The sequence below is a fragment of the Anomaloglossus baeobatrachus genome, chromosome 4 (assembly GCF_048569485.1).
Source record: "Anomaloglossus baeobatrachus isolate aAnoBae1 chromosome 4, aAnoBae1.hap1, whole genome shotgun sequence".
In the NCBI taxonomy this organism is placed as follows: domain Eukaryota; kingdom Metazoa; phylum Chordata; class Amphibia; order Anura; family Aromobatidae; genus Anomaloglossus; species Anomaloglossus baeobatrachus.
In genome coordinates this window covers 672325901-672470079 of record NC_134356.1, presented here as the reverse complement: position 1 = coordinate 672470079, position 144179 = coordinate 672325901, and the positions used below count along the sequence as shown (strand labels likewise).

Here is a 144179-nt window from a genome sequence, read left to right as displayed (position 1 = left end):
CGTTCCCGCTGGGGTGACCTGGACCAGGACTGGGGTAAAAGTGTGCTGCCCGTTTCTTAGGGGCAGCATCAAGGTGTAGGTTGCTTGAGTGGGGGAGCGGAGGAACATGGACCCGTCCGTTGTTAATAAAAATGTTTTACACCGTTGGTAACGTTTAAGAGAAAAGCCTCCCGTAAGGGAAGAATTAAAAGTATGCTTATGTTATATGTTTTTCCCCTGTTAATTTATATTTTTCAGAAATAAAACCGGTGATGGACGGGCAGCCCACGGACGGTCTGCATTTCACCAAGGGGGAATGTGACACCCTGGACTAGCCAGGTAGTCACAAACACAACATCTCACACACCCCCTCCCCTGGTTAGGCAACAACAGTCAAACAAAATCCTTGTTGCCGTTCTCCAAGCTTGATGTCCACACCAGGTGGGGCGGAGCCAGGTGGTTGGCCCCGCCCACCGAGGAGTTCACAGGCCTAGAGGCGGGAAAAGTAGGGAGTTGAAGTTTGGAGTCGAAAGTGACAGGAGGGAAACTGTTGATGTGTGGGTAGGAGCCCAGGCACGTACAGCAAGGTAGGCAGACAGTGGTGGCCGTCTGCAGGAGTGGTGCAGGTCAGCGGAACCGTAGGACCGGGGACGGGCGGTGGACCGCCGGTACCGAGCCAGGGAGCAGATCTGTACCAAGCACAAAGGCAGGGCCATCAGACCCTGACCAGGCTAGAAGCCGCTGAAAAAGGTCAAATCCGATAGTGACCAGGTCCCCAGGGGTTCACTCACACCCAAGACCCGACAGAAGGCAACCGTCCACACAGTGAAAATAAAAAGCCACCGCCAGAGGCTAGAGATCCAAGGGCCAGTGCCTGCGGGCAAAACGGGCTCCCTCGGTACATACACGCCGGGGAGCGCACTACCAGTGGGAAACCATCGGAGTCAATACATTCACAGCGGTGCAGGGAAAGACAGCCACCATCAACCTGTCCGGGGAGAGCAAAGACACTGCAGCCGGCTGCGGGACCCGTCCATCCAGCCGTTTGGTTTACCAGAGACTCTGTGAATCTGTGCCTGAGTGAGCACAACAGTGCCATCCGGCACCGCGCCGCGCTGCCCCCACAACCCTGCGCCCCGGCCTTCCTGCCTCCCCGTCCACTGCCGGGCCCCGGGATCACTGACCCCTACCCACGGAGGCGTTAACACCTAGCTGCTCCCCGCCATCGCTCCCGGGAGACCCGTCACCAGCAGCGGTGGTGCCCACCATCACCACGACCCATGGGTGGCGTCACGAACTATCTCCCCAAAAACCACCCAACACCCCTTTTCACTCGGGGTGAGGAGCGCTGCTCGAGTCCCCGGGTCCGGCCCACCGCTCGGGCCACCGAGCAGCAGCAGCCCCTGACCCGAGCGTAGCGAGCGCGGACCCTCCGCCCGCGACACTAGGCGGAAGGGCCCACCGACCACCACACTGGACTGACCTCCAAAGAGATCTGGGTTCAACGGCGCCCATCACAGCAGGTGACCGGTACTTCCCGGGCGAGTGGCATAACAGTGAGTAAAGGCACCTGGAACCGCAGAGATTGTGTGAGCCTATAATTGCCGACGACGCCACCCCGCGCCTCGGCACCAACAACCAAGTACTACTCCCCTTATCATCCTCCCCGGGGCCCGCACCACCTGTGGGGAGAGAAACCATCTTTGCTGCTACTACCATCTGCCCCGGAAGACAGCAACAGCAGCGGTTGCTAATCCCTGGCCGCGTACCACAGGTGGTGTCACAACAACAACCCCCATCATTACCTCCTTACCCTATTAATTCTGGACACCTCAGGGCATGAAACCAGGCAGGCCACCACAACATCCCAGACCTCAACACCGGCCTTTTGACGAGTAACAGATATGAGAACAGACCTGAAACCCCTGGGTGCTACAATAGTGGCACTGGGGATGCTGCAGGCCCATATGGCATACACATACTAGCCCTGGGGGTCTGTGGGGAACACACATACTGGCTGTGGGGGCATATGCGGCAGACAGTGTGGCGCCCCTGACCTGGTCAGGCACCACTGAGTACTGCACCCACGCTGGGTGAGTGCAAACAGGTAATCCCAAAGGCTGAATAGGGTGTGAACACACAGACACAGTGGCTAGGTCTCACACATACCATTGAAGGGACCCCTGGGCAGACACAGGAGGAGGCGTATCCTCCAACTCCATTCATGGGTGCGGTAGAGAAGCTGGTTGCTAGGTTGCAGAGGCAGGCACAGAGGGGAGGCAGTAGTGAGCCGAGTCTGAAGTGGAGAGCGCAGTGTGCAGTCGCAGAAGGAGGACGTGCGTGGAGCCACTAGTCAGACACTGTACGTGTAGTGGCTGTCGGCGGGGAAGAACAGCTATCAAGTAGTCAGCCTGAAAGACACCTCAGGAAGAAGCGGGGTGATTGAGTACGGGGACTTTTGAGGAGACCAGGCCCGCACGGGGAAACAGGTCCCTAGAGCAGAACTCCATTTATTTGACCTGCTAAACCTGCTGGTGAGGGTGCTGGATGTACCTCACCGAACCAACACAGAGTCTGCAGCATCAGCAGCAATGAGGGGGCCCATAAGTGAGATAGGGCAAGAAGCTATTTCTTTACTTGGTCCACGCTGCCAGCAAACGGGTCAGAAAGGGGAGAAAAGGTAGTTGCGACTTTCCTGGGTAATTCCCGCAGTACTTCAAGTCAGGGGTCATCTGAAACAAGAAGGGCTAGGAAGGAAAGTTGACAGTCACCCCTGGATCAGCCTGAAGGATACCGGGTTCCCCCTGCAGTCTATCTCAGTATCGCCCAGGTTACCTCACAGAACCAGCTGAATGTGAGTAAAAACCCTGAAAGACATTTCTGGACTGTTTGTGAGTTCTTCTGCGACCTGTGGTACTACGCACATACACCTGAGGCCCTGGGGCCAGCCTCACTCTCGGGAGGCCAACCCATCTAACTGCAAATACCATCAGCCACAGACGCTCGCTAAACTGCAGTGGCGGTCACCCCCTGACCGCAAAACCAAGAGTGGCATCACGATTCCTATTAAAGTTAACCTGACATACCTGTTGCCAGAAGATTTCCAGCACATGAAGACCCTGCGGCGTCCCTGGAGGTGGAGAGAAGTCCATGAAGTCTCAGAGGCGACTCCTGCAGGTGAGGGGTTTCACAGCAGCAGCACTGTAGGATGTTGGGGGCCGGCAGCCTTTCCTATTCCTCTGTGGGACAGGACCGCATTGCCTGCTAACTCCACCTACAGTTGAACTCTGGTCTGCGCGCGAGCGCTTGGCTGGTTTAAAGTGCCAGCATACAGCAAAGTAAGGCTCCGGCCAGAGCACTGTCTGCGGTCTCTGGAAAACTGCCCGGGAGCCACAGGAAAGCTAATGATGACCTGCTCTTGTTGACTGCGAGTGGGCCCCCGGCGGTTGAGGGCCCTGGCAAATGCCCAGGTGCGTCCGATGCTGACTTCAGCCCTGAGCTTATCATACGCCACAGGTAGGAAAGTGGAACAAATTTTATGCTAAGCCATCTCCCTAACCTCAATCAGCATTATTTATGTGCCCCCCCTGAAATATTGCTCCAATTGAAGCCCAATAATCATTGCTTTTTGTCCCATCGATAAAATATAAAAAATGAAAATAATTAAAAAAAGAACAATATTTTGCATTATCAATTATTTAAAGTTCAATGTATCAAGATAAATGATTATTTACTTAATAAAGTGAAGTGTGACGCCCCTGGACTAGTCAGGTCGTCACAGGGTACTGCACAATCTTTCTCTCCCAGTGCAGGTTTCAACCCCCCATGGTTCTAGGTCCCCATCTTGCATCTTGGTAGATGCCTCCAAAAGCATCTACAAATCCTAGTTACACCTCGCACCACACCTGTCAGGCACACCGGTGGGCTGCTAAGCTGGAATAAGGCCGCCCACCTAGGAGTCAGGCAGGGAGGTGGAAGGTGACAAGTCAGTCGGCTCCAGGGGAGCAAAGTGAGAGGAAGTTGTAGCCCTCGAGCTGTGAGGATCTTGGAGGAAGCTGGGAGTTGGAGCTCCCAGGGGAGAAACAGACTAGGTCGCAGACGGTGGTCTGGACCCGGAGGATACGGAGACCTAGTCACGGGAAATTGAGGCTGGGTGCTTGGCTAGTCTTGAAGGATGGCCAGCAGCCGCAGTTGAATAGCCGGGCTGGGACCAAAGTTACGTCGGGGTACATGGACCCTAGGTCGGGGAGAAGCTTCAAGCAACCCGGCAATTAACCTGCGGATAACAGGGCCTATATGGACTGTTCCCAAAAAGCTCAGAGATCGTGGGCACTAACGCAACGAGGGGGATAGGGCTTTCCAAGCAAAGCAGCCCACTGAAATCCCAAGCATGAGCTCCTGAGAGCAAGCTCCTCTGCTACTCCTGATAGGGAGCGGGTCCCAGAAAGCTTGGACACTCAAAAATTACTGTGCCCGGAGGCAGGCCACAGACCACCAGGCAGTGCTGCAGGGGACGGGACCTGGACGAGCTCCCGAAGAGGGCAGCAGCACCCAGAGACTTGGTTTACTACGTTGTCAGCGTCTGCTTTCTTGCTGAGTGAGTACCTGATTAACCCTTGCAACCAGCGAACCTGCGCTTCCCCCTGGACCTTTCCCTACCCATGGAGGGTAACGTTATCTAGCTGCCCCACTCCATCACCCCGAGTACTCCCAACGACAGTGGAGGTACTCCCTATCACCGCACACCACGGGTGGAGTCACAAACTATATATCTCCCCTGTAAATACCCCTCTTCTTCATTTGGGGGTGACCCGTAGCCCCTGGGTCCGGAGACCCTCGAGCCATAAGCAGTGACATCCGGATCCGAGCGCTTTGACCGCTGTTGGGGAGATACAGAAGACCTTAAAGGGAAAGAAAATGAAAAGTCAGAATTGTCGTTATGTGGTCTCTGCACATCGCCCCTCACAAGATTCCAATGTTAAGCGATCAAAATTTACAATGTGCCCGCAAAAACAATCAGCTCGCCAACAAAAAAGCCCTCGGAAAGTGCCATTGATGGAAACATACAAAAGATACAGAACTTTGAAAAAAAGAGGAAAAAACGAATGAGCAAAACTGAAAATTGTCTGCGTCCTTAAGGGGTTACATTTCCTAGGGCCTTTTTGGGTGTGACTATGTACACTGGAGAGTAATCTCTGCTGGTGACACATATCTGAAGTCCGGGTGTCAGTTATTTATGGCCCGGTAATAATCACCTCACTTGACACTGGTGAAATGTGAATATTGATTAGTCATAAATATCTAGGACATGTGACCGATTGTGATATAACGTCATGGCCGGAAGTGTTGGCACTGTTGAAAATATTCCAGAAGATGACGTATTTCTCCCAGAAAACCATTGCCATTGCACAGATGTTGTTACACACGTTTATTTTCTTTTTCTGTACTGGAACAAAACAACAACCACAACAACAACAATAACAAAAAGGCAAATTGGACATACGTAATTTCACGCAAAACTCCAAAAATGGTCTGGACACAATTGTTGTCCCCTCCACTTAATATTTGGTTACCTACCTTTGGAATACATACCTGCAATCAGTCGCCTCCTATAGCTATCACAAGCTTCTTCCTCCTCTCACCTGGAATCTTTGACTCTTCTATATAAACTGCTCCAGGTCTCTCATATTTGAAGGTGTCTTGTCTTCTTGTCTTGTCTTCTCTTTTTGTCTTGTCTTCTCGTCTTCTCTTGTCTTCTCTTCTCCCAGCAGCAATTTTCTGATCTCTCCACAGGTGTCAATTGGATTTAGATCCGGACTCATTGCTGCCACTTCAGAACTCTCCAGCACTTTGTTTCCATCCATTTCTATGGCTTCTTGAAGTGTTTGGAGTCATTGTCCTGCTGGAAGATCCATGATCTAGGACGCAAACCCAGCATTCTGACACTGGGCACCATATTGTGACCCAAAATCCTTTAGAAAATCTTCAGTTTTCATGAAATTTTGCACACAGTCAAGATCCCCAGTCATCGCTGTTCTCTGGTGGTGATCTCTAGATGCAGCCGTTGCTGCTGTCTTTCCCAATAGGGGGCGTCGGTGTCCGTCCTCGCCTCCCTTACAGGTACTGGTTGCAAATGGACTCCTGCGGCCCCGGCGGCCACTGGGATGTCGCGCAGCGGTGGAGCTGGCACCTCCTCAGGCTCCGCCTCCGCTGTGGTGGGTACAGAAACCAGCTGGTCCGCAGCTGGGATTGCAGAGTCCGGGTGCTCGGTACCGAGGTAAGGGTCCGGTGATGCAGCCGGGTCTGATTGGGCCGGTGCTGGGACTAGTTGCGTCGTGGCCTGGTCTGATCTGGACGGTGGTGAGGCTAGAGGTGTTGCAGCCTGCGCTCTGTAGACTGGGACTGGAGGTTCTGCTGCCGGTGTTGGAGGTAGCGGCTCGGCATCCGCCAAGGGCAAGGGTGGCGGTGGCTGGGTGCTTGCGATGGCCGGGGGAAGACCGGATCCCGCAGCCGGGTAGGCCGGGTGAATCGGGACTGGGTAGCTGTTTACCCTCTCCACACACGGGACCTCCATCTCACGGACCCGCACCGCCATAGCCAGACTCCTCATCTCTTCCCTCCAATGGTCCAGGATGTAGAGGAACTGTGTCCGCATCCTCCTGCAGATGTGACGCCCTGGACCAACCAGGTAGTCACAGATAGGGCCCCGCATAACACCAGTCCCCTCACTAGGTAACACCAGCTAACCACATTAAACCCTCGTCACCTCCCTCAGGGCTGGATGGACACACCAGGGGGAGGAGCCAGGTGGTTGGACATGCCCACAGAGGAGTTCAGAGAGCCTGAGGCAGGAAAAACAGTGAGAGAGTGTGTTGCTAGTTGGAGTCTAGTCTAAGAGTCTAGTTGAGAGGAGGTCAGGCCTGTGTGTCAGGTCTGCAACTGTCTGACAGGTGCCACTATAGGAGCCCTGATACCTCTGGCTAGGAGGCATACAGAGGCCTCTGTCTGCAGGAGCCGGGAAGACGGCTCGGTGGAACCGTGGTGGACTGGGACAGGGTAGTGGCCTGCCGGTACCGACCCGAGAACCGACTCGGAAACCGGAGCACAAGAGGGGGTACTCAGACCCTGAAACGAGGTCTAGAAACTACTGGACTGAGTTAATTAACTGATTGCGGCCTGGACTTGAGGTCCTTCCCCACCCAAAGTCCCTCATAGAAGACAACAGCCCAACGAGGGGGATAAGCAGCCACCGCCACGGCTCAGAGATCCCACGGGCCAGCGTCTGCGGGCAAACGGGCTCTACCGACATTCACAAGCCGGGGAGCGGACTCCTGACGCTGCAAGCGCAGGTAGTCCAACATCTCAAGCAGGTGCAGGAGAAAGGCAGAGACCACCAACCGAGTGGGGGAACCTGACTGCAGCCGGCTGCGGGCACCGACCACCATCATTTTGGTTTACCAGAGACTCGAGTGTTTCATTCTAATAGTGAGTACACCAGTGCCCTCCGGCCGCCCATCTCCCTGCACCGCCAAAACACCCCCAACGGGTCCTGGGGTCACCATCCCTGCCCACGGAGGGGTTAACAACTTGCTGCGTACCATCTCCCCCGGGTGCCCCGTAACTGCAGCGGTGGTGTCCACCTTCACCACATCCCGTGGGTGGCGTCACGAACTCAAAACACAGCTCCGGCCGTACACCTACCTCCCCATACTATAAATCCCCCTTTTTCAGTTGGAGTGACCGCAGGACCCCCGGGTCCGGAGACCCTCGAGCCACCAACAGAAGGTCCGGATCCGAGCGGCTCGGCTGCCGCCGAGCACGGGACGGTACACAGAGCTACTCGGTCTCTTGTTCAATCCAGGTCGCAGTCCCAGGAGCAGCGCGCTCCGGTGATCAGTCCCTTGCTGCCGCCATCTTGCCTCTGCGGTGTCCAGGAACTTTATGGGCAGAATCCTGGCGTCTCTGCTCCACTTCCGCTACTACATCCCGTCACGCCCCCTTGGTTTTCGGCAGCCAGCTCTCTAGCTTCCGGCTACGCTCTCTGGACGAGGCGCGGAGCTCCAGTTTCATGCTCTTTTGGTTAGGAAGATGGCGTTTTTGGCGCCAAAGATGGCGGAAAATGTTGGGAATGGAATCTTTACACTGACGCTTGGATTTTCAAGGTGCACATCACCCAGGTCAGTAGGCCCAGTCCGAATCCTGTTCGTGACGCCAAGATTTTGAAGTGTGCCGCCCCTGCAGCGGTCGAACCGTTCGGATCCGGGGTCTGCTGTGGCTCGAGGGTCTCCGGACCCGGGGGCTTATGGCCACTTCAAATGAAAAGGGGGTATTTACAGGAGAGGAGAGTTTGTGGCGCCACTCGTGGTTCGCGGTAAGGGGAGTACCACCGCTGCCGATGGGAGTACCCCGGGGGGAGATACAGTGGGGCAGCCAGATGACATTCCCTCCACGGGCAGGGGAAGGCCCCGAGACTCTGGATGGTGGAGGTGTAAGGGAGCTTGGTGCAGGTTGCAAGCAGAGGAGGACAGCATACTCACTCAGGCAGTGTTGGTAGTGATGTGACCACAAAGTAGACTCTGACACAAAGGTAAACCAAGTCTCTGGGTGCTGCTGCCACTTCAGGGGAGTTTATTCGGGAGTCCGCTCCCTTTGGTTTTGCTGGTGATCTATACCTCGCCTCCATGCTCTGTATTTTAGATGTTCTGAGTGACCCCTATGCTTGAGCTGTCGGGGGTCACGCTCCCCACTGTTAAGTAGGGAAGCTGTGGTCTCGATGGCTGACACTTGGGATTTCAGTGGGCAGCATAAATTGGAAAGCCTTATCCCCCTCGTTGTGTTGATGCCTTCGATCTCTGAGCTCTTGGGGAATGTTCATAAAGAGACTGTCCTCCACAGGTTAATTATCAGGTTGCGTTAAGCTACTCCCTGATCTAGGGTCCAGTACCCAGCCATGCTCGGTACCGGTTCGGTTACTAGGTACTCCAGTGCCGACCGTTCCCCTAAACTAAGTCTGGCACCCTTCTCCAGTACCCTGTCACCGGGTCTCTGACTCCTTTGGTCCCAAACCACCGCCTGCAACCTAGCTAACATCTCCCAGGGAACTCCAACTCCCCCTAGCGCCTCATCCTCTGAGGACTACCACTCAACTAACTCTGCCCCTCCCACCAGTCTGTCTGACCCCTAGGTGGATGGCCCTGTTCCAGCTAGACCACCCCCTGGTGTGCCTGACAGGGTGTGGTGTGAGGTGTAACTAGAAAATGCATACTGAAGGAGCAATACCAAAATTTAGGATCCCAGAACCATGAGGGGTCAAGTCCTGCACCAAACAAGAAAGACGTGCAGTACCCTGTGACACCCTGACTAGTCCAGGGGCATCACACTAGAGAGGGGAGAGGACCCTGCCCTTGTAGGCTTAACCTACAGGGTAATGTGTAGTCCCCGGATCCGGCCCACCGCTCGAGCCACCGAGCAGCAGCAGCGCCGGACCCGAGCGCGGTGAGCGCAGCTCCCTCCCCGCCCGCGACATTATCCACTTCTGACAGCTTTTGCCCCCAAACAATCCTGTTGTCTCACGGCTTTTAAAGAAAACTTCAGTGATCCAGCAGCAACTTGCTCTCTTACTGTCCTCTCTGCCACAGCTATGACGCTGCTGTGGCGCCCCAGGACCTGGTCGCCACAACAGCATTGCCCTCCCAAAGGGTTAATGCTAAGCCTGGAGGTAATTGGGAGGTCCATTGGCCAGCAAGTTTAACATCCAATGCAGTCCTCCCTCCGGCCAGCAGGGGGAGCTCTGAACCTGGGTTAGGGTTAGCATCCCTTAAGTCTGATCTGAGGGAGGAAGTAGTAGTCAGTCGGTAGAGAGCAGTAGAAGTGAACAGACGCAGAGTGAGCTGTCCTGTGAATCTGGGGCCTAGAGCTAGAGTAGCTTGGCCCAGAGAAGCAGGAGTAGCTGAGAGGCAGCGGAGAGACTCGGACATCGGAGTCTGTGGCCACCAGGGCTTAAACATACCCCCTGGTAGCCGAATCCGAAGGGCAAGAGAGCTGCAAGCATCTGGCCCATAAACAGCCCGAAGGCACAGCTGCAGCATCAAGGCCCGGTGTGGACTCCAGCAGAGAAACACCAGAGAGAGGGCCTGCGCAGCCTACTACAGAGGGAAAGGGACGTACCATCAGTCCCAGCAGCAAAGAGGGCCATTGCTGGATTCAGAGAAGCAGGGTCCTAACATCACAAGAAAAGTACAGGAGTAGGCCTCATACTCAGCTGGTCAGAAAGATCACCCCAAGTACCTCCAGGCCGACCGGATCCCCATCACCACCTGTAACGGTCTCCCAGGACTGGACTGTTTCCCAAAGTAAAAGAGGAAAAGGTAAAGAGACTGTTGTTTGTGCCTGGTTCTTTCATTGCCTGTCGGCCCTGCACCGTGTTAGCCACACAACCCCATAGACTTCCACGAGCACTAACAGTCTCCCCGGGGCTCCGCTCCACCTGTGGGGAGCAGTACCACCATTGCTGCTATAACATCACCCCGGAGGCCTCACACAGCAGCGGCGGCTTAATAGCCGCAGACCACAGGTGGCGTCACGAACACAAACTGTATTTATCAAGCCACATATTCTACTGACACCCACCAGGGCCACGGAGCCGGGCCCAGCCACCACTGACTACCACCGGACTAGTCCGGCCCGGCACCGGGTGTCCCACAGCCCTGGGGTGGGCGAGTTAACTTGGCGTCACAAACAGGATTTCGTGCCCGGTCCCACCGGGTACTGTGCGCCTGCAGAAACTGTGCATAAAAGACTGTGTTACTGTTTGCAAACTGCCGCCGCCATTAGCCCCGCTGAGCGCAGGAAGAAGGGAAGGGAGCGCGCCATCCGAGCAGAGCGCTGTTAACCCCGCGCGACCCACAAGGGAATTTGAAAAGTGAACGGAGCCTGGTAAGGTTCACTAAGGGGGAGGAAGATGTCCGACTCGGAGGGAGGGCAGGTGGCTGCCATAGCCCGAGACGCCGCAGCACCAGCCGACGCAATCCCCGTCGCCGTCGCCCCAGCCCCCGCTGTAGCGCCGGTAATGCCGATCACAATGCCGTACATCCCGGGAGCGGAGTGGCTGCCGCAGTACTCCGGGGAGTCCCATACCTTGAGCGACTTCAGAGAAAGTCTGCACAGCTTGTTCCGGGTGTATCCTCTGACTGAGAGCCAGAAGGTGGGCATATTAATGGGGCAGCTAGCCGGCGCAGCCCAGCGTGAAGTGAAGTCCTGGCCTGATACAGATAAAGGGACAGCAACCCAGATACTGGCCAAGCTAAAGAGTACTTTTGACACCCGCACCGCAGCAGAAATAAAGATGAGATTCTTTGGGTGCAAACAACGGGCCACAGACAGCATAAGGGACTATGCCTTAAACTTGCAGGAGGCCCTGAAAGCAGTTAAGCAGGTGGACCCAGAGAGTGTACGTGAAGAAGACAAACTCCAAACTGAGCAGTTCATAGAAGGGCTCCTGTCAGATGCCCACAAGACCCAGCTGCGTATCATGGTCCTGCAGAACCCTGCTCTGGACTTTGCAAAGTTTAAGGACCAGGCCATCCGGGTACTGAGAGAATCTAGACCGAATGACCCAGTACCCCTTCGGCCTCTTGCTATCACGTACCCCGGGGTGGTGCCTGCAACACGAGCCGCTGCAGGGGCCGAGGCGCAGTCCCTGGAAAAGGATCCCACTGCAGAGCTCAGACAGCAGGTTCGGGAGCTGACCAAGACTGTAGCTGCCCTTGCCAAGACCGTGCAGTCTCTACAAGTGACCCCATCACCTGCAAGAATCGAGTTGGCCTCCAGCCCAGATGACGTCCCATGGATGCGACAGAGGAGGATTCCGCCGACCCGAGGCAGAGACACAGACCGGTATGATTCAGCGGGACAACCGATCTGCCGCAGCTGCAGCCAGGCGGGCCACATTGCACGACACTCTCCTTTAAATGGGCCGAGCCTGGGGCCAGGAGCCGACCCCCAGGTGTAAGGAAGCCCGGCTCAACCCCCAGCCGTAGCAAGTATGTGGGAGGACGACCGGTCCTTCCTATTGTGCTGGATGGGATCCCTTTGAATGCCCTCCTGGATACGGGGTCCCAGGTAACAACCATCCCCTATAAACTGTACAAAAGATATTGGGCTGATTCAGACATTGACCATGGCCCAGATGATGATTTAACAATTGTGGCCAGTAATGGTCAGCCCTTACCTCAAATTGGGTACAAAGAAGTAACCATTAAAGTGGGGCGGGTAGAATTGCCATGTCAGGGGATGATAATTGTAGATATTGATCGCAAAGAATCTGACCCACTGCTAACCATTGGTACAAATGTGATAGAAAATTGTATTGCCGAAGTGATAATTTTGTTGCAACAGGCGTCTGAAACTGCCAGCTCCGGGCAGCAGCGTGCCCTACAGAGGGAGATCAGAGCCCTGATGAGGAGGCAGCAGGTAGAGCTGGCCGGAGGAGAAATTGGCAGTGTGAGGGTAAGTGACCCCCTCCCCATTGCAATACCCCCAAGAAGTGAAATGTTGATATGGTGCGGGCAGCAATAGGCCTCAAGGGTCAGGACTACCATGCCTTGGTAGAACCGGTGTATTCAGACAGTAGGCCTGGAGTCCTGATAGCCAGAGGGGTAGCAGACGTCCGCAAGGGGAGAGTGCCCGTCCGTGTCCTGAATTGTGGGGAGGAGGAAGCCAAATTGCCCCGGTACGCCACTGTAGCAAAATTGTACACTGTCAGCAACAATACCATCAAAGCAGTGGAACCCTTGATCCCGTCCGACCAGGCGGGAGACAATGGCTCCAAGGGGCAGCTGGAAGACTGATGCCAAAAATTACATGTGGGCACCGACTCCACCCCCTCACACCAAAAGCATGGGGTTTACCGGGTGGTACAGGAGTACGAGCGGGTCTTCAGCAAACACCCCTTAGATTTTGGGCAGGTGAAAGGGGTTAAACATCAAATCCCCACGGGTGATCATCATCCCATTAAAGAGAGATACCGCCCTGTACCCCCCGCACAGTATCAGCGTGCCAAGGAAATGTTACGGGAAATGAAGGAGGCTGGGGTTATCAGAGATAGTTAGATAGATAGATAGATTGGTCGGTGGTTGACCTCCACCTTGCTATGCACCCCAATTTGGGATGTATTCCATCTGTCTGGATTTTGGCGGTTGGTGACTGTTCACATTAAGTCATCAGGCTTTGTCCACAGGCTATTTACTTCATGCAGCATTTGCTTGGACCTGTCCCGCCCACAGCCATGACTTAGTCATGGGTACGGGATTGAGGTAGACCAGGTGAGTGCTGCTAAGAGCAGTTCTACTATTCATATGTGAGGCCGTATGGCACATTTTATAAAATTATTTTAGTGTAGGACTGCTTCAAATGAGATTTGCCGTGACGTGGTGAAGCAGCTCAAGAAATTGCAATTTTTTGCCAAAAATCTCAAAACATTTTTTATAATAAGTACAGTTTGGAATGTTTAGTGCTGTAGTGCACATTTGGTGCTGGCTTTTTGTTTTTTTTTCATTGAATTGGTCGGTGGTTGACCTCCACCTTGCTATGCACCCCAATTTGGGATGTATTCCATCTGTCTGGATTTTGGCGGTTGGTGACTGTTCACATTAAGTCATCAGGCTTTGTCCACAGGCTATTTACTTCATGCAGCATTTGCTTGGACCTGTCCCGCCCACAGCCATGACTTAGTCATGGGTACGGGATTGAGGTAGACCAGGTGAGTGCTGCTAAGAGCAGTTCTACTATTCATATGTGAGGCCGTATGGCACATTTTATAAAAATATTTTAGTGTAGGACTGCTTCAAATGAGATTTGCCGTGACGTGGCGAAGCAGCTCAAGAAATTGCAATTTTTTGCCAAAAATCTCAAAACATTTTTTATAATAAGTACAGTTTGGAATGTTTAGTGCTGTAGTGCACATTTGGTGCTGGCTTTTTGTTTTTTTTTTTCATTGAATTGGTCGGTGGTTGACCTCCACCTTGCTATGCACCCCAATTTGGGATGTATTCCATCTGTCTGGATTTTGGCGGTTGGTGACTGTTCACATTAAGTCATCAGGCTTTGTCCACAGGCTATTTACTTCATGCAGCATTTGCTTGGACCTGTCCCGCCCACAGCCATGACTTAGTCATGGGTACGGGATTGAGGTAGACCAGGTGAGTGCTGCTAAGAGCAGTTCTACTATTCATATGTGAGGCCGTATGGCACATTTTATAAAAATATTTTAGTGTAGGACTGCTTCAAATGAGATTTGCCGTGACGTGGCGAAGCAGCTCAAGAAATTGCAATTTTTTGCCAAAAATCTCAAAACATTTTTTATAATAAGTACAGTTTGGAATGTTTAGTGCTGTAGTGCACATTTGGTGCTGGCTTTTTGTTTTTTTTTTTTTTTCATTGAATTGGTCGGTGGTTGACCTCCACCTTGCTATGCACCCCAATTTGGGATGTATTCCATCTGTCTGGATTTTGGCGGTTGGTGACTGTTCACATTAAGTCATCAGGCTTTGTCCACAGGCTATTTACTTCATGCAGCATTTGCTTGGACCTGTCCCGCCCACAGCCATGACTCAGTCATGGGTACGGGATTGAGGTAGACCAGGTGAGTGCTGCTAAAAGCAGTTCTACTATTCATATGTGAGGCCGTATGGCACATTTTATAAAAATATTTTAGTGTAGGACTGCTTCAAATGAGATTTGCCGTGACGTGGCGAAGCAGCTCAAGAAATTGCAATTTTTTGCCAAAAATCTCAAAACATTTTTTATAATAAGTACAGTTTGGAATGTTTAGTGCTGTAGTGCACATTTGGTGCTGGCTTTTTTTTTTTTTTTTTTTTTTTTATCAGAGATAGTTGTAGCCCCTGGGCAGCTCCACTAGTGCTCGTAAAGAAAAAAGATGGTACAATGAGAATGTGCGTAGATTACAGACAAATTAACCGCATTACACATAAAGATGATTATCCACTACCCAGAATAGAAGAGTCACTAACAGCCTTAAAGTCAGCTAACTATTTCTCCACCTTGGATCTCACCAGTGGGTATTGGCAGGTTCCCGTGGCAGAGGCGGACAGGGAGAAGACTGCATTCACGACACCAATGGGCCTCTGTGAGTTCAACTGTATGCCATTCGGGCTCTGCAACGCCCAGGGACATTCCAAAGGTTGATGGAGTGCTGCTTGGGCCACCACAACTTTGAAACCGTGCTGTTGTACCTGGATGACGTCATAGTCTACTCCAAGACTTATGAAGACCACCTGAGGCACTTAGCAGAAGTGTTTGAGTCCTTGTCGAAATATGGTCTGAAGATAAAGCCGTCCAAATGTCACCTCTTGAAGCCAAAGGTACAGTACCTGGGTCATGTGGTCAGCGCAGAAGGTGTGGCACCTGATCCGGAGAAAGTCACCGTAATCAAGGATTGGCCAAGACCCACCACGGTAAAGGAGGTGCGGCAGTTCCTTGGGCTGGTGGGCTATTACCGAAGGTTCATTGATGGTTTCACCAAGATAGCAGCGCCCCTTCAAGATCTCCTGGTGGGCCAGCCAAAGCAGGCTAAGAAGCAGAGCCCTCCATTTGAATGGAGCAGCCAACTAGAAACATCCTTTGTCCGGCTGAAAGGGGCTCTCACGGGAGAAGAAATTCTGGCCTACCCTGACTACAGCCAGCCGTTTGTACTGTATACAGACGCCAGCAACGTGGGACTGGGAGCAGTTCTGTCCCAGGTGCAGGGAGGCAGAGAGAGGGTGATAGCGTACGCCAGTAGGAAGCTTCGGCCCACAGAAAGGAATCCAGAAAACTACAGTTCCTTCAAGCTGGAGTTCCTCGCTATTGTTTGGGCAGTGACTGAACGCTTCAAGCACTATCTGGCATCGGCCAAGTTCACCATCTTCACGGACAACAATCCGTTGACACATCTGGCAACAGCCAAGTTAGGTGCGTTGGAACAGCGATGGATGGCCCGGCTGTCTAACTTTGACTTTACCATCAAGTATCGGGCTGGCAAGAAGAATAACAATGCTGATGCGCTGTCCAGAATGCCTCACTTACCCGAGTCTGGAGAAGACCTAGATGAACTCGAAGAGATAGAGTTACCGGCTTTCCATCACCAAGGTGTTTCCCAGTGTGAGCATGCTGTAGGAGTGAAGCGCTCGAGCCAGCACGAGGTCTCGGTCAACCCATTACTCCACCATAATTGGGAAGAGACACAGAACGGTGACCCGGCCGTGCGATTGGTCAAAGAAAAGCTAGCACAAGCTGAGACTCATCTTGGCCCAGATGCTCCAGAAGAAGCCCAGCAGTTGTGGAAGGAGAGGGGATGACTGTTCACATACCAAGGCAAGCTCTGCAAGAGATATGTCAACTGGCGAACGAATGAACTCGTCTGGCAGATAGTGGTCCCGCAGAGGGATGCTCCAATGGTCCTAGCAGCTTATCATGATAATGCAGGACACTTCGGGTGGAAGAAGTTGGAGACCCTACTCCGTGATCGGTTCTACTGGGTGCACATGAGAAAGACAGTCGAGAAGTGGTGCCGAGACTGTGGTCCGTGTAACCTGAGGCGGAAAGATGATGCCAGCCAGAGGTCTCCCCTACAGCCAATTGTCACGAAGCAGCCCCTGGAGTTGGTGGCCCTGGACCACGTGAAGTTAACACCAAGCCGGTCAGGCTATGTGTACGCCCTCACCATTGTGGACCATTACTCTCGTTTCCTGGTAGTAGTGCCCGTGAAGGACCAGACAGCCAGAACAGCAGCGAGAGCATTTCAGGCCTACTTTTGTCGACCTCACGATTACCCTGAAAGGGTACTGACTGATCAGGGTCCTGCATTCGAGGCAGAAGTGTTCCAAGAGTTCTGTAACATGTACGGTTGTAAGAAAATCAGAACCACACCGTACCACCCCCAAACCAATGGATTGTGCGAGAAGATGAACCATGTGGTTATTGATATGCTCAAGACTCTACCTTTGGAAGAAAGAAACCAATGGCCAGAAAAGTTACCAGATCTGGTAGACCTGTACAACCATATCCCGGTAAATTCGACCAACTGCAGCCCTGCTTACCTGATGCGAGCCAGACCTGGCAAGTTACCTGTAGACTTTGAGATGGGGACTGTGTCACCTGAGGCGGTTCAGGAAATAGAGGATTGGGATACAGAGCGGCAGCAGCGGTACCGTAATGTCCAGGAATGCGTAGAGAGGAGCCTGTCTCAAGCAAGAACGAGACAAGAGCAGCATTACAATCAAACAGCCCCAGCAACTCCCTTACCACCTGGAGAACAAGTCCTCAAGAAGAAGCGGAGGACGCATAAATTGGATGATCAGTGGGAGAACGAGCCCTACACCATTATCCCCTCCAACTTTGACAATAGTAAGGTATGCCTCATAAGCAAGGATGAAGGCAAGACCTATCAAGCAGTTTCTCGGGACCGCCTGAAAGCGTGCCCTGAACGGTGCAGAACCCAAAAAGAAGTAGAAAAAGTACAAGAAAGTCCCCAAAGTCAAGAAAAAGAGGAAGAGATGATCCAAACAATCCTTGGAAAATTCCCCAAAACTTGGACCCGAATAAACAATGCCATAGTGGTACCAGTCTTGACGTTCCCGCAGTTGGTCGAGCCAGAAACAGAAGAGGTTCCAGATCCACCTAAAGAACCGTCTGCTCCAACACGAGGTGACATGCCAGCAGTGGAACAGAAGGTTCAACCCCCTGCCAGTGGTGAACCTGCCGTACCCTTGGCGAATCTGAGATCCCGTAGGCAACCGACATGTATCCCTGTCAGGGTTAGGCCTACCAATCACACGGGGTGGGGCAGACACCCTAAGTAGTCAGGGACAAACCCCAGAGCTACGCCGGTCCCAACGTAGCACTCGGGGACAGCCCCCTCCAAGGTATAGAACATAGAAAGTAAAATACCTAACAGAATGTAAATAGTTATGTGAAATGTCTGTAATGTTGTGTATAAAATGCTTTTTTGTCTTAGGCGATTAAGTAAATGGACAATTGGGCCACTGGACTATGGGTGGCCAATACCTAAATTGTTCATAGTTAGCACCAGTGTGCTCAACACCCCTGAAGAAAAACCCGTCCGGCGTGCATAGAGTGGGGTCATCAATGCTCTGACGCACGCCCAGAGCCTACGTTGGGGGTTTGATGGCGGCGGGTCCCCCATGGAGCAGTGTAATGGACACCCGGCAGGGAGCCACACTGGACTCTTATAGTAGTGTTTAAGTTTGTAACGTTTAAGTAATGCATCTCCCATAATGGGATGAAATGTTGTAACATGTTATGTTTGTTTCCACAGTCCGGGAGTACTGAATTTAACTAAGGGGGAGTGTGGCGCCCCAGGACCTGGTCGCCACAACAGCATTGCCCTCCCAAAGGGTTAATGCTGAGCCTGGAGGTAATTGGGAGGTCCATTGGCCAGCAAGTTTAACATCCAACGCAGGTCCTCCCTCCGGCCAGCAGGGGGAGCTCTGAACTTGGGATTCCAGGGAGCATCCCTTAAGTCTGATCTGAGGGAGGAAGTAGTAGTCAGTCGGTAGAGAGCAGTAGAAGTGAACAGACGCAGAGTGAGCTGTCCTGTGAATCTGGGGCCTAGAGCTAGAGTAGCTTGGCCCAGAGAAGCAAGAGTAGCTGAGAGGCAGCGGAGAGACTCGGACATCGGAGTCTGTGGCCACCAGGGCTTAAACATACCCCCTGGTAGCCGAATCCGAAGGGCAAGAGAGCTGCAAGCATCTGGCCTATAAACAGCCCGAAGGCACAGCTGCAGCATCAAGGCCCGGGGTGGACTCCAGCAGAGAAACACCAGAGAGAGGGCCTGCGCAGCCTACTACAGAGGGAAAGGGACGTACCATCAGTCCCAGCAGCAAAGAGGGCCATTGCTGGATTCAGAGAAGCAGGGTCCTAACATCACAAGAAAAGTACAGGAGTAGGCCTCATACTCAGCTGGCCAGAAAGATTCCCCCAAGTACTTCCAGGCCGACCGGATCCCCATCACCACCTGTAACGGTCTCCCAGGACTTGACTGTTTCCCAAAGTAAAAGAGGAAAAGGTAAAGAGAATGTTGTTTGTGCCTGGTTCTTTCATTGCCTGTCGGCCCTGCACCGTGTTAGCCACACAGCACCATAGACTTCCACGAGCACTAACAGTGTCCCCGGGGCTCCGCTCCACCTGTGGGGAGCAGTACCACCATTGCTGCTATAATATCACCCCGGAGGCCTCACACAGCAGCGGCGGCTTAATAGCCGCATACCACAGGTGGCGTCACGAACACAAACTGTATTCATCAAACCACATATTTTACTGACACCCACCAGGGCCACGGAGCCGGGCCCAGCCACCACTGACTACCACCGGACTAGTCCGGCCCGGCACCGGGTGTCCCACAGCCCTGGGGTGGGTGAGTCACTGCTGTGACGCTGAATGAACTGCCCCCTTAGAAAGGAGGCAGTTTGCCGGTCACAGCGACGTCGCAGGGCAGGTATGTGTGTGTGACGCTGCCATAGCGATAATGTTCGCTATGACAGCGATCACACGATATCGCATGTACGATGGGGGCGGGTGCTTTAGCGCTCGACATTGCTAGCAATTGCTAGCGATGTCGTAGCGTGTAAAGCGGCCTTAAGCCCTAGTTACCTACCATACTATAATAGTCTCCTGTTTTTTCCATTAACACACATTCCAATCACTGACGTCAGCACAGAAGGGTGGGCGGGGGAAGGGAATGAATATGTCACACCTTTGGCTCTGATCCTTGCAGAGCCATTGAATTTTGTCTATTGCTCAGTTGTTTGTATTCCCCGGGTCCTTGCCGGTGGCCTGGGCTTTTTTGGTGCCTCTGATTCCGGTAATCGCCTTGCTTTATCTGTGTACTGTTTCCAACGCAACTTCACCAGTGATAGTTCCTGCTCTGCAGTGTGCGCTTCTGGTTCCTGTGAGTTTGTTCTGATCCTTGTCCCACTACCCTAACTCCTTTCCCTGTCCTCTGCTGTGTCTTGTCTGTGCTCCCTGACTTCCCGACTTTCCATTTGTCTGGTTCCCTCAGCCCCACTTTCTCCCTTTTGTACTTACATTCCCCTTTGGCTTCTGACCTCGGCTTGCTCTCTGACTACAGTTCTGCTCCCCATCTGTATTTGACGTTACCTCCTGGCTACCGACCTTAGGCTTCCATATGATTTCGGCCCCTCTTCCTCCTTTGCACTGACGTGACCTCCTGTCACTGCCTCTCGGCTTGTAAGACCATTGTCCTACCTCCCAGTCTAGATACTGGTGACATCTAGTGGGCAGACGCTGCATTACACCTAGGAGCTCTACATCTCTCCTGTGTACCTGCACCCCCTGGTGGCAGCATTACAGAATATCTATTTTCCATTAACAGTAACCCAGTCACTGACGCCCATGCAAAATATAAGGCATTCCCTGAAAATAACCCCTAGCCCATGTTTTGGAGCCAAAAATAATATAAGACCCTGTTTTATTTTTGGGGAAATACTTTAGGTGGAATTGTGCATTATTAGAGCACTGCAAAGGGCCTTTTCTTGCACAGGGGCCCTCTTCAGTCTGTGTCCGCTCCTGATGAGCACCATGGAGTGTAATAACCACACAGACAATGTGTATACAGTATAATTTACAGATTAAGCTGCTGAAAAACTGCTGCCGAGTTACCACTATCGGTGAAGGGAGAATTGTTTTAGTGCTGCTATGTGTTCAATAATATGCCTAAATGTAGCATTTTTTGCCATTGTCCTGATCAAAAAAGGGAAGCCGTCAGCAGGTTTTTGCTATGTATTATGGAGCACCATGATTAAGGCTCAGAGACCCTGATTACAGCGATGTGTCACCTACTAAGCTTTGTGCTGTTCATTCAATAAAATAAGAGCTTTATCAGCAGGAGATTATCACTACAGGACTAGACGTCTCAACCACTGTTTATCAGCTTACTGTCAATGTACAGTGTACACAGAGAGCTGCCAAGCAGTAACATGAGCGGCGTAATACAGAGCTCAGCATTTTGAGCATTGCTACATCAGCAGCTGATAAAACAGTGATTGAAACAAAGTGCACAAGTGCCACATCACTGGAATCAGGATCTCAGCCCCTATATTACGCTGCTTTCAGATTACATAGCAAAATCCTGCTGACAGATCAGCCAAGCTCTTCTGTATGTTCGTTCAAGCAGTTGCTGGGGGTCATAATCAGAACACAATGGACACAATTGATCTTTGATCTGGGACAGGTGAGATCTCCAGTAGATATCAGTGACTTCCTCGTGCAGTTCTGTGTCTGAGGATAAACCTCGGTGACATCTTCCCCTTATCTGTGTGACGAGACCCGTCCTCTCTGCCGTACATTTCCCCGTACGCTCTGAATTCTGCGTCCTCCTGCAGACTCCATACACCGGGACTGTGCGGAGATGTCAGCGCAGGTAGCAACATTTACATCATAGCAGCGACATTTTCTTTACCTTACATCACTGTTATCTGCAGTGTTACATAGGACTGCAGGACTATTATCTGTAGTCAGAGAGATATGACTGTGTTATCTGTGGTGTTACATAGGACTGCAGGTGACATCTACTACATTATCTGTATTCAGAGAGTCATCACTATGTTTTCTGTGGTGTTACATAGGACTGCAGGTGACATCTACTACATTATCTGTATTCAGAAAGTCATCACTCTGTTTTCTGTGGTGTTACATAGGACTGCAGGTGACATCTACTACATTATCTGTATTCAGAGAGTCATCACTATGTTTTCTGTGGTGTTACATAGGACTGCAGGTGACATCTACTACATTATCTGTATTCAGAGAGTCATCACTATGTTTTCTGTGGTGTTACATAGGACTGCAGGTGACATCTACTACATTATCTGTACTCAGAGAGTCATCACTATGTTTTCTGTGGTGTTACATAGGACTGCAGGTGACATCTACTACATTATCTGTATTCAGAGAGTCATCACTATGTTTTCTGTGGTGTTACATAGGACTGCAGGTGACATCTACTACATTATCTGTATTCAGAGAGTCATCACTATGTTTTCTGTGGTGTTACATAGGACTGCAGGTGACATCTACTACATTATCTGTACTCAGAGAGTCATCACTATGTTTTCTGTGGTGTTACATAGGACTGCAGGTGACATCTACTACATTATCTGTATTCAGAGAGTCATCACTATGTTTTCTGTGGTGTTACATAGGACTGCAGGTGGCATCTCCTACATTGTGCTGCAGGGGTTATATAGGACTGCAGGAGATACCTGCTGCATTATCTGTACTCACATACAGTAGTTATCTCTGTGATATCTGTGGTAGGTCCTCTAAGGCTATGTGCCCACGCTACAGGATTTATCGCGGATTTGACGCGGATTTTGACGCGGATTTAGCGCGGATTTGCCGAAAATCTGCAGCACAGCTACTCCCCAGCCATTTCAATGGCATTTTGGAAATGCTGTGCCCATGCTGCGGATTTTTCCGCTGCGGATTTTGCCGCGGATTTTGATGCGGAACAAACTGCAGCATGTCAATTGTTTGGTGCAGTTTTGGTGCGGATTTTCTGTTTTGAATGGGGGAAAAAAAAAAATGAAATCCGCATCAAAATCCGCGGCAAATCCGCGGTAAATCCGCGGCAAATCCGCGGGTGCGGATTTGCCGCGAAAGTTGCGGATTTTCAGGCAAAAAAATCCGCATGGACATTCTAGCGTGGGCACATAGCCTTATGGTCGCCCTGCACAGCCTGGTGCGGTATTAAGGGCCATTAAGTATTAGGCTATGTGTCCACGGGAGAATGTAGCTGCGGATTTTTCTGCATCAAAATCCGCAGCTTTCCCGCAAAATCCGCACCTTTTCAAAGGTGCGGATTTGCCGCGGATTTGATGCGGATTTTGGTGCGGATTTTTTTTTTTTCCCCCCAATTTTAAAGCCAAAATCCGGATGAAAATCCGCAACAATAATTGACATGTTGCAGATTTTTCCGGATCAAAATCCGCACGAAATCCGCTGCGGAAAAATACGCAGCGTGGGCACAGCATTTCCAAAATGCCATAGAAATGGCTGGAAGTGCCTGAGCTGCAGATTTTCAGGAAATCTGCGGCAAAATCTGCGCATTTTCCGCAGCGTGGGCACATAGCCTAATAGAAAGACGTAGTGCACTGCACTGCTTACCGTTCTGTGGAACAAACTGAAATGAAGTCCTGTGGCTTAATTCCATATGGAGCCCGTCATATGGGCACTTTGGAGTGCAGGCCGGCTGCTGTATACTCACATTGGACTTTACTGTATGGAAAAGCTGACGGCAAGTGGAAGTCCTGACCTACTGCGGTGCTGTTGCCAAGAAATCAGAACAAATACTTATGTCGCAAAAGGAGAGGAGTTTGGCAGCATTCTGCGGTGTCAAAAAATCTGTTTTATTTTTCCTTTTTGCAGACAGGTGATACAAACATGGGGGAGCGAGGGGGAGCGGAGCACAAGGACGACGGTACCGTTTCGCACCTCTAGGGGTGCTTTCAGGGGTCCATACAGAAAGACGTGGGTATTAACCACTTAAATAGGGTAATTTTTAACTCCACGTTTTACTTGTTAAAAACAATTTAAAAACATACACTGAAAACAGACACTCCTTAGACTAAGGCAGGCTTTGCACGTTGCGACATCGCAAGCCGATGCTGCGATGCCGCACGCGATAGTCCCCGCCCCTGTCGATATCCTTGTGATAGCTGCTGTAGCGAACATTATTGCTACGGCAGCTTCATATGGACTCACCTGTCCTGGGACGTCGCTCTGGCCGGCGACCCGCCTCCTTATTAAGGGGGTGGGTCGTGCGGCGTCACAGCGACGTCACATGGCAGGCAGCCAATAGGAGCGGAGGGGCGGAGATGAGCGGGATGTAAACATCCCGCCCACCTCCTTCCTTCCGCATATCCTACAAAAGCCGCGGTGACGCCGGTAGGAGATGTTCCTCGCTCCTGCGGCTTCACACACAGCGATGTGTGCTGCCGCAGGAGCGAGGAACAACATCGGACCGTCGCGTCAGCGTAACGATGGATTACGCCGACGCTGCACCGATGATACGATTACGACACTTTTGTGCTCGTTAATCGTATCATCGAGCCTTTACACACTACGATGTCACATGCGATGCCGGAAGTGCGTCATTTTCAATTTGACCCCACCGACATCGCAGCTGCGATGTCGTAGTATGCAAAGCCTGCCTAACATTAGAACATAATCAAAAAAAGATTAGATTAGATATTATTCAGTATAGTTATCATACCAGGACTGGAAATTCAATGAATTATAATCACTTCAATCTAGGTTGTTATCCAAATATGTCATTTCGAAAATCTCATAAGAACATTAATCATTATAAATATGCTTAAACTTGAATTTTATTTATATGGTATAAGACTGTATGTAATACAGCTATATCGTATAGATGCCACGTAGGTCCTATGTACGATATCAAATCTGAAAAAATTGAATGTAGAGGACCGATGTGAAGCTAGAATTTTTTAGTAGTTTTTTCTGGGAACCCCCACCCCCCCCATTATATACAGCCAAGCAATTGTACTGTATGAAGTGTGGTAACTATTAAAATATAACCTTTATTGGTTAATAATTAAAAATATCAAACCACACAACCATTACGGTTGTAGAAAACAACCCAATAAATTGGAGCAGATGTAGAGCTCCGGCTGTATGCCAAGGCCCAGACACAACATAATTAATGTCACAGTATGGCCATAGGAAGTAAAACATTGAATGAACTATAAAAAAAAATACATATTAGAAATAAATTGTCAAAACAAAATGAAGAAAATAATAATTTATTTACAATAGTAATGCTATACATAATGATATACAGAACATAACAATACAGTGATGTGCTATGGAAACTATGGCCACAGCGTAGCCTCCAGAATGGTAGAATGGGGCAATGCTGACCCTCGAGAGGGATAAATCCTACTGTAATCCTTCCTCCCGGTCTTACAGAACATGTGGATTTCACTTTTCACATTCATATTAAACCCACTTTGTAGCGGCCGGCATTTCATGAGGTTGTCTTCTGCTGGCCGCTCTTGTAGTTGGCCTTGGACCTTAAGCCCTACATGAAACCGGACCATTGGCGTGAAGACCTGTGGTGCACATTGTACTTCCGTAATCACTGAAATAATTGGAAAAATAAAAGGATGGTGCCCTCATCCTTGAAGAAATGGAAACTAGAACCTGTGAGGTTTACTTTGTAGCTTATCTGAGCTGTATAAGAAGTCCCATGTATTTCCATAGGGCATGACCACTTCTGGACCTCATTATTGAGATTCTTTGGGGTCTTATCGTAGTGTCTTCAGTGCTCCATCAGACCCATGCAGCTTAGCTAGATATTATAATCGTTAAATGATATGTTTGGCAAATAAATGATCTCTGGTCTCTTAATATTCACCTGCAGAAGAAAGAACAAATGGAAAAAGATTACTCAGACTTATATGATCGGATGTCTACACATGTAGATTTAGTTACTTTACAATTTTTAGCTTGGGATATTGGCTCGTCATCTTTACAATTTTTCAATTATTGCATGTAATGCTAAGCCTGACCACATGGGGTGCTGCAGGGGGAGGACATGACACAGAACTGCGCTCTCTCTCTACATCCTCAGTGCAATAGGCTGAAGCGACACCTAGTGGTTGAACTATATAATGCAAGTTTCTCTATATATGATGAAAAATAGTAAAGTCACCTTATATGTGGGTTTAAGGGAAAATTAAGACTTAAGTTTTGTGATTGTGCAGATAGGCCAGAGAGGTAAAAATTAAAAAGTTGCAGGCTGATAGGCAGATGTGATTTGGTTTAAGCCTTTATCACATCACCAAGTACTTATACACTAATGGCTATCTGATTATTAAAATGTAACCCAACATTGCAGATCTGTCCATAGACGTAGGGGTACTTTGCACGCTGTGACATCGCAAGCCGATGCTGCGATGCCGAGCGCAATAGTCCCCGCCCCCGTCGCAGCTGCGATATCTAGTGATAGCTGCCGTAGCGAATATTATCGCTACAGCTGCTTCACATGCATTCACCTGCCCTGCGACGTCGTTCTGGCCGGCAAACCGCCTCCTTATTAAGGGGGCGGGTCGTGCGGCGTCAGAGCGACGTCACACGGCAGGCGGCCAATAGAAGCGGAGGGGCGGAGATGAGCGGGACGTAAACATCCCGCCCACCTCCTTCCTTCCGCATAGCCGTTGGGAGCCGCGGTGACGCAGGTAAGGAGATGTTCCTCGCTCCTGCGACTTCACACACAGCGATGTGTGCTGCCGCAGGAACGAGGAACAACATCGGACCGTCGCGTCAGCGTAATTATGGAATGCGCCGACGCTACACCGATGATACGATTACGACGCTTTTGCAGTCGTTAATCGTATCATCTAGGATTTACACACTACGATGTCAAGAGCGACGCAGGAAGTGCATCACTTCCGACATGACCCCACTGACATCACAGCTGCGATGTCGTAGTGTGCAAAGCCCACCTTAGAGATAGGTGACAGACAGGTCTGCAATGCAGTCTCTGCTTAAAGCCGCAGCGGGCAGTCATGTTCTGTTCTGTGCCCGAGTGTGTGACTTCAGTATGTAGCAGAGCCGGGATCATTGTGAGACCTCATGTGGATTATGTTGGACCTGGATGTTTGGGGTTAATAAATTGGAGAAAGAGGATGGGTTTTTTGTATTTTATTTCAAATAAAGGATTTTTTTGGTGTTTGTGCTTATTTCTTTTCACTTAGAGATTAGTAATGGGGGCTCTCTCTCATCACTAATCTAGGGCTTAATGGCAGCTGTGAGCTGTCATTAACCCCTTATTACCTCAACTTCCACCGAAACCAGGGCAATTGGGATGAGTCAGGTAAAGTGCTAGGATTGTCACATCTCATAGATGTAATAATTCTGGGGCAGCTGCAGGCTGCTGTTTTTAGGCTGGGGGTCCAAAAACCATAGGTCTCCCCACCCTGAGAATACCAGCCCCCAGCTGTTGAATTTATCTTGGCTGGGTGTTAAAATTTGGGGGTACCCCACTCCACAAGCCACATGGGGTCCCTCCTATTTTGACACACAGCCAAATAAGCACACGGCTGGGAGCTGCAGCCTCTAGCTGTATTCTTTTTCTGCACTGGGTATCACAATATGGGGGTCTATGCCACCACTATAGTGATGCAGAAAGTGTGTGTGATTCGATCCATACACAGATGCTGTAACACAGTAGGGGCGCGGTGTGACTGCAACCAATTACAGATGCTGGGACTGACAGTAAGTGGAAGAAGCAGTGAATATGTATAAGGGTTAATGAGCGGACCCAGATGTAGTGTTACAGCCGTGTGGGAAACTTGCTAAGTATAACACGCCTGTTTTTTACGGTTTTCTTTCTTTTTCTTTAAATTATCCAGGTGGCTGAACCTGAACATTAACATAGCGTTCCCTGAGAACTCCGTGTTTGGAGTCCATGCACGAACACTATGTATCTGGTACGGGCCCCAAACTTTACAGCTGGGGTTGCCTATCACTAAGCTGCATCATGACCAAAGCTGTCTAAGTGTCCTGGTTTATCTACATGAGCCCAACATTGGACTTCTGATTGGCGGAGAGCTGAAAGTGTTTGTCCTTATGTGGGCGGGTGTAGTGTGAAAAGCCGGTGCATGCGCAGAGGTTTACCTGTATTCTATCGAAGCTCTACAAGAAGCTGTACATTATACTTTAGAGGCTTCAGTCCCAGAATGAGCACAACCACATAGCCATGACCGCTTCTTATGTGAGTTTGCAGAATTATGAGAACTGTCATGGCCGTCTCTCTGCATTTAGAGACTTGTGACAGGTTTGGGTCTGCAGCCTCACAATGCTCTGATACTCTGTTTAAATGTGTTTTCCTTTCCTTTGGTGTATTAAGGGTTAATGTCAGTTTTGTTGCCAGCAGCTTTCTAGCAGTCCATGTCAGGTACAGCCGCTCCATGACCACGCCCATCACCTTCAAATAGTGACAATAGCCAACAGCTGTAATGCTGCCACCAGGGGGAGCCAGAGCTCTGCAGCAGACAACACTACACAGAGCAATGAGATCCAGGAAGGAAATGCACAGCGTTCTCATGCACTGCCTAATCAGCACAGCTGAGAAGCAGAGCTGCAGAGCATGCAAGGAATAGTCACACAGGCTGGGTAAAACACCGTACGGGCAGAAGCAGGACCGGAGGGACGAGCAAAAGCGGAGTCAAAGTCAGGCCAAGGTCAGTACCGTAGGAAGCAACCGAGTGGGGAAATAGGAGAGGGGACAGAGGACAGGAGGGACAACCAGGGGATGGAACACAGACAAGGGCACGGGGGCACAGGAACAGACAGATCAGGATATCACTCACAGGACCAGCAATCACAGGCAAAGCAGTGCTAAGCTTATAGCCAGCGCTGGTTCACTGGAAGTGTCAGCTTTTAAGGCATCCAGGGGCCGGAAGTGAGGCCTGAGAGAAGGCTCCGTCCCCTAGCCATGTGGATAGGGAGGCGAATCATGACAGTACCCCCTCCTCAATGGGGGGCCACCTGACCCCCAGGCTTCCCAGGATACTTCCGGTGGAAAGCCGCAATTAACCGATCGGCCCGCACGGAGCGAGCCGACACCCAGGACCGGTCCTCCGGACCGTAACCCTTCCAATGAATCAGATACTGGAGAGAACTACGAACCCAACGAGAGTCGATAATACGCTGAACTTCGTACTCCTCCTCACCGTCCACCAGTATCGGAGCCGGAGGGGTCTGAGAATCCACCACCGAAGGGACAAATGGCTTAAACAAGGAGGTATGAAATACATTGGGAATACGCAAGGTCTGGGGCAGTTGCAACCGAAAGGCCACCGGGTTGACCACTTCGATGATCTCATAGGGCCCTATAAACTTAGGACCCAACTTAGCAGACGGAACCCTGAGCCTGATATTCCGAGTGGACAGCCACACTTTGTCCCCCACCTGAAAGGGGGGTCCCAGAGAACGGCGTCTGTCCGCTTGGCATTTCTGGGACTGTTGAGCCGTCACGATGCACCGCCGTACCTCCTTCCACACCTCCCCCAGATGCCGAACGATGGAGTCGGCCCCTGAACACCCCGAATCCACTCTAGAGAAGGTCCCGAAGTGAAAGTGCAACCCGTATTACAGAAGAAGGGAGAAGTTCCCGTAGACTGATGGACTCTGCTATTGAATGCAAACTCCGCAAGGGGCAAAAACGTACACCAATCCTCCTGCTGAGCAGAAACCAAGCACTGCAGGATTTGCTCAAGGGTCTGATTCGTCCTTTCTGTCTGCCCATTGGACTCGGGATAATAGGCGGATGAGAAGGACAACTCAATTCCCAACCGCCTGCACAAGGCCCTCCAAAACCGAGAAATGAATTGTACCCCCCTGTCAGACACAATATTCAGGGGCAACCCATGTAACCGAACCACCTGCTCAATAAAGTGGTTGGCAAGGGTCGCAGCAGAAGGTAGACCGGAGAGGGGAACAAAATGTGCCTGTTTACTAAAACGATCTACCACCACCCAGATCACAGTCATACCATTTGAGACAGGGAGGTCCGTAATGAAATCCATGGACAAGTGGGTCCATGGTCTTTCAGGAACAGGTAATGGAACCAGTTCCCCGGCCGGCCAGTTACGACATACCTTAGCACGGGCACATGTAGCACAGTCAGACACAAACCGAGCAACATCTGAGTGAAGAGACGGCCACCAAAACAGTCGAGAAACAGCCCTGCGGGTGGCTGTAACTCCAGGATGGCCACTAAGTACGGACTCATGAAACTCTTGAAGTACTCGTAACCGGAGGTGCAAAGGGACAAACAGTTTAGTCTCTGGAGCGGAAGATGGCGCTAAGGACTGGGCCTCCCTGACCTCAGCCTCTAACTCGGACGACAAGGCAGCGACCACCCCCCCTCGTGGAAGAATGGAGGAAGGAGGCTCTGGAGGTGACACCGGGTCCAAACTACAAGACAGTGCATCTGCCCTCATGTTTTTAGACCCCGGCCGAAAAGTAATCCAAAAATGAAATCTAGAAAAGAAAAGAGCCCACCTCGCTTGTCGAGGCGTCAATCTCTTGGCGGACTCGATATACGCGAGGTTTTTATGATCAGTGATGACAGTAATACGGTGAACAGCACCCTCCAAAAAATGTCTCCATTCTTCGAATGCCAACTTTACCGCCAATAATTCACGGTTACCCACATCATAGTTCCTCTCAGCTGGAGTGAATTTCTTGGAGAAGAACGCACATGGTCGCAGATTAGTCAGAGTAGCAGGGCCCTGAGAGAGAACAGCTCCCACCCCCACCTCTGAGGCGTCCACCTCAACAACAAACGGCGCCTCGAGGTCAGGCTGTACCAGGACTGGGGCAGACATGAACCGGTCCTTTAGCTCAAGAAAGGCCTGGACAGCCGTTTGCGACCAGTTCTGCAGATCCGCCCCTTTCCGTGTAAAGTCAGTCAATGGCTTGGCAATTTGAGAGAACCCCTTAATGAACCTTCGATAATAATTTGCGAAACACAAAAAGCGTTGTAGCGCCTTGATATCCCTGGGTTGCACCCAATCCACGATAGCCTGCACCTTTCCTGGGTCCATTTTAAACCCATCACGAGAAAGGAGAAACCCAAGAAAGGCTATTTCCTGAACAGAGAAAACACATTTTTCAAGCTTGGCAAACAGATGGTTATCACGTAATCTCTATAATACTGAGCGAACATGCATAATATGCGTATCTCTATCGGCAGAATAAATCAAAATGTCATCGAGATAGATGACCACAAAACGACCAAGAAAATCAAAGAAGATATCGTTGATGAAATTTTGAAACACCGCAGGGGCATTTGTTAGACCAAAAGGCATCACCAAATTCTCGAATAACCCCTCTGACGTCAGAAAGGCCGTTTTCCACTCATCCCCTTCTCTAATATGGATAAGATTATAGGCCCCCCTGAGATCTAGTATGGTAAACCACCGGGCTTCAGAGAGTTGGTTGTAGAGATCAGGGATGAGTGGAAGCGGATACGTGTTTTTCACAGTAATTTTGTTTAATTCTCGGAAATCGAGACATGGCCTTAATCCTCCGTCCTTCTTCTTTACAAAAAAGAACCCAGCGGCCACAGGGGAAGAAGAAGGACGGATATGCCCTTTACGTATACTATCAGATATGTATGATTTCATAGCAGCCCTTTCTGGACCCGAGAGGTGATATAAACGGGCCTTGGGCAATTTGGTATTGGGAAGTAAATCAATGGCACAGTCATATGGGCGATGAGGCGGCAAAACGTCAGCCTCTGTTTCCGAGAATACGTCTCCGTAGTTCCTCAGGTATTCCGGAAGACCCTCAGGACTTACGGAGAACACAGGTACAGATTGTAAACACCTTTTATGACAAGCAGGACTCGATTTGACTATGGTACGACACTCCCAATCAATAACTGGATTATGTAACCTTAACCATGGATACCCCAACACTAATCCAGCAGGGAGATTGGCCATTACAAAACAAGATATAGTTTCAGAATGCAGAGACCCGATCACAAGAGTAAATTTTTCTGTAGCAAACCGAATGAGGTTTTGAGGCAGAGGTGTTTTATCAATTGCCAGGAGTTGAATGGGTCCTTCTAACCTCACTGTCCCTAACTCTAATCTTTGGACCAACTCAGAGTCAATGAAGTTCATAGCGGACCCACAGTCAACAAAGGCAGTAGCAGACCAGACCGACTCCTTGACCCGGAGGTCGACATTCAGAAGTATCTTATTGGAGGAGAGGAAAGGTACCTGATAGTCTGGGCAACCTCCTCGACCGTTACCCAGACTTAGAAGTTTCCCGACGACTGTTTAGCAGAGGGGCAAGCCGGGCAGTCTTTCCTCCAGTGTCCATGGTGTCCACAATAGAAGCACAGCTTGAGATCCCGGCGTCTTCTCCTCTACTTCTCATCTGGACTGATGGCTCCAACTCCAACTTCCATCTGTTCCATAGCCGGCAAAGAAGGTGCCCTAGGTAGAGGGGGCAGAATCCCACGCATGGTTCCCCTTCTTTCCCGTAATCTGCGGTCCATACGAACTGCCTCCGTCATCGCATCATCCAAGGTGCTGGGAGGAGGGTGCAGAGCCAAAGCGTCTTTCAGGGAGTCCGAAAGACCTCTCCGGAATTGGCACCTGAGTGCAGAATCATTCCATCGTACCTCAGTGGACCACTGCCGAAACTCAGAACAATATAGCTCAGCAGTGTGGTTTCCCTGAGTGAGACACCTGGTCCTGTCCTCAGCCACCCGTACACGGTCTGGTTCGTCATATATCACCCTGAGGGAGTCAAAGAAGAGGTCAACCGAATGCCGTTCCGGGGCTGAAGGGGGTAGGGAAAACGCTCAGGTCTGGGGACCCCCTCTAAGTAACGACATGATGATCCCCACCTGCTGGGTCTCATTCCCCGAGGACCGAGGCCGGAGAGTGAAGAGAAGCCTGCAACTCTCCCTAAATGTCCGAAATAGGTTTTTCTCCCCCAAGAATTTATCGGGGAGCATCACCATGGGTTCGGGGGAGGTCAGTTGGACATCAGTGGGACCTTGCTGTCCTACGGTTTGTGAGGTAACTGCCACCGAGGTGACCCCCGCAGAAGCAGAAACCTCACTCTGCAGAATGTTGTGTGAAGCTACCAGGGTGCGATGCTCTGCAGCCAAATCCTGCACCAGCTGCGTAAGGTTGGCTACTTGCTCGCACAAAGTACTGAGTGGATCCTTTTATAGTCGGTTATCCTGCAAAGTTGGATCCCACTACCAAGAATTAAATGGCTTCCCCCCCCCCCCCCCCTATGGGAGATAAAGCCTATTGAGGCCGGCTATACTGTAATGCTGCCACAAGGGGGAGCCAGAGCTCTGCAGCAGACGACACTACACAGAGCAATGAGAACCAGGAAGGAAATGCACAGCGTTCTCATGCACTGCCTAATCAGCACAGCTGAGAAGCAGAGCTGCAGAGTATGCAAGGAATAGTCACACAGGCTGGGTCAAACACCGTACGGGCAGAAGCAGGACCGGAGGGACGAGCAAAAGCGGAGTCAAAGTCAGGCCAAGGTCAGTACCGTAGAAAGCAACCAAGTGGGGAAATAGGAGAGGGGACAGAGGACAGGAGGGACGACCAAGGGATGGAACACAGACAAGGGCACGGGGGCACAGGAACAGACAGATCAGGATATCACTCACAGGACCAGCAATCACAGGCAAAGCAGAGCTAAGCTTATAGCCGGCGCTGGTTCACTGGAAGTGTCAGCTTTTAAGGCATCCAGGGGCCGGAAGTGAGGCCTGAGAGAAGGCTCCGTCCCCTAGCCATGTGGATAGGGAGGCGAATCATGACAACAGCCTTGGCTGTTGATAGAATCCATTCTGTCTTGGCTGCCTTGGTGAAAGGAGCTGCTGGGGTATGGACCATTGGCCTTCCATCTGCTGACTTGGAGTCTGGCTGCAACTGTGGAGTTTGTATCCTTTTTCCCCTTTTGTCTTTCTACCCTTCATGTTATATTAATGCAGCGGTGGGACTAGTGTTCCTCGCCGGCCAGCTCACTTTCCAGGGTTATTTTCAGGGCTTACTAGGGTTCAAGGTATCCTGCTTGGTGACAGATTGAAACAACCAGTATAAGGATTGGCTAGGGAGCTCAGGGTGCAGCTGCAGTTGAGTGCAGGAGATGTCCCATCTTCCTTCTCCCTAGTGACAGGGCCCACCGTTGTTAAAGTGTCCCCAGTGTCCCCCTTGGTACGTGGTGTTTTGTAGTGTGCCAGACATCTGAAAGTCTGAGCGCAACTGTCACGCGGTGTATATGGACACATTCCACTCCGTACACTACAGACTCAGCACACGTGTAGTGTCTGTCATCATGAAAGCTGGCGTAGAACTGAAAACCAGTGCATGCAGAGTGTTTGGTCTAATGTTTACCAATCTAGAGCACTTTCATAGATTCTTTCTACACATGTGAACTGAGATATCAATTTTGGTCTGACCATGCACTGACTCTGAGCTCACCTCTGGGTTATCAAAATATGTGCATGCGCAAATGCAGGCTGTAGAAAACTTTGTATGCATCGTTCACACTGATCCATAGCCCGGCAGTGGATATAGTAGCTATGCAGTGAGCAACACTACATTTAATCCCAAATATGTTAAACTTTATGGAGTGACAAGTCTCAATAAACATTATCTTACCTTCATTGTTTGGTCTACTTTGTCCAGAGATGGCCTGAAAGTATTATGTGTAGAAACAGCATTCCCAAAGCATTCTGTTATAGAAAATGGCACATGGTAAGATACTACATTTCATCAACTTTTCATTTCAGAATGATAGAAATATGAATTTCCTAGGGGGCTGATACCATGTCATAGACAGGAGGGAGCGATAAAACCACTTCTTCTTTGCAATCATGGTGGCCAAAGCGAGTTAGTGGTCCTTGTGGAGACACGGGGGTCAGTGAGTGCTCTCATCCGCTGGCCCACCCACCTTTAGAAAGACAGCATGGCCCAGGGCTCATCCCAACTGATCGCCCGACCTCCTTAACCATGGGCGGAACACTACTCAGACAACACAGGGTGAGGGAATCACAATATTAAGACTTTATTGGATCCCCAACAATTAATGGCACATAGCACATAACCAGCAAAACACACAAATGTAACAGGCAACAGTTTCTCACCCTTCCGCTGGCTCACCAGGGATTTAGAATGTACGTGCCTCAGAGCTTCCAGGGCTACTTACTCCAATCCAGCAGCACCTCGCTTTCGGCGGGCACCCACCGAGAATGGAATAACGCCAGATTTAGGAAGCTGGCTGAGGACCGCAAAGTCTGTAGCCAGGTGAGCAAATTATCCCAACCTGGGTTTCTTCCTTAAGTAGTCTCTGGTATGATGATATAATCCTGGCAGCCAGAGTCGAAATCCCTAGACTGTGGTATGGTCTCCAATCGGAATCGGAGTCCCTAGATTGAAGCCATGTAGCCAAGTGATCCTCTAGTCGGAACCAAAGTCCCTAGACCGAGTCCACAAGGCATCCTGGTTCTGATCCCCTAGCCAGCTTCTAAGAGCTTAGACTGGATCATGCAACTTCCATCAACAACTGGTTATTCCAAGAAGTCCCTTTTTATAGCCATAGCTTTCCCTTAGGATATACTGTGCGCTTATCGGATTGGTTGTACAAGGTTGCTTCTCTTATTGGATGAATTTCAAGCTGCATGGATAATGTTCATTTAAATGATATGGATAGAAAGACTGAGGATATTTACATGTAGTCTGCAATCCACAAACTAGACAATGGCCACTGAGGTAATTTACATTAGATTAGCAAACATGAGTTAACACACAGAAGAACAATACGTCTGGCTACTGTAAGAAATTTAACCCACGACACACATTGAAAAAGTCTGTGTCGTCACAGTCCTCCCTCCCCCATATAACCGCAAAGGCTTCACCCAGAGATGAGCGAAAATACTGTTATTATGGTCTGAGGCCTCCCCGCATCACAAAGCTTAATAATCGGAAAAAATATTAAAATATCCCCTACTCCCTTGTCCTTATCCGCTACTCATCTGTATTGCCTCCTGATTTGTCAGTTCTTTGCCCGCTCCTCTCTTTACTTTGGATTGGTCCATGCTCTTCGGGGCAGATCTTCCGGCATTGACTAGACCTTTTGCAGTGCCGGAAGATCGGGACTAAAGAGCGGAGGTGTCATGGTTCCGATGTGCGGAGCATCTTGTGCCATTCTCTCCTGCAGAGCCGGTACTTTCCTGTTCCGTCGTGCAAACTGTTTTTCAGGTTTAGATGCTCTGCAGTTTGTCTTGAGCTCCTGTGGATGGGTTGTTTCTCAGAACTGGGTCCTACGCTGTTGCTGGGAGGGGTTTACGAAGATGCTCCTTGTTCCAGGTGATCACTCAGCTTCATTTGGGAGCATGCTTGCCTGTAACGTCGCCAGTTATATTTCCTGGTTTTGCAGTAAGTGCTCTTGGCTCCCTTTTGTGTACAGTTATCTGATCTTGGCTTCTTGACCCTGGACTGTAGTTGACTTGACTTGGCTCTGCCCGCCCCCCTCCTGGCTTCTGACCTTGGACCGTCTCCTAACCACGTCTCCTCCTGCTCCCTGTATCATATATGTATTCTCCTGCAATCCTGACCCTCGGCCTGTATCTTGTTCTCTTCTCTGCCTGCTTCCTGTGTCCTGTCATATCCTGCTGGTTCCTGATCCCGGCTTGTTTGACTACCTCTCCGTTCACACTGCACACAAGTAGTGTCTAGCACCACCTAGTGACTAGCATCACACTTAGCCACATAGTGTTGAGCATCTCAGGAGCCTGTTTCAGGCCCCCTTCACACGCACGTGTCTCCGGTACGTGCTAGGTCCGTGCCCGCATGTACCGGAGACACGGGCACACGTAAATCCATTAAAATCAATGGGTTTATGTGCACGCACGTGTGCAGCCATTGGCCCGTGCCTCCGTGTGGAGCAGACGTGAGTCCGTGTGCTCCATACTGATGCATGTTCGTGTTTCTCTGGCAGCACGGGGGTCACACGGCCCGCACCTGTACCACACGGATGTAGTGTGGATGCGGGCCCACGTGACACGCGCCGGAGATACACACGTGTCATTTTAAAAATAAAAAAAACACAAACTTACCTCCACCAGCCCTGCAGTCTCTGCCGCGGCTGTCACCGGCATCCATCCCCTAGTGAATTTCAACAACGCATCTTCTTCACTGGGGGCCGGAAGCAGCATCGGGGCGTGTCCTGTGCCGGACGCTGTCATTCAGCACCACAGACAGCTCCGGAAGAATCAGGTAAGGCGGGGCTTTCCGTTCTCCATGTGTTATTACGTATAACACACGGAGTACACGCATGTGCCACAAACACGGCACACGGGGAGCAAACCACCCCTTTAACACGTACGTGTAAATACGGTTCGTTTTTTACATGTGCGTGTGAAGGGGGCCTCAAAGTGAGTGAATGACCAGGCAGGGGGTTGCAATGGTTAGACAGTTGAGGGGTGGGCTAGGACTGGTGAGTATAACACTTTATCATTATTATCACTCCTATGATAAAATCCGTCTTAAATAATTCTTCATAAAATTCTTAAGGTCGCACTTACCTTCATCATCCGAATAAACTGATAGTTTGGAGATGCCAATTTGGCGATCCTGGTAATATTCGCTATCCAATATGTTTCCATTATAATCATCCCTAAGATTGTAATACAAAAACAAGGTGTGTTATATTCTCCATATTATGTGGCCTCCAAAGATACAACTACAAGAACGCCCTGACTTCTGACAGAAGTAAGAACCTAAAGGAAGGCTTTACCCCAATGGTTGAACTGTGTCATGGTGAATGCCACCTAATCTCACACTTTAAATCTTCAAATGCACTTTATTTTTACATTTTTTATTTTGTTTGTGTAATACCACTCCTGGCCATGTGGTGTGCTGGTAAAAATGAATATGCCTATGAGAGATAGGAGCAAGGAAGCTCTTACATTCAAGCTTGGGCTGCAAAACCTCTGCAGCACCATCTAGTGGCTAAAATCATTTACTGCAGTATGGGTTAAAAGACCTCTGCAGCACCATCTAGTGGCTAAAATCATTTACTGCAGTATGGGTTAAAAAACCTCTGCAGCACCATCTAGTGGCTAAAATCATTTACTGCAGTATGGGTTAAAAAACCTCTGCAGCACCATCTAGTGGCTAAAGACATTTACTGTAGTAACTGGTAAAACCCCTGCAGCACCATCTAGTGGCTACAGACATTTACTGTAGTAACTGGTAAAAAACCCCTGCAGCACCATCTAGTGGCTAAAGACATTTACTGTAGTAACTGGTAAAACCTCTGCAGCACCATCTAGTGTCAAAAAACAACTGCATTAACTCTTTAAAGTGTAGCCTTATAGTTTTTGCCACTTTGAAGAAAATTAAAAAAATATATATACTCATCGCTGTAGGACCAGCATTGCTCCTACACACTCTGGACCGTATCCCCCTTATGTCTCCTGATTAGTAGTGATGAGCGAGTATGCTTGTTACTACTCAGTACTCGCACGAGTATCACTGTACTCGGGCTACTCGGCGGGGACCGAGTAATCTCGCGATACTCGTGCTGTACTCGTGGTCTTCATTTCTGCATGTTGGCGCTCTTTTGAGAGCCAGCCCTCATGCAGGGATTGGCTGGCAGACCACTGCAATGCCACAGCCCTGTTAGTTGTGGAATTGCAGTGATTGGCCGGCCCGCACAGCGTGACCGAGCCTTTATACCGGCGGGCGCGCTGTGCTCTGCACACAGCCGTCCAGACAGTCAGTGCAGGGAGAGTGTTGCTGCTTCAGGGAAAGGTTTGCGGCCCTTTATAGTTAGTTCCGGATCAGGGCTGCAAACAGTGTGACCAAAAGTCCTTCTCAGGACATACAATAAGTTGTATACAGGCAGGCAGGGTATAGCCAGGTCGGAGTACAGTAGCAGAGTCCTTCTCAGGACTATTGTTGCTATATACAGGCAGGGTATAGCCAGGTCGGAATACAGGCTAGTGACCAGAAGAGTCCTTGTCAGGACTATTGTAGCAGTATACAGGCAGGCAGGCAGGCAGGGTATATAGCCATTCCTAGTGGTGACCGTATACCAGCCTTCATCATATCTGGGGCTGGTGTACACAGTCTAAGGCCTGCGCCACACATCCGTGCCTCCGGCACGTGTTTGTCATTTTTTACACGTACCGGCGGCACGGAGACACTTTAACCAATGCTACCCTATTGTAGCAGGCACACACACGTAAAACCACACGGAACGTGTGTCCGTGTGCGTTTGTACGTGTGTGCGTTTTTTAAAGCGCTGACATGTCCATTTTTTCACCGGCAGCACGGGTGTCACACGGCCCGCACCCGCACCACACGGGTGTAGTGTGGATGCGGTCCCGTGTGACACGCGCCGGAGAAAACACACATGTCATTTAAAAAAAAACAAAACATTAACTCACCTTCTCCAGCCCTCCTGTCTCTGCCGCTGCTGCCTCTTGCTGCCGACCGCCGCTCATTATTCTCATTGAATATTCACTTCACTGCCTGGCAGCAGCAGCAGCGGGGAGACGGGAGGGCTGGAGACCGAGGATCAGCACCACGGACAGCAGCGCGGACATCAGGAAGCACCAGGTGAGTATAATAATTACCGATTCTACGTGTGCTATCGCGGATAGCACACGTAGAACACACGTGTCACGCACGTACCAGAGACACGTACTTACCTGCACGCAACACGCAGGGAAAATACGTGTCTCTCGGCACGTGCGTGAATTTCACGTGAGTGTGGCAGAGGCCTAAAACAGTCCAGATAGTGTCAGACTTCTCATTAATTTTTGCTCCTAAAAACCTGTTAGGTTCTTAGTGCGTCCGTGCTTGCATTTAAAAACCGCACGTGTGTGCCTGTCGGTGGCAGCGTACAGGTGCACGATTTGCACAAACTTGGATATAACGCACAAGTCTAGTGAATACACGTCAGTACAGCATTGCAAAATGCGCAAGGGCGTTGGCAAGGAACAAGGAAGTGGACGTGATGGTGGTGCAGGCAGAGGCCGAGGTCGTGGGCAAGCTCTAATTTCGCCACAACAAAGGGCCACATCTACTCGCTCGCACGTCCTGTCTAGAGATGAGCGAACCGGTCCCGGTTCGGCTCGAGGCCGGTTCGCCGAACGGGGGTCCCGTTCGAGTTCGGCTCGTCGAACGTTCGACGAACCGAACTCGAACGTATAGGCTATAATGGGAGGCAATCACAAACACATAAAAATGCATGATAAATGTACACAAACAGTTAATAAACATTGCCATAACACTTACCGGTCCTCGCGATCCCTTCTGCACTCTGTCTCCTGCCGCTATTCCATCCGATGATCGCTGAATCCTCCCGGTGACCTGAACTGCCAGCAGAGATGCAGGACCTATCGTGACGTCAAAATAGCCATGTGACCAGTCACGTGGCTATTATCTCATTGGCTACAGACTGGTCACATGACTATGACACGTCATGTAGGACCTGCGAGTGCATCTCTCCGGTACACGGTGCACATATGTGTATCGCCGTGTACCGGCGACATGCTCTAGCACACGGTCGACTCCCCGTTCCGTTAGGGACCGGCTGACACAGCCGGTCATTAACGGAGATCACCGTTGCCATAGCAATGCAGTTAGCGGTGACGTCACCGCTAACCGCGGCTCCGAGAGCACCGTTGCTATGGTAACGCGTCTTTCAGCGTTACCGCTAGCAGCCAGCACTGATCACTCACGGAGTGAAGGCTGCACGCTGCTTCCCGATTGTAGTGATGATTGTAGTGAGGATGGAGGTTCCCCAGCCCCAAGTGATGAGCTGGTGAATCTCATCCTTCCTCACTACAATCGTCACTACTACTACACTAGTGATGATTGTAGTGAGGATGGAGGTTCCCCAGCCCCAAGTGATGAGCTGGTGAATCTCATCCTTCCTCACTACAATCGTCACTACTACTACACTAGTGATGATTGTAGTGAGGATGGAGGTTCCCCAGCCCCAAGTGATGAGCTGGTGCACCTCATCCTCACTACAATCGTCACTACTACTACACTAGTGATGATTGTAGTGAGGATGGAGGTTCCCCAGCCCCAAGTGATGAGCTGGTGAATCTCATCCTCACTACAATCGTCACTACTACTACACTAGAAAGAAAGAAGACAGAAGACCATGGATCGTGGAGGGCTGACAGGGGGTAATAAAGATGGAGTCTCTAATGTGTCTGTGTATTTATTTCTATTAAAGTATTTTTTCTCTGTGTGGTGTTTTTTTTTTAACCCTTTATTGGAGATTCTTAATGGCCGGGTCAAACGTGCCTGACATTAAGAATCTCTGGCTTAATACTGGCTGGTAAAACAAAGCCAGTATTAACTCATGATTACCCAACAAGCTACCCGGCTCCAGGGCTGTTGGAAGAGTTGGATACAGCGCCAGATGATGGCGCTTCTATGAGAGCGCCATTTTCTGGGACGGCTGCGGACTGAAATCCGCAGCAGAGGCGCCCAGAAACCTTGGGCTAACCTGTGCTGCGGATTCCAATCTCCAGCTGCCTAGTTGTACCCGGCTGGACACAAAAATGGGGCGAAGCCCACGTCATTTGTTTTTTAATTATTTCATGAAATAAGTGAAATAATTAAAAAAAACGGGCTTCCCTATATTTTTGGTTCCCAGCCGGGTACAAATAGGCAACTGGGGGTTGGAGGCAGCCCGTGGCTGCCTGCTGTACCTGGCTAGCATACAAAAATATGGCGAAGCCCACGTCATTTTTTTGGTGGGCAAAAAACTTCTGCATACAGTCCTGGATGGAGTATGCTGAGCCTTGTAGTTCTGCAGCTGCTGTCTGCTCTTCTCCATACAGACAGACAGCAGCTGCAGAACTACAAGGCTCAGCATACTCCATCCAGGACTGTATGCAGAAGTTTTTTGCCCCCTGAAAAAATTATGTGGGCTTCGCCATATTTTTGTATGCTAGCCAGGTACAGCAGGCAGGTACGGCTGCCCCCAACCCCCAGTTGCCTATTTGTACCCGGCTGGGAACCAAAAATAAAGGGAAGCCCTTTTTTTATTATTTCATGAATTTCATGAAATAATTAGAAAACAAATGACGTAGGCTTTGCCCCATTTTTGTGTCCAGCCAGGTACAACTAGGCAGCTGGGGATTGGAATCTGCACCACAGGTTGGCCTGAGCTTTCTGGGCCCCACTGCTGCGAATTGCAGTCTGCAGCCGCCTCAGAAAATGGCATTTTCATAGAAGCGCCATCTTCTGGCGCTATATCCAACTCTTCCAGCACCTGCCTGCTATACCTGGCTAGCATACAAAAATATGGCGAAGCTCACGTCCTTTTTTTGTAGTTTTTTGGCAAAAAAAATAAAAAATGCTTCCCTGGATTTTCCATTGCCAGTGAAGGTAACACCAAGCAGTGGGGGTTAGCAGCCAGTAGCTGCTTGGATTACCCTTAGCTAGCAATACAAAAAATGCAGCGGGAGCCCATATATTTTTTTTTAATTATTTATTTAAATAACTAAAAATAAAATGGGCTTCCCTGTATTTTGATTGCTGGACATCACAGTGCTGTAAAAATAAATCTTTAAAAAAATGATGTAGCGCTCCGCGGTATTTTTGATTCTCAGCGCAGATAAAGCAGACAGCTATGGGTTGCCACCCCCATCTGCCTGCCGTTACCTTGGTTGGCAATCAAAATACAGGGAAGCCCATTAATTTTTTCTATTTAAAAAATAGTTAAAAAAAAAAATGACGTTGGGTCCCCCCATTTTTGATAGCCAGCTAGGGTAAAGCAGACGGCTGTAGCCTGAAAACCACAGCTGGCAGCTTTACCGTGGTTGGGGATCCAATGTGGAGGTCCCCTCAGGCTCTTTTTTATAATTATTTTATAAATATTAATAATTACACAATAAAAGTAGGGCCCCCCCCAAATTGGATCACCAGCCAAGGTAAAGCGGACAGCTGTGGTCTGGTATTCTCAGGGTGGGAAGGTCCATAGTTATTGGGCCTTCACAGCCTAAAAATAGCAGGCCGCAGGCACCCCAGACGTGGCGCATCCACTAGATGCGCCAATCCTGACGCTTCACCCCAGCTCATCCCGTGCCCTGGTGCAGTGGCAAACGGGGTAATAAATCGGGTTGATACTAGCTGTAAAGTCACCTGAGATCAAGCCCAGCAGTTTGTGATGTCATGGCGTCTATTAGATACCCAACATCATAAACTGTCAGTACTAACAAAAACAAAAAATCGACAAAAGAAATTTATTTGAAAAAACAGTCCCCAAAACATTTCCTCTTTCACCAATTTATTGTAAGAAAAAAAATAAAGGGGTCCCACGACGACTCTGGACCGTCTAGAATATGGGGGGGAGACACTCAGGGAACGTATCCCCCATTTTCTAGGAGTGCGGACCCTTCATGTGAGGAGTGTGGGTGCAATGAATCTGCACTCACTCTCCCCGGGTCCACAGCAGCAGAGTCCATGTCGTAATGGTTGCTACCAAAGCTGCAATGCCCTGCTCATGAGGTAAGGGCATGCCTAATCAGGAGAACTACTGTAGAGGAAGCTCTGCTCACTGGTATATAGGTGCTCAGAGGTAATAATAGATAAAATTAGTGAGTAACCTCGGCACTCTAAATCTCCCAGACTAAGTCAGTAAGTCCCAATGGATAGTAATGCAAAATCACTCTTTATTGGTCCTTATTAAGAACATTTTTTTTTTCATAAGCATATATGTTTTTGTCCAAAACAAGTTACAATTGACGTTTCGGCCTGAGCCTTCGTCAGATTGGACTTATCTGCATGTAATCATGAAAAATGACAATAATCAGTATCACATAAGAGTGAGAGAACAATAACATAAACTCGAACAATGTAGAGGTACAATTGGGATGCAGCAAAAAAACTGCAACACAGCAAGAAATGAAACACATGATACAAATGTCATAATACAGTACAAGGACAATATAGTAATGACAAATATGGGGTCAGAGTAGACTTAGACAGCTCTGGTACGAAAGAGATGTCAATCATAAAGTAACATGTGCAGTAGGTGTAGAGCTACAGTATGCATGGCAGAGCTAATGGGTAGACCGACCATAGAAAAAGAACAGAGAAAAAGTGGAGAAAAAGTGGAGAAAAAGTGGAGAATAAGTGGAGAAAAAGTGGAGAAAAAGTGGAGAAAAAGTGGAGAAAAAAATGGAGAAACAGTGGAGAAAAAGTGGAGAATAAGTGGAGAAAAAGTGGAGAAAAAGTGGAGAAAAAAATGGAGAAAAAGTGGAGAAAAAGTGGAGAAAAAGTGGAGAAAAAGAGGAGAAAAAAATGGAGAAAAAGAAGAGAAAAAGTGGAGAATAAATGGAGAAAAAGTGGAGAAAAAACATGGAGAAAAAGTGGAGAAAAAGTGGAGAAAAAGTGGAGAAAAAAATGGAGAATAAATGGAGAAAAAGTGGAGAAAAAAATGGAGAATAAATGGAGAAAAAGTGGAGAAAAAGTGGAGAATAAATGGAGAAAAAGTGGAGAAAAAGTGGAGAAAAAACATGGAGAAAAAGTGGAGAAAAAGTGGAGAATAAATGGAGAAAAAGTGGAGAAAAAGTGGAGAAAAAACATGGAGAAAAAGTGGAGAAAAAGTGGAGAAAAAGTGGAGAAAAAGTGGAGAAAAAGTGGAGAAAAAAATGGAGAATAAATGGAGAAAAAGTGGAGAAAAAGTGGAGAATAAGTGGAGAATAAGTGGAGAATAAGTGGAGAAAAAATGGAGAAAAAGTGGAGAAAAAGTGGAGAATAAATGGAGAAAAAGTGGAGAAAAAGTGGAGAAAAAACATGGAGAAAAAGTGGAGAAAAAGTGGAGAAAAAGTGGAGAAAAAAATGGAGAAAAAGTGGAGAATAAATGGAGAAAAAGTGGAGAATAAGTGGAGAATAAGTGGAGAATAAGTGGAGAATAAGTGGAGAATAAGTGGAGAAAAAGTGGAGAAAAAGTGGAGGAAGAGTGGAGGAAAAAATGGAGAAAAAGTGGAGAAAAAGTGGAGAATAAATGGAGAAAAAGTGGAGAAAAAGTGGAGGAAGAGTGGAGGAAAAAATGGAGAAAAAGTGGAGAAAAAGTGGAGAAAAAGTGGAGAATAAGTGGAGAAAAAGTGGAGAAAAAGTGGAGAAAAAGTGGAGAATAAGTGGAGAATAAGTGGAGAAAAAGTGGAGAAAAAAATGGAGAAAAAGTGGAGAAAAAGTGGAGAATAAGTGGAGAAAAAGTGGAGAAAAAGTGGAGAAAAAGTGGAGAAAAAGTGGAGGAAAAAATGGAGAAAAAGTGGAGAAAAAGTGGAGAATAAATGGAGAAAAAGTGGAGAAAAAGTGGAGAATAAGTGGAGAAAAAGTGGAGAAAAAGTGGAGAAAAAGTGGAGAATAAGTGGAGAATAAGTGGAGAATAAGTGGAGAAAAAGTGGAGAAAAAGTGGAGGAAGAGTGGAGGAAAAAATGGAGAAAAAGTGGAGAAAAAGTGGAGAATAAATGGAGAAAGAGTGGAGAAAAAGTGGAGAATAAGTGGAGAAAAAGTGGAGAAAAAATTGAGAAAAAGTGGAGAAAAAGTGGAGAAAAAGTGGAGAATAAGTGGAGAAAAAGTGGAGAAAAAGTGGAGAAAAAGTGGAGAATAAGTGGAGAATAAGTGGAGAATAAGTGGAGAAAAAGTGGAGAAAAAATGGAGAAAAAGTGGAGAAAAAGTGGAGAATAAGTGGAGAAAAAGTGGAGAAAAAGTGGAGAAAAAGTGGAGAAAAAGTGGAGGAAAAAATGGAGAAAAAGTGGAGAAAAAGTGGAGAATAAATGGAGAAAAAGTGGAGAATAAGTGGAGAAAAAGTGGAGAAAAAAATGGAGAAAAAGTGGAGAAAAAGTGGAGAAAAAGAAGAGAAAAAGTGGAGAATAAATGGAGAAAAAGTGGAGAAAAAGTGGAGAAAAAACATGGAGAAAAAGTGGAGAAAAAGTGGAGAAAAAGTGGAGAAAAAAATGGAGAATAAATGGAGAAAAAGTGGAGAAAAAGTGGAGAATAAGTGGAGAATAAGTGGAGAATAAGTGGAGAAAAATGGAGAAAAAGTGGAGAAAAAGTGGAGAATAAATGGAGAAAAAGTGGAGAAAAAGTGGAGAAAAAACATGGAGAAAAAGTGGAGAAAAAGTGGAGAAAAAGTGGAGAAAAAGTGGAGGAAAAAATGGAGAAAAAGTGGAGAAAAAGTGGAGAATAAATGGAGAAAAAGTGGAGAAAAAGTGGAGAATAAGTGGAGAAAAAGTGGAGAAAAAAATGGAGAAAAAGTGGAGAAAAAGTGGAGAAAAAGTGGAGAAAAAATGGAGAAAAAGTGGAGAAAAAGTGGAGAATAAGTGGAGAAAAAGTGGAGAAAAAGTGGAGAAAAAGTGGAGAAAAAGTGGAGAAAAAATGGAGAAAAAGTGGAGAAAAAGTGGAGAAAAAGTGGAGAAAAAGTGGAGAAAAAGTGGAGAAAAAAATGGAGAAAAAGTGGAGAATAAATGGAGAAAAAGTGGAGAAAAAGTGGAGAATAAGTGGAGAATAAGTGGAGAAAAAGTGGAGAATAAGTGGAGAAAAAGTGGAGAAAAAGTGGAGAAAAAGTGGAGAAAAAGTGGAGAAAAAAATGGAGAAAAAGTGGAGAATAAATGGAGAAAAAGTGGAGAAAAAGTGGAGAAAAAGTGGAGAAAAAGTGGAGAAAAAATGGAGAAAAAGTGGAGAAAAAAATAGAGAAAAAGTGGAGAAAAAGTGGAGAAAAAGTGGAGAAAAAAATGGAGAAAAAGTGGAGAATAAATGGAGAAAAAGTGGAGAAAAAGTGGAGAAAAAGTGGAGAAAAAGTGGAGAAAAATTTGATAAAAAGTGGAGAAAAAAATGGAGAAAAAGTGGAGAATAAATGGAGAAAAAGTGGAGAAAAAGTGGAGAATAAGTGGAGAAAAAGTGGAGAAAAAGTGGAGAAAAAATGGAGAAAAAGTGGAGAAAAAGTGGAGAAAAAATGGAGAAAAAGTGGAGAATAAATGGAGAAAAAGTGGAGAAAAAGTGGAGAATAAGTGGAGAATAAGTGGAGAAAAAGTGGAGAATAAGTGGAGAAAAAGTGGAGAAAAAGTGGAGAAAAAAATGGAGAAAAAGTGGAGAATAAATGGAGAAAAAGTGGAGAAAAAGTGGAGAATAAATGGAGAAAAAGTGGAGAAAAAGTGGAGAATAAGTGGAGAATAAGTGGAGAAAAAGTGGAGAATAAGTGGAGAAAAAGTGGAGAAAAAGTGGAGAAAAAAATTCTCCACTTTTTCTCCATTTATTCTCCACTTTTTCTCCACTTTTTCTCCATTTTTTCCTCCACTTTTTCTACACTTTTTCTCCATTTTTTTCTCCACTTTTTCTCCACTTCTTCTCCACTTTTTCTCCACTTTTTCTCCACTTTTTCTCCACTTTTTCTTCACTTTTTCTCCATTTTTTCTCCACTTTTTCTCTATTTTTTCTCCACTTTTTCTCCACTTTTTCTCCACTTTTTCTCCACTTATTCTCCATAAGTGGAGAAAAAGTGGAGAAAAAGTGGAGAAAAAGTGGAGCACCCTTTGGTGCCTTTCATGTGGCACTAAGGGGTGCTTAGCTTTGTATTTAGCCAAAAAAATGAAAAAAAAAAATGACGTAGGGTTCCCCCTAGTTTTGTAGCCAGCTAGGGTAAAGCAGACGGCTGCAGCCTGCAGACCACAGCTGGCAACCTCACCTTGGCTGGTAATCCAAAACTGAGGGCACCCCACGCTGTTATTTTAAATTAAATAAATAATTAAAAAAAAAAAACACGTAGGGGTCCCCCAAAATTGGATCACCAGCCAAGGTAAAGCAGACAGCTGGGGCCTGATATTCTCAGACTAGGGAGGTCCATGGTTATTGGACTCTCCCAAGCCTAAAAATAGCAGGCCGCAGCCGCCCCAGAAGTGGCGCATCCATTAGATGCGCCAATCCTGGTGCTTCGCCCCAGCTCATCCCGCGCCCTGGTGGGGTGGCAAACGGGGTAATATATGGGGTTAATACCAGATGTGTAATGTCACCTGGCATCAAGCCCTGGGGTTGGTGAGGTCAGGCGTCTATCAGATACCCGACATCACCAACCCAGTCAGTAATAAAAAAAAAATAGACGACAAACACATTTTTATTTGAAAAAACACTCCCCAAAACATTCCCTCTTTAACCAATTTATTAGAATGAAAAACAAATCCAGGTCTGCTGTAATCCAAGGGGTTGCCATGACGATCCACACTGTCCCAGTCAATGAAGAGCAGGATGTTCCCCATTGGCTGGGAGAGCAATGCAGTGACCTGAGCTAACATCAATGGGTCAGCCCAGGTCACTGCAGGGGGGTGACAAGTGCTGCTGTCAGCGAGGTACATTACCTGCGCTGATCTCCAGCACACTGACAGCCCCTGTCACTGAGGTCAATGACCGCCGCCTTCACAGCCAAATATCGCGAGAGGTCCGTGACGTCACCGCCAGTGTCAGTCTCGGGTCGGAAGCGAGAGGCGATGTGACAAGCGGCGGCCATGGAGGACAGTGACAGCGCTGAGGTCGGGATGGCGGGACTTCATCACCGCAGGTAAGCCGAGCGGGGGGGGGGGGGTGCGTGTGTGAGAGTGTGTGTGTGTGTGTGTGTGTATGTATGTGTACATGCCGCGGGCAGGAGGGGGCGGAGCGAGCTGAGCGGGGAAGTGTGGGCTTCCTGCACATAACTAAGATAAACATCGGGTTACTAACCAAAGCGCTTTGTTTGGATACCCGATGTTTATCTTGGTTACCAGCTTGTGGCAGGCTGCCAGCGATGGCTCCTGCACACTGTAGCTGGGAGGGGGGGGAGGGGGTGGGGGGTGCATGTGTGAGAGTGTGTGTGTGTGTGTGTGTGTATGTATGTGTACATGCCGCGGGCAGGAGGGGGCGGAGTGAGCTGAGCGGGAAGTGTGGGCTTCCTGCACGTAACTAAGATAAACATCGGGTTGCTAACCAAAGCGCTTTGCTTGGATACCCGATGTTTATCTTGGTTACCAGCTTGTGGCAGGCTGCCAGCGATGGCTCCTGCTCACTGTAGCTGTAAAAAGCCCTGCTTTTTGCTGCTAGAACCGTTCTCGAACGTATCTAGAACTATCGAGCTTTTTGTAAAAAGCTCGAGTTCTAGTTCGATCTCGAACAGCCCCAAAAATCACTCGAGCTTAGAACTGGAGAACCTCGAACCACGAACCTCGCTCAACTCTAGTCCTGTCCCAAATTCTTGGGGACCGCAGCAGTACACCGCTCTTGAACCAAGACCAGTGTCAACAGGTTGTTAGTTGGATAGCGGATAATGCTTCCAGTCAGATTGGCACCACCACAAACACTCTGTCTTCCACACGGTCAAGTGTTAGTAGCCGTGATACTGCACCGCACATTTCAGAACCTGATCCTCCTTCCTACCACAAGGCTGAGTACACGTCCTCGGACATTAATGATCCCACACTTGGACACTCGGAAGAGCTGTTCACGTTTCCATTCGCACATTCTGGCCTCTCGCCAGCTAATGTTGAAGTGGGCCATGACGAGATTGTATGTACAGATGCCCAAATATTTGAGCAGCCACGTTCTCACGAAATTGGCATCGTGTCTCAACAAGGGGTGGACGATGATGAGACACAATTGTCAGGAAGTCAGGAGGAGGAGCAGGGTGCGGAAGAGGAAGACGACGTGGTGGATGATCCAGTAACTGACCCAACCTGGCAGGAGGATATGCAGAGCGAGGACAGCAGTGCACAGGGGGAGGGAGGCGTAGCATCCCAACAGGCAGTAAGAAGCAGGGTGGTGGCCCCAGGCAGACGTCAGGCAACTGTTCCCCGGAACAACAACACGACACAAGGTGCCTGTACAAATGTTAGGTCTTCCCGAGTCTGGCAGTTTTTTAAGTTGGCTCCAGATGATTCTAAAAAGGCCATTTGCAACACCTGCCGTGCCAGCATCAGCAGGGGTACCAAAACTAGCAGCCTGACCACCACCAGCATGATCAGGCACATGTCAGCCAAGCACCCGACTTTGTGGGAAGTACAACAGAGTCGAGGAGCAGTGCTTGCTGATGTCACTGCTACGTCTTCGCTGGTTGTGCATGCGAGCCAATCCCCTGTCCATGCTGCCTGCGAACAAGCCTCCTCCGGTCCTGCACCTGCAGTTGCCTACGCAGAAATAACACCATCATCAAGCACGTCCTTGTCCCAGCGCAGCGTTCAGTTATCCATTCAGCAAACCATTGAACGCAGGTGCAAATACACTGCCAACGCCCCACATGCCACAGTTCTAAATGCTAACATTTCGCGACTGCTTGCGCTGGAAATGTTGCCTTTTAGGCTGGTGGAGACAGAAGCATTCCGCGACCTGATGGCGGCAGCTGTCCCATGTTACTCGGTCCCCAGCCGCCACTATTTCTCCCGGTGTGCCGTCCCCGCATTGCATAAGGACGTGTCACAAAACATCACACGTGCCCTGAACAACGCTGTTTCACCCAAAGTCCACCTAACCACAGACACGTGGACAAGTGCTTGTGGGCAAGGCCGCTACATCTCGTTGACGGCACACTGGGTTAATATTGTGGAAGCTGGGACACAGTCTGAGCGAGGGACGGAACACGTCCTTCCCACACCAAGGTTTGCAGGCCCTACCTCAGTCAGGGTTTCACCCACACTCTACAGCTCCGGAATGTCATGCTCCTCAGCCTCCTCCTCCTCCTGCGCATCCTCATCCACTGTACCCTCCACACCAGTCCCAAGCTGGAAGCACTGCAGCACTGCCTCGGCGAAGCGGCAACAGGCTGTGCTGAAGCTAATCTGCATAGGTGACAAACCCCACAATGCAGAAGAGGTGTGGACAGCTCTGAAACAGCAGGCAGATCACTGGCTCACACCTCTGAACCTAAAGCCAGGAAAGGTCGTGTGTGACAATGGCCGGAACCTGGTGGCGGCTTTGAGGCGAGGCCAGCTGACACATGTTCCATGCGTGGCCCATGTGCTCAACCTCGTGGTTCAGCGGTTTCTAAAGTCATACCCAGAGCTGTCTGATCTGCTGGTAAAAGTTCGCCGCCTGTCTGCACATTTTCGAAAGTCACCTACTGCTTCAGCCGGCCTTGCCGGCTTTCAGCGCCGTTTGCATCTTCCGGCTCACAGACTGGTGTGTGATGTCCCCACGCGTTGGAATTCAACTCTGCACATGTTGGTCAGGATATGTGAGCAGAAGAGGGCAGTTGTTGAGTACCTGCATCACCTAAGCCGTCGGGAAATGGGTCAAACTCCACACATAACACCTGAGGAGTGGAGATGGATGTCCGACCTATGTACCATCCTCCAAAACTTTGAGGACTCCACCAAGATGGTGAGTGGTGATGACGCCATTATTAGCGTCACCATACCGCTACTCTGCCTTCTAAAACGGTCTCTGCTCAAAAACAAACATGATGCATTGCAGGCGGAGCGCGATGAGTTGCAGCAAGAAACAGTAGTGGGTGTGGGTGATAACACACAGCCCAGCCTCGTCTCATCACAACGTGCAGTGGAGGACTATGACGAGGAGGAGGATGAAGACATGGAGCAACTCTCCGGCCAAATTGAGGATATGACATGCACACCAGTCATATCCTCGGTTCAGCGTGGCTGGCCAGAGGACAGGGTAGATGAGGAGGAGGAGGACAGCATGTTCAGTCATCGTGTTGGTCAGGCTACTGAAGTCCTGGCTGTTAAGAGTCTGGCGCACATGGCTGACTTTATGGTAAGCTGCCTGTCTCGTGACCCTCGCGTTAAGAACATCTTGGCCGACAATCATTACTGGTTGGTAACACTGTTAGACCCACGCTACAAGGAGAACTTTATGTCTCTTATTCCCGAGGCGGAGAGGTCAACCAAAATGCAGCAGTTCCGGAAGGCCATAGTCACGGAAGTAGGCAAAGCATTCCCCTCACAAAACGCTAGCGGCATAGGTCAGGAATCAGTAGACAACCAAGGCGTACAGCCGAGAGAGGCACAAGTCCAATCCGCCAGAGGTAGGGGAACAGTCTTTAAGATGTGGGACAGTTTTCTCAGCCCCTCACGTACCACAGCCCCTGAGGTGCGGGGTAGTGCCACAAGAAATCCTAAGTTTGCCCAGATGCTCAAGGAGTACCTTGCAGATCGAACAACTGTACTCCGACATTCCTCTGTGCCTTACAATTATTGGGTATCCAAGGTGGACACGTGGCATGAATTGGCTCTCTACGCCTTGGAAGTCCTGGCCTGCCCTGCCGCTAGCGTTTTGTCAGAGCGTGTTTTTAGTGCCGCAGGTGGAATCATTACAGATAAACGCACCCGCCTGTCAACTGAAAATGCTGACAGGCTGACTCTGATCAAGATGAACAAGGGTTGGATTGGGCCAGACTTCACCACACCACCAGCAAATGAGAGCGGAATTTAAAGTTTGTAACGGGAATTTGCCATGTACCTCCACTCACCCATGGGTACACACTTCTGGACTTTGGATAATCGCTGGACTGCTCCTCCTTCTCCTCATGCGCCACCATGATGACCGTTACAATAGTTAGGCCTTTGTTTCAGGTATACCCCCAGTGGTCATTTTTTTCGCCCATTCTTTGCAGAATGGACATTACAACGACAGGAGACCCGCTCCTTTGCAATGGGAACAATGTTTTGAGGCCCTCATGCACGTCTCTATCCAGGGACAACGTGGAGCCTCCCAATTTTTGGCTGCCCTGCCTAAGGGCTATACTATAATACACCCACTTCCTGACAATGGACACTTAATGTTTTGAGGCCCTCATGCACGTCTCTATCCAGGGACAACGTGGAGCCTCCCAATTTTTGGCTGCCCTGCCTAAGGGCTATACTATAATACACCCACTTCCTGACAATGGACACTTAATGTTTTGAGGCCCTCATGCACGTCTCTATCCAGGGACAACGTGGAGCCTCCCAATTTTTGGCTGCCCTGCCAAAGGGCTATACTACAATAGACCCACTTCCTTACAATGGGCACTTCAGGCTTACAGGCCATCATGCACGTCTGTATGCAGGGGCATTGGTGAACCTCACAATTTTGGACTGCCCTGGCAAAGGAAAATACTACAAAGACTCACTTCCTCAAAATGGGCACATTAGATTCAGAGGCCTTTATGTACGTCTCTTCTCAGGGAGATCGGAGTGCCACACAATGTTTTACGTAAAATCTTTCATGTATTAATCTCAAAAAGTAACATACATTAGCTCTATCTCACTATTGGGTATGTGCCCTTAACATTTCCGCCATGAAAATTCATTTTGGTGTCATTTTTGAAGGTTTTCTGGTGAGTCAGTAAAAATGGCGTAAAACGCGGACAAAATTGTTCACAGCTGTGACTTTTGAGTGATAAATGCTTCAAGGGGTCTTCCCCATGCTGTTGCCATGTCATTTGAGCACTCTTCTGAGACTTTTGTGCCATTTTTAGGGTTTCTACATGCTGCCGGGGGTCATTTCACAAAAATACTTTGGAAGTGGGTGTATAATAGTATAGCCCTTAGGCAGGGCAGCCAAAAATTGGGAGGCTCCACATTGTCCCTGGATAGAGACGTGCATGAGGGCCTCAAAACATTAAGTGTCCATTGTCAGGAAGTGGGTGTATTATAGTATAGTCCTTAGGCAGGGCAGCCAAAAATTGGGAGGCTCCACGTTGTCCCTGGATAGAGACGTGCATGAGGGCCTCAAAACATTAAGTGTCCATTGTCAGGAAGTGGGTGTATTATAGTATAGACCTTAGGCAGGGCAGCCAAAAATTGGGAGGCTCCACGTTGTCCCTGGATAGAGACGTGCATGAGGGCCTCAAAACATTAAGTGTCCATTGTCAGGAAGTGGGTGTATTATAGTATAGCCCTTAGGCAGGGCAGCCAAAAATTGGGAGGCTCCACGTTGTCCCTGGATAGAGACGTGCATGAGGGCCTCAAAACATTAAGTGTCCATTGTCAGGAAGTGGGTGTATTATAATGTAGCCCTTAGGCAGGGCAGCCAAAAATTGGGAGGCTCCACGTTGTCCCTGGATAGAGACGTGCATGAGGGCCTCAAAACATTGTTCCCATTGCAAAGGAGCGGGTCTCCTGTCGTTGTAATGTCCATTCTGCAAAGAATGGGCGAAAAAATTTACCACTGGGGGTATACCTGAAACAAAGGCCTAACTATTGTAACGGTCATCATGGTGGCGCATGAGGAGAAGGAGGAGCAGTCCAGCGATTATCCAAAGTCCAGAAGTGTGTACCTATGGGTGAGTGGAGGTACATGGCAAATTCCCGTTACAAACTTTAAATTCCGCTCTCATTTGCTGGTGGTGTGGTGAAGTCTGGCCCAATCCAACCCTTGTTCATCTTGATCAGAGTCAGCCTATCAGCATTTTCAGTTGACAGGCGGGTGCGTTTATCTGTAATGATTCCACCTGCGGCACTAAAAACACGCTCTGACAAAACGCTAGCGGCAGGGCAGGCCAGGACTTCCAAGGCGTAGAGAGCCAATTCATGCCACGTGTCCACCTTGGATACCCAATAATTGTAAGGCACAGAGGAATGTCGGAGTACAGTTGTTCGATCTGCAAGGTACTCCTTGAGCATCTGGGCAAACTTAGGATTTCTTGTGGCACTACCCCGCACCTCAGGGGCTGTGGTACGTGAGGGGCTGAGAAAACTGTCCCACATCTTAAAGACTGTTCCCCCACCTCTGGCGGATTGGACTTGTGCCTCTCTCGGCTGTACGCCTTGGTTGTCCACTGATTCCTGACCTATGCCGCTTGCGTTTTGTGAGGGGAATGCTTTGCCTACTTCCGTGGTGACTATGGCCTTCCGGAACTGCTGCATTTTGGTTGACCTCTCCGCCTCGGGAATAAGAGACATAAAGTTCTCCTTGTAGCGTGGGTCTAACAGTGTTACCAACCAGTAATGATTGTCAGCCAAGATGTTCTTAACGCGAGGGTCACGAGACAGGCAGCTTACCATAAAGTCAGCCCTGTGCGCAAGACTCTTAACAGCCAGGACTTCAGTAGCCTGACCAACACGATGACTGAACATGCTGTCCTCCTCCTCCTCCTCACCTACCCTGTCGTCTGGCCAGCCACGCTGAACCGAGGATATGACTGGTGTGCATGTCATATCCTCAATTTGGCCGGAGAGTTGCTCCATGTCTTCATCCTCCTCCTCGTCATAGTCCTCCACTGCACGTTGTGATGAGACGAGGCTGGGCTGTGTGTTATCACCCACACCCACTACTGTTTCTTGCTGCAACTCATCGCGCTCCGCCTGCAATGCATCATGTTTGTTTTTGAGCAGAGACCGTTTTAGAAGGCAGAGTAGCGGTATGGTGACGCTAATAATGGCGTCATCACCACTCACCATCTTGGTGGAGTCCTCAAAGTTTTGGAGGATGGTACATAGGTCGGACATCCATCTCCACTCCTCAGGTGTTATGTGTGGAGTTTGACCCATTTCCCGACGGCTTAGGTGATGCAGGTACTCAACAACTGCCCTCTTCTGCTCACATATCCTGACCAACATGTGCAGAGTTGAATTCCAACGCGTGGGGACATCACACACCAGTCTGTGAGCCGGAAGATGCAAACGGCGCTGAAAGCCGGCAAGGCTGGCTGAAGCAGTAGGTGACTTTCGAAAATGTGCAGACAGGCGGCGAACTTTTACCAGCAGATCAGACAGCTCTGGGTATGACTTTAGAAACCGCTGAACCACGAGGTTGAGCACATGGGCCACGCATGGAACATGTGTCAGCTGGCCTCGCCTCAAAGCCGCCACCAGGTTCCGGCCATTGTCACATATGACCTTTCCTGGCTTTAGGTTCAGAGGTGTGAGCCAGTGATCTGCCTGCTGTTTCAGAGCTGTCCACACCTCTTCTGCATTGTGGGGTTTGTCACCTATGCAGATTAGCTTCAGCACAGCCTGTTGCCGCTTCGCCGAGGCAGTGCTGCAGTGCTTCCAGCTTGGGACTGGTGTGGAGGGTAAAGTGGATGAGGATGCGCAGGAGGAGGAGGAGGCTGAAGAGCATGACATTCCGGAGCTGTAGAGTGTGGGTGAAACCCTGACTGAGGTAGGGCCTGCAAACCTTGGTGTGGGAAGGACGTGTTCCGTCCCTCGCTCAGACTGGGTCCCAGCTTCCACAATATTAACCCAGTGTGCCGTCAACGAGATGTAGCGGCCTTGCCCACAAGCACTTGTCCGCGTGTCTGTGGTTAGGTGGACTTTGGGTGAAACAGCGTTGTTCAGGGCACGTGTGATGTTTTGTGACACGTGGTTATGCAATGCGGAGACGGCACACCGGGAGAAATAGTGGCGGCTGGGGACCGAGTAACGTGGGACAGCTGCCGCCATCAGGTCGCGGAATGCTTCTGTCTCCACCAGCCTAAAAGGCAACATTTCCAGCGCAAGCAGTCGCGAAATGTTAGCATTTAGAACTGTGGCATGTGGGGCGTTGGCAGTGTATTTGCGCCTGCGTTCAAAGGTTTGCTGAATGGATAACTGAACGCTGCGCTGGGACAAGGACGTGCTTGATGATTGTGTTATTTCTGCGTAGGCAACTGCAGGTGCAGGACCGGAGGAGGCTTGTTCGCAGGCAGCATGGACAGGGGATTGGCTCGCATGCACAACCAGCGAAGACGTAGCAGTGACATCAGCAAGCACTGCTCCTCGACTCTGTTGTACTTCCCACAAAGTCGGGTGCTTGGCTGACATGTGCCTGATCATGCTGGTGGTGGTCAGGCTGCTAGTTTTGGTACCCCTGCTGATGCTGGCACGGCAGGTGTTGCAAATGGCCTTTTTAGAATCATCTGGAGCCAACTTAAAAAACTGCCAGACTCGGGAAGACCTAACATTTGTACAGGCACCTTGTGTCGTGTTGTTGTTCCGGGGAACGGTTGCCTGACTTCTGCCTGGAGCCACCACCCTGCTTCTTACTGCCTGTTGGGATGCTACGCCTCCCTCCCCCTGTGCACTGCTGTCCTCACTCTGCATATCCTCCTGCCAGGTTGGGTCAGTTACTGGATCATCCACCACGTCGTCTTCCTCTTCCGCACCCTGCTCCTCCTCCTGACTTCCTGACAATTGTGTCTCATCATCGTCCACCCCTTGTTGAGACACGTTGCCAACTTCGTGAGAACGTGGCTGCTCAAATATTTGGGCATCTGTACATACGATCTCCTCATGACCCACTTTAACATGAGCTGGCGAGAGGCCAGAATGTGCGAATGGAAACGTGAACAGCTCTTCCGAGTGTCCAAGTGTGGGATCAGTAATGTCCGTGGACGTGTACTCAGCCTTGTGGTAGGAAGGAGGATCAGGTTCTGAAATGTGCGGTGCAGTATCACGGCTACTGACACTTGACCGTGTGGAAGACAGAGTGTTTGTGGTGGTGCCAATCTGACTGGAAGCATTATCCGCTATCCAACTAACAACCTGTTGACACTGGTCTTGGTTCAAGAGCGGTGTACTGCTGCGGTCCCCAAGAATTTGGGACAGGACGTGCGAGCGACTAGATGTGGCCCTTTGTTGTGGCGAAATTAGAGCTTGCCCACGACCTCGGCCTCTGCCTGCACCACCATCACGTCCACTTCCTTGTTCCTTGCCAACGCCCTTGCGCATTTTGCAATGCTGTGCTGACGTGTATTCACTAGACTTGTGCGTTATATCCAAGTTTGTGCAAATCGTGCACCTGTACGCTGCCACCGACAGGCACACACGTGCGGTTTTTAAATGCAAGCACGGACGCACTAAGAACCTAACAGGTTTTTAGGAGCGACAATTACTGAGAAGTCTGACACTATCTGGACTGTTTTAGACTGTGTACACCAGCCCCAGATATGATGAAGGCTGGTATACGGTCACCACTAGGAATGGCTATATACCATGCCTGCCTGCCTGCCTGTATACTGCTACAATAGTCCTGACAAGGACTCTTCTGGTCACTAGCCTGTATTCTGACCTGGCTATACCCTGCCTGTATACAGCAACAATAGTCCTGAGAAGGACTCTGCTACTGTACTCCGACCTGGCTATACCCTGCCTGCCTGTATACAACTAGAATAGTCCTGAGAAGGACTTCTGGTCACACTGTTTGCAGCCCTGCTCCGGAACTAACTATAAAGGGCCGCAAACCTTTCCCTGAAGCAGCAACACTCTCCCTGCACTGACTGTCTGGATGGCTGTGAGCAGAGCACAGCGCGCCCGCCGGTATAAAGGCTCGGTCACGCTGTGCAGGCCGGCCAATCACTGCAATTCCACAACTAACAGGGCTGTGGCATTGCAGTGGTCTGCCAGCCAATCCCTGCATGAGGGCTGGCTCTCAAAAGAGCGCCAACATGCAGGGATGAAGACCACGAGTACAGCACGAGTATCGCGAGATTACTCGGTCCCCGCCGAGTAGCCCGAGTACAGTGATACTCGTGCGAGTACCGAGTAGTAACAAGCATGCTCGCTCATCACTGTTCCTGATATTAACGTTTAATTGGTGGGAGTCAAGTGACCTCTACATCCCACTAGTGACCACTAAACGACAGCTAAACTATTGGGGCAGAAGGTCCAATAGTGGGTATAGGATTCATTATTTTCTCACTCCACCCTGGACCTAATAAGATGCACTTGCTAAATAGTCATGAACCACTTTAAGCTTCTTGTCAAGAGGCAGTCAGGGAATCGCACAAATGCCGCCGCTACCACTGATTTGTTAGGAGGTAGTCAGGGAGATCACACAGATATCCCATTGCTGCCACCACCAAATGTCACAAACAGCAGTCCGCTGCCTCCAATCAACAGACCAATACGCATATGACAGACTATTCATGGATGAGGCGATGTCTGTGTGCCGCCCCCGTGACAGCCGACGGGCTGCTCGGACCCGGATCCACAGTGGCTCGAGGGGTCTCCGGATCCGAGGTGGGGTCACGCGGCTACCCGGAATAAAAAGGGGGAATTGTTTGTGGATAGTGAACGGGATAATGTTCGTGACGCCACCCACGGTGTGTGGTAACGTGAGAGACCACTGCTGCCGTTTGGGGAGCCCGGTGACGATGGTGTGGCAGCTTGAGATGTTAATCCCTCCGTGGGCAGGGGGATGGTGTCCCGGGACTCGGTAATGGATTGAGCGGGGGGAACCCGTCGGGAGTAGAGGGATATCAGGTACTCACACCGTCCAAAGTCACTGACACCAGGTAAACCAAACTCTTGTATGTTCTGCCTCTGTTGGTCGAGCACGCTGGGTCCGTGCCCCTTTGGTGTTGCTGGTTGGTCTGAAGCCTTGTACCTTGGCACTGTGTGTAACTTGGTGGATCCCTTTTGCTTGGAACTACTCGGGTCCCGCTCACCTGTGTGGCTAGCACGGTGAGCCTGCTCTCAGGATTCACACTTGGGATTTTCTGGACGGTTGTGGGAAGTCCTATCCCCCTCGTTGCGCTAGTACCCCGATTCTGGAGCGGGTTGGAAACGGTTCCTCAAGACTTCGTTCCCTTCGGGTGAATTATTGGGCTGTGTGACGCTTCTTCCCAGTTTAGGGTCCTCGTACCCCGTCGTGCCCTGGCCCCTGCCCGGTTGTAGCACAAGGCAGCCGGCCTGCTCTCTGTAACAGCACCATGCGCCCTGCCACTACCCCCTGCGACCAGGGTTCCAGCTCCTTCTGGCCAGTCCAACGTCTGGCACCTGGGACGGGTGCAGGAGCCCAGCTTCACAGCATGACCTGTCCTGTCACCGCTGCTCACTGCTTAACTCCTATGGCTCAACTGACATCTCTGCCCTCCCTCTTCCATCCCTCCATCTGAGTGGCCCTATTCCCCTCAGGCTGCCCAATGGGTGGCTGGTGAGTGTGGTGCAGAGTGTTCCTCAGGACTTTTGGTATACCTGTTGGTAGCAACACCAAATTGACAGGACCCATAACCAAGGAGGAGTGGGTACCATGCAGAGGGGCAGATTGCATGGCACCCTTGTGATGACCTGATAGGCCGGGGCGTCACATTTGCTTTTGCTGCCAGACTATTTATTGGATGCTTTCACAATGAACGTATAGTATATACACACCCAATTCCAACACATGGAGTATAGATATATATATATATACACTTCGGTATGGTCATTGCCAAGCCCCACGATAACCCCAAGAAAGCTAGCTACCACCATCAATTGTTTATACAGGCTAATTGTACACCTGTTAGTGGTAACATTGGGCCTCACAAGGCTTCAGGGATGTGTTTATAGAGCAAGAGGAACAAATCTATTGCATTTTATATATTTAATCCGAAATGTAGGCAGTGTTTCTAAAAATATACAAATGATTTTACAAAACAATATAGTATATACAGTTACATAAAATAAAAGTGATAAACAAATCAAAATACAAGACCTGATTTGGCAGGAATGATAAAATTCTTTTATATGAAGTAAAGCATTCTGATTGAAAATGGAACAATCCTACAGTGAGCTGTATCTTCCAGTATTAAACAATTATTGTAGCTCAGAATCTGTATTTATTAGGTACAATGACTCTCACATGACTCCCCTTGGTGACTTCAGATGGGGATGGCCATTAAGATGTGGATCGGGTGCCCAAAAATATGAGATCCCTAATCTTAAAGATATCTGCCCCCCAGGAGGTCCAAGGTAAAGGATATTAATGCCATATTTCCTATCATGATTTTAGCTTTTCATAGATATGAAATATGGCAAATTCAACCCCATCCATCTGGCTGATATTAATTCGGGGCGGATGCACAGTCTGCACCACCATGCAAGAACATGTGTATCATTCGTCTCAAGGTCATGATGTTAAAAATGTGTATCCTATTATCTGTTCATACCAGGGGTTCGTAGCTCAACAGGGGTCAGAGGTAGCTTAGAGTGCTAGCTCTTGTTTCCTTTCTAAGTTATGATGAAGCTATGTTCCCATTCTCAGTATGAGTCCGACACTACCAAATTAATTGGATTGGCTAACAAGCACCAGAATATATTAGGCCATACATATGGCATTAGTATAGTGCAGCCATTTATACTGAGTCTTAAGTATCAGATCATATCAATTATTGGCCTCACCTAAAAAGCCTGAGCCATTTCTGCGATCAAATATATAATTGCCTTAAAAGAAAAAAAAAGGCTTAAAACCTTATGTAATTAGACCTCCAAACTACAAGATCATATACAGCATGGAGGAAGATCATGTGTAGCGCCCCTGACTATATCAGGGTGCTACAGGGAACTACATCCTGTCCCCCAGGATGCAGGACCTATGGTTCCCAATAACCGGTGTCACCTCCATTAGCACCACAAATCCCAACCACACCTCACATCATGCATGTTAGACAACCCCAGTGGGATGGTCAGGCTAGAGCAGGGCCACCCACTTAGGGGTCAGGCAGACTGGTGGGAGGTAGAAAGTGGAAAGCAGAGCAGAACAGTGAGAGCGCTCAAAGAATGAGGAGCTGGGAGTTTTAGATCCCGAGGAGCGAGACCTTGGTTGTTTCGCAGACGGTGGTCCGGGACCACAGGAATCGGGGACTGGTAGCAGGGACATTGGAAAGGGGTGCGACGGACATCGTCTTGGAGGACAGTCGGCACCAGCAAGCCCAATAACCGGACCAGTACCGAGCTCGGTGGGGTACAGGACCCTAGGTCAGGAACCGATTCAATGTCCTGATAATTAACCTGGGAGGGAGAGTGTCTTCATGAACTTCCCTAAGAGCTCAGAGATTGAAAGCATCAGCACAACGCGGGGGATAGGGTTCTCGAGATAAAACAACCCACTGAAATCCCAAGTGCCAGCCATCAAGAGCACAGCTAGACTACATATATTTAGCGGGGCCCCAACAGCTTCAAGCCAAGGGGCCACAACAGACAACTAAAATTGTGCACGGAGGCAGGCTCTGGATTACCAAGTGACACCAGTGGGAGCGAACACCCAGACGGGCTCCCCGCCGTGGTAGCGGTACACAGAGACTTTGGTTTACCACAGTGTGTGCGTCTACGTTGTAATCCTCATCCAGCACCACGACTACCACAGTGAGTACCCTGATCCCTGCACCCTGTTCTCCCAACTAACCACCACAACCACCAAAAACCCTGAGTCCGGGGCCTTCACTACTTGTGGAGGGACTGACACCTTGCTGCCCCACACCATCTGCCTCGGTACTCCCTCCAGCAGCGGTGGTACTCCCATTACCGCAACCCACAGGTGGCGTCACAAACTTCTCCCCTGTAAATACCCCCTCTTTAGAGCTCAAAGTGTCCGTCAAGCCAGGTCTGGAACCCCCACTTGAGCCAAGATCCCGGATCCGAGCGTCCCGACCAACACCGGGGCGGTACACATGCAAACACACTAGGGGCTCTTGGAGAGTGCACAGTGCTGGTAGCAGTTCAAAATATGCACAATTTGGTTGAAATGGGTTCGGTTTTGTATAAACACTGCCTAATTCTTTGGATTGGGTGGAACTAGGGGTATTTCCAAGCATCCCTGGGGCTTAAATGTCCTTAAAATGCCAACATGGTTGCCTCTGATACTTGGTAGTGAAGAATGTAATCAAGAGGCCCCTCCCTAGAGGAACCGCATTATCAAACATGTGTAACATCCACTCACCCCGACATCTTCTTCTTGCGTTCTCTAACCAGGAAAACCACCACAGTAATGACAATGATGGCTAATATTGCGATGGCCGTGCCAACTCCTCCGTAGACACCTGACTTGGAAAGTCTTCCTGTGCAGTCTGAAGAGGTGTATATGTAGTTATTGGTATCAGGGCATCTGTACAGAAGAAGAAAAGTCACGTCAGTCCTGTGGGGTCACAGCTGGGAAGTTAACAACTGGAGTAAGTTTTGGAGCCATTGGAGAAGGGAGCAATGCAACCCAGTCTCCGCTCTCCTCACGGTAGCAGAGTCTTATATAACAGTCATTTTAATTTTTTTATTCCATAATTCAATAGCACAGATAAAAAATATGAATCTTTATAATATATCTTATTGGACAAATGTTCTTCTTTCTCTACTAGGACTGATCTTCTTAAAATTTTTCTACATTGTTGTTACCCCCATTCAAACACTGTAATGCTCACGTCCGGTGTAGAGGCAGCGAGTGGGTGTTGTTGGCCGTTCTGGACCACAAGGGGATCCAGGCTTACCCTTTAGTGGGAGGGGCTTAATTAAGCAAATGCCGCGAGGTAGATGTCAGGTACCACTCCCATGGCAGTGATCGGGATTGTGGTAGCTGACCCCCTCGGACAGGAGACAGTCTCAGATAGGAGCACAGGCGCAGACTGGTTTAGGTGGGATAACTGAGGCAGACAGGCAGATGAGTACGGACAGATATAGGGGACACAGTAGGGATAAATAGGTATGGGAAGACAGGTACAGGTGACCGACACAGCGATAACATGACCTGACAAGTAGCGGGAAAGGGAACTCCGGCCCTTTTAGAGGAGGGCCAGTGTGCACGCGTGCCCTAAGTGTATTTCTAGAGAGCCTGTGCGGCGTGCACAGGCCCTGGATGGAGAGGGAGGCTAGCGAACACATGAGTGTCCATGGAGCTGCGAGAGAGGACACAACCTGGCGGCAGCGGTAAGTAAGCCGGCGTCCCTGCAAGGACGCTGGAGCTACAAAACGGCTCTCACTGGGCTGAGCACCGAGCGTATCTGAGCACAGCGATGCTCTTGTGAGTGGTTTGCATACGTAAAGCACCCAAATTAAATGGGAGGACTGTAGTACCCAAAATAGCATGTATATATTTAAGATCATTACCGAGATCGGTCTACATCTAGTAACTCTAACAAAGGGCATCCTCAAGAAGACAAAGAGGACATCTCCAGGACCTTCCTCCTCAGCTTCTTGGTGTGGACGTATCTTTTGATCATTCAAGTCAAAATGAAAAAAAAAGGGTGACCATGGGGGGTGAAGGGGAAGCAAAAACAGATATGGAAGCTAGATGAAGAACTTATGGATCTTGCTGATGTAAACATGCAAACTGATAACCTGAGAAGGAGACCAAGATGTCAGCTCTGGATAAAACGTACAAGCATTGCGGTCCCTGATATTTCTTTATGGCACAGCTTCCACTGTTGCAGTTCTTGTATTTTGGAGAGATTTCTTCGCAGTAGGACACACAGGTCAGGCCGTCTGTGGTCAGCAGAGGAGTGTAGAAGTCATTGAACCCTTCGGGCATTTTCTCTTTGCAGACACCTGCGAAGGCAGAAGGAACAGTATGTATGTTCAACCTTGTTCTGTTCCTACTAGGAAATTACAACGGGCGCTTCTTGGTGGTGGGTGTGGTGCAAGACAATGGAAAAAGCCAGTGTGGCTACTTGTGTGGTAGGACCACGCTTGATGACTGAATTCTGTATTACCTATACCTTCAAAATGTATACTTCTACCCAGTGATAAATATACCCTTGGTAATAGCAGTGGATTTGGTGAGATATAAACCATAAAATCAGTGGTGATACCTAGGACACAGGGTAGAGCATTTGTGTCCACTCACCATCCGTGGTCAGCAGTTGTCCTTGCGTGACCTTTACATCAGTAAAGCACAGGTCGCCTGTAAAAGAGGAGATAATATAGTGATGACAAAGGTTTGTGAACTAATAAGAGGTTTGCTGTGCAATCTCTGGTGATCCTATCTCTTTTGCATGACTGTGGTGCCCTCATACTGTGTATAATTAAGGACATAATACTGTATATGGGGGGCTGTGGGATCCAGTAGACTGGGTGTAGACTAAGGGGACATCATACTGTGCATTGGGGCCCTGCAGTCCATTATACTGTGTGTTGGCTGTGCAAATATCATATAGTGTATGGAGGGGCTGTGGGTCCAGTATACTGTGTGGGGACTATGGGGACACCATACTCCTTATGGGATGCTGGCGGGTCCAGTATACTGTGTGGGGACTATGGGAACACCATACTCTTTATGGGATGCTGGTGGGTCCAGTACCAGTATACTGTGAGGGGACTATGGGGACACCATACTCCTTATGGGATGCTGGTGGGTCCAGTATACTGTGTGGGGACTATGGGGACACCATACTCCTTATGGTATGCTGGCGGGTCCAGTATACTGTGTGGGGACTATGGGGACACCATACTCCTTATGGGATGCTGGTGGGTCCAGTATACTGTGTGGGGACTATGGGGACACCATACTCCTTATGGTATGCTGGCGGGCCCAGTATACTGTGTGGGGACTATGGGAACACCATACTCCTTATGGGATGCTGGTGGGTCCAGTATACTGTGTGGGGACTATGGGTCACCATACTCCTTATGGGATGCTGGCGGGTCCAGTATACTGTGTGGGGACTATGGGAACACCATACTCTTTATGGGATGCTGGTGGGTCCAGTACCAGTATACTGTGAGGGGACTATGGGGACACCATACTCCTTATGGGATGCTGGTGGGTCCAGTATACTGTGTGGGGACTATGGGGACACCATACTCCTTATGGTATGCTGGCGGGTCCAGTATACTGTGTGGGGACTATGGGGACACCATACTCCTTATGGGATGCTGGTGGGTCCAGTATACTGTGTGGGGACTATGGGGACACCATACTCCTTATGGTATGCTGGCGGGTCCAGTATACTGTGTGGGGACTATGGGAACACCATACTCCTTATGGGATGCTGGTGGGTCCAGTATACTGTGTGGGGACTATGGGGACACCATACTCCTTATGGTATGCTGGCGGGTCCAGTATACTGTGTGGGGACTATGGGGACACCATACTCCTTATGGGATGCTGGTGGGTCCAGTATACTGTGTGGGGACTATGGGGACACCATACTCCTTATGGTATGCTGGCGGGTCCAGTATACTGTGTGGGGACTATGGGAACACCATACTCCTTATGGGATGCTGGTGGGTCCAGTATACTGTGTGGGGACTATGGGGACACCATACTCCTTATGGTATGCTGGCGGGTCCAGTATACTGTGTGGGGACTATGGGGGCACCATACTCCTTATGGGATGCTGGCGGGTCCAGTATGCTCTGTGGGGTCTGTGGGAACATCATACTATATATAGCAGCTGTGGAGTTCAGTATTCTGTGTGGGGGCTGTGGAAATGCCCTACTGTGCATGCAGAGCTGTGAGGTCAGTATACTGTGTGGGGGCTGGGGGAACATCATACTGATAATGGGGGGATGTGGAGTTCAGGATATTGTGTGGGGGCTGTGGGGATATCATACAGTGGATAGGTGGCTCTTAGGTCCAGCATATTGTGTAGTGGCTGTGGGGACATCATACTGTGGACTCAAATATATTGTGTAGAGGCTGTGGAGACACAATACTGTGCAAGGGGGCTGTGGGATCCAGTATATGTTATGGGGTCTGTGGGAATGCTGTACTGTGTATAGGGAATGTGGGGTCCAGTATACTGGGTGAGACCGTGGGAACACCATGCCGTGTAAGTGAGCTGTGGAGCCCAGTATACATTGTGGGGGCTGTGGGAATGCTGTACTGTGTATAGAGAGCTGTAGAGTCCAGTATATTTTGTGGTATATGTGGGGACATCATACTGTGGAGTCCAGTATATTGTGTAGGGGCTGTGGGGACACCATACTATGTATGGGAGGGTGTGGAGTCCAGTATATTGTGTGGGTGCTGTGAGGATATCATACTGTGGATAGGTGGCTCTTAGGTCCAGTATACTGTGTAGTGGCTGTGGGGACATCATACTGTGGAGTCTAGTATACTGTATAAGAGCTGTGGGGACACCATACTAGGATTTGAAGGCTGTGGGGACTGTGGCGACATCATACTGTACATTGAGGGCTGTGGTGTCCACTATACTGTGTAGGGGCTGTAAGGACACAATTCTGTGTATGGGGGACTGTGGGGTCCAGTATACTGTGTGGGGGCTGTGGGAATGCTGTACTGTGTATAGAGAGCTGTAGGGTTCAGTACACTGTGTGGTGGCTGTGGGAACGCCATACTGCATAAAGGGGGCTGTTGGGTCCAGTATATGGTGTGGTGGCTGTGAAAATGTTGTACTATGTATGGAGAGCTGGGGAGTCCAGTATACTGTGTCGGGGCTGTGAGGACATCTACTGTGTATGGGAACCTGTGAGGTCCAAACTGTAGGAACATCTTACTGTATATTGGAGGCTGTGAAGTCCACTATAATATGTAGGAAATGGGAGGAAACCATTCTGTGTATGTGGGACTGTGGGGTCCAGAATACTGTCTGGGGGCTGTGGGAATGCTGTACTGTGTATAGAGCTGTGGAGTCCAGTATACTGTATTGGCGCTGTGGGAACATCATACTGTGTATAGGGGGCTGTGGGGTCCAGTAAATTGTCTACGGTCTGTGGGGATACCGCAACATACTGTGTATGGGGGGCTGTGGAGTCTAGTATACTGTATGGAGACTGTGGGGATTTCATATTGTGTATAGGGGGGGCTGTTAGCTCGAGTATACTGTGTAGAGGCTGTGGAGACACCATATTATGTTCAGGCAGCTGTGGGGTCCAGTAAACTGTGTAGTGGCTGTGGGGACATCATACTGTGTATGGGTGGCTGTTGGGTCCAGTATACTGTATGGGGCTGTAGGCATGCCATCCTGTTTATGGGGAGCTGTGAAGTCCAAAATACTGTGTGGGGACTGTGGGGACATCATACTGTTTATGGGGGGCTGTTGGGTGCAGTATACTGTGTGGTGGCTATGGGGACACCATACTTTATATTGGGGATGTGGAGTCCAGGATTCTGTGTGGGGGCTATATAGATTTCCTACTGTATATGGAGGGCTGTGTGGTTCAGTATACTAGGGGCTATATACTATAGTATATTACTATATGCTGTATATTACCATACTATAGTGGGGGCATCATTCTGATTTTGGAGGAGTTGTTATTCATAGTACAGGGCCTGAATAACAGGAGCACTGAGATTTACACATTATATAAATAACCTGTCATTTATATGGTTTTGATCTACTCAATAGTAATAAATAAAACTAATAATAATAATAATATATCAATGTTAGTGATAATCAGTTTCAATGCTATAGTTCAGCCCACCGCATCTCTTAAGTGGCCCACCCCTCGATTGTGTGACACTGCGGTGGGCTCGTCAGTACATCCCCTCTCATGCTGCTCCTTCCTTCTTACCGGTGCAGTTGTTTGTGTCCTCGTTTAGCTTCGTCTCCACTTCCTTGAAGATCTCCTCGCACTCTGCCGTCACGTTAACACCTTCCTTAAATGTCACTTCTACAATCACTTTGTGGTCGACGATTATGCTGCCGTTTCTATAACAGATACATAGAAAGACACAATGCAGAACCTACAGAAGAGGGGCTCCGGAGGTACGAAGCCCAATGGCTATTTCCAGGGGATGGCTTTGGGCATTAGTGGGTTAAGTATTGCACTGTGTATACCTGAAGTGACCGTGTGAAGATCAGGGTGTACTGTGACTGTCAGTAAGCAATCTGTCCTGCTGTTGTGAGTGCTGTTGTACGGTTCCCGTGTTCTAACAAGGACTTGTTCTGAGGCTGTGTTCGTTCACACTTGCCAGCTTTCCCCGGATGTCCAGGTGAAGCCTTGCACAACTTTTTGCCCCGCCATTCAGTGCACTTTCTAATGCAGGTGGAAAGGTGGTGATATACTGTATCTCCTCCTTTTGCAAGGGCTTGTTCACTTTAGCGTTTTTGCTGCGTTTCTTTTCACATTTTTTTATGCTAAAATTGCAGCATTTTACAAAAGCAGCTAAATAAATATTATTATTATTATTATAAATAAATGAGATTTCTAAAACCTCATTCACACGGTGCATTTTTTTTCTTGCATTCTTTGAGGTGTATTTTTTTTATTATTTTTTTCATTGTTTTTGCTGTATTTTTTGTTGTCCAATTCAACTGAATGGAAAAAAAAACCCACATAAAAATCCTGTAGGAAAAATGCATTCAATGTAGGCAAAGTTTTTACTGCCAATGCTCATGGAGAATAAAAATCCTATAAAAAAAAAAAGCACTCAGAGGCTACATTCGGACGACCTGGGAATTCTGACCTGGGGGCAAGTGTCCTCGGGGTGGAAGGAGTGCACTGTCCATAAATAATTCTAATGATACAGAGATTATGTGTCTTCTTGCTTTTTTGCTAAGTGGGCACAGAGTCACGGCGAGGTAATGACAGACCAGGGGTTCCTGAGCTAGCCCTAATATTAGGGAACCTAGACTCACCCTTACCCCGGTGGTACCCTTGAAGGTAGGGAGGTCCGGGTCCCCGACCTATCCCTATCTCTTGTCCGAGCCCTGATCTTACATCCCCCAACCCTGGGAGCGGGCTGGAAACCCAGTAAGTAAGTAAACCCCACAGAAAAGACACAGACAAGGGAGAACAAAACCTCATACACACTGAAGTCAATCACAAAGGAGAGACAATATGTGTACTGAGGAATAAAGAAACGGGTAGGGAAAAGCTCACACCAGGGAAATGTTCACACCATGCAGAATAGCAACTGTAGTTCACCATGAACTGAGACACACTGAGACCGGGATCGCAGATGCTATATTCAGCGGCCTCCCTACTCCCCAGCCAAAAAATAGGAAGGGACCAGCTGGAGATGGTAATCAGCATCCTGGCTCTCAAAAGAGTTGCACACTGCTCCAAAACAACTCAGCCGACGCCCAGCACAGCTGAGCACTTAAGAGAGAGCAAGCTGAATTTCGGACTCTGCAATGTGAACAGAGTCTGATGCCGGAGTAGCAATCCGCGTGTGAGGAACCGGACAGCACATGACACACAGAGTGACTATTTATATACTAAAGGGGCACATTGTGGATACCTACGGTTTATATTCAGGTAGAACATAGTGGATAATTATATACTAAAGTGACACAGTGTGGCTACTTATACATTAAGGAGACACATACAGTTAGGTCCAGAAATATTTGGACAGTGACACAAGTTTTGTTATTTTAGCTGTTTACAAAAACATGTTCAGAAATACAATTATATATATAATATGGGCTGAAAGTGCACACTACCAGCTGCAATATGAGAATTTTCACATCCAAATCGGAGAAAGGGTTTAGGAATCATAGCTCTGTAATGCATAGCCTCCTCTTTTTCAAGGGACCAAAAGTAATTGGACAAGGGACTCTAAGGGCTGCAATTAACTCTGAAGGCATCTCCCTCGTTAACCTGTAATCAATGAAGTAGTTGAAAGGTCTGGGGTTGATTACAGGTGTGTGGTTTTGCATTTGGAAGCTGTTGCTGTGACCAGACAACATGCGGTCTAAGAAACTCTCAATTGAGGTGAAGCAGAACATCCTGAGGCTGAAAAAAAATAAAAAATCCATCAGAGAGATAGCAGACATGCTTGGAGTAGCAAACTCAACAGTCGGGTACATTCTGAGAAAAAAGGAATTGACTAGTGAGCTTGGGAACTCAAAAAGGCCTGGGCGTCCATGGATGACAACAGTGGTGGATGATCGCCGCATACTTTCTTTGGTGAAGAAGAACCCGTTCACAACATCAACTGAAGTCCAGAACACTCTCAGTGAAGTAGGTGTATCTGTCTCTAAGTCAACAGTAAAGAGAAGACTCCATGAAAGTAAATACAAAGGGTTCACATCTAGATGCAAACCATTCATCAATTCCAAAAATAGACAGGCCAGAGTTAAATTTGCTGAAAAACACCTCATGAAGCCAGCTCAGTTCTGGAAAAGTATTCTATGGACAGATGAGACAAAGATCAACCTGTACCAGAATGATGGGAAGAAAAAAGTTTGGAGAAGAAAGGGAACGGCACATGATCCAAGGCACACCACATCCTCTGTAAAACATGGTGGAGGCAACGTGATGGCATGGGCATGCATGGCTTTCAATGGCACTGGGTCACTTGTGTGTATTGATGACATAACAGCAGACAAGAGTAGCCGGATGAATTCTGAAGTGTACCGGGATATACTTTCAGCCCAGATTCAGCCAAATGCCGCAAAGTTGATCGGACGGCGCTTCATAGTACAGATGGACAATGACCCCAAGCATACAGCCAAAGCTACCCAGGAGTTCATGAGTGCAAAAAAGTGGAACATTCTGCAATGGCCAAGTCAATCACCAGATCTTAACCCAATTGAGCATGCATTTCACTTGCTCAAATCCAGACTTAAGACGGAAAGACCCACAAACAAGCAAGACCTGAAGGCTGCGGCTGTAAAGGCCTGGCAAAGCATTAAGAAGGAGGAAACCCAGCGTTTGGTGATGTCCATGGGTTCCAGACTTAAGGCAGTGATTGCCTCCAAAGGATTCGCAACAAAATATTGAAAATAAAAATATTTTGTTTGGGTTTGGTTTATTTGTCCAATTACTTTTGACCTCCTAAAATGTGGAGTGTTTGTAAAGAAATGTGTACAATTCCTACAATTTCTATCAGATATTTTTGTTCAAACCTTCAAATTAAACGTTACAATCTGCACTTGAATTCTGTTGTAGAGGTTTCATTTCAAATCCAATGTGGTGGCATGCAGAGCCCAACTCGCGAAAATTGTGTCACTGTCCAAATATTTCTGGACCTAACTGTATCTAGTGGTGTAAGTTAGTCCCCGGGTAGGACTCAAGGACTGCGGATATATTGAGAATCAGCTCCGTCCCACTAAAGAGATCTCCAGGCCCTGGACTCTAGAAAGACTTGAGTGCTACAAGAGGAACTCACCTACGCCACCAGACCTTCCGAACAGTCTCCTCGCCAGCCTTAACAGAGATACATGGTGGATGGATTAAGGTACTGCTGGCGTTACTTCCACCACCTCACATGGACACTTACCGAATTGACTCTATTTGCACCCCCTTGTATCCGGAAATAGTTTGATAGACAGAGGTCATCTGCATGGAGGATGTAGACAGGGAATGTATGTCATATCCAATCAGTCACCACCGATAAATATTTGGTTCAGGACTTAGCGCGGATCTCACCTTTACTGTAAAGTCGCTTTCGAACTTCTTGTATTCTTCGGAGCTGTTGTCTTTGAGACTTTCGGTATATGGTTGATTAAATTTCACCGTAACGTTTAGAGACGTGTCCACCTTTTCCACTGTGAAAAGAAAGATACAGGATGGTTACCATGTACAAGACGACTACACAGGCCATGAGGCTCAGAAGTAAAAGGGAGTGTAGATAGCTGACTGGATGGGGAGCACATGGTTATACAAGAGGGGATGTTTACTGACTCGTGTCTCATAAGTGGCCTTTGTACTGTCCACTTGTGGCCTCAGAAATAATGTACAACTGGATATCAACTCTCCTGTACAGTGCAGTGGAGACTGGACGTTCAGTAATGGCTCATGGTCACGGGCACAGAAACATAGGATCTCCATGGGCTACCATACAGGCTCCGTCCCATCTCAAATGTAAGGAGATATCTTTCTATAGAAACTATGTCTTCTATAACCCATGGATATAGAGTCCAATACAGCACCGCATGAAAGAAGGAAAAGCTTCTGTATGCCTGGATATGATATGTGGCACGCTCCTTTATTTTTATAGCATTTCTAAAGCTTTGTAGACTAGTAAAAAGTATTTTCAAATGGGGTAAACCATTCCAAAAAAAGAGGAGCAGCACGGGAGCAGTCTTGGAAAATGGAATGGGTTGTGGTCTCCATTACAGAGTATTATTATAGAAAGATTAATGAATGACTGATGCAATATGTTGGTAATAGGTCACTTATATCAGATCGGTGGGGGGCCGACACACGATAACCCCCACCAATCAGTGGTTACTAGATCTGGCAACAGCTGGATGTAAACACTTTGATTGGAGCTGATCTGCGCTTGTCATTGTGTAATGGCCGCAACTCAAAAGAATGGGAGCTGTTCTGAAGGACCCTGCAGCGGCCATACATGTACAGCTCTATTCCATGTGTTTACATCCAACAACCTATGGAGTTTATAACAGCTGATTGCTGGGGATATCAGGTGTCAAGCTTCCACCAATCTACTACTGGTATGAACATGCTCCTATCGTACATACAGTGTGTCCACCCATATTCTGCCCACCGCCATTAACTTGAGAACGGTGGCAGCTATAGGAATAGAAGTGGTGTCTAGGTATAGTAAGTGGTGTCTAGGTATAGTAAGTGGTGTCTAGGTATAGAAAGTGGTGTCTAGGTATAGAAAGTGGTGTCTAGGTATAGAAAGTGGTGTCCAGGTATAGAAAGTGGTGTCTAGGTATAGAAAGTGGTGTCTAGGTATAGAAAGTGGTGTCTAGGTATAGAAAGTGGTGTCTAGGTATAGAAAGTGGTGTCTAGGTATAGAAAGTGGTATCTAGGTATAGAAAGTGGTATCTAGGTATAGAAAGTGGTGTCTAGGTATAGAAAGTGGTGTCTAGGTATAGAAAGTGGTGTCTAGGTATAGAAAGTGGTGTCTAGGTATAGTAAAGTAGCCATGCGCTACGCAATGAAACCACCTATAGCGCCACCTGGTGGAAAACAACGGAGTTAGCATTTTTATCTCCAAAACAGAACGAGATAGAGAAAAAAAGTGGAATACAAAGTTGTAGGGCATCATCAATTCAATACGAATCGACACCTTGCATACAAGGTGGACAGGATATGAGTGGACACACTGTATAGTAACTTATGCCCTGGCTCATTTTTGGGAGTATTTTGGCATACTAGTTTATCATCCCAAGGGGATTCAACAAGAAAGAGGCTCTGGCACCTCAAGATTAAGGCTCTTAGATGATAGACTTCTGCTCCATTCATTGTCTAAGTATGGTTGGAGAAAGCTGAGTACAGCACGCCTCCATTTCCTACAGTCCTGTAGACAATGAGTGAAGCGTAGGCAGAGCACTTGCTCCCTCTGCTGCCATTCAGGACAGCATGGCAGAGCCCGAATCTTGGGATTGCTGGGGCTCGGAGCAGCGGCAAATGTTGGACCCCTGGAAGGTTATCCCATACAAAAGTGAGTACTCCCCTCTCATTTTTGTAAATAATTTATTATATCTTTTCCATGGGACAGAGCTGCAGATCTGACCCTGTGATACTGTCGCGGGCGGAGGAGGGGACGCCGCGCTCCCCCACTGCTCGGGGTCCGGCTGCCGCTGCTGCCACGGCCGCTGCTGCTCGGTGGCTCGAGCGATGGGCCGGATCCTGGGGACTCGATCGGCGCTCCTCGCCCGTGAGTGAAAAGGGGATTGGTTTTTGGGGAATTATTGTCCGTGACGCCACCCACAGTTGTGGTGATTGTGTGGACACCACCGCTGCTCGGTATGGGGATCCCGGGAGTGGTTATATGGAGCAGCTAGATGTTGGCCCTCCCCTCCGTGGGTAAGGGGTTGGTGGTCCCGGGGCCCGATAATGGGGAGTTAGGATGGTTGACAGGCGGGTTATGGGACCTGTTGGGGTGCAGGGACGCAGGGGCAGCGCTGTGCCGCACGGCACGGAGGTACTCACTCAGCCCAAGGATGATGACACAGTTCACGGTAAACAAGCGGCTGGTTGGACGGGTCCCTCGGACGGCTGCGGTGTTGATGTTCCCTGCAAGTTAGCGGTGACTGTCTCTTCCCTGCACCTAAATACGGTTGTTGGTAGCGATGGATTCCCACCGGTAACCCGCTCCCCAGCTTGGATATGAGCCGGAGGAGCCCCTCTCTTTTGCCCGCAGGCGCTGGCCCTGAGAAACTGGTGCCTTGGCGGTGGCAGTGTCTCTCCAATATGGTTGGACGGTTGCCTTCAATCGGGACTTTGGCTGTTGGGAGACCCGGAGGTCCCCTTCACTGACGGATTTGGCAAATTGTACGGCGACTCCAAGCCTTGCCGGGATCCGAAAGGCCCCTGCCAATGGTGCTGGCTTCTCTTTGTGTACCGGTCCGGTACCGCCGGGCCACCACCCGTCCACGGTCCTTACGGTAGACTCCAATAGGCCACTCCTGCAGACGGTCACCGCCGTCTGCCAACCTTGCTGTCTCAGTCCGGGGCACACACCCGGACCAACTTCAGGCTCTGTCTCTGTCACTTTTTCTTACTTCAACTACTCTCCTGCTCTCCAGCTCTGCCTGAGCTGAACTCCTCTCTCAACTCTAACTTCAACTCTACTAACTGCCTGTGTTCTCCCTCCTCCAGGACTGCGTACTCCTTCGTGGGTGGAGACCAACCGCCTGGCTCCACCCCCTGGTGTGGACATCAGCCCCTGGGGAAGGCAACAAGGATTTGTGTTCTGACCTTGGTGTGCCTGCAGGGAATGTGGGGTGTGTGGTGGTGTCATGACCTGTGACCCCTGGCTTTCCCAGGGCGTCACAATACAATGTACATTGTCAGTGTGCAGCTCGTATAACAGTGTAAATAACTCAACACACAGCCATTAATGTCTAAATTGCTGGCAACAAAAGTGAGTACACCCTGACACTTTACATTGTGTGAAAGTGTCAGATATTTAGTGTTGTCCCATGAAAAGATATCATGAAATATTTTTAAACATAAGAGAGGGGTACTCACTTTTGTGATATACTCTAGATATAGACATAAAATAACTGGAGATTTTGGAAGACCCCCTTAAGTCCGTTGGAAGCCCCTGTGACATGACGTGGTGATCGGTTGCCATGGCAGTGGGGCCTACCTATATCTGGTAGATGCACGCAGTATGGCGCCCTATATGGCTCTTTTATTACAAGGAGCTTTCAGGACGGACTTACCCGGAGGAATGCGGTCCACAATACGTTCACACAAAGGACCGTAGAAAAGCTCGGTGCAGAGGCACTTCGTTCCATCAAACGTTCCGCCATTCTGACAATTTACTGGGAAAAGAAGAAAAAGAAAAGGACAATTTAGAAAGTACAAATCATCAGAGGTCGCCCCCACATGGGCTCTAAGGCCTGCGGTGCGACCACGGCATCAAACAGCCCTCCATATATCACCGGCGCGTTTCAATTTATAGGTAAATATCGGAATCAGGGGCCATTTCTACACCTCACTGTATATAACATGTGCCATCTTCTGTACATATCATATATTATGGGTATAAGGAAAAGATGGAGGACCCCAAACACCGGAGCCCTGGGGCCCTCATGAGGCTTGTATAGGATGACGCCATTCATAATAACTATCTTGTAGAAAAATGTTTTGTTGCCCATAGCAACCAATCACAGTTCAGATTTAATGATACCGGAGGAACGAATGAAAGGAAAGCTTTTGTTTCACCAGAAGAACCAATCAGAGGTCAGCTTTCATTCTATGGCCCTGTGCCCACAGGAGCGTGCTTCTGCGGATTTTGCCACGGAAAACCTGCGGATTTATCACGAGCTCCGGTCATGTGACAGCCGGAGCTAGTTCAGGCCTGCCCACCTTCTCCTTCACAGTGTAAACACGGCCGGAGACGGGAGAGAAGTGCTGCGTGATGGAGGCATGAACGCCCCGATCACTCAGCACTTGTTCTGCATTGAGGATGCAGTGCCGAAGTCATGGTACTGTATCCTCAATGCAGAATGTCCGCACCATATCCGCAGGACATTCCGCAAGAAAACTGCAGCATGGAAACAGACAAAGTTGTGCTGCGGTTTTCTGGGAGATCCTGCGGAACTTTCCCCCGTGGGCACATAGCCTAGCAAAGAAACCAATCAGAGCACAGCTTTCATTTGACTAGAGGAACCAATCAATGCTCAGGTTTCTTTTTACCACAGCAGAGTAAGGCTATGTGCACATGCTGCAGAAATTTTCTGCACCAGATCTGCACACTGTGGCAAAAAAATGCATCAAACCGGATGCAATTTTGATGCGGTTTTGGTGCGGTATTGGTGTGGTTTTGATGAGGTTTTGATGCGGTATTGGTGGGGTTTTGACGCGGTTTTGATGAGGTTTTGATGCGATTTGACTTTGATGTGGTATTGGTGCGGTCTTGATGAGGTTTTGATGCAGTATTGGTGCGGTTTTGACGCGGTTTTGATGCGATATGGGTGCGGTTTTGACACGGTTTTGATGAGGTTTTGATGTGGTATTGGTGCGGTTTTGATGAGGTTTTGATGTGGTATTGGTGCGGTTTTGATGAGGTTTTGATGAGGTTTTGATGCGGTATTGGTGCGGTTTTGACACGGTTTTGATGCGGTATTGGTATGGTTTTGATGTGGTATTGGTGCGGTTTTGATGCGGTTTTGATGCGTTATTGGTGCAGTTTTGACGCGGTTTTGATGAGGTTTTGATGCGGTATTGGGGCGATTTTTACACGGTTTTGATGTGGTATTGGTACGGTTTTGATGAGGTTTTAATGTGGTATTGGTGCAGTTTTGATGAGGTTTTGATGCGTTATTGGTGCGGTTTTGATGAGGTTTTGATGCGGTATTGGGGCGATTTTGACACGGTTTTGATGTGGTATTGGTGCGGTTTTGATGAGGTTTTGATGCGATATGGGTGTGGTTTTGACACGGTTTTGATGAGGTTTTGCTGCGGTATTGGTGCGGTTTTGATGAGGTTTTGATGCGTTATTGGTACGGTTTTGATGCGGTATTGGTACGGTTTTGACACGGTTTTGATGAGGTTTTGATGCGGTATTGGTACGGTTTTGATGAGGTTTTAATGTGGTATTGGGGCGATTTTGACATGGTTTTGATGTGGTATTGGTACAGTTTTGATGAGGTTTTGATGTGGTATTGGTACGGTTTTGATGAGGTTTTGATGCAGTATTGGTGCGGTTTTGATGAGGTTTTGATGTGCTATTGGTGCAGTTTTGATGAGGTTTTGATGCGTTATTGGTACGGTTTTGATGCGGTATTGGTACGGTTTTGACACGGTTTTGATGCGGTACTGGTGCGGTTTTGACACGGTTTTGATGAGGTTTTGATGTGGTATTGGTACGGTTTTGATGAGGTTTTGATGTGGTATTGGTACGGTTTTGATGAGGTTTTGATGCGTTATTGGTGCGGTTTTGATGAGGTTTTGATGCGGTATTGGGGCGATTTTGACACGGTTTTGATGTGGTATTGGTGCGGTTTTGATGAGGTTTTGATGCGATATGGGTGTGGTTTTGACACGGTTTTGATGAGGTTTTGCTGCGGTATTGGTGCGGTTTTGATGAGGTTTTGATGTGCTATTGGTGCAGTTTTGATGAGGTTTTGATGCGTTATTGGTACGGTTTTGATGCGGTATTGGTACGGTTTTGACACGGTTTTGATGAGGTTTTGATGCGGTATTGGTACGGTTTTGATGAGGTTTTAATGTGGTATTGGGGCGATTTTGACATGGTTTTGATGTGGTATTGGTACGGTTTTGATGAGGTTTTGATGTGGTATTGGTACGGTTTTGATGAGGTTTTGATGCAGTATTGGTGCGGTTTTGATGAGGTTTTGATGTGCTATTGGTGCAGTTTTGATGAGGTTTTGATGCGTTATTGGTACGGTTTTGATGCGGTATTGGTACGGTTTTGACACGGTTTTGATGCGGTACTGGTGCGGTTTTGACACGGTTTTGATGAGGTTTTGATGTGGTATTGGTACGGTTTTGATGAGGTTTTGATGTGGTATTGGTACGGTTTTGATGAGGTTTTGATGCGTTATTGGTGCGGTTTTGATGAGGTTTTGATGCGGTATTGGGGCGATTTTGACACGGTTTTGATGTGGTATTGGTACGGTTTTGATGAGGTTTTGATGCGGTATTGGTGCGGTTTTGATACGGTTTTGATGAGGTTTTGATGCGGTATTGGTACGGTTTTGATTTGGTATTGGTGCGGTTTTGATGCGTTATTGGTACAGTTTTGATGTGGTTTTGATGAGGTTTTGATGCGGTATTGGGGCGATTTTGACACGGTTTTGATGTGGTATTGGTACGGTTTTGATGAGGTTTTAATGTGGTATTGGTACGGTTTTGATGAGGTTTTGATGCGTTATTGGTGCGGTTTTGATGAGGTTTTGATGCGGTATTGGGGTGATTTTGACACGGTTTTGATGTGGTATTGGTGCGGTTTTGATGAGGTTTTGATGCGGTATTGGTGCGGTTTTGATGCGTTTTTTTGGGCCATCAAGAAAGTCAATCAAAGTCAATGGGTGAAAAAACGCTACTAAACCTAATTGGAATGCTGCAGATTTTTTCTGCATCAAAATCTGCATGGAAAAAAAATGCACCGTTTGGACAGCAAATCTAAAATCCCATAGACTTTGCTGGGTTCAGGAGAGGCATGCAGATTTTTATGCTGAGTTCTGAAAAACTACATCAAAAACTTCAGCGTCTGCACACAGGGCCTAAGAAACAACAAATCCATGTACTAACTGTCATGATGTGACTGCAGAATAATGAGGGATAGGAGCTTCTATACTATCCTCATGCTAGGGGACCTTATGCTATCCCTAACCTCAGGGTTACTCCTGATAGTGGAGATGCCAGAGTCCCATTACTGGCTATACTCCTGACCAGAACTAATCTTATTTCTCTCTTTCACCAGGGAAGGTCGGGGAAGGAGTGATATGGAAACACAGATAAAGACAGAAAAGCCAAAACTCTTACACACTGCACTGCACAGACACAGGAATAAACAACAAGAGACTCTGGAGAAAATCAAGAGCAGGAAGGTAACAATAAAAGACAACAAGAGTTAACTCCACAGCAGCACACAGCACCAAGTTCTAGAACAACCAGTTAGTCTGGATCACAACACCTCACTAGACCAACTAAGATAAACTACATCTGGCATAGAAAGAAGGATCAAGCCAGCATATATAGAGAGGAGCAGATTTGAGTGGCTCCACCACAACATGTGTTCAAAGGAGACTAACAAGCAGACTAGCAGAGATTAACTCTTGCTAGCTTGTCTATGATCCACCACGTTGCAGGTCGACGTCTGAGTCTGAATGTATATCACACAGATGACAGAGGCATTATCAGGCAGTGTCAGAATCTATAGTCTGACCAGATTCTGACGCTGCTATGACAGTCAGAGATGTCTGCACAAACCTCTGTATGACTCTAATACTAATGGATATGATTTAACATGGCCATATGCACTTTTAGCACCTCTGTAATGGGTAAGTACATTGTTCCTCCATTATCCTATACAAAGCACACAAGGAAAATGTGGGGCTGCATTTAACTGATATTGACTTGTATGCAGTGATATGGAGAATGATGGTGTGACCATCCTGAATATAATTATTAGTGATGAGCGAATATTCTCGGCACTATTCGTTACTTACAAGAATATTACCGGCATTACTGTGATTCTGAGGCGCTGTGCAAAAAAAAATGACTTAAGGGGGCTTTACACGCTGCGATATCGTTAATGATTTATCGTCGGGGTCACGTCGTTAGTGACGCACATCCGGCGTCATTAACGATATCGCAGCGTGTGACACTTACGAGCGACCTTAAACGATTGCAAAAGCGGTCAAAATCGTTTGCCGCGGAGAGGTCGTCCTGAAACTAAAAATCGTTCTCTGCTTATTAGCGATGTTGTTCCTCGTTCCTGCGGCAGCACACATCGCTGTGTGTGACACCGGAGGAGCGCGGAACATCTTCTTACCTGCCTCCACCGGCAATGCGGAAGGAAGGAGGTGGGCGGGATGTTACGTCCCGCTCATCTCCGCCCCTCCGCTTCTATTAGACGCCTGCCGTATGACGCCGCACGAACAACCCCTTTAGAAAGGAGGCGGATAGCCGGCCAGAGCAACGTCGCAGGGAGGGTAAGTCCGTGTGATGGGGGTAAGCAAGGTTGTGCGGCACGGTCAGCGATTTGCCCGTGTCGCACAACCGACGGTGGCGGGTACGATCGCTTGCGATCTCGGTAGCGAGATCACAGCGTGTAAAGTACCCTTTACTGAGATTTCCTATGGCTGTCACACTACTTCTGGGTCCGCTCATTAGATCTCATACATATGCACTGCTTCCCCCGCCCACCATCTCTGCCAGCGTCTGTGATTGGATGCAGTCAGACTGCTGGCATCTCTGATTAGCTGCCCTCACAGTATCAGAGTCCCTCCTTTATGTCTAGTACAGGGTGTATCAGAGTCCCTCCTTTATGTCTAATACAGGGTGTATTGAAGTCCCTCCTTTATGTCTAATACAGGGTGTATCAGAGTCCCTCCTTTATGTCTAATACAGGGTGTATCAGAGTCCCTCCTTTATGTCTAGTACAGGGTGTATCAGAGTCCCTCCTTTATATCTAGTACAGGGTGTATCGGAGTCCCTCCTTTATGTCTAATACAGGGTGTATCAGAGTCCCTCCTTTATGTCTAATACAGGGTGTATCAGAGTCCCTCCTTTATGTCTAGCACAGGGTGTATCAGAGTCCCTCCTTTATATCTAGTACAGGGTGTATCAGAGTCCCTCCTTTATGTCTAGCACAGGGTGTATCAGAGTCCCTCCTTTATGTCTAACACAGGGTGTATCAGAGTCCCTCCTTTATGTCTAATACAGGGTGTATCAGAGTCCCTCCTTTAGGTCTAATACTGGGTGTATCGGAGTCCCTCATTTATGTCTAATACAGGGTGTATCGGACATTGTTCCCAGCAGCGACCCTGGAGTCAGTGGTCCATCCAGGCATCTTCCCCATGATGTTCCCATTCCATTTCAGTGGTGTTTCCATTAATTTCACTGATTTTTAGGCACCCCCACACCTCCCAGGGGAGTCTGCAGGAAAAATGCTCGTTTCCAATATGCTCTTTACTTCAGATGAGCACCCGAGCATTAGAAATTGCTCGACTCGCGTAATGAGCACCCGAGCATTTTAGTGCTTGTTCATCACTAACGGTGACAAACTGGAAGTTGTAAAGAACTTCAACCTACTCAGATCAATGATCACTCAAGATGCATCGATTACACTAGAAGTCAATGGAGAATAATTATGGGCAAATCTACAATGAAGTCACTGGACAAGGTCTTCAAATCAAGGAACATTTCACTGGTGACGAAGACATGGCTCGTACATAGTCTGGTCTCAACTTGTACATAGTCTGGTCTTTTCTGAAGTAACATATGGAAACAAAACCTGGACACTAAAGCCCGCTTTACACGCTGCAATGTATCTTACGATGTGTCGGCGGGGTCACGTCGTAAGTGACGCACATCCGACATTGTAAGTTACATTGCAGTGTGTGACAGGTACGTGCGATTGCGATTGAACGAAAATCCGTTCATCGCATGCACGTCGTTCATTCCTCATGAATTGAACATGAGGTTGTTCAATGTTCCCGAGGCAGCACACATCGCAGTGTGTGACACCACGGGAACATTGAACAGATCTTACCTGCCTCCCGCGGCTCCAGCCGGCTATGCGGAAGGAAAGAGGTGGGCGGGATGTTTACGTCCCACTCATCTCCGCCCCTTCGCTTCTATTGGCCGGCTGCTGCGTGACGTCGATGTGACGCCGAACGTCCCTCCCACTCCAGGAAGTGGACGTTCGCCGTCCACATCGAGGTCGTATGGACGGGTAAGTACGTGTGACGGGTGTTAATCGTTTGTGCGGCACGTTCAACAAATTGAACGTGCCACACATACGATGGGGGCGTTGCAAATCGCATACGATATTGTATGTGACATTGCAACGTGTAAAGCAGGCTTTAAGAATCAAGATGTCGTGCTCCTGTCCTTGGCCTACTTAAAGGCTTTAAGACTCACACCTGGTCCCTGGTTTTGAGTGAGTTCTGAGGGACTGAGCTGGAGTTGGTTTGTTGTGCTGCATCTTGGGTTCTGTTGAAGTTTAAAATCCTGTCTGCGACCTCCCTTGGGTCCTTGGACGTGTTGTCACATATTTACCTTCGGTATGGTTGAGCTTCTGAGGTTGTCCATCATCCTTTTATTCCTGAGAGTCATCTGCCTTTTGCCTGCGGTCACTACTACCTGACAGCCAGCGGTCTCCCATCATCAAGTTGCCTGTCTGTCAGTGAGCACCAGTAATCCTGTTACCCTTCTCGACTCATCAGTATCTCTGCTACCCGTCCACCTGTTATTTCCATCATCTTGTTACCTGTCTTGACTCCTCAGTAACTCTGATGCCAGCGGGCCCCTGTATACCTGTTGCCTGTTTACTGTTTACAACCTGTTTACACCAATCTGTATTCCTGCTATGCTTCTGTGGTTTTTGCTGTTCAGGTTAGGTTCATCCATTATATTATGTAACTCTGCCCATGTCCATTATCTGTTAATCCCGGGACTTTATTTAACTGGGTCTTTTTTTGCATTTTTTGTGTCTGTGTTCCCCGTACTCCATCTCACTGCTGCAGTGGCACCCATGTGTCCACCCGGACGAGCGGGCTTAGCGCATCCACCCACAACACATGAGACTAAGGTTGTTATCAGTACCATGGATGGCAAGAAGAACAAAAAGGTCAATTATGGAACAAATGAAACCAGACATGTCACTCGAAGCAAGGATCGCCAAGCTACAACTTGCCTACTTTGGACACATCTTGCGAAGAGAGCAATCACTGGAGAAGGACATCATGGTTGGAAGAACAGTGTGAACAAGGCGAAGAGGAAGACCAGCAACCCGTTTGCTTGAGACTACCAAAATAACTCAGCAGAAGACTCTGGTGTACCTATGTAGGCAAAGAAGACCCTGGTGTACCTATCTGAGTGGAGAAGACCCTGGTGGACCTATCTAGGCTGCACAAGATCGATCTTCCTACAGAACGTTCATCCATCAATGCTAGGGATTGAGCTGAAGGCTGTTAAATAAGAAAAATAAATATTTACATATAGCTGGTATAACCTGGGTATCCTGTGTATATAATTATATATGTAAAGCTGGTATAACCTGGGTATCCTGTGTATATAATTATACATTGAAAGCTGGTATAACCTGGACATCTCCTGTATATAATTATATATGTACAGCTGGTATAACCTGGGCATCTCCTGTATATAATTATATATGTACAGCCGGTATAACCTGGGTATCCTGTGTATATAATTATACATGTAAAGCTGGTATAACCTGGACATCTCCTGTATATAATTATATATGTACAGCTGGTATAACCTGGGCATCTCCTGTATATAATTATATATGTACAGCCGGTATAACCTGGGTATCCTGTGTATATAATTATACATGTAAAGCTGGTATAACCTGGACATCTCCTGTATATAATTATATATGTACAGCTGGTATAACCTGGGCATCTCCTGTATATAATTATATATGTACAGCCGGTATAACCTGGGTATCATGTGTATATAATTATACATGTAAAGCTGGTATAACCTGGACATCTCCTGTATATAATTATATATGTACAGCTGGTATAACCTGGGCATCTCCTGTATATAATTATATATGTACAGCCGGTATAACCTGGGTATCCTGTGTATATAATTATACACGTAAAGCTGGTATAACCTGGACATCTCCTGTATATAATTATATATGTACAGCTGGTATAACCTGGGCATCTCCTGTATATAATTATATATGTACAGCTGGTATAACCTGGACATCTCCTGTATATAATTATATATGTACAGCTGGTATAACCTGGACATCTCCTGTATATAATTATATATGTACAGCTGGTATAACCTGGGCATCTCCTGTATATAATTATATATGTACAGCTGGTATAACCTGGGCATCTCCTGTATATAATTATATATGTACAGCTGGTATAACCTGGGCATCTCCTGTATATAATTATATATGTACAGCCGGTATAACCTGGGCATCTCCTGTATATAATTATATATGTACAGTTGGTATAACCTGGGCATCTCCTGTATATAATTATATATGTACAGCTGGTATAACCTGGGCATCTCCTGTATATAATTATATATGTACAGCTGGTATAACCTGGGCATCTCCTGTATATAATTATATATGTACAGCTGGTATAACCTGGGTATCTCCTGTATATAATTATATATGTACAGCTGGTATAACCTGGGCATCTCTTGTATATAATTATATATGTATAGCTGGTATAACCTGGGCATCTCCTGTATATAATTATATATGTACAGCTGATATAACCTGTATATCTCCTGTATATAATTATATATGTACAGCTGGTATAACCTGGGTATTATCTATATATAATTATATATGTGCAGCTGGTATAACCTGGGCATCTCCTGTATATAATTATATATGTACAGCTGGTATAACCTGGGTATTATCTATATATAATTATATATGTGCAGCCGGTATAACCTGGGCATCTCCTGTATATAATTATATATGTACAGCCGGTATAACCTGGGTATTATCTATATATAATTATATATGTACAGCTGGTATAACCTGGGCATCTCCTGTATATAATTATATATGTACAGCCGGTATAACCTGGGCATCTCCTGTATATAATTATATATGTACAGCTGGTATAACCTGGGCATCTCATGTATATAATTATATATGTACAGCCGGTATAACCTGGGTATCTCCTGTATATAATTATATATGTACAGCTGGTATAACCTGGGCATCTCCTGTATATAATTATATATGTACAGCTGATATAACCTGGGCATCTCCTATATATAATTATAAATGTACAGCCGGTATAACCTGGTTATCTTTTGTATATAATCATAGTATCATAGTATCATAGTTTTTAAGGTTGAAGGGAGACTCTAAGGGGCACTTTGCACACTGCGACATCGCAGGTGCGATGTCGGTGGGGTCAAATTGAAAATGACGCACTTCCGGCATCGCATGCGACATCGCAGTGTGTAAAGGCTGGATGATACGATTAACGAGCGCAAAAGCGACGTAATCGTATCATCGGTGCAGCGTCGGCGTAATCCATGATTACGCTGACGCGACGGTCCGATGTTGTTCCTCGCTCCTGCGGCTGCACACATCGCTGTGTGTGAAGTCGCAGGAGCGAGGAACGTCTCCTACCGGCCTCACTGCGGCTTCCGTAGGATATGCGGAAGGAAGGAGGTGGGCAGGATGTTGACATCCTGCTCATCTCCGCCCCTCCGCTCTGATTGGCCGCCTGCTGTGTGACGTCGCAGTGACGCCGCATGACCCGCCCCCTTAACAAGGAGGCGGGTCGCCGGCCACAGGGACGTCGCACGGCAGGTGAGTGTGTGTGTGAAGCTGGCGTAGCGATAACTTTCGCTACGCCAGCTATCACCACATATCGCTGCTGCGACGGGGGCGGGCACTATCGCACTCAGCATCGCAGCATCGGCCTGCGATGTCGCAGTGTGCAAAGTGCCCCTAAGTCCATCTAGTTCAACCCGTAGCCTAACATGTTGATCCAGAGGAAGGCAAAAAAAACCCCAATGTGGCAAACAAGTTCCAATGGGGAAAAATTTCCTTCCTGACTCCACATCCGGCAATCAGACTAGTTCCCTGGATCAATACCCTGTCATAAAATCTAATATACATAACTGGTAATATTACATTTTTCAAGAAAGGCGTCCAGGCTCTGCTTAAATGTTAGTAGTGAATCACTCATTACAAAATCATGCGGCAGAGAGCTCCATAGTCTCACTGCTCGTACAGTAAAGAATCCTCGTCTGTGATTATGATTAAACCTTCTTTCCTCAAGACGTAGCGGATGCCCCCGTGTTCCAGTCGCAGGCCTAGGTGTAAAAAGATCTTTGGAAAGGTCTCTGTACTGTCCCCTCATATATTTATACATTGTGATTAGATCCCCCCTAAGCCTTCGTTTTTCCAGACTAAATAACCCCAAGTTTAATAACCTGTCTTGGTATTGTAATAACCTGCAGGTAACGGGATACACAAGGACTGCACGGAACCACGGGGGTTAATCAATGCAAATTTAATAACATATTGCACAACACAGGTGGAGGAAAAATGCGGGAAAGGAGCACAGCAGTAGAGATAATGCAATATACATACAACTACTCTGAATAACTTGTCAAGGGTAGGAAGCCTCAGATTGTACTCCCAAAAGCAAAACACAGAAATCCTTATTAAACAAAAAAAACGCAGGGTCCTTGTTACCTTACTCGTATAACACAGTGCAGAGTCTTTTCCTATCTGTCCCTAACTAAAGTAGTGTGCACACTTAACTGCAGGTTTCAGCGTGGGGTACCTCGTCACCGTTGGGGCCCGTATTCCGCTGGCAGACACCTCTAAAGTTCAGTCTTTGTCCCGGATCTGTAATTTTCCCGTACTGTCTGGCACCTCGCTCCACATCCAGCCTTTCTTGGATCTGTGTCTTGGGGAGATGTCACGAACACTCAGGTACTTGGACCTTGTTCAGCAGGGCAGAATGCGGCCTTGCCTTCTTCCGCACGTCCGAACACACACTTCTCTGCATAAAAACAGCTACCAAATAGTGATGAGCGAGTATGCTTGTTACTACTCGGTACTCGCACGAGTATCACTGTACTCGGGCTACTCGGCGGGTACCGAGTAATTTTGCAATACTCGTGCTTTACTCGTGGTCTTCATCCCTGCATGTTGGCGCTCTTTTGAGAGCCAGCCCTCATGCAGGGATTGGCTGGCAGACCACTGCAATGCCACAGCCCTGTTAGTTGTGGAATTGCAGTGATTGGCCGGCCTGCACAGCGTGACCGAGCCTTTATACTGGCCGGCGCGCTGTGCTCTGTACACAGCCATCTCATATTCCCTGCTTTCCACGCCCACAGGCGCCTATGATTGGTTGCAGTGAGACACGCCCCCACGCTGAGTGACAGGTGTCACACTGCACCCAATCACAGCAGCCGGTGGGCGGGTCTATACTGTGCAGTAAAATAAATAAATAAATAATTAAAAAAAACGGCGTGCGGTCCCCCCAATTTTAATACCAGCCAGATAAAGCCATACAGCTGAAGGCTGGTATTCTCAGGATGGGGAGCTCCACGTTATGGGGGGCCCCCCACCCTAACAATATCAGTCAGCAGCTGCCCAGAATTGCCGCATACATTATATGCGACAGTTCTGGGGCTGTACCCGGCTCTTCCCGATTTACCCTAGTGCGTTGGCAAATCGGGGTAATAAGGAGTTAATGGCAGCCCATAGCTGCCACTAAATCCTAGATTAATCATGTCAGGCGTCTCCCCGAGATTCCTTCCATGATTAATCTGTAAATTACAGTTAAAAAACACACACACCCGAAAAATCCTTTATTAGAAATAAAAAACACTAACAAAGTCCCTCATTACCAATTTATTAACCCCGACAAACCCTCCATGTCCGGCGTACTCCACGGACTCCGGCGTCGCGTCCAGCTCTGCTGCATGGAAGTGACAGGAGCTGCAGAAGACACCGCCGCTCCGGTCACCTCCACGCAGCTAATGAAGGGAATAGCGCGATCAGCTGCTGTCAGTCAGGTAACTCCCGGCCACCGCTGGATCCAGCGGTGCCGCGATTAACCTCAGTGACAGCAGCTGATCGCTATACTCACCTCAGTTGGTGCGTGGAGCTGACCGGAGCGGCGGTGAGTAGCGCGATCAGCTGAGCTGTCACTGAGGTTACCCGCGGCCACCGCTGCATCCACCGCTGGATCCAGGTAACCTCAGTGACAGCTCAGCTGATCGCTATACTCATCTCATTAGCTGCGTGGAGGTCACAGGAGCGGCGGTGTATTCTGCAGCTCCTGTCACTTCCATGCAGCAGAGCTGGACGCGACGCTGGAGGACTGTGGAGTACGCCGGACATGGAGGGTTTGTCGGGGTTAATAAATTGGTAATGAGGGACTTTGTTAGTGTTTTTTATTTCTAATAAAGGATTTTTCGGGTGTGTGTGTTTTTTAACTGTAATTTACAGATTAATCATGGAAGGAATCTCGGGGAGACGCCTGACATGATTAATCTAGGATTTAGTGGCAGCTATGGGCTGCCATTAACTCCTTATTACCCCGATTTGCCAACGCACTAGGGTAAATCGGGAAGAGCCGGGTACAGCCCCAGAACTGTCGCATCTAATGTATGCGGCAATTCTGGGCGGCTGCTGACTGATATTGTTAGGGTGGGGGGCTCCCCATAACGTGGAGCTCCCCATCCTGAGAATACCAGCCTTCAGCCGTATGGCTTTATCTGGCTGGTATTAAAATTGGGGGGACCGCACGCCGTTTTTTTTAATTATTTAATTATTTATTTCACTGCACAGTATACACACACCGGCTGCTGTGATTGGGTGCAGTGAGACAGCTGTCACTCAGTGTGGGAGCGTGTCTCACTGCAACCAATCATAGGCGCCGAAAAGCAGGAAAGCAGGGAATAGGAGATTGATTAATGAGCGGCCGGCTTTTTCAAAAGAGGAAAAGCCACCGGAGTTTGAACAGCTGTGCAGCGCCGCGGCAGTGATCGGGGAACGGTAAGTAAGAGAGAGGGGGGGATACTCTCCTGAGGTGCTCTGCACAGGGGCACACGGTGGCAACTCCTGCCCTGCTTCACAACCTGGTGCTTGGGAGTCAATGTCTTAAAACAGGATCCAGTGACAGAACACACAAATTCATCTGCCAAGTACCGCTCAGGGGGAATACCAGCGTTAGCCGGCTCAGTCCGGCGTGGTACTACGGCTAAGTCACCAGACGTCGGCGCCGTATCAGGGAGTACAGTATTCTCGTCCTCATCGCTGGCGATTGGTGACTCCTGCTCTGCAGGGGTGGCACCTGTGTCTTGAATGGATGGGGGTGTGGATCTCTCCCAGTCTGCTGGGTTGGTCGGGGCCCGCCACCATTCTTCATCATCAGAGCCCTCTTCGACGGTAACAGGAACGGGCACGGGCACCGTCTCCGAGGTACTTTGTCTGGTCCTGTCTTCTGAATAGCAGGGCCTCAGCATATTACGATGCAGGATGAGGGTGTCGCCTCTTCGCTCGCCTCTCACTTCGTATACTGATCCATGGGGAGAGATTGTTCTGATCACAATGTACGGCTCCATTTTCCAGCGCTCACTCAACTTGTGTCTCGGGTGTTTCTCTGCAACTAGTACTCGGTCTCCTGGCACGAACGGGGCTTCACACACAGGTTTCCGCTGCGGGTGTGTCTTTTCTTGCAGCCTCTTGGTGACAATTCGATGGATAGTCTCCAGCCGTCGACGGTGACAGTCAACCCAGGAACCTACGCTCTGACCTTCGCTGATCTCGGGGGGAGCCAGGTTGAGCTCTTCAATGCCTCTTCCGGCTCTTCCAAACAGTAGTACGTATGGGGTGTACCCAGTGGTGGAGTGGACACGATTATTGTACGCCCACACGAGTTCTGCGAGATAGCCGGGCCAGTGATTCTTACGATCATCCTCCAACGTGCGTAGCATTTGTAGGAGGGTCCGGTTAAATCTCTCGCAGGCTCCGTTGCCCTGCGGATGATAAGGCGTAGTCCTTGACTTCTGCATTCCGTAAATCCTTTGCAGCTCTCTCATGACACTGCCCTGAAAGCAAGCCCCTCTGTCGGAATGTATTCTTTTAGGGCAGCCGTATACCCGGATAAAGTCATCACTGATGGCTCGAGCAGCTGATTCAGCTGTCTGATCTCTGGTGGGCGTCACCACCGCAAATTTGGAGAAGTGATCTGTCATCACAAGGCAGAACTGATAGCCCCGGTGGGAGTGGCCAATCTTCAGATAATCGATCATGAGTACTTCCAACGGCTCTTTGGTTACAATAGTCTGTACTGGTGCTTGCTGTGGGAGAGCCTTACTTAACTCGCAGGAACGGCACAGTTTACAGGCCTTCTCTACTGCCCGAAGCATCTGAGGACAGTATACTATTCTTTGCAACCACTGGTAAGTCTTGTCCGGTCCGAAATGGGCTCCCTTCTCATGCGCCTCTCGGGCCAGTGGTACTGCCATCTTCTGGGGTATCACTACTTGCCACCGTACTTCCAACTCTGTAGCTAGGTGCACCCTCCGATACAGCATCCCTTCTTGCACCGACAGCTTATCCCACTGGCTGAGAATCTGGAGGGCCACGTGCGACAGCGTGGCCCGTATTTCCTTTCTAGGCTTGCGCTGCTGGATCACCCACTCTTTCACTTGAAGCAGTTCTGGGTCAGATGACTGGATTTTCACCCATTCCTCTCTGGTTTGGCCAAGCAGGCGTGATGTCGTGCCCGATGTAATTTCCAGCATACGAGCCTCTACCACTTGAGCGGTGAATTTACTGAAGTCCGGAATTTCGTCTTCCTCCAACTGTTCATCTCTCTCCCCCACTGGGGCTTCGGTGGTAACACGAGAAAGGGCATCCGCATTCTGATTTTCATGCTTAGAGCGGTACTGCACATGATAATTGTATCTGGAGAGTCGTGCCAGCCACCTCTGTTCCATTGCTCCCAGTTTGGCAGTGGAGATGTGAGCCAGGGGATTATTATCCGTATAGACTTCAATTTGGGCTCCCGTGAGATATTCCGAGAACCTTTCGGTTATTGCCCATACTAGTGCCAGTAACTCCAGCCGAAAGGAACTGTAATTCTCGGGATTGCGCTCGGCTTCTCGCAACGTCCGACTTCCATATGCAATCACCCGTTCAGTACCATTCTGTACCTGGGCCAGTACTGCACCCAGGCCGTAGAGGCTCGCGTCTGTATACAACCGAAAAGGGAGGTTATAGTCTGCATAGGCAAGCACAGGGGCGCTAACCAAGGCCTCTTTCAATCGGTGTAAGGCTTCTGCTTGTCTTGGTCCCCAGCAAATTTTCTGTGCTTTTGGTCCTTTCGCAGTCCCTCGGAGCAATTCGTGCAAAGGTTCTGCCTCCTTCGCAAAATCTTTGATAAAGCGACGGTAATATTGTCACGCTCTCCGGGTCCCCTGCTCTGCTCCCCGGCTCACCTACCACGCTCCCCGGCTTCCCTGCTTCTCTTCCCGGTCTCCAGCCTCCATTGCCTGCGGTCTCCAGGCGGCCCGGTCCCCGCTCCCGGCGCCCGTCGGCTACTCAGCCCCAGCCCGGCTCTCCTGCTGCCTGCTCACCGCTCCCTGCCCTGGCTTCTGGCACCCGGACCTCGCGCATGCGCAGTAGGGCGCGCGCGCGGTCATTGACCCCTTCTTAAAGGGCCAGCGTCCACTGACAGGAAATTGGACACACAGGTACAGGGTATAAAGGGGTTTAGTGTCCAAGTGGGCGGGGCCTGTTCTTCGTGTTTCCTAAGCTAGGAGTCAGGTCTCCTTGTCCCTGTGATATACTCACCTCTCTCTCTTCTAGAGCCGCTCCTGCCTCGCCATCCGGTCCTGCCGATTCCCGAACCCCGCACGCTGACCATCTGCCATCCCGTCAGTCCGTACCATCTGTGATCCCTGTGGTGACCCGTCCTCTCGCTCCATCGGTTCCGGACTCCGCCTGACAACATCTTGGCCTCCGAACCTGAGCTCCGTCACCCGGACTACCATCTGTGACTCCGTGGTCCCAGGGACTTCTACATTCTACTATTTTGCACGGACTATCCTGCTACCTGTAGTGCTCCGGCTATCGGACCCCTTCCCTTCAGTGAGGAGTTCGGCCCAGTGGATCCACCTCCTGGGTCTGCCCGTCCACCTGGCCCTTACAGTAAGAACAGGCCATGGATCCCGCCGAAGCACTCGCGGCCTTGCAGGAGGAACTCACACGCCAGCGTGAGACCCAGACCCGTATGCTGAACTTTATGTCTTCTGTGGACGCCCGCCTGAACACGCTACAAGCGTCGGTTACATCTTCGGCATCTCGAGCTTCCACTGGACGATCCACGGCCCCAGCTCCCGTGGCAGCCTCCTCGGATGCTTCCAGGCTTCGTCTGGCCTCACCACCCCGGTACGCCGGAGATACCAAGACCTGCAGGGGATTCATAAATCAATGCTCCCTCCATTTCACGCAACTGCCGCATTTGTTTGCCTCCGACCAAGCCAAGGTCGCGTTCATGATGTCCCATCTAGAGGGTGAGGCACTGGCGTGGATGAACCCCTTGTGGGAGAAGGAGGACCCTGTGACCACTAACATCCAGGAGTTCCTGCAGGCATTTCGTGGCACCTTTGATGAGCCCGGACGCGCCTCCGCGTCTGCCTCATCTCTCCTACGGTTACGTCAGGGGACTCTGACGGTGGGTCAATATGCCATCCGTTTTCGCACCTTGGCTTCGGAACTCGGGTGGAACAATGAGGCTCTAACCGCCGCCTTCTGGGAAGGTCTCTCGGGTCGAATTAAAGACGAGCTGGCTGGTCGGGACGTGCCGTCTACCCTGGATGCCCTGATTGCGCTAGCAACTCGAGTGGACATCCGCTTTCAGGAACGATCCAAAGAGGTGTGCCGTGAGAGACGTCCTATACGGGATTCCTCTCCTCCGCAGAAGCCCGCCGTACTTCAGTCAGCGTCGTCTGGTGTCTCCGTCCACGAGCCCATGCAGATCGACCGTGTGCGGCAGTCTGAACAACGCCGAGCAGAACGGCTCGCCAAGGGCCTCTGCTTCTACTGCGGAGAGGGCACACACCTTCTACGCTCCTGTCCAGAGAGGCCGGGAAACTCCAAAGCCTAGGGTTGGTAGGAGAGGCCACCCTAGGTGCTGGGACTCTCTCAGACCCGGTTACGTGGACTGTTCAAGTGACAACGGGAGAGACGCGGTTCACGGCCGAGGCGTACCTCGATTCCGGGGCAGCAGGCAATTTCATCCAGCAGGCCACGGTGGACAAGTACCAGGTGCCTGTTACTCCACTCGACAAACCCCTCGTGATTGCATCTGTGGATGGGAGACCCCTCTCTGACACCATCTCGTGGATCACCAAGCCGGTGGAACTGCGTATCGGTGCCCTGCACACCGAGAACATCGCTCTCTACGTCCTCCCACACATGTCACATCAAATCCTGCTGGGACTCCCCTGGTTACGGACACACGAACCATCAGTCAGCTGGGGCACTGGTGAAATCACCCGATGGGGCTCCTCTTGCCACGAGAACTGTCTGAAGACCATACAACCCATCCGACGACCTCCGGTTCCAGAGTCCCTACCAGGACTGACCTCGGCCTATTGGTCCTTCGCGGACGTCTTTGACAAAAAGGAATCTGAGGTACTTCCGCCACATCGTCCTTACGATTGTGCCATTGACCTGCTCCCGGGAACTACACCACCTCGAGGACGGATATATCCGCTGTCTCCTGCCGAAACAAGGGCCATGTCTACCTACATCACAGAGAACCTGGCAAGGGGATTCATTCGGAGATCCTCCTCTCCCGCTGGAGCAGGCTTCTTCTTCGTTAAGAAGAAAGAGGGCGACCTACGCCCATGCATAGACTACCGGGGATTGAACCAAATCACCGTGAAAAATAAGTACCCCCTGCCGCTCATCCCCGAATTGTTTGATCGGCTTAGAGGAGATCGTGTGTTCACCAAGTTGGATCTTCGGGGTGCCTACAACCTGGTCCGCATCCGCTCAGGGGACGAATGGAAGACCGCGTTCAATACTCGCGATGGGCACTATGAATACTGTGTGATGCCCTTCGGCCTGTGTAACACACCAGCAGTCTTTCAGGAATTGGTGAACGACGTGTTCCGAGACCTTCTCTATGTCTGTGTGGTGGTGTATCTTGATGACATCCTGGTCTTTTCTCCGGACCTCCAGACCCACAGAGAGAACGTGCAACTGGTACTACAAAGACTGAGGGAGAATCGTCTGTACGCCAAGTACGAGAAGTGTGTCTTCGAGCAGTCTTCTCTTCCCTTCCTGGGTTATGTAATCTCCGATACCGGCCTGCAGATGGATCCGGAGAAGGTGTCTGCCATTCTCAACTGGCCCGCTCCTTCTGGACTGAAGGCAATACAACGCTTTCTGGGATTCGCAAACTATTACCGTCAGTTCATTCCTCACTTCTCTGCTCTGACTGCACCTCTCTCCGCCTTGACCAAGAAGGGGGCTAATCCAAAGGACTGGTCACCTGCGGCCGACGCCGCGTTTGGCTCCCTGAAGTGGGCATTTGCTTCATCCCCTGTGCTCCACCGTCCGGAGTTAAACCGACAGTTCACCTTGGAGGTGGATGCCTCCTCCTCGGGAGCCGGAGCAGTGCTCATGCAGAAGTCCTCCTCCGGGAAGATGGTTACTTGCGGTTTCTTCTCCAAGTGCTTCTCTGCGCCTGAACGCAACTACACCATCGGTGACCGGGAGCTATTGGCAGTCAAACTGGCTCTGGGGGAATGTCGCTACCTTCTGGAAGGAGCAGTGTACCCCGTGATCATTTACACAGACCACAAGAACCTGGAATACCTGCGGTCTGCTCAGCGACTGAACCCACAGCAAGCCAGGTGGTCCTTGTTCTTTGCCAGGTTCGATTTCCAGCTCCATTTCCGACCTGCGGACAAGAATGTACGCGCAGATGCCTTGTCCAGGTCATTCCTGCCAATGGAACAGGAGGAGGAGACATCCCAGCCCATCATCTGCCCTAGTAAAATCATTCCGGTGGCCCCTGTCACCCTGGCCCAGATACCGCCCGGGAAGACCTATGTCTCTGAGACTGACAGGCAAAAAGTGTTGCACTGGGGTCATGCCTCGAAAACAGCCGGCCATGCTGGTCAGAAGAGAACATGGAGTATGATTGTACGTCATTACTGGTGGCCATCTCTTCGCACGGACGTCGCTTCTTTTGTCTCTGCCTGCTCCTCTTGTGCCAGGAACAAGACGCCCAAACACCTGCCATATGGCCGTCTTCTGCCTCTGCCTATACCCTCAGTTCCGTGGCAACACATTGCGATGGACTTTATTACGGACTTGCCATTGTCCTCCGGACACACAGTCATATGGGTCGTGGTGGATCGGTTCTCCAAAATGGCTCATTTCGTCCCTATGACTGGACTGCCCTCTGCCCAGGAACTCGCTGACGCCTATATACAACACATCTTCCGCTTGCATGGCTTTCCATCACACATTGTGTCCGACAGAGGAACTCAGTTCACCTCCCGCTTCTGGAGGGCCCTCTGCAAACATCTGGGAGTGACTCTGGACTTTTCTTCAGCCTACCATCCTCAGTCGAATGGCCAAGTGGAACGAGTCAATCAGATCTTGACCTCCTTCTTACGTCACTACGTCAACGCCCATCATGATGACTGGTCCACGCTTCTTCCTTGGGCTGAATTCTCCCATAACCACCACGTCAGTGAGTCCTCCTCCAGCTCTCCCTTCCATGTCGTTTACGGACTTCAGCCTTCCGTTCCATTACCTGTATCCTCTTCCTCGGATGTCCCTGCTGCTGATGCTGTAGCCCGTGACTTTGCAACAATTTGGGACTCTGTCAAGGCGTCCCTTGGACGTGCTTCCCTGCGGATGAAGAGACACGCAGACAAGAGGCGTCTGGACCCTCCGTGTTTCTCTCCAGGAGATCTCGTCTGGCTTGCTTCCAAGTACGTCCGATTGAAGCTGCCATCCTACAAGCTGGGTCCTCGCTACATCGGGCCGTTTAAAGTCCTCAGCAAGATCAATGAGGTCTCCTACAAACTGCAGCTCCCGGCCACGATGAGGATACCCAACTCATTCCACGTCTCCCTGCTCAAGCCGGTTGTCCTGGGTCCCTTCTCCGCTGCTGCCAGTTCGGCTCCTCCTCCTATTGCCGATGATGACATCTATGCGGTAAGGGATATCGTGGCCATGAAAACCGTACGGGGCCGACAGTTCTTCCTGGTAGACTGGGCAGGGTATGGTTCTGATGATAGGTCCTGGGAGCCCCGGGAGAATGTGGGTACTCCCCTGATCCGTGCATTCCTGTCCCGGTTGCGGGGAGGGGGGCGTGGGGGGGGTACTGTCACGCTCTCCGGGTCCCCTGCTCTGCTCCCCGACTCACCTGCCACGCTCCCCGGCTTCCCTGCTTCTCTTCCCGGTCTCCAGCCTCCATTGCCTGCGGTCTCCAGGCGGCCCGGTCCCCGCTCCCGGCGCCCGTCGGCTACTCAGCCCCAGCCCGGCTCTCCTGCTGCCTGCTCACCGCTACCTGCCCTGGCTTCTGGCACCCGGGCCTCGCGCATGCGCAGTAGGGCGCGCGCGCGGTCATTGACCCCTTCTTAAAGGGCCAGCGTCCACTGACAGGAAATTGGACACACAGGTACAGGGTATAAAGGGGTTTAGTGTCCAAGTGGGTGGGGCCTGTTCTTCGTGTTTCCTAAGCTAGGAGTCAGGTCTCCTTGTCCCTGTGATATACTCACCTCTCTCTCTTCTAGAGCCGCTCCTGCCTCGCCATCCGGTCCTGCCGATTCCCGAACCCCGCACGCTGACCATCTGCCATCCCGTCAGTCCGTACCATCTGTGATCCCTGTGGTGACCCGTCCTCTCGCTCCATCGGTTCCGGACTCCGCCTGACAACATCTTGGCCTCCGAACCTGAGCTCCGTCACCCGGACTACGATCTGTGACTCCGTGGTCCCAGGGACTTCTACATTCTACTATTTTGCACGGACTATCCTGCTACCTGTAGTGCTCCGGCTATCGGACCCCTTGCCTTCAGTGAGGAGTTCGGCCCAGTGGATTCACCTCCTGGGTCTGCCCGTCCACCTGGCCCTTACAAATATCCGGCTAGCCCCAGGAAAGCTCGAACCTCCCGCACTGTGCTGGGTGTGGGCCATTGTAGCACTGCTCTCACTTTCCCCTCGGAGGGCTGTACGCCGGCTTCTGACACCTTGTGTCCGAGATATTCAATCTCTTCCTGAAAGATCCGGCATTTTTTTGGTTTTAGTTTAAGCCCATGGGCCCGTAACCGCTGAAACACTTGGTTCAGGTTTTCTAGATGTTTCTCAAAGGTTGCAGAATACACTACTATATCGTCCAGGTAAATCAATGTGGCCTTGAAGTACATGTGTCCAAGGCAACTTTCCATGAGGCGCTGAAACGTTCCTGGGGCATTATTTAGTCCAAACGGCATGCGATTGAACTCGAAGAGTCCCATGGGTACAATAAATGCGGTCTTGGCCTTGTCTTTCTCTGCCACAGGGACCTGCCAATATCCGCTGGCCAGATCGAGGGAGGAGAAGTAACGTGCCTTTCCCAACGCCGACAGGGACTCCTCTATCCGGGGCAGAGGGTAGGAATCACGAACCGTGCATCCATTAAGCTTGCGGTAGTCAACACAGAAGCGGGTAGACCCATCCTTTTTCTTGACCAGCACGATTGGGGCAGCCCATGGACTCTGACTTTCTCTTACCACCCCGCTCTTCAGCATCTGCGCCAAAAGCTCTTTTACCTCTTGGTAGTACTTTGGGGGTATTTGTCTGTACCTTTCCCTGATCGGTGGGGCATCTCCTGTGGGTAATTTGTGCTGAATCTTGTCAGTACAGCCGAAATCTTCTGCGTGACGGGAGAACGTGGCTTGATTCTCCCAAATAAAGTCCTCTATGGCTTGGGCTTGCTCCGAAGCGAAGGGGCTCAGGTCCACTCCCATCTGCCCTAAGATGACGCAACTGTTCCATTGATCAGTGGGTTTCTCTTTTCTTTCCATAGAAACAGCCCAAGTCCAGGCTTCCCCTGCCATGGGCTGCAATTCAATCAATTCTGCGGCCGCCACCTCTTCAGGCGCCAGGTAGACATGGGCCAGAACAACTCCCGAGGTCAAGGTGTAGGCCTGTTCACCGGTGTTCACGCAACGGAAAGGGACCCTTCCATTTCTTACTGTTGCTAAAGTGCGAGCCACCAACGGTTCGTCTCCGTTCTCTTCACCACGGTAAGGCTCCACCAACACCTCCATCCCCTCGAGTGTACGGTGGGCCCCGACTGGCAAGGTGAGGACTGTCTCACGATTTGGAGGTAGAGTAATTGTTGTCTGTCTTGGGACTCGAACCCTCCCCACCGGGTAGCGGCTCCCACCATTCTTCCACAGTCCTCGGGCACGGACAAGGTGTTGGAAGACCTTTTGGGCGGGCCTGTTAGCAACTGTTGTCTTCCAGTAATCACAGCCCCCCTTGTTGAAGAGCAACTGGTCTAATTCTTTCAGGACGTTCATGCCCACGATAGCTGGCACCTCTCTGTCGTACCGGCCCTTTGTTAACACAATCCCTTTTTTGCCTAAGTTCTGGCCACAGGCACGTATGTCCATCCACACGACCCCTACAACCGGAATGGGAAGATTGTTTGCAGCCCTCAGTTTGATATGAGCCCCTTTGTCAATGGATACAGTTTGTCCAAAATGTTGGTAGAACTGTTCTGGCATGGTGGTTGTGACGACATGGACTCTCATGGGTTAACGTTTCTTAAAATCCAGCCAGACAGCATGATAGATTGTCTATAGATGGGGGAGAAGTCCCTCATTGTTTTTACAAGACTCTTGTTGACTCAATGTAATTGTGTTGGCCACTGAAAGCTAGACGTATTGTTCTCCAGACATTTCCAGTAACCATTGTATTGTAGTTGTGTATTGATAATGTAATTACCTTAGTAGCCATTGTCTAGTCGGTGACTCCCAGTTTACATGTACACCCTCAGCCTTTCTAAGCACATCATTTAAATGAACATTGTCCAAGCAGCTTGAAATTCCTCCAATGGTAGAAGCAATCTTGTCCAACCAATCGATGAGGACGCAGTGTATCCAAGGGGAAGGTTGTGGCTATAAAAAGAACTTCTTTAAGCCACCAGTTGTTGTTGATGGTTGATGGATTCAGTCTAAGCTCTTTGGAGCTGACTGGAGGATCAGGACAACTTATGGCTTCAATCTAGGGACTCCGGATCCGGTTGGAGACCATATCCACAGCCTAGGGATTTCGACTCCGGCTGCCAGGATTGTAACCTCAAACCAGGACTACCTAAGGAGGACACGCAGGTTGGGACAGTTCAGTCACCTGTTACAGACTTTGCAGACCTCAGACAGCTTGGAACCTGTGAGGCATGGACATTCTAAATCCCTGGTGAGCCAGCGGAAGGGTGAGACTCTGTTGCCTGTTACATTTGTGTGTTTTGCTGGTTATGTGTTATGTGCTGTTAATTGTTTGGGGATCCAATAAAGTCTAATTATTGTGGTTCCCTCACCCTGTGTTGTCTGAGTAGTGTTACGCCCACGGTTAGGGAGGCCGGCGTTCAGTTGGGATGAGCCCTGAGCCACGCTGTCTTTCTAAAGGCGGCGGGTTTTAGTGGACGAGAGCGCCCACTGAGCCCCGTGTCTCCACAGTGGTCACTTGGGACCCAGTATCCATCAGGCATCTTACTTCTTTCCCTTCAAATTCGGCCGTGATTGTCGGCGTGCAGGCTGCTATATCTTCAGGGCGTTGGTTTTCTCTAAGCTCAGTTGGTCTCCTTGCCATGTGCCCATCCATGGAGGGAGGCACTAGTTTAACGGCGGTCTTTCTTGAGACGTCTTCCTCTCCGGACAGTGTCGGAATAAATGGTTCCGATTTCCACAGTTCCAACACTGGTATTCTCCAGCGGGTCTCGGTCGTCTCTGCTCGATCTGTCCCCTCTCTTCTTGATAGGTATGCGTGCGGGTATTTGGCCGCGGTGCTGTAGTTCCTACTTCTGATGCCGGGGCTTGCATATTCTTCAGCAACTCTTGTAGAGCAGTAACAGTCTCTTGTAACTGATCCACTTTAGCCTCAAGCTGGCTCGGTTCTCGGTTTTTCTCACCCGGGACTATCTTATGTATGCAAACTTCTCCCCAGGCGTTCTGCGGGTCGCAATTTTCAGTTTGTGCGCGGGAGAATGCTTCTTCCAATATTTCCTGGAAAGTTAGTTTTTTTTCTACCCTGAGCCGTTCACGGAGGGCACCTTTGATCTTGGGGTTATGTAACCCACGGAGGAATTGATCTCGTAGGGTACGTTCAGCATAACCGGAAGTTTGTGCTAGCTCTGGCTCTGCTGTAAGCATTTGTCTCATTATTCTCTGGAGTGCATTTGCATACTGTGGCAGACCTTCCTCTTCACCCTGCAGCCTGTAGAACAGTTGCGCCTGTAAATCTCCTGCTTCTGGTTTCCCGCCATACACTCTCTCAAGAATCTTCACCACCTGCTCTAACGTCTTTCGTTCACTCTCAGGGCGCAATAAAATAGTCTCTTGAGCATGGCCTTCAAGGGCAATCAACAGTATCTCCCCTTGATTTTCTGCAGTCACTCCTGCTACTCTCAACATGCCCCTCACTCTCTGCGCCCAGTCATGGAGAGGTACATTGTTGCCAGTAAATTTTGGTATATGGGTCAGCATAGCCCCCAGGGACAGCTGCCTTGCTGGTATTCCCCCATCAGGTTGTATTAGTACACCTCCATCAGCGACACCCCCCTGTCAGTCCATTGTTCCGTACCAGCCTGCGTATCCTGCCGACTACGCCAAATGTAATAACCTGCAGGTAACGGGATACACAAGGACCGCACGGAACCACGGGGGTTAATCAATGCAAATTTAATAACATATTGCACAACACAGGTGGAGGAAAAATGCGGGAAAGGAGCACAGCAGTAGAGATAATGCAATATACATACAACTACTCTGAATAACTTGTCAAGGGTAGGAAGCCTCAGATTGTACTCCCAAAAGCAAAACACAGAAATCCTTATTAAACAAAAAAAACGCAGGGTCCTTGTTACCTTACTCGTATAACACAGTGCAGAGTCTTTTCCTATCTGTCCCTAACTAAAGTAGTGTGCACACTTAACTGCAGGTTTCAGCGTGGGGTACCTCGTCACCGTTGGGGCCCGTATTCCGCTGGCAGACACCTCTAAAGTTCAGTCTTTGTCCCGGATCTGTAATTTTCCCGTACTGTCTGGCACCTCGCTCCACATCCAGCCTTTCTTGGATCTGTGTCTTGGGGAGATGTCACGAACACTCAGGTACTTGGACCTTGTTCAGCAGGGCAGAATGCGGCCTTGCCTTCTTCCGCACGTCCGAACACACACTTCTCTGCATAAAAACAGCTACCAAACAAAACTAGCTCCTCTGCACATCCTGTTCAGGACTGTACCAAGTAAATCAAGCTGCAGGGGTTTGTGCCCGCTGTTCTTTGCTTTGACAGTAGGTGGCAGCATAACAAGGAAAAGTCCACAGTCTTCTAACCTATATATGTAAATGTTAACAGATCTTACAGTATTGCAGCCCACCCATTCCTCTAATAATCTTGGTGGCTCTTCTCTGCACCCTCTCCAGTTCAGCTATGTCCTTCTTATATATCGGTGACCAGAATTGTACACAGTATATAAGTGCGGTCGCACTAGTGACTTGTACAGAGGTAGAACTATATTTTTTTCATGAACACTTATACCTCTTTTAATACATCCCATTATTTTATTAGCCCTGGCAGCAGCTGCCTGACACTGACCACTAAAGTGAAGTTTACCATCCACCCATACACCCAAGTCTTTTTCTGTGTCTGTTTTACCCAGTGTTCTACAATTAAGTACATAATCATAAATGTTATTTCCTCTACCCAAGTGCATGACCTTACATTTATCTACATTAAACTTCAATTGCCACTTCTCAGCCCAATCCTCCAATTTACATAAATCTCCCTGTAATATAAAATTATCCTCCTCTGTATTGATTACCCTGCAGAGTTTAGTATCATCTGCAAATATTGAAATTCTACTCTGTATGCCCCCAACAAGGTCATTTATAAATATGTTGAAAAGAAGCGGGCCCAATACTGACCCCTGTGGTACCCCACTATGAACTGAGACCCAGTCCGAGTACAAACCATTAATAACCACCCTTTGTTTCCTATCACTGAGCCAGTTTTTAAACCAGTTACACATATTTTCCCCTATCCCCATTATTCTCATTTTATGTACCAACCTTTTGTGTGGCACCGTATCAAAAGCTTTTGAAAAGTCCATATACACAACATCCACTGCATTTCCCTGGTCCAGACTTGAACTTACCTCTTCATAGAAGCCGATCAAATTAGTTTGACAGGATCGATCCCTCATAAACCCATGTTGATACTCTGTCATAAGGTTATTTTTCTTGAGATACTCCAGTATAGCATCTCTCAAGAAACCCTCAAGGATTTTACCAACCGTAGAGGTTAAACTTACCGGCCTATAATTTCCCGGCTCAGTTTTTGTCCCCTTTTTGAATATCGGCACCACATTTGCTATGCGCCAGTCCTGCAGTACCGACCCTGTTATTAAGGAATCTGAGAAGATTAAAAATAATGGTCTATCTATCACAGAACTCAATTCCTGTAGTACTCTGGGGTGTATGCCATCCGGGCCCGGAGATTTGTCAACCTTAGTGATTTCGATGCGGCGGCGTACTTCCTGCTGGGTTAAGCAGGTAATATTCAAGGGTGAATTTATGGCATCACTGGTCATGTCATCTGCCATGGCATTTTCTTGTATAAAAACCGTAGAAAAAAAGTCATTCAGCAGGTTGGCTTTACCCTCATCCCCTTCCACCATTTCACCAAGACTATTTTTAAGGGGGCCAACACTATCGCTTTTCAGTTTTTTACTGTTTATGTAGTTAAAGAATATTTTAGGATTATTTTTACTTTCTCTCGCAATGAGTCTCTCTGTCTCAAACTTAGCTAACTTAATTTGCTTTTTACATATTTTATTTAATTTTCTATAATTATATAATGCCTCATCACTACCTACCCTCTTTAATTCTTTTAAGGCTTTCTGTTTTTCTTTTATTGCTTCCCTTACAGCTCTATTTAGCCATAGGGGTTTCCTCCTATTTCTAGCATGTTTGTTCCCATAGGGTATATTTTCTGCACAAGCCCTATTCAGGATGCTAATAAAAGTCTCCCATTTGCTTTGTGTACTTTTATTACTTAGTACATCATCCCAGATTATTGCACTAAGATCATCTCTCAACCATTTAAAATTTGCTTTCCTGAAGTTTAGTGTCCTTGTAGCCCCTCTACTAGACATCTTACTAAAGAATACATGAAAACGTATTATTTTGTGATCACTATTCCCCAAGTAACCCCCAACTTGTATATTTGATATGCGGTCTGGCCTATTGGTTAGTACAAGGTCTAGTAGTGCTCCCCCTCTTGTGGGGTCCTGTACCATTTGTGAAAGGTAATTATCTTTCATTGTTATCAAAAATCTATTTCCTTTGCTGGAACTGCAAGTTTCTGTTCCCCAATTTATATCAGGATAGTTAAAGTCCCCCATAATAATTACCTCTCCGAGACTCGCTGCTTTATCAATTTGCTTTATGAGGAGATTCTCTACCTCTTCCATAATATTCGGCGTCTTATAACACACCCCTATCAGTATTTTATTATTCATTCTCCCCCCCTTATCTCCACCCATAGGGACTCTACATTCTCAGTACCCTCACATATGTTGTCACGCAGGATAGGTTTTAAGGATGATGTTACATATAGACACACACCTCCCCCTCGCTTATTTGTATGGTCATTCCTGAATAGGCTATAACCCTGTAAATTAACAGCCCAGTCATAGCTCTCATCCAGCCATGTCTCTGATATCCCCACTATATCATAATTTTCTTCCAACAATATTAATTCTAATTCCTCCACCTTATTTGTGAGGCTTCGGGCATTAGTGTACATGCACGTTACGTATGACTCTGTACCTATATTCCTGCTTACTGTATTGACTGTCCTAACCCTTCCCCCCGTACCACCCCCAATTTCATTACTTGTGCCCTGGTCACTATCTGCACTACATTCCCCTTCTATAAAGTGAATACCCTCGCCCCCAATTCCTAGTTTAAACACTCCTCCAACCTTCTAGCCATTTTCTGCCCCAGCAGAGCTGCACCTTCCCCATTAAGATGCAGCCCATCCCTAGCATAGAATCTGTAGCCAACTGAAAAGTCGGCCCAATTCTCCAGGAACCCAAAACCCTCTTTCCTACACCAATTCCTGAGCCACCTGTTAACCTCCCTGATCTCTCTTTGCCTCTCTGGTGTGGCTCGTGGCACAGGTAGTATTTCCGAAAATACCACCTTTGAGGTCCATGCTTTAAGCTTACAACCTAATTCCCTGAAATCATCTTTAAGGACCTTCCACCTACCTCTAACTTTGTCATTTGTTCCAATGTGTACAATGACCGCTGGGTCCTCCCCAGCCCCTCCCAGTAATCTGTCAACCCGATCAGCGATGTGCCGAACTCGAGCGCCAGGAAGACAACACACTGTTCGGCGATCCCTGTCTTTGTGACAGATTGCCCTATCTGTCCCCCTAATAATTGAATCCCCCACTACCAGTACCTGTCTTGCCTGCCCTGCACTCCTATTCCCCCCCTTACTGGAGCAGACACTCCTCTGGCGTTCAGAGGTCATGCCTTGCTGCAGCAATGCTACCCCTGTAATGACATCCCCCTCATCTGCCAAGTTTGCAAACCTATTGGGGTGTGTAAGTTCAGGACTAGCCATCCTAGCACTTTTCCCTTTACCCCCCTTTCTGTCACCCAGCTACCTACCTCACCGTCCTGCCGCTCCCTACTACGATCCTCCCCCACATCTGACCCAGCAAGCTGCTGCTCAGTGAGCAGCACACTCCTTTCCATATTGCTAATGCATCTCATCATCTCATAATGATATATGTATAGCTGGTAAAACCTGGGTATCTTCTGTATACAGTTATATGTGTACAGCTGCTAAAACCTGGGCATCTCCTATATATAATTATATATGTACAGCCGGTATAACCTGGACATTTCCAGTATATAATTACATATGTAAAGCTGGTATAACCTGGGTATTTTCTATATATAACTATATATGTATAGCTGGTATAACCTGGGTATCTTATGTATATAATTATATATGTACAGCTGGTATAACCTGGGCATCTCCTGTATATAAATATATATGTAAAGCTGGTATAACCTGGGCATCTCCTGTATATAAATATATATGTACAGCCGGTATAACCTGGGCATCTCCTGTATATAATTATATATGTACAGCTGGTATAACCTGGGCATCTCCTGTATATAAATATATATGTACAGCCGGTATAACCTGGGCATCTCCTGTATATAATTATATATGTACAGCTGGTATAACCTGGGTATCTCCTGTATATAATTATATATGTACAGCTGGTATAACCTGGGCATCTCCAGTATATAATTATATATGTACAGCTGGTATAACCTGGACATCTCCTGTATATAATTATATATGTACAGCCGGTATAACCTGGGCATCTCCTGTATATAATTATATATGTTCAGCTGATATAACCTGGGCATCTCCTGTATATAATTATATACGTACAGCTGGTATAACCTGGGCATCTTCTGTATATAATTATATATGTACAGCCGGTATAACCTGGCATCTCCTGTACATAATTATATATGTACAGCCAGTATAACCTGGCATCTCCTGTATATAATTATAACTGTACAGCCGGTAGAACCTGGGTATCTCCTGTATATAATTATATATGTACAGCCGGCCGGTATAACCTGGGCATCTCCTGTATATAATTATATATGTACAGTTGGTATAACCTGGGCATCTCCTGTATATAATTATATATGTACAGCTGGTATAACCTGGACATCTCCTGTATATAATTATTTATGTACAGCTGGTATAACCTGGGCATCTCCTGTATATAATTATATATGTACAGTTGGTATAACCTGGGCATCTCCTGCATATAATTACATATGTAAAGCTGGTATAACCTGGGTATTTTCTATATATAACTATACATGTATAGCTGGTATAACCTGGATATCTTATGTATATAATTATATATGTATAGCTGGTATAACCTGGGCATCTCCTGTATATAAATATATATGTACAGCCGGTATAACCTGGGCATCTCCTGTATATAATTATATATGTACAGCTGGTATAACCTGGGCATCTCCTGTATATAAATTTATATGTACAGCCGGTATAACCTGGGCATCTCCTGTATATAATTATATATGTACAGCTGGTATAACCTGGGCATCTCCTGTATATAAATTTATATGTACAGCCGGTATAACCTGGGCATCTCCTGTATATAATTATATATGTACAGCTGGTATAACCTGGGCATCTCCTGTATATAATTATATATGTACAGCTGGTATAACCTGGGCATCTCCTGTATATAAATTTATATGGACAGCTGGTATAACCTGGGCATCTCCTGTATATAATTATATATGTACAGCTGGTATAACCTGGGCATCTCCTGTATATAATTATATATGTACAGCTGGTATAACCTGGGTATCTTATGTATATAATTATATATGTACAGCTGGTATAACCTGTGCATCTCCTTTATATAAATATATATGTACATCTGGTATAACCTGGGCATCTCCTGTATATAATTATATATGTACAGCTGGTATAACCTGGGCATCTCCTGTATATAAATATATATGTACAGCCGGTATAACCTGGGCATCTCCTGTATATAATTATATATGTACAGCTGGTATAACCTGGGTATCTCCTGTATATAATTATATATGTACAGCTGGTATAACCTGGGCATCTCCTGTATATACTTATATATGTACAGCTGGTATAACCTGGGCATCTTCTGTATATAATTATATATGTACAGCTGGTATAACCTGGGTATTATCTGTATATAATTATTTATGTACAGCTGGTATAACCTGGGCATCTCCAGTATATAATTATATATGTACAGCTGGTATAACCTGGGCATCTCCTGTATATAATTATATTTGTATAGCTGGTATAACCTGGGCATCTTCTGTATATAATTATATATGTACAGCCGGTATAACCTGGCATCTCCTGTATATAATTATATATGTACAGCCAGTATAACCTGGCATCTCCTGTATATAATTATAACTGTACAGCCGGTAGAACCTGGGTATCTCCTGTATATAATTATATATGTACAGCTGGTATAACCTGGGCATCTCCTGTATATAATTATATATGTACAGCTGGTATAACCTGGGCATCTCCTGTATATAATTATATATGTACAGTTGGTATAACCTGGGCATCTCCTGTATATAATTATATATGTACAGTTGGTATAACCTGGGCATCTCCTGTATATAATTATATATGTACAGCTGGTATAACCTGGGCATCTCCTGTATATAATTATATATGTACAGCCGGTATAACCTGGGCATCTCCTGTATATAATTATATATGTACAGTTGGTATAACCTGGGCATCTCCTGTATATAATTATATATGTACAGCTGGTATAACCTGGACATCTCCTGTATATAATTATATATGTACAGCTGGTATAACCTGGGTATCTTATGTATATAATTATATATGTACAGCTGGTATAACCTGGGCATCTCCTGTATATAAATATATATGTACAGCTGGTATAACCTGGGCATCTCCTGTATATAAATATATATGTACAGCTGGTATAACCTGGGCATCTCCAGTATATAATTATATATGTACAGCTGGTATAACCTGGGCATCTTCTGTATATAATTATATATGTACAGCCAGTATAACCTGGCATCTCCTGTATATAATTATATATGTACAGCCAGTATAACCTGGCATCTCCTGTATATAATTATAACTGTACAGCCGGTAGAACCTGGGTATCTCCTGTATATAATTATATATGTACAGCCGGTATAACCTGGGCATCTCCTGTATATAATTATATATGTACAGCCGGTATAACCTGGCATCTCCTGTATATAATTATATATGTACAGCCAGTATAACCTGGCATCTCCTGTATATAATTATAACTGTACAGCCGGTAGAACCTGGGTATCTCCTGTATATAATTATATATGTACAGCCGTTATAACCTGGGCATCTCCTGTATGTAATTATATATGTACAGCTGGTATAACCTGGGCATCTCCTGTATATAATTATATATGTACAGCTGGTATAACCTGGGCATTTCCTGTATATAATATATACAGTTAGGTCCAGAAATATTTGGACAGTGACACAAGTTTTGTTATTTTAGCTGTTTACAAAAACATGTTCAGAAATACAATTATATATATAATATGGGCTGAAAGTGCACACTCCCAGCTGCAATATGAGAGTTTTCACATTCAAATCGGAGAAAGGGTTTAGGAATCATAGCTCTGTAATGCATAGCCTCCTCTTTTTCAAGAGACCAAAAGTAATTGGACAAGGGACTCTAAGGGCTGCAATTAACTCTGAAGGCGTCTCCCTCGTTAACCTGTAATCAATGAAGTAGTTAAAAGGTCTGGGGTTGATTACAGGTGTGTGGTTTTGCATTTGGAGGCTGTTGCTGTGACCAGACAACATGCGGTCTAAGGAACTCTCAATTGAGGTGAAGCAGAACATCCTGAGGCTGAAAAAAAAGAAAAAATCCATCAGAGAGATAGCAGACATGCTTGGAGTAGCAAAATCAACAGTCGGGTACATTCTGAGAAAAAAGGAATTGACTGGTGAGCTTGGGAACTCAAAAAGGCCTGGGCGTCCACGGATGACAACAGTGGTGGATGATCGCCGCATACTTTCTTTGGTGAAGAAGAACCCGTTCACAACATCAACTGAAGTCCAGAACACTCTCAGTGAAGTAGGTGTATCTGTCTCTAAGTCAACAGTAAAGAGAAGACTCCATGAAAGTAAATACAAAGGGATCACATCTAGATGCAAACCATTCATCAATTCCAAAAATAGACAGGCCAGAGTTAAATTTGCTGAAAAACACCTCATGAAGCCAGCTCAGTTCTGGAAAAGTATTCTACGGACAGATGAGACAAAGATCAACCTGTACCAGAATGATGGGAAGAAAAAAGTTTGGAGAAGAAAGGGAACGGCACATGATCCAAGGCACACCACATCCTCTGTAAAACATGGTGGAGGCAACGTGATGGCATGGGCATGCATGGCTTTCAATGGCACTGGGTCACTTGTGTTTATTGATGACATAACAGCAGACAAGAGTAGCCGGATGAATTCTGAAGTGTACAGGGATATACTTTCAGCCCAGATTCAGCCAAATGCCGCAAAGTTGATCGGACGGCGCTTCATAGTACAGATGGACAATGACCCCAAGCATACAGCCAAAGCTACCCAGGAGTTCATGAGTGCAAAAAAGTGGAACATTCTGCAATGGCCAAGTCAATCACCAGATCTTAACCCAATTGAGCATGCATTTCACTTGCTCAAATCCAGACTTAAGACGGAAAGACCCACAAACAAACAAGACCTGAAGGCTGCGGCTGTAAAGGCCTGGCAAAGCATTAAGAAGGAGGAAACCCAGCGTTTGGTGATGTCCATGGGTTCCAGACTTAAGGCAGTGATTGCCTCCAAAGGATTCGCAACAAAATATTGAAAATAAAAATTTTTTTTTGGGTTTGGTTTATTTGTCCAATTACTTTTGACCTCCTAAAATGTGGAGTGTTTGTAAAGAAATGTGACAATTCCTACAATTTCTATCAGATATTTTTGTTCAAACCTTAAAATTAAACGTTACAATCTGCACTTGAATTCTGTTGTAGAGGTTTCATTTCAAATCCAATGTGGTGGCATGCAGAGCCCAACTCGCCAAAATTGTGTCACTGTCCAAAGATTTCTGGACCTAACTGTATGTACAGCCGGTATAACCTGGGCATCTCCTGTATATAATTATATATGTACAGCCAGTATAACCTGGGTATCTCCTGTATATAATTATATATGTACAGCTGGTATAACCTGGGCATCTCCTGTATATAATTATATATGTACAGCTGATATAACCTGGGCATCTCCTATATATAATTATAAATGTACAGCCGGTATAACCTGGGTATCTCCTGTATATAACTATATATGTACAGCTGGTATAACCTGGGCATCTCCTGTATATAATTATATATGTACAGCTGGTATAACCTGGGTATCTCCTGTATATAATTATATATGTACAGCTGGTATAACCTGGACATCTCCTGTATATAATTATATATGTACAGCTGGTATAACCCGGGCATCTCCTGTATATAATTATATATGTACAGCTGGTATAACCTGGGCATCTCCTGTATATAATTATATATGTACAGCTGGTATAACCTGGGCATCTCCTGTATATAATTATATATGTACAGCTGGTATAACCTGGGCATCTCCAGTATATAATTATATATGTACAGCTGGTATAACCTGGGCATCTCCTGTATATAATTATATATGTACAGTTGGTATAACCTGGGTATCTCCTGTATATAATTATATATGTACAGCTGGTATAACCTGGACATCTCCTGTATATAATTATATATGTACAGCTGGTATAACCTGGGTATCTTATGTATATAATTATATATGTACAGCTGGTATAACCTGGGCATCTCCTGTATATAAATATATATGTACAGCTGGTATAACCTGGGCATTTCCTGTATATAAATATATATGTACAGCCGGTATAACCTGGGCATCTCCTGTATATAATTATATATGTACAGCTGGTATAACCTGGGTATCTCCTGTATATAATTATATATGTACAGTTGGTATAACCTGGGTATTATCTATATATAATTATATATGTGCAGCTGGTATAACCTGGGCATCTCCTGTGTATAATTATATATGTACAGCTGGTATAACCTGGGCATCTCCTGTATATAATTATATATGTACAGCTGGTATAACCTGGGCATCTCCTGTATATAATTATATATGTACAGCCGGTATAACCTGGGCATCTCCTGTATATAATTATATATGTACAGCCGGTATAACCTGGGCATCTCCTGTATATAATTATATATGTACAGCCGGTATAACCTGGGTATCTCCTGTATATAATTATATATGTACAGCTGGTATAACCTGGGCATCTCCTGTATATAATTATATATGTACAGCTGGTATAACCTGGGCATCTCCAGTATATAATTATATATGTACAGCTGGTATAACCTGGGCATCTCCTGTATATAATTATATATGTACAGTTGGTATAACCTGGGTATCTCCTGTATATAATTATATATGTACAGCTGGTATAACCTGGACATCTCCTGTATATAATTATATATGTACAGCTGGTATAACCTGGACATCTCCTGTATATAATTATATATGTACAGCTGGTATAACCTGGACATCTCCTGTATATAATTATATATGTACAGCTGGTATAACCTGGGCATCTCCAGTATATAATTATATATGTACAGCTGGTATAACCTGGGCATCTCCTGTATATAATTATATATGTACAGTTGGTATAACCTGGGTATCTCCTGTATATAATTATATATGTACAGCTGGTATAACCTGGACATCTCCTGTATATAATTATATATGTACAGCTGGTATAACCTGGGCATCTCCTGTATATAATTATATATGTACAGCTGGTATAACCTGGGCATCTCCTGTATATAATTATATATGTACAGCTGGTATAACCTGGGCATCTCCTGTATATAATTATATATGTACAGCTGGTATAACCTGGGCATCTCCAGTATATAATTATATATGTACAGCTGGTATAACCTGGGCATCTCCTGTATATAATTATATATGTACAGTTGGTATAACCTGGGTATCTCCTGTATATAATTATATATGTACAGCTGGTATAACCTGGACATCTCCTGTATATAATTATATATGTACAGCTGGTATAACCTGGGCATCTCCTGTATATAATTATATATGTACAGCTGGTATAACCTGGGCATCTCCAGTATATAATTATATATGTACAGCTGGTATAACCTGGGCATCTCCTGTATATAATTATATATGTACAGTTGGTATAACCTGGGTATCTCCTGTATATAATTATATATGTACAGCTGGTATAACCTGGACATCTCCTGTATATAATTATATATGTACAGCTGGTATAACCTGGGTATGTTCTGTATATAATTATATATGTACAGCTGGTATACCCTGGGTATCTTATGTATATAATTATATATGTACAGCTGGTATAACCTGGGCATCTCCTGTATATAAATATATATGTACAGCTGGTATAACCTGGGCATCTCCTGTATATAAATATATATGTACAGCCGGTATAACCTGGGCATCTCCTGTATATAATTATATATGTACAGCTGGTATAACCTGGGTATCTCCTGTATATAATTATATATGTACAGCTGGTATAACCTGGGCATCTCCAGTATATAATTATATATGTACAGCTGGTATAACCTGGGCATCTCCTGTATATTATTATATATGTAAAGCTGGTATAACCTGGGCATCTTCTGTATATAATTATATATGTACAGCCGGTATAACCTGGCATCTCCTGTATATAATTATATATGTACAGCCAGTATAACCTGGCATCTCCTGTATATAATTATAACTGTACAGCCGGTAGAACCTGGGTATCTCCTGTATATAATTATATATGTACAGCCGGTATAACCTGGGCATCTCCTGTATATAATTATATATGTACAGCTGGTATAACCTGGGCATCTCCTGTATATAATTATATATGTACAGCTGGTATAACCTGGGCATCTCCTGTATATAATATATACAGTTAGGTCCAGAAATATTTGGACAGTGACACAAGTTTTGTTATTTTAGCTGTTTACAAAAACATGTTCAGAAATACAATTCTATATATAATATGGGCTGAAAGTGCACACTCCCAGCTGCAATATGAGAGTTTTCACATCCAAATCGGAGAAAGGGTTTAGGAATCATAGCTCTGTAATGCATAGCCTCCTCTTTTTCAAGAGACCAAAAGTAATTGGACAAGGGACTCTAAGGGCTGCAATTAACTCTGAAGGCGTCTCCCTCGTTAACCTGTAATCAATGAAGTAGTTAAAAGGTCTGGGGTTGATTACAGGTGTGTGGTTTTGCATTTGGAAGCTGTTGCTGTGACCAGACAACATGCGGTCTAAAGAACTCTCAATTGAGGTGAAGCAGAACATCCTGAGGCTGAAAAAAAAGAAAAAATCCATCAGAGAGATAGCAGACATGCTTGGAGTAGCAAAATCAACAGTCGGGTACATTCTGAGAAAAAAGGAATTGACTGGTGAGCTTGGGAACTCAAAAAGGCCTGGGCGTCCACGGATGACAACAGTGGTGGATGATCGCCGCATACTTTCTTTGGTGAAGAAGAACCCGTTCACAACATCAACTGAAGTCCAGAACACTCTCAGTGAAGTAGGTGTATCTGTCTCTAAGTCAACAGTAAAGAGAAGACTCCATGAAAGTAAATACAAAGGGTTCACATCTAGATGCAAACCATTCATCAATTCCAAAAATAGACAGGCCAGGGTTAAATTTGCTGAAAAACACTTCATGAAGCCAGCTCAGTTCTGGAAAAGTATTCTATGGACAGATGAGACCAAGATCAACCTGTACCAGAATGAAGGGAAGAAAAAAGTTTGGATAAGAAAGGGAACGGCACATGATCCAAGGCACACCACATCCTCTGTAAAACATGGTGGAGGCAACGTGATGGCATGGGCATGCATGGCTTTCAATGGCACTGGGTCACTTGTGTTTATTGATGACATAACAGCAGACAAGAGTAGCCGGATGAATTCTGAAGTGTACCGGGATATACTTTCAGCCCAGATTCAGCCAAATGCCACAAAGTTGATCGGACGGCGCTTCATAGTACAGATGGACAATGACCCCAAGCATACAGCCAAAGCTACCCAGGAGTTCATGAGTGCAAAAAAGTGGAACATTCTGCAATGGCCAAGTCAATCACCAGATCTTAACCCAATTGAGCATGCATTTCACTTGCTCAAATCCAGACTTAAGACGGAAAGACCCACAAACAAGCAAGACCTGAAGGCTGCGGCTGTGAAGGCCTGGCAAAGCATTAAGAAGGAGGAAACCCAGCGTTTGGTGATGTCCATGGGTTCCAGACTTAAGGCAGTGATTGCCTCCAAAGGATTCGCAACAAAATATTGAAAATAAAAATTTTTTTTTGGGTTTGGTTTATTTGTCCAATTACTTTTGACCTCCTAAAATGTGGAGTGTTTGTAAAGAAATGTGACAATTCCTACAATTTCTATCAGATATTTTTGTTCAAACCTTAAAATTAAACGTTACAATCTGCACTTGAATTCTGTTGTAGAGATTTCATTTCAAATCCAATGTGGTGGCATGCAGAGCCCAACTCGCCAAAATTGTGTCACTGGCCAAAGATTTCTGGACCTAACTGTATGTACAGCCGGTATAACCTGGGTATCTCCTGTATATAATAATATATGTACAGCCGGTATAACCTGGGCATCTCCTGTATATAATTATATATGTACAGCTGCTATAACCTGGGCATCTCCTGTATATAATTATATATGTACAGCTGGTATAACCTGGGCATCTCCTGTATATAACTATATATGTACAGCTGGTATAACCTGGACATCTCCTGTATATAATTATATATGTACAGCCGGTATAACCTGGGCATCTCCTGAATATAATTCTATATGTACAGCCGGTATAACCTGGGCATCTCCCGCATATAATTATATATGTACAGCTGGTATAACCTGGACATCTCCTGTATATAATTATATATGTACAGCTGGTATAACCTGGGCATCTCCTGAATATAATTCTATATGTACAGCCGGTATAACCTGGGCATCTCCCGCATATAATTATATATGTACAGCTGGTATAACCTGGGCATCTCCTGTATATAATTATATATGTACAGCCGGTATAACCTGGGTATCTCCTGTATATAATTATATATGTACAGCTGGTATAACCTGGACATCTCCTGTATATAATTATATATGTACAGCTGGTATAACCTGGGCATCTCCTGTATATAATTATATATGTACAGCTGGTATAACCTGGGTATCTCCTGTATATAATTATATATGTACAGCTGGTATAACCTGGACATCTCCTGTATATAATTATATATGTACAGCTGGTATAACCTGGGCATCTCCTGTATATAATTATATATGTACAGCCGGTATAACCTGGGCATCTCCTGTATATAATTATATATGTACAGCCGGTATAACCTGGGCATCTCCTGTATATAATTATATATGTACAGCTGCTATAACCTGGGCATCTCCTGTATATAATTATATATGTACAGCTGCTATAACCTGGACATCTCCTGTATATAATTATATATGTACAGCTGGTATAACCTGGGCATCTCCTGTATATAACTATATATGTACAGCTGGTATAACCTGGACATCTCCTGTATATAATTATATATGTACAGCCGGTATAACCTGGGCATCTCCTGTATATAATTATATATGTACAGCCGGTATAACCTGGGTATCTCCTGTATATAATTATATATGTACAGCTGGTATAACCTGGGTATCTCCTGTATATAATTATATATGTACAGCTGGTATAACCTGGACATCTCCTGTATATAATTATATATGTACAGCTGGTATAACCTGGGCATCTCCTGTATATAATTATATATGTACAGCCGGTATAACCTGGGTATCTCCTGTATATAATTATATATGTACAGCCGGTATAACCTGGGCATCTCCTGTATATAATTATATATGTACAGCCGGTAGAACCTGGGCATCTCCTGTATATAATTATATACGTATAGCTGGTATAACCTGGGTACCTTCTGTATATAACTATATATGTACAGCTGATATAACCAGGGCATCTCCTGTGTATAATTATATATGGCAGGTGGTATAACCTTGGAATTTTCTGGCATATATTTCTATACATCCTGGTTAAACTCTAGTACATTAAAATGGTAATGCTGAATGCAGACTTCATACATATGTGCTACTTATATATATTATCTTATAAAGTTTCCAAATATTGCTGTCACTACTTACGTGTCTCCTTAGTAGGGACTATGGTTGTTGTTGTCGTGGTGGTAGTAGTGGTAGAAGTTGTAACCAAAGATGTAGTGGATGTTGATCTTTGAGTTGTTCTAAAAGTTGAAGTAAAAGTTGTCATCTGCGATGTTTCAATCTGTGATGTCTTAGGTACCTGAGATGTTTCCATTGGTGATGCCTTAGGTACAGGAGATGTTTCCATCTGTGATGTCTCAGGTACTGGAGATGTTTCCATCTGTGACGTCTCAGGTACTGGAGATGTTTCCATTAGTGATGTCTTATGTACCTGAGATGTTTCCATCTGTGATGTTTGAGGTACTGCAGATGTATCCATCTCTGATGTCTTAGGTACTGGAGATGTTTTCATCAGTGATGTCTCAGGTACTGGAGATGTTTCCATATGTGATGTCTTAGGTACCGGAGATGTTTCCATCAGTGATGTCTCAGGTACTGGAGATGTTTCCATCTGTGATGTCTTATGTACCTGAGATGTTTCCATCAGTGATGTTTCAGGTACTGGAGATGTATCCATCTGTGATGTCTTAGGTATCTGAGATGTTTCCATCTGTGATGTCTCAGGTACTGGAGATGTTTCCATCTGTGATGTCTCAGGTACTGGAGATGTTTCCATCTGTGATGTCTTATCTACTGTAGATGTTTCCATCTGTGATGTCTCAGGTACTGGAGATGTTTCCATCAGTGATGTCTTATGTACCTGAGATGTTTCCATCTGTGATGTTTCAGGTACTGGAGATGTATCCATCTCTGATGTCTTAGGTACTGGAGATGTTTCCATCTCTGATGTCTTAGGTACTGGAGATGTTTCCATCAGTGATGTCTCAGGTACTGGAGATGTTTCCATCTGTGATGTCTTAGGTACCGGAGATGTTTCCGTCAGTGATGTCTCAGGTACTGGAGATGTTTCCATCTGTGATGTTTCAGGTACTGGAGATGTATCCATCTCTGATGTCTTAGGTACTGGAGATGTTTCCATCTCTGATGTCTTAGGTACTGGAGATGTTTCCATCAGTGATGTCTCAGGTACTGGAGATGTATCCATCTCTGATGTGTTAGGTACTGGAGATGTTTCCATCAGTGATGTCGCAGGTACTGGAGATGTTTCCATCTCTGATGTCTTAGGTACCGGAGATGTTTCCATCAGTGATGTTTCAGGTACTGGAGATGTTTCCATCTGTGATGTCTTAGGTATCGGAGATGTTTCCATCTGTGATGTCTCAGGTACTGGAGATGTTTCCATCTGTGATGTCTTATCTACCGTAGATGTTTCCATCTGTGATGTCTCAGGTACTGGAGATGTTTCAATATGTGATGAATCAGATATCGGAGATGTTTTGATCAGTGATGAATTAGGCACTGTAGATGTTTCCATCTGTGATGAATCAGACACTGGAGATGTTTCCATCTGCGTTGAATCAGACACTGGAGATGTTTCCATCTGTGATGTCTCAGGTACTGGAGATGTTTCCATCTGTGATGAATCAGATACTGGAGATGTTTCCATCTGTGATGAATCAGACACTGGAGATGTTTCCATCTGTGTTGAATCAGATACTGGAGATGTTTCCATCTGCGTTGAATCAGATACTGGAGATGTTTCCATCTGTGCTGAATCAGATACTGGAGATGTTTCCATCTGCGTTGAATCAGATACCGGAGATGTTTCCATCTGTATTGAATCAGATACCGGAGATGTTTCCATCTGTGTTGAATCAGATACTGGAGAGGTTTCCATTTGTGATAAATCAGACACTGGAGATGTTTCCGTCTGTGATGTCTCAGGTACTGTAGATGTTTCCATCTGTGAAGAATCAGATACTGGAGATGTTTCCATCTGTGCTGAATCAGACACTGGAGATGTTTCCATCTGTGATGAATCAGATACCGGAGAGGTTTCCATTTGTGATGAATCAGATACTGAAGATGTTTCCATCTGTGATGAATCAGATACTGGAGATGTTTCCATCTGTGATGAATCAGATACTGGAGATGTTGCCATCTGTGATGAATCCGGCACTGGAGATGTTTCCAGCTGTGATGAATCAGATACTGGAGATGTTTCCATCTGTGTTGAATCAGATACCGGAGATGTTTCCATCTGTGATGAATCAGGCACTGGAGATGTTTCCAGCTGTGATGAATCAGATATTGGAGATGTTTCCATCTGTGATGAATCAGATACTGGAGATGTTTCCATCTGTGATGAATTAGATACTGGAGATGTTTCCATTTGTGATGAATCAGATACGACAGATGTTGCCATCTGTGACGATTCAGATACTGGAGATGTTTCCATCTGTGATGAATCAGATACTGGAGAGGTTTCCATTTGTGATGAAGCGGATACTTGAGATGTTGCCATCTGCGTTGAATCATATACCGGAGATGTTTCCATCTGTGTTGAATCAGGCACTGGAGATGTTTCCAGCTGTGATGAATCAGATATTGGAGATGTTTCCATCTGTGATGAATCAGATACTGGAGATGTTTCCATTTGTGATGAATCAGATACGACAGATGTTGCCATCTGTGACGATTCAGATACTGAAGATGTTTCCTTCTGTGATGAATCAGATACCAGAGAGGTTTCCATTTGTGATGAAGCGGATACTTGAGATGTTGCCATCTGTGATGAATCAGATACCGGAGAGGTTTTCATCTGTGATGAATCAGATACTGGAGAGGTTTCCATCTGTGATGAATCAGATACTGGAGATGTTTCCATCTGTGATGAATCAGATACTGGAGATGTTTCCATCTGTGATGAATCAGATACTGGAGAGGTTTCCATCTGTGATGAATCAGATACTGGAGAGGTTTCCATCTGTGATGAATCAGGTACCGAAGAGGTTTCCAGCTGTGATGAATCAGATACCGGAGATGTTTCCATCTGTGATGAATCAGATACCGGAGATGTTTCCATTTGTGATGAATCAGATACCGGAGATGTTTCCATCTGTGACGATTCAGATACTGGAGATGTTTCCATCTGTGATGAATCAGATACCGGAGAGGTTTCCATTTGTGATGAAGCGGATACTTGAGATGTTTCCATCTGTGATGAATCAGATACCGGAGAGGTTTTCATCTGTGATGAATCAGACACCGGAGATGTTTCCGTCTGTGATGAATCAGATACTGGAGATGTTGCCATCTGTGATGATTTAGATACTGGAGATGTTTCCATTTGTGATGAATCAGATACCGGAGATGTTTCCATCTGTGATGAATCAGATATCGGAGAGGTTTCCATTTGTGATGAATCAGATACTGGAGATGTTGCCATCTGTGATGAATCAGATACTGGAGAGGTTTCCATCTGTGATGAATCAGATACTGGAGATGTTGCCATCTGTGATGAATTAGACACCGGAGATGTTTCCATCTGTGATGAATCAGATACTGGAGATGTTTCCATCTGTGATGAATCAGATACTGAAGATGTTTCCATCTGTGTTGAATCAGATACTGGAGATGTTTCCATCTGTGTTGAATCAGATACTGAAGATGTTTCCATCTGTGTTGAATCAGATACTGGAGATGTTTCCATCTGTGTTGAATCAGATACTGGAGATGTTGCCATCTGTGATGAATTAGACACCGGAGATGTTTCCATCTGTGATGAATCAGATACTGGAGATGTTTCCATCTGTGATGAATCAGATACTGAAGATGTTTCCATCTGTGTTGAATCAGATACTGGAGATGTTTCCATCTGTGTTGAATCAGATACTGAAGATGTTTCCATCTGTGTTGAATCAGATACTGAAGATGTTTCCATCTGTGTTGAATCAGATACTGGAGATGTTTCCATCTGTGTTGAATCAGATACTGAAGATGTTTCCATCTGTGTTGAATCAGATACTGGAGATGTTTCCATCTGCGTTGAATCAGATACTGGAGATGTTTCCATCTGTGTTGAATCAGATACTGGAGATGTTTCCATCTGCGTTGAATCAGATACTGGAGATGTTTCCATCTGCGTTGAATCAGATACTGGAGAGGTTTCCATTTGTGATGAAGCGGATACTTGAGATGTTGCCATCTGTGATGAATCAGATACTGGAGATGTTGCCATCTGTGATGAATCAGGCACTGGAGATGTTTCCATCTGTGTTGAGTCAGATACCGGAGATGTTTCCATCTGTGATGAATCAGATACTGGAGATGTTTCCAGCTGTGATGAATCAGATACTGGAGATGTTTCCATCTGTGATGAATCAGATACTGGAGATGTTTCCATCTGTGATGAATCAGATACTGGAGATGTTTCCATTTGTGATGAATCAGATACGACAGATGTTGCCATCTGTGAAGAATCAGATACTGGAGTTGTTGCCATCTGTGACGATTCAGATACTGGAGATGTTTCCATCTGTGATGAATCAGATACTGGAGATGTTTCCATCTGGGATGACTCAGATACTGGAGATGTTTCCATTTGTGATGAATCAGATACGACAGATGTTGCCATCTGTGAAGAATCAGATACTGGAGTTGTTGCCATCTGTGGCGATTCAGATACTGAAGATGTTTCCTTTTGTGATGAATCAGATACTGGAGATGTTTCCATTTGTGATGAAGCGGATACTTGAGATGTTGCCATCTGTGATGAATCAGATACTGGAGATGTTTCCATCTGTGATGAATCAGATACTGGAGATGTTTCCATCTGTGATGAATCAGATACTGGAGATGTTGCCATCTGTGATGAATCAGATACTGGAGAGGTTTCCATCTGTGATGAATCAGGTACCGAAGAGGTTTCCATCTGTGATGAATCAGATACTGGAGATGTTTCCATCTGTGATGAATCAGATACCGGAGATGTTACCTTCTGTGATGAATCAGATACTGGAGATGTTTCCATTTGTGATGAATCAGATACTGGAGATGTTACCTTCTGTGATGAATCAGATACTGGAGATGTTTCCATCTGTGATGAATCAGATACCGGAGATGTTTCCATCTGTGATGAATCAGATACTGGAGATGTTTCCATCTGTGATGTCTCGGGTACTGGAAATGTTTCCATCTGTGATGAATCAGATACTGGAGATGTTTCCATCTGTGATGTCTCAGGTACTGGAGATGTTTCCATCTGTGAAGAATCAGATACTGGAGAGGTTTCCATCTGTGATGAATCAGATACTGGAGATGTTTTCATCTGTGATGAATCAGATACTGGAGATGTTTCCATCTGTGATGAATCAGATACCGGAGAGGATTCCATTTGAGATGTTTTAGATACCGGAGATGCGTCCATCTGTGATTTATCAATTACCGGAGATTTTATTGTCTGGGATGTGTCTGATACAAGAGATGTTACTACCAGAAATGCTTTGACACCATAGTTAGAGTTTTCTGTCATTGTATCATCCAGTTTAGGATCTTTTTTTGCTATACTTTCTTCTACATTGTAGTAGGTTCCTGACCACGGGTGTAGAGATGTCCCCATCCCTGGAAATAGAAATAAACATCTCTGTAAGTTTATTATATTTCCTATACCAATCATGTTATTTTTTAGTTGTTAGCAAGTTTTCAACCATCGGAATATAAGCAAAATGTGGAGATTTTCTGAAAGTAGGAGAGTTTACACCCTCCTTTACTCCTTAGAAAGTACTATGGGCTGTTTGATGGTTGATGATTTATGGACATCAATAGTGATGGGCTAATATTAACTATTCATGTTTGGATATTCCTTACTGAATACAAAGTACTATTCCAGTATTCATCATGACAAGAATAATGCTCGGGTTTTCCATTGATATGCATTAGGTTCATTATTCTTGACGAACACCAGAATTGTACTTTGGGATTCGTTACGAATAACCCAAACATGACTAGCTACTATTTGTCCCTTCACCAGACATCGCATGTCTGTGGGAAGACTATAAAATTCAATGGTTTCTGTTATCAGACAATTGACTCCTTGGACTATAGCCATGTTTACTGGCCATGACTATATACTTACCACTGTTTTCTCTTTGTGTCAAACCACTGAGCTGCTTGGCTATACTCCAGAACATCTAGTTCTTTGTTCTACCACTTCTCATACATTTCTAGTGACTTTTTGTGTTCTTGCCATGACAAATATGGCTTCATTTTGTGTCTTGCTACATTCATGCTAATTGCGTTTGTTTCTGTTATAAGTATTGACTAAAACAGACTGCCACTACAGGTGACAGGGCGGCTTCATCTTTAACATGTTAGTGCTCTAGGTCAACTGGGTAGTCGGTCTTTTGGATTCACGTAATAGACCAAAAATTATGATTTAGGGTCCAATGTTTAGTAAGGATGTTGCTGGACTACAGGGCCAGAAAGAATTAAGCTTTGGGGCTAGCCCACCATGGAAGGTGTCAGCTGGCAGGGAAAGTGACAGTTCATTCTAGAAGAGACAGGGAAGGCCTAGTGAACAAACGTGATAGATATACAGTCGTGAAAGTCACATACAATGGGTGGTTTGAGGCAACGGAAGAAAGGAGACAGAAGTCAAAATAACATGAACCTTGAGTAAGGCCAGAAACACAGGGTGTGAACAGGGTTGTAACTCAAGACCGGTCCTCAAACAAAGTGATTCCAAACGATAGAAGCCAGAGGATGGAACACTAACAGCCAGATCTCCTAAACTGTGAAGGTATTGGGTGACCTCTACTGGTACAGAACTCTAGTAGATAGGCACCATAACCATCAAGGTACCAGGTGAACCTTAACTAGCATGTGGACGTAGTCAACTGACCGTGTGGTTTCCCCGCTAGATATCCAGGACCAGGAGTGCAACACTTTACTTCACTCATTATGAGATCCCTAAGGAGACTGGAAATGAGACTGCAGGAAAGAGTTATTGTTACAAGAGCACTCAAGAGCAAGAGCTTTCTAGGGCACCTGCATAGGGATTAGTATTTTCTAGGGCCCAATTTTACCAATTAGAGGGTACAAAGGAGACATTTTACTTTGTGACGTGAGAAGTGGTGGACATTTTTACGTGGGGCACTAAGCGTAGCAGTAATAGGTACACAGTGGCAGCTCAGCATTGGGATATGAGCAAGATGAGGAGTTTGTGCAGGTCGGGAATAGATGGAGACGAAGCTGGAAATGGGAGAAGTCAGATGTGTCTTTGTTGTAAACTGCAGAAGAGTCGTGGTTGGAAAAAGTCGTCATGTGGGTCTGGGCCAGATGGAAAAAATGGGAAAAATGAACGACTCCATCAGAAAAAACAGCTATAAGTCACTTTATGTAACTGACATGTTCTGTAGGACCAGTATCTACCACTATATGGTCACAATATCAGTGTTAAAGAGGATGTGCACTACTTTAGGATAGATCATCAATGTCTCACCGATGAGGGTGCGAAATCTGGCATCTCGGCCGATCAGTTGTTCTTGATGTTGGTGGTGGCCAAACCACACAGTTATGGAGCTGCACAGCACGACCCTGTTGATGGAATAGTGTCCGCGGCCAAGTACTGCACATCTGACCCCTAATTATGTAAATAGGAGGCGGATTTGCAGTACTCAGCCACTATAGAGTTGATGGAGTTGTCCTGTGCAGCTGTGTAGTTCTACAGTTTCAGCCATCGCCGACGCCAAGAACAGCTGATTGGCGGGGGTGCCGGGTGTCACACCCCCACCGATCAAACATTGATGACCTATTCTAAAGATAGGCCATGAGTCTTCAAGTTGTTAACAACCTCTTTAATCTTTGTATAGAGATTTTCTGTTAATAGTGTTACCATCTGCTAAGGTTTCCCTATACCTGTGCACCACTGTAGTTGTAAATAGGGTTACCTGGTTAGGGGCCCACTCAGATGTTTTGCCCTTCCCTGAGCTGAGCCCTTAGCTATGTCTGGGTCCCTGCATTCTTGTCCCCCAAATTTTGAGATGATGGTACACATTTGATGAATATCATCAGAACATATTGATTATGGAAGAAGAAGCTAATTACATTAAATTTATGGCTGTGTTCCAACTTGTTCTGAGTTAGGGGACACTTGGCACTTACGTGTCAACATGCCCAATACTTTGGTTCCTGATGAGAGAGAAGTCACTATCATAGATTCTTATTATGGGGGATTTCAACTATCCAGACATACAGTGGGACATAGAATATTCTGGTTCTGCTAAAAGCTGTAAATTCTTATCTACCATTCAAGACAATTACCTCTCTCAGATGGTAGATGAACCGATGAGGGGAGATAATTTGCTAGATTTGGTCCTGTCAAATAGACCGGATACAATTTCAGATCTACAGGTGCGGGAGCACTTGGGCACCAGCGATCATAATATGGTAAGCTTCCACGTAATATTCAATAAAACATTTCAAAGGGGAAATGCTAAAACCTGGAATTTTAGGAAAGCTGATTTCAACAAATTAAGGGAAGAGCTTAAATGTGTAGATTGGGACAAAGTCATGGTAACTGGGGATACTGAACATAAATGGGGAAAGTTTAAGGATATACTGCTAGAGTCCTGTAAAAAACATACCCTCTGGTAATAAAACGTCCCGGAATAAAAAGAAACCACTATGGATAAATAAGACTGTACAAAGTATAATAAAACAAAAACAAAGGGCGTTTAAAATCTTGAAGGCTGAGAATACAGAAATAGCATTTCAGGAGTATAAAGATATCAATAGACAATGCAAAATAGAAATCAAACAAGCAAAACTAGCTACTGAAACAAAAATCGCCAATGACATTAAAATAAATCCCAAAACCTTTTATAAATACATTAATGCCAAAAGGAAAACAAAGGATAGTATCGGACCCTTAAAATATAATAACAAGTTAGTTATAGAGGACAAACAAAAGACTGAGATATTAAATAGGCATTTCTCTTCTGTGTTGACCAAGGAACTGACTGTAGCAGGCATCATTCAACAAGTGAAAAATCAAAGTTCACCACCCGATATAATTAAATTAACACAAGAAGAAGTACGCCTACTTCTGAGTAAATTAAACATTGACAAATCTCCAGGGCCAGATGGCATTCATCCACGAATATTGAGGGAATTGAGCTCCGTAATCGACAGACCGCTGTATCTTATCTTTTTAGACTCGCTTGTAACAGGGTTGGTGCCTCAGGATTGGAGGATTGCTCATGTGGTACCGATATTTAAGAAAGGTAAGAGGGTAGATCCAGGCAGCTACCGTCCAGTAAGCCTGACATCAGTAGTATGCAAAGTTTTTGAGGGCATTTTAAGGGATGACATGCAAAAATATATTGCAGAAAATAATATGATAACTGACAAACAGCATGGATTCATGAAAGATAAGTCGTGTCTAACCAACCTGTTGGGGTTCTATGAGGGGGTAAGTGCAAACCTGGATATTGGTAATGCAGCTGATGTGATTTATTTGGACTTTGCAAAGGCATTTGATACTGTACCACATAATAGCCTTATACTAAAGCTCCAGAAGCAAGGACTATTGGAAACTATATGCAACTGGGTAAGGAATTGGCTAAAAGATAGGAAACAAAGAGTAGTCATAAATGGAACATTCTCTAAATGGGCTATAGTCAGCAGTGGGGGCCGCAGGGATCTGTGCTTGGACCGATTCTTTTTAATCTTTTTATTAATGACCTTGTGGATGGGATTGATAGTGAAGTGTCAGTCTTTGCTGATGACACCAAACTATGTAGGATATTAAAAACTGACCTTGATAGTATAATATTACAAAAAGATCTAGATAAGATGTCAGAATGGGCAGATACTTGGCAAATGAGATTTAATGTTGATAAATGTAAAGTAATGCACCTAGGACGGAGTAATCCTATATCTGCGTATACATTAAATGGAAGTAAACTCGGGACTGCAGAACAGGAGAAGGACTTGGGGATTCTCATTACAAATAAGCTGAGCAGCAGCACTCAATGTCAAGCAGCAGCTGCTAAAGCAAACAAGATTCTAGGGTGTATAAAAAGAGAGATTAGATCCCGTGATCCCAACGTATTGTTACCCCTCTATAAATCACTTGTAAGGCCACATCTGGAATATGGGATTCAGTTTTGGGCTCCACATTTTAAATAGGACATTCAGAAGTTAGAGTCAGTTCAAAGGCGGCAACTAGACTACTACAAGGAATGGAGGCCGCCCGTATGATGAGGAATGGAGGCCTCCCGTATGATGACAGGTTGAAAAAGTTAGATATGTTTAGCTTAGAAAAAAGACGTCTCAGAGGAGATCTCATTTATATGTATAAATACATATGTGGTCAATATAAAGGACTGGCTCATGACTTATTTCTTCCGAAGACAATACTAAGGACCAGGGGGCACTCACTGCGAGTGGAAGAAAACCGATTCCGACAGCTAAATAGGAAAGGGTTCTTTACAGTTAGAGCAGTCAGACTGTGGAATGCCGACCACAAGAGGTAGTAATGGCAGACACTATAACAGCTTTATATCAGGGCTGGATGACTTCCTCAGTACACACAACATTGTTGGTTATAAATGACTTTGTGACCAAATGTAGAACTGGTGGAGGAAGGTTGAACTAGATGGACCGAGGGCTTTTTTCAACCTTAGTAACTATGTAACTATGTAACTATGTAACTATGTATAGAGACCTGGATGTGTATGAGGAATTGGGAGCAATAGCTGTCAGATGACAGCTCTCCAGGGGTGGAACAATCGTGATTGCGACAGGACCGGGGGTGAAGGGGCCCGCTGACCCCAGCTCCTGCTTCAGCTGGATGTGCAGCTGAATTGCAGGACAGAGGTCCAGTCGGGTCCCTGCACTTTAAATGGTGTCACCGTTGGATTACAGGAGGCAGCTCTGGACTCTGGCGCTAACAGTGTCATGGCTGCTTAAGAAAATTCATATTCACTGCTCCCCACACCCACAAACCCACCCATCTCTTTGAACTGAAGCTGATGCTGACAGCTGGGAGGGATTATGGGCGTGGGGAGCAGTGAATATGCATTCTCTTTAATAGCAGCGCAAGTGACAGCTGGCTTCCTGTTGCTGCTGGGTGATCAGGTGTGCTGCTATTAAAGAGAACCACTGGTGGACATGCCACTGGTGCAGTTGCATCGGGGCCCCTAAGGGGTGGGGGGGGACAAACAATTGTTAAAACTCAATCTATCTGTGACTGCAGAGGGGAGAAGCAGGAGCCTTTCCGTCCTCATTTGCAAATCTATGGGCTGCTCTGGCACACTCTGCAAATGATGCTGTCATGAGCCCTGCTTGTTCTGCTACTTCTAAGCTCCTGCTGGCAGTGTCTGTGCAGGAGACATGGGCACTGCGGGAGCCTGAGGTGAGGCTGGGGAGGGCCTGAGGTGAGGCTGGGGAGGGCCTGAGGTGAGGCTGGGGAGGGCCTGAGGTGAGGCTGGGAACTGCCTGAGGTGAGGCTGGGGAGGGCCTGAGGTGAGGCTGGGGAGGGCCTGAGGTGAGGCTGGGGACGGCCTGAGGTGAGGCTGGGGACGGCCTGAGGTGAGGCTGGGAACTGCCTTAGGTGAGGCTGGGGAGGGCCTGAGGTGAGGCTGGGGAGGGCTCTGTCACCCTGGACACCAGCCTGCATGGCTGCTGCGGGGGGGGGGCGTGTTGTGGCGACCAGGTCCTGGGGCGCCACACTAACCTGACTTCAAACTGGACTGGCAGCACTTTTACAAATGTGAAAAAGTGAGTATCTGTACATGATGCAAAATATATGTAAAAGAGAACAGTCGCACACTGCAAAACCACAAAAATACTCTACCTAATAATTTTTTTTAAGGTATTATATATATATATATACACACAGTATATACACAGTATATATATATATATATATATATATATATATATATATATATATATATATATATATATATATATATATATATAATATAAAGCTGAGTGTATGTATGTATGTACGGCATGTACAGTATTTATGTGTGTGTATGTGTCCGCTGAAGGAATTTGCACCGTCGCATTTACAATCACAAAATTTTGCACAGACGCCTCATGTGACACAGGGAACATCATAGACTATGTTTTGAGGGAAAGAGACACAGACACAGGTACAGAGAGAGACAGAGAAAGAGACAGGAAAAGAGACAGAGAGGGTAACACAGGGAAAGAGACAGACAGGGAGAGAGATAGAGAGGCAGAGACAGACAGGGAAAGTGACAGACAGACAGTGAAAGAGACAGACAGACAGGGAAAGAAATAGAGAGACAGGCAAAGAGACAGACAGGCAGAGACAGATAGGGAAAGTGACAACAGATAGGGAAAGAGATAGAGAGACAGACAGGGAAAGAGACAGACAGGTTAAGAGAGAGACAGATAGGCAAAGAGACAGACAGACAGAGACAGACAGGGAAATTGACAGACAGATAGACAGATAGGGAAAGAGATAGAGAGATAGACAGGGAAAGAGATAGAGAGACAGACAGGGAGAGTGATAGAGACAGAACAGACAGGGAAAGAGATAGAGAGACAGACAGACAGGGAAAGAGACACAGGGAAAGAGACAGACAGTCAGGGAAAGAGACAGACAGGGAAAGAGATAGAGAGACAGATAGGCAAAGAGACAGACAGACAGAGACAGACAGGGAAAGTGACAGACAGATGGACAGATAGGGAAAGAGATAGAGAGACAGACATGGAAAGATATAGAGAGACAGACAGGGAAAGAGTTATAAAGCTAGACAGGGAAAGACAAACAGGGAAAGAGACAGAGAGACAGACAGAGCAGAGGCTGGGAGAGAAACGGACAGTTACTATCCCTGGCAACCCCGGGTATTACAGCTAGTATGTATATATATATATATATATATATATATATATTTGCCATGTACACACTGTGTGTGTACAAATACACCGAGTGTCAGCATCATTATCCCGTACCTCGAATGTCTGTGTACAGTGAGGGGATTCCCAGGTCCAAATTTTGCATCGGGGCCTATCGAACTCTAGTTCTATAGTTCTGCAGCTCTCAAATGCGTACAGTACAGACAGCTTTACAATGGCAGCCTCTGGTTTTTACTAGGCTCTAGAAGCCAAGGAATGCCAGGCTGAGAATGCCGGCCACAGAAATGGGGACTACCCTGGTCCAGCTGCCACAGAGGACAGGACTAGAGGCAAAAAAGGGCAGTGTGAATTTTCTTGCTGAACTCTATCAATCAGTAAATGATATGTGTTCTAAAATGGTACCAAAATACAAATTATGAGGGTAAAATATGTCCGTGTAATGTACTATGCAAAAAAAATGATGGTTCTTGGAGTTTCGCATTGAAAAAAAAAAAAATAGAAAAGAAAATCGTACCACGTCCAGAAGGCTCCACATATCCTGGGGTTTAATGATTAATATATTCTAAGCCAGACAGTATAAAACGTGTTTTTGATGACGGTTCTTTAGCTTCTGACCCATTTATGGATCCTCATAAAACAATTAATGTCACAATGGAAATCTTATTGCACAAATCACAAAGGTGACTCCATATGAACCTTTGTCCTGGGCTGCAGCGCTGGAAGCTTCTGATAAATCGAATAGCTTAACAAAATCAAGGACATCAAAAAGAGTTTGTACATTTCAAAGGAGCGACCGATTACTCGTACTCGGGCCTATTGGAGCATTTTGATACAAAGGGTCTCCCAACTCAGGACCCCTTTCTATGACCAACTTTTGCTGTGGCTGTTTGTATATCTATTGGGATTATTTATCTGAATGGTTGTCCACATCATCTCCTGGTATCCGGAGATGGTTGAGTGGTTAAGACCATTCCTTTGAACAATGCCAACTTGTCTGGTTAAAGATATTTAGAAAGTCTCAGACTTTGTGTACATGGAGGTTTTAGAAGCATTAACAAACAATGGGTTTTTCAAGTGGAACCCCCTTCCGGGAATGTTTCTTTCGTGGGAAGTTGTTTTTTCCTGAAGCACTTTTGAAAAGTTTTTAAAGCTTTTTGGGAAAAGTTCCCCCCTCAATTGAGGAGTTTTGGGTTTTTTTTGCAGCAATTTGATTGGGCACATACACTTTCCTTTTTTTCACCAAATGTTTTTCAAAACGTAGTCAAAAGAAATGCTCAAAAAACAGAACATGAGAACATCAAAGAGGATAAACATTCAAATGACTAGGAAGAATCTTTTAAAAGGGTTGTCCACTACTTGGACACTACTTGGACAACCCCTTCTCATTGTCCACTACTTGTCCCCTACTTGGACAACCCCTTCTCATTCCCCGCAAAAATAAATAAGCTTATACTCACCTCCAGTGCGGCTGCCGTTCCCGTGATGTCTAAAGCCGCATTCCCAAGGCCCACATGACATTGTTAAGAAATGCAAGTCCCTCGACCAATAAGTGCCGGCTTAAATCTCCCCACTTTCGGACATTTGAGCAGGAAGTCACTGCAGCGCTCAGATCTGCCTCAAATGTCCAAAGGTGGGGATACAGATGCCGGCACTGATTTTCAGGTGGGTTCCAGAGTTGTCTAATGCCGCGTTCCGGATGGCCATATGACATTGTTATGACACGCAAGCCCCGCAACCAATCAGCTCCGGCTTACTTCTCCCCACCTTTGGACATTTGAGCAGGAAGTCACTGGAGCGCTCACATCTGGCTACAATGTCTGAAGATGGGGAGACAGATGCCGGAACTGATTGTCAGGTGGGTTCCGGGATCACGACTTTAGACATCACTGGAACCACAGCCACAACAAAGGTGAGTATAGACTTAAGGCCCCGTCACACTAAGCAACATCGCTAGCAACATCGCTGCTAACGAACAACTTTTGTGACGTTGCTAGCGATGTTGCTGTGTGTGACATCCAGCAACAACCTGGCCCCTGCTGTGAGGTCGTTGGTTGTTGCTGAATGTCCTGGGCCATTTTTTAGTTGTTGCTGTCCTGCTGTGAAGCACAGATCGCTGTGTGTGACAGCGAGACAGCAACAACTAATGTGCAGTGAGCAGGGAGCCAGCTTCTGCGGAGGCTGGTAACCAATGTAAACATCGGGTAACCAAGAAGCCCTGTCCTTGGTTACCCGATATTTACCTTTGAGACCAGACTCAGCCGCTTTCACTGCCTGTGCTGCCGTCTCCTGCTCTGTACACATGTAGCTGCAGGACACATCGGGTTAATTAACCCGATGTGTGCTGTAACTAGGAGAGCAAGGAGCCAGCGCTCAGTGTGCGCTGCTCCCTGCTCTCTGCAGGTGTGGCTGGACACTGGTTGCTGGTGAGCTCACCAGCAACTCGTGTAGCCACGCTCCAGCGATCCCTGCCAGGTCAGGTTGCTGGTGGGATCGCTGGAGCGTCGCAGTGTGACAGCTCACCAGCAACCTCCTAGCAACTTACCAGCGATCCCTATCGTTGTTGGGATCGCTGGTAAGTTGCTTAGTGTGACTGGACCCTTATTTACTTATTGTGAAGGTGAGCAAGGGGAATGACAAGGCATTGTCCAAGTAATGGAAACCCCTTTAAGAATTTTTTTGAGATTTTTCTGGTGTTTTGTTTATTTCATTTTGGATTATGTCTGCTAATAAAAAGCTTCCTAAGAATAGATATGGCAATGATCTTAGGAGAATAGTATTTCAAGAGGCTGCCCACCATGCTGAAAAGGGAAAATAGTCATCTGATTCCCACCAATCTGATCTTGAGGACTGATGCCAGGGATTTATTTATACTAGCTCTTGTGGTAGCTCAGTGGTTAGCACTGCAGTCTTGCAGTGCTGGGGTCCTGGGTTCAATTCCCACTAAGGACACCATCTGCAAGGAGTTTGTATGGGTTTCCTCCGGGTTCTCCGGTTTCCTCCCACACTCCAAAAACATACTCATAGGGAACCTAGATTGTGAGTCCCAATGGGGACAGTGTTGCCAATGTATGTAAAGTGCTATGGCATTAATAGCGCTATATAAGTGAATAAATATATATTATTATAAATGCCATACTCCTAAGGTCATTTGCATACGTACATTTGTTAGGAGATTTTTTGGTCGGATCTGCTAAAAAAACTCCCAAAAAGTAAAGAAACAGCACAAAAATATCCCAAGAAGTACTTAAAAAATTCTTCCTATTTGAAATATTTATTTATTCAGAACCCTTAAAATGGCTGCGACACTAATAATACTCAATAATTCCAGATCACCCTTAATAAACTCTTAATTATCATTGACCCCTTAGGAAATAATCACAAATATGCAAATCAAAAATAAAGTAATAAAAACAAATACATAAATAATAATAAAAAATAATAATTAAAAAAAAAATTGAGAATTGAAAAAGTTTGGCAGATGCCACCCGTTCCTTACCTGTCCTTAGAAGAGGCACGATGGCCAGTAAGAAGACCAATGCTCTCTCCATGGCTTGAGATCTTGCTTTGCCAACAACATTAAGTTTAGGATAGGCAACAATCCGGAAGGAGCAGAATTGGAAATGATGGGTTTTACCTGGATGTGACTTTATATAACAGTGACCTTTGGCACTTGCCTGATAACACAATTTATAATGTTGGCATTAATATAATTTGATATCTCAGAGAACTTTATATCAGGACATAATGAATGCTACTTGGATGCAGTAAAAAAACAAACAATCTAATAAGTTATTAGCAGTGGAGTCAGTGGGGTGCAATTGGATCCTCCGAGAAAGACTGTTCTTGGGATTTTCCATTAAATTGGCCGTGTCACCATATATCGGGCCGTTTATGCTGCAGAAAAAGAAGAGAGATCCAGCGCCAGGAATGGGAAAATTAAAAATCCATTTTATTGTGCCAATGCAGCAGAACAACGCGTTTCGACGCCTCAGGTCTTAATCATGTTCTCATGTTTATGCTGCAGGAGTCTAATGAATAATTAGCAATTTACATGTATTAAAAATAATGCACTTCTTCATAAGGTACTTTGAAGTTTTGTAGGGCGCCGCTTGGTATTGTTGGTAGATTTTGGCGTTTGGTGACTGTTCACATTGGGTCATCAGGCTTTGTCCACAGGCTATATATATACTTCATGCAGCATTTGCTTGGACCTGTCCCGCCCACAACCGTGACTCAGTCATGGGTACGGGACTGCAATAGACCAGGTGAGTGCTGCTGAGAGCAGTTCTGTTATTCATGTGTGAGGCCGCATGGCACATTTTATAAAAATATTTTAGTGTAGGACTGCTTCAAATGAGATTTGCCGTGACGTGGCGAAGCAGCTCAAGAAATTGCAATTTTTTGCTAAAAATCTCAAAAAAAATTTTTTATAATGCAGTTTGGAATATTTGATGCCTTAGTGCACATTGGTGCTGGCTCTTTGTTGTTTCTTTGTTGAATTGGTCGGTGGTTGACCTCCACCTTGCTACGCACCCCAATTTGGGATGTATTCCATCTGTATAGATTTTGGCGTTTGGTGACTGTTCACATTGGGTCATCAGGCTTTGTCCACAGGCTATATATATACTTCATGCAGCATTTGCTTGGACCTGTCCCGCCCACAACCGTGACTCAGTCATGGGTACGGGACTGCAATAGACCAGGTGAGTGCTGCTGAGAGCAGTTCTGTTATTCATGTGTGAGGCCGCATGGCACATTTTATAAAAATATTTTAGTGTAGGACTGCTTCAAATGAGATTTGCCGTGACGTGGCGAAGCAGCTCAAGAAATTGCAATTTTTTGCCAAAAATCTCAAAAAAATTTTTTTATAATGCAGTTTGGAATATTTGATGCCTTAGTGCACATTGGTGCTGGCTCTTTGTTGTTTCTTTGTTGAATTGGTCGGTGGTTGACCTCCACCTTGCTACGCACCCCAATTTGGGATGTATTCCATCTGTATAGATTTTGGCGTTTGGTGACTGTTCACATTGGGTCATCAGGCTTTGTCCACAGGCTATATATATACTTCATGCAGCATTTGCTTGGACCTGTCCCGCCCACAACCGTGACTCAGTCCATGGGTACGGGACTGCAATAGACCAGGTGAGTGCTGCTGAGAGCAGTTCTGTTATTCATGTGTGAGGCCGCATGGCACATTTTATAATAATATTTTAGTGTAGGACTGCTTCAAATGAGATTTGCCGTGACGTGGCGAAGCAGCTCAAGAAATTGCAATTTTTTGCCAAAAATCTCAAAAAAATTTTTTTATAATGCAGTTTGGAATATTTGATGCCTTAGTGCACATTGGTGCTGGCTCTTTGTTGTTTCTTTGTTGAATTGGTCGGTGGTTGACCTCCACCTTGCTATGCACCCCAATTTGGGATGTATTCCATCTGTATAGATTTTGGCGTTTGGTGACTGTTCACATTGGGTCATCAGGCTTTGTCCACAGGCTATATATATACTTCATGCAGCATTTGCTTGGACCTGTCCCGCCCACAACCGTGACTCAGTCATGGGTACGGGACTGCAATAGACCAGGTGAGTGCTGCTGAGAGCAGTTCTGTTATTCATGTGTGAGGCCGCATGGCACATTTTATAAAAATATTTTAGTGTAGGACTGCTTCAAATGAGATTTGCCGTGACGTGGCGAAGCAGCTCAAGAAATTGCAATTTTTTGCCAAAAATCTCAAAAAAAATTTTTTATAATGCAGTTTGGAATATTTGATGCCTTAGTGCACATTGGTGCTGGCTCTTTGTTGTTTCTTTGTTGAATTGGTCGGTGGTTGACCTCCACCTTGCTACGCACCCCAATTTGGGATGTATTCCATCTGTATAGATTTTGGCGTTTGGTGACTGTTCACATTGGGTCATCAGGCTTTGTCCACAGGCTATATATATACTTCATGCAGCATTTGCTTGGACCTGTCCCGCCCACAACCGTGACTCAGTCATGGGTACGGGACTACAATAGACCAGGTGAGTGCTGCTGAGAGCAGTTCTGTTATTCATGTGTGAGGCCGCATGGCACATTTTATAAAAATATTTTAGTGTAGGACTGCTTCAAATGAGATTTGCCGTGACGTGGCGAAGCAGCTCAAGAAATTGCAATTTTTTGCCAAAAATCTCAAAAAAAATTTTTTATAATGCAGTTTGGAATATTTGATGCCTTAGTGCACATTGGTGCTGGCTCTTTGTTGTTTCTTTGTTGAATTGGTCGGTGGTTGACCTCCACCTTGCTACGCACCCCAATTTGGGATGTATTCCATCTGTATAGATTTTGGCGTTTGGTGACTGTTCACATTGGGTCATCAGGCTTTGTCCACAGGCTATATATATACTTCATGCAGCATTTGCTTGGACCTGTCCCGCCCACAACCGTGACTCAGTCATGGGTACGGGACTGCAATAGACCAGGTGAGTGCTGCTGAGAGCAGTTCTGTTATTCATGTGTGAGGCCGCATGGCACATTTTATAAAAATATTTTAGTGTAGGACTGCTTCAAATGAGATTTGCCGTGACGTGGCGAAGCAGCTCAAGAAATTGCAATTTTTTGCCAAAAATCTCAAAAAATTTTTTTTATAATGCAGTTTGGAATATTTGATGCCTTAGTGCACATTGGTGCTGGCTCTTTGTTGTTTCTTTGTTGAATTGGTCGGTGGTTGACCTCCACCTTGCTACGCACCCCAATTTGGGATGTATTCCATCTGTATAGATTTTGGCGTTTGGTGACTGTTCACATTGGGTCATCAGGCTTTGTCCACAGGCTATATATATACTTCATGCAGCATTTGCTTGGACCTGTCCCGCCCACAACCGTGACTCAGTCATGGGTACGGGACTGCAATAGACCAGGTGAGTGCTGCTGAGAGCAGTTCTGTTATTCATGTGTGAGGCCGCATGGCACATTTTATAAAAATATTTTAGTGTAGGACTGCTTCAAATGAGATTTGCCGTGACGTGGCGAAGCAGCTCAAGAAATTGCAATTTTTTGCCAAAAATCTCAAAAAAAATTTTTTATAATGCAGTTTGGAATATTTGATGCCTTAGTGCACATTGGTGCTGGCTCTTTGTTGTTTCTTTGTTGAATTGGTCGGTGGTTGACCTCCACCTTGCTACGCACCCCAATTTGGGATGTATTCCATCTGTATAGATTTTGGCGTTTGGTGACTGTTCACATTGGGTCATCAGGCTTTGTCCACAGGCTATATATATACTTCATGCAGCATTTGCTTGGACCTGTCCCGCCCACAACCGTGACTCAGTCATGGGTACGGGACTGCAATAGACCAGGTGAGTGCTGCTGAGAGCAGTTCTGTTATTCATGTGTGAGGCCGCATGGCACATTTTATAAAAATATTTTAGTGTAGGACTGCTTCAAATGAGATTTGCCGTGACGTGGCGAAGCAGCTCAAGAAATTGCAATTTTTTGCCAAAAATCTCAAAAAAATTTTTTTATAATGCAGTTTGGAATATTTGATGCCTTAGTGCACATTGGTGCTGGCTCTTTGTTGTTTCTTTGTTGAATTGGTCGGTGGTTGACCTCCACCTTGCTACGCACCCCAATTTGGGATGTATTCCATCTGTATAGATTTTGGCGTTTGGTGACTGTTCACATTGGGTCATCAGGCTTTGTCCACAGGCTATATATATACTTCATGCAGCATTTGCTTGGACCTGTCCCGCCCACAACCGTGACTCAGTCATGGGTACGGGACTGCAATAGACCAGGTGAGTGCTGCTGAGAGCAGTTCTGTTATTCATGTGTGAGGCCGCATGGCACATTTTATAAAAATATTTTAGTGTAGGACTGCTTCAAATGAGATTTGCCGTGACGTGGCGAAGCAGCTCAAGAAATTGCAATTTTTTGCCAAAAATCTCAAAAAAATTTTTTTATAATGCAGTTTGGAATATTTGATGCCTTAGTGCACATTGGTGCTGGCTCTTTGTTGTTTCTTTGGTATTGTTGGACTCTTTCCATCCATAAAAACCTCATTTTGTGGTGGTGAAACCAAATATGCTGAAATTTGCAGATTGGCTTGAAATTTCAGAACCAACAGTGGTTGTAATTACTTATGACTAGAGATGAGCGGAAATGTGGAAGGTCAACTTTGCTGGGTTCAGCCGGACTTTAGATAAAGTTTGGTTTTGGACCCGGACTTATTCGGGCTTTACAAGGTACGATCTATCGTGCGATTGCACGAGCGATCGCACCTTCCCCCGTCGTTTGTGCATCACGAGCAAATCGCTGCCAAGTGTCGCACAAAGTCGTTAAACACCCGTCACACGTACTTACCTGATGAGCGACCTCGCTGTGGGCGGCGAACATCCTCTTCCTGAAGGGGGTGGGACGTTCGGCGTCACAGTGACGTCACACAGCCGCCGGCCAATAGAAGCGGAGGGGTGGAGATGAGCGGGACGTAAACATCCCGCCCACCTCCTTCCTTCCGCATAGCCGGTGGGTTCCGCGGGATGCAGGTAAGCTGCTGTTCTTCGTTCCCGGGGTGTCACACGGAGGGATGTGTGCTACCCCGAGTACGATGAACAACCGGTGCAAAGAAGATTAAACGATTTTTTAAAAATGAGCGACCTGTACACGACTCGCGATTCGTAACCCATTTGCGATCGTTTACAGACGCTCATAGGTGTCACACGGGTCGACGTCGCAAGCGATGCCGGATGTGCGTCACGAAAACCTTGACCCCGACGATCTATCGCACGATAGATCGTCTCGTGTAAAGCCCGCATAACCCTTAACCCCGATAGAAGTCACTAATTGGACAGTTTGGCTCTCCATCTAAATACCGCCAGCCATAAACAGAGCATTTCCGGGGGAAGGAGGTTTTTTTTTCAGTACATACTAAATTTGAAAACGTTTTTACCCAAAATGAAAGCCATCAGGAGACTGCAAGCGGCTCTCACTGGGCCGAGCACAGAGCATAGCCAAGCACACTAATACTCAATCGAGTTTTTAGCAGTACAGATGAGCGGACCCAGGGAAGTTCAGTTCAGCAAATTCAGCCGGAATTTAGATAAAGTTAGGTTTGGGACCTGGACTTGATCTGAATCCCACTGTGAATCACTAATTGGGCAGTTCGGGTCTCCGTTCACATGAAGCCAGCCATAAACAGATCATTTCCAGGGGCGGGAGGGCGCTTTTTTTTCCTCTACTTTTTCTTTTGGTGCACACTGCATTCGATCATGCTCTTCTTACCCCAGTGCGAGCCGATCAAACTGCAAGCGGCTCTCACTGGACTGAGCAATGAGACCTGAGCACTCAAGCATTGTAGTGCTCACTCATCCCTAGTTATCAGTACCGAGCACTCGAGCATGGTAGTGCCCGCTCATCACTAGTTACAAGTACCCAAGACCCAAGCATAGTAGTGCTCGCTCATCACTAGTTACCAGTACCAAGTACCTGAGCATGGTAGTGCCCGCACATCACTAGTTACGGATACTGAGCACCCGAGCATGGTAGTCCCCACTCATCACTAGTTACGAGTACTGAGCACCCGAGCATGGTAGTGTCCGCTCATCACTAGTTACGAGTACTGAGCATCTGAGCATGGTAGTGCCCACTCATCACTAGTTACCAGTACCGAGTGTGACGCCCTGGACTAACCAGGTAGTCACATACATAACAACATGCACACAACCCCACCCTAGGCAGCAACAACAGTCAACCAAAAACCCTTGTTGCCTCCCTCCAGGGTCTGATGTCCACACCAGGTGGGGCAGAGCCAGGCGGTTGACCTCACCCACCGAGGAAAAGTGTTAGTTAGTTCAGTTTTGGAGGTAGAAGTGAGAGGAGTGAACACTTGAGGTGTCTGGGTAGGAGCCCTGGCACTGACAGCAAGGTTGGCAGATGGTGGTGGCCGTCTGCAGGAGTTGGTGGAACTCCGCAGAGCCGTAAGGACCGAGGTCGGGCGTCGGCCCGCCGGTACCGGACCGGGGAACGGAGTGACGCTAAGCACACAGGCAGGGCCATCGGACCCCGACCAGGCTTGGAGCCACCGTCAATAGTCAAATCTGAATGTGACAGGAACCCCAGGGGTTTCCTAACAACCAAGTCCCGATTGAAGGCATCCGCTCACACCGTGAGGTTATACAGCCACCGCCACAGGCTAGAGATCCAAGGGCCAGCGCCTGCGGGCAAAACGGGCTCCTACGGCACATATACGTCGGGGAGCGGACTACCGGTGGGCAACCACAGGAGTCAGAACATCATTCTAAAGGTGCAGGGAAAGACAGCCACCATCAGCCGTCCGGGGAGAGCACAATAACAACACTGCAGCCGGCTGCGGGACTCGTCCATCCGGCCGTTTTGGTTTACAAGAGACTTTGTCAGTGATTGTCTGAGTGAGTACACCAGTGCCGTCCGGCACCGCGCCGCGCTGTCCCTGCAACCCTGCACCTCACCAACCCTGCCTCCCTGTCACACCATCGGGCTCCGGGACCACCAACCCCTACCCTCAGAGGGGGAAAACAACATCCCAGCTGCCCCCTACCATCGCTCCCAGGATCCCCGTCACCAGCAGCGGTGGTGCCCACCTTCACCACAACCCATGGGTGGCGTCACGGACTAAATCCCCAAACAAACCACCCCCTTTTCTCTCACGGGTGAGGAGCGCCGCTCGAGTCCCCGGATCCGGCCCACCACTCGAGCCACCGAGCAGCAACAGCAGCAGCGCTGGACCCGAGCGTTAGCGAGCGCAGCGCCCCGCCGCCCGCGACAACTTGGTGTCACGAACAGGATAGAACCGATCTACCTACCGGTAGACGTGCGCCTTGCAGTCTCCGCTGGCGGCGTCCGGCCGAAAAATTTGAAGCACCGCCATCTTTGGCGCGAAGCTTTCCCGCTCGAGCGTCTTCCCCGAGCAGGGAAGGCGCGAAAGCGAAGCCTCGCCCACTGAAGAGGGAAGTGCTAAAGAGAACCAAGGGGGGATGGGAAAAAGATGTCTGCGCCCGACGGAGCCGTTGGAGGAGTGGCGGTCGTAGCCGCAGCGGCGCCCGTAGATGGAAGCGGGGTAGCCCGTGCTCCGGCCGCAAGAGCGGGGGAGGCCGCGGGTCCAGTGGTCGCTCAGGTAATGCCGTTCTCCCTGCCCTATGTGCCCGGTGCTACCTGGCTCCTGCAGTACGATAGGAAGCCTGATGCTTTGCAGGTGTTCCGGAAAAAGATTAGCCCGGTCCTCGATTTATATCCCTTGACTGACAGGCAATGAGCAGCGGTAGTGCTAGGGCAGCTAACCGGCGTGGCTGAGCAGGAGACGGAGACCTGGACCGACGCGGACCGGGCCTCAGTGACTACCATTTTTGAGAAACTCCAAATCGCTTTTGAGACCTGCACGGAAGCGGAATTGCGGATGCAGTTCTATCAGTGTCGACAGCGGCCTGCGGATAATATAAGAGACTATGCCCTGTGCCTGCAAACAGCCCTCCGTACGCTGAAGCGGGTGGACACTATTAATGATGCGGACAGCAATAAGATGCTAGTGGAACAATTCCTGCAAGGGCTGGGGTCTGCGGAAGACCGCAAGCAGCTACGGCTGTGGGCCCTGGAACACCCCAATCTGGACTTTCCAGTATTGAAGGAGCGGGCCATCAAGGACCTGCAGGCCCAAACGCCAGACGTTCCTGAGGCGGCCCCATGGCCGGCTGAAACCGCTCCCATCATGGTGGCACCTCCTCTCTCAGCTCTATCCGCCCCTGCAGCGCCCGTCGGGAAGATGGAGGAGCTAGCTGCCAAGGTCCGCCGCATGGATAGAGACCTAGCCAAGATCCTCGCCGCACTCCAGCTTCTGACGAGAGTCAAGCCCCTAGGGAGGATCCAGCTCGCTGACAGCCCGGAGGATGTCCCCTGGATGCAGCGGAGAAGGACCAATGACTCACGGTATGGGCCTCCTATTTGTTACAGGTGCAGCAAGCCTGGACACTACTCTAGGCGGTGCCCGTTAAATGAGCAACCCCTGGGGCCAAGGGCCAATCCTCAGGAGTAGACACCAACGGCCCCCCCAATTGGCGAGACCGGTACGTCGGAGCTCGCCCCATCATCCCCCTGGCAGTGGATGGCATCCCGCTCATGGCCCTCCTGGACACAGGCTCACAGGTAACCACTATACCATATACACTGTACCAGCAGTATTGGGGTACTGACGAACTTGCCCCCTCTGATGATAGCCTGACCCTTGTCGCAGCCAATGGACTCCCTCTAACCCAAGTGGGATACAAACAAGTGACCCTGACCGTGGGACGTGCGGAATAAAAGATCCAAGGGATGATTGTGGTGATGAATGAACCCAGTGACCATAACCCAAAAGTAATCCTAGGGACCAATGTGATGGAGCATTGTATGAGTGAGGTGCTGAGTCTGTTGCAGGAGTTGGCCGCCACAGCAGGAGGAGGCCGACAGAGGGCTGTGCAGCGTGAGATCCAGGCCCTCCTATATCGGCAACAAGTGAATTCAACTGGTGGCAAGATTGGTGGAGTAAGGGTGATGGATGTGGCCCCCTTGGTAGTACCACCCTGAAGCGAGATGATGATTTGGTGCAGGGCAGCAGTAGGCCCCCAGGGGCGCGACTACCCGGCGATGTTGGAACCCACGCTTCCTGAACACTGGCCCACGGTGATGGCGGCCAGAGGGGTGGTTGACGTCAAAAAGGGGAGAGTGCCTGTAAGAGTGCTGAATTGTGGAGAGGAGGAAGTTAGGCTTCCCCGTTACGCTACCCTTGCCAAGTTGCTTACCCTAGACCCTCACACCATTCACGAAGCCGCCCCTCCTACCTCAGCATCCCCTGCCAGTAAACATATACCCCCTGAACAGTTAGGGGAGTGGTGCCAGGAACTACATGTAGGCACTGAAACCACACCCATGCATCACAAAGAAGGGGTATACAGGGTAGTGCAAGAGTATGAACAGGTTTTCAGCAAGCACCCATTAGATTTCGGGAGGATTAAAGGGGTTCAACACCATATACCTACCGGCATACATCCACCCATTAAAGAAAGATATAGGCCCATCCCGCCAGCACATTATCAATGCGTCAAAGACATGTTGAGGAACATGAAGGAGGCAGTTGTCATTCGGGATAGTTGTAGTCCCTGGGCAGCCCCACTGGTGCTGGTGAAGAAGAAAGATGGCACCATGAGAATGTGTGTGGATTACCGGAAGATCAACCAGATAACGCATAAAGACGCCTATCCTCTCCTCCGTATCGAAGAGTCGCTAGCTGCGCTGAGAACTGCTAACTTCTTCTCTACCCTTGACCTTACCAGCGGATACTGGCAGGTGCCGGTCGCACCAGAGAGCCATGAGAAGACTGCATTCGCCACTCCCATGGGACTCTGCGAGTTTAACAGCATGTCGTTTGGGCTGTGCAAAGCCCCGGGACCTTCCAACGGCTCATGCAGTGTTGTCTGGGACATCTCAATTTCGAAACGGTCCTACTGTATCTAGATGATGTGATCGTATACTCCCAGACGTACGAGGCCCACCTAGAACATCTGGCTGAAGTATTCGCGTCCCTAGCCAAGTACGGGATGAAACTGAAGCCCTCCAAGTGCCACCTACTGAAGCCTAGGGTACAGTACCTCGGACACATGGTGGGCGCAGAAGGTGTCGCTCCAGATCCCGAGAAGATCACTGCTATCCAGGACTGGCCGAGACCGACCACAGTGAGAGGGGTGAGACAGTTCCTGGGCCTGGTGGGCTACTACCGTCGCTTCATCAAGAGGTACACGAAGATGGCCGCCCCCATGCAAGATCTCCTCATGGGACAGACCAAGGATGGCAGGTCCCCTGGATCTCCATTTGTGTGGGAGAAGAAGCATGAGGAGTCCTTTCACCAGCTGAAGACGGCCTTGACGGAAGAGGAGATCCTGGCGTACCCCGACTACAGCCTCCCATTCATCCTCTACACCGACGCCAGCAATGTGGGCTTGGGAGCAGTCCTGTCCCAGGTCCAGGAGGGGCGAGAAAAGCTGATCGCCTATGCCAACAGAAAACTCCGGCCCACGGAAAGGAACCCCGAAAATTACAGCTCCTTCAAGCTTGAGTTCCTGGTCTTGGTGTTGGCAGTCACCGAGAGGTTCCGACATTATCTCACAGCGGCAAAGTTCACGGCTTACATGGACAATAATCCGTTGACCCATCTGGACACGGCCAAACTGGGTGCTCTGGAAGAGCGGTGGGTGGCCAGGCTGTCTAATTACGACTTCACTATCAAATACAGAGCCGGCCGCAAGAACACCAACGCGAATGCGTTGTCCCGGATGCCCCACCTGCCGGATGGGGGGTCGGAAGACGATGCCCTAGAAGAAATCGAGTTGCCTGCGTTCCATCGGCCACTGGACGAAAAACTACATGTCAAACAACAACAGGCGAACCTGGACCCGCTACCCAGTCAGGGATGGCGAGAAGCCCAAGACCAAGTGCCTGCCATCCAATTGGTCAAGACCATGATTGAACAAGGCTCCTCCGGAATGGATCCGGCAGCGCCCCCTGAGGCCCAGCGACTGTGGAAAGAATGAGCCAGACTGTACCTGCACGAGGGAAAGCTATATCGAGGGCTGATCAAACCGAAGACTCACGAGAAGGTTCGTCAGCTGGAAAAAGCTGGAGATGTTGCTGAGAGAGCGGTTCTATTGGAATGGGATGCGGGAGTCTGTGGAGGCTTGGTGCCGAGAGTGTGGCCCCTGTGCGCTGAGAAGGAAGGACGAAGTCAGCCAGAGAGCCCCTTTACAGCCGATCATCACCCATCATCCGCTGGAGTTGGTTGCCTTGGACCACGTCAAGCTCACACCCAGCCGGAATGGATATACCTATGCCTTGACCATCGTGGACCACTACTCCAGATTCATGGTGGTTGTCCCAGTCAAAGATTTGACCAGCCGTACCGCAGCCAGGGCATTCCAGGCCTACGACCACACGGATACCCGGAGAGGGTATTTACAGACCAGGGTTCAGCCTTTGAAGCAGAGGTGTTTCAAGAATTCTGCCAATTGTATGGTTGTAAGAAGATCAGGACCACGCCATATCATGCCCAAACTAATGGGATGTGCGAAAAGATGAACCATCTGGTCCTGGACCTCCTCAAGGTGGAAGAGCGGAACCTGTGGCCAGAAAAGCTGCCTGACCTGGTCGACATGTACAACAACATCCCCAGTAGTTCTACCAAATGCACCCCGGCATATCTGATGAGAGCCTGACCGGGCCGGCTGCCGGTGGACCTAGAAATGGACTTGGAATCCCCTGAGGCCCTCCCTTCGACTGCTGGCTGGGATACTCGGCGGCAAATCCAATACCGACAAGTCCAGGAGTATGTAGAGAAGAATCTCAGTCAGAGCCGAGAGAAACAAGCGCAAC

At 47.4% G+C, this 144179-nt stretch overlaps 1 protein-coding gene across 1 annotated transcript; it reads right to left on the bottom strand.

The window, feature by feature from the left end:
• Positions 1-24826: 24826 nt before the first annotated feature.
• On the bottom strand, positions 24827-117641 carry LOC142302087 (uncharacterized). Its single transcript, XM_075343166.1, has 11 exons — positions 116024-117641; positions 75256-75357; positions 71540-71658; positions 71391-71449; positions 67736-67872; positions 64104-64160; positions 63640-63805; positions 62214-62378; positions 37181-37272; positions 34257-34330; positions 24827-25456 (listed from the first exon to the last, which is right to left on the bottom strand). The coding sequence occupies exons 1-11, from the start codon at positions 117612-117614 to the stop codon at positions 25391-25393; spliced, it is 2628 nt and encodes an 875-aa protein (XP_075199281.1). The 5' UTR covers positions 117615-117641; the 3' UTR covers positions 24827-25390.
• Positions 117642-144179: the final 26538 nt, after the last annotated feature.

Coding starts and splice junctions, on each gene's coding strand:
- LOC142302087 (XM_075343166.1), bottom strand. CDS start 117,614: ATGGAAACATCTCCAGTATCTGATTCAACACAGATGGAAACATCTCCA. Junction 71,450..71,539: donor AAAGCGACTTTACAGTAAAG/GTGAGATCCGCG, acceptor TCCTCCATGCAG/ATGACCTCTGTCTATCAAAC. Junction 37,273..62,213: donor CGCAAGAAGAAGATGTCGGG/GTGAGTGGATGT, acceptor TTACAATCTTAG/GGATGATTATAATGGAAACA.